At 39.6% G+C, this 116,673-nt stretch overlaps 4 protein-coding genes across 5 annotated transcripts; 3 read left to right on the top strand and 1 right to left on the bottom strand.

The window, feature by feature from the left end:
* The first annotated feature begins 8,842 nt into the window (after nucleotides 1-8,842).
* bcl9l (bcl9 like) lies at nucleotides 8,843-36,423 on the top strand. Its single transcript, XM_085430678.1, has 9 exons — nucleotides 8,843-9,250; nucleotides 24,465-24,538; nucleotides 24,641-25,054; nucleotides 30,326-30,448; nucleotides 30,857-31,031; nucleotides 31,114-31,198; nucleotides 31,729-34,111; nucleotides 34,231-34,485; nucleotides 34,767-36,423. Exons 3-9 carry the CDS (start codon nucleotides 24,727-24,729, stop codon nucleotides 35,927-35,929), a joined length of 4,512 nt encoding a protein of 1,503 aa, XP_085286804.1. The 5' UTR covers nucleotides 8,843-9,250; nucleotides 24,465-24,538; nucleotides 24,641-24,726; the 3' UTR covers nucleotides 35,930-36,423.
* A 70-nt stretch (nucleotides 36,424-36,493) lies between these two features.
* Nucleotides 36,494-39,259, bottom strand: cxcr5 (chemokine (C-X-C motif) receptor 5). The gene is made up of 2 exons (XM_085430679.1): nucleotides 39,119-39,259; nucleotides 36,494-37,824 (listed from the first exon to the last, which is right to left on the bottom strand). The coding sequence occupies exons 1-2, from the start codon at nucleotides 39,149-39,151 to the stop codon at nucleotides 36,718-36,720; spliced, it is 1,140 nt and encodes a 379-aa protein (XP_085286805.1). The 5' UTR covers nucleotides 39,152-39,259; the 3' UTR covers nucleotides 36,494-36,717.
* A 9,234-nt stretch (nucleotides 39,260-48,493) lies between these two features.
* ddx6 (DEAD (Asp-Glu-Ala-Asp) box helicase 6) lies at nucleotides 48,494-60,650 on the top strand. The gene is made up of 14 exons (XM_085430677.1): nucleotides 48,494-48,635; nucleotides 49,354-49,920; nucleotides 50,026-50,089; nucleotides 50,293-50,397; nucleotides 51,374-51,503; nucleotides 52,424-52,570; nucleotides 53,697-53,791; nucleotides 53,911-54,033; nucleotides 54,139-54,267; nucleotides 54,375-54,491; nucleotides 54,913-54,976; nucleotides 55,213-55,314; nucleotides 55,449-55,628; nucleotides 57,530-60,650. The coding sequence occupies exons 2-13, from the start codon at nucleotides 49,727-49,729 to the stop codon at nucleotides 55,622-55,624; spliced, it is 1,446 nt and encodes a 481-aa protein (XP_085286803.1). The 5' UTR covers nucleotides 48,494-48,635; nucleotides 49,354-49,726; the 3' UTR covers nucleotides 55,625-55,628; nucleotides 57,530-60,650.
* Nucleotides 60,651-60,736: 86 nt separating this feature from the next.
* On the top strand, nucleotides 60,737-67,949 carry treh (trehalase (brush-border membrane glycoprotein)). Of its 2 annotated transcripts, XM_085430674.1 has the most exons (15): nucleotides 60,740-60,997; nucleotides 61,786-61,886; nucleotides 61,973-62,120; nucleotides 62,198-62,285; nucleotides 62,519-62,619; nucleotides 62,784-62,876; nucleotides 63,062-63,178; nucleotides 63,424-63,546; nucleotides 63,651-63,700; nucleotides 64,123-64,323; nucleotides 64,414-64,631; nucleotides 65,143-65,254; nucleotides 66,732-66,844; nucleotides 66,937-66,990; nucleotides 67,320-67,949. In XM_085430674.1, the coding sequence occupies exons 1-15, from the start codon at nucleotides 60,915-60,917 to the stop codon at nucleotides 67,404-67,406; spliced, it is 1,689 nt and encodes a 562-aa protein (XP_085286800.1). In that variant the 5' UTR covers nucleotides 60,740-60,914; the 3' UTR covers nucleotides 67,407-67,949. The 2 variants fall into 2 exon arrangements, with proteins under 2 accessions (XP_085286802.1, XP_085286800.1); XM_085430676.1 differs by lacking the exon at nucleotides 66,732-66,844 and having other exon boundaries at nucleotides 60,737-60,997; nucleotides 67,320-67,379.
* Nucleotides 67,950-116,673: the final 48,724 nt, after the last annotated feature.

Here is a 116,673-nt window from a genome sequence, read left to right as displayed (position 1 = left end):
TTTCATTCATGCACAGATTGGCAACAAAAACAAACATCAACAAAGGTTTAAAAAATCCACAGAGCAGCCTTTTCCAGTTTGAGAGAGTGATGCATATCTCCTAAAAGTTGTGTCTCGCTCATGTAGGTTTCTCCACTAACTGCATGCTTTTTGTAAGGTAAAGACATTAAAGCATTATGCTTTTTTTCAAAAACAAACTTGAACCCTGGAGTGCCTTTGCCATCTGGAAGCATTAGAGTGCTTGTCTTAAAGATAAAAATGATATGAATTGCTGCTGGCAACTCAAATGTCCAGTCTGGGATCAATTACATAGACAGGATCCAGGGAAAAACGAGGGAGCACAGATTCTATATCATGGCTGGGCCCAGCATAGGCATGTAACCCACATACACCCACATGCAAACACACACATGCTTAAAAAAACTGCTGTGTGACCCGCAGCTTGTGCGCACAGTTCCCTGTGCCTGGTTGTGGATTGGCTGAGACCGCATGCTGCCACATTCCCGCCCCACTCGCACACTGCATTTAACAAGCGACTTGCAGTTCCAGATGAGGCCACTCTAGGCCAGCTGCTCTGTCATGTGGGCCGGGGCAAAGATTTCTTCAAGGATCAATAGAATAAACTTGTCTCTTTCACTGCCCTGTGTAGTTTCATACTGTGGATCAAACTCAAACAAACAACAAATTATTCAATTTTAAGCATTATTTTCCAACTTTATGTTCACTGCCCAGATTTCTCTAACATGTATCCAAAATTCAGCACCACAAACACATCTGCCCAGCAGTCTCAGCGAAATGCATTGTGGGATTTTTAACACAGTGGAAGGGAGGAGGGTTGTAATGGAATGAATATGAACAGCACAAAGTAAAAACAGGCCAACCAGGAGGGGAGAATGGGAGAAAGACAAAAGGATTTAATAGGATCCAGACTGGTTTGAGTTTGCACTGTTTCAAAGGAACACGCTGCCATGTGTACATATACACATGCCGTGATTCTTTAAGGCCTGAGCAGACAGGACCAGGCGTTCACAGCTTTACAGAAGGTCACGGCAACACGTCCAGTCCCCATAACCCTTTTTAGGGTCAAGCTTCAATTCACACAGAGTGAAGGGCCTCACCTCATGTGGCCCCTTTAAACTTCATAGGCACAGCCTGCTCTGTGTCTCCCAATAAATGGTAAATGGCCTGTATTTGTATAGCGCTTTACACAACCTGTCATCCACCCATCCACACACTGGTGATGGCAAGCTACATTGTAGCCACAGCCACCCTGGGGCGCACTGACAGAGGCGAGGCTGCCGGACACTGGCGCCACCGGGCCCTCTGACCACCACCAGTAGGCAACTTCACCTACCGGTAGGTGAAGTTGCCCAAGGACACAACGACCGAGACTGTCCAAGCCGGGGCTCGAACCGGCAACCTTCCGATTACAAGGAGAACTCCCAATCGAGACCCTCACAAATTTACCCTCACAAATTTAAATACACTCAACTGCAACTACAGTCAATTTTTACACATTATTGTACAGTGATGGATTTGTAGGTCTCTTCTGGATACAATCTTCATTCAGATTGTTTGGAATTGATTCAATATATTGTATTTATTACTTTAAACATATAAAAAGACAATTCCTAATTATTTCCCGCAATGATTTTTTTTCCTGTCCCATCACACTGAAAGGATGGATCCTTCTATAATTGTATTCCAAGTTTTAATAACAAGTATTTGTTTCTTTAATACCTTTAATTCTACCTATTCTACATAGATTATTCATAAATAAAGAGGTAATTAATGTTTGGGAATGAATGCTTACAATTAAATACATAAATAATGCTCTAACTGAAGATCAGATCATTTTGTGCACTTTGCATTACAGATGTAATTCCACATGCAGTGAAAAACAAAAATATACATATTTAAATAGCCTTTTAAAAAAATGCCTGGAACCTAACTTCTTATTATGTTTTCTTTCTTTACTTTATCTTTTCAATGAACCACACAATACTTGTGTAGGCTGAATGGTGTCACTGCAGGAAGAGAATGGTGAATGAAATGGTGATTAAAATTCATCAGAGTAACTTTACTGCCATCTACTGTTGGATCTTTGTCCCCCACAGTGAAAGTTAGTCTGCAAATTTTGTCTGCTTTCATGTTGAAACCTGAGCCGTGAAGCATCGCTCTGGTCACCAGTGTGAAAACTTAGAAAAGGGCCTATTTTTACAATCTGTTAGAAATTTTGTTACTCGCAGCTTGTTGCAAAAACACATATTTTGCCCCCAATTTCTTTAGCTCAAGCTCTGAAAAATGCCAGGCAAAAAATAGTAATTTTGAACCAACAAGGTGGTTTTTAGCTCAAAAATGGACATATCTTGGTCAAAATAAGAGAAAGAGAATAGAAATGGTAGGACTAAAAACCATTTACAGCACATAAACAGTATATGAAAGTTATGCCCTTAAGAACTACGGGGGGAGAAAAGATCTGACACAGGTCCTGAGAGGTGCATCTGGCACTTCAGCTGATTCAACTACTGTTCACTAAAGCCTCATTAGAAATCATTTCAGTACAGTACAAGGGTGAGAGTCAACCATTTTTAAGGAAAGGAAACAGAGAGAAAAGGCTGAGGTAAGACAAATTACAGAAGAAAATCAGTGGCAATGGGTCATAAAGAGGGATGGAAGCAACTTTTACATTTTCAGTTTATTAGTCAGTGTGTTCAGAGAACATCAGGAGAAAAGTATAACACTCAATATCTACAGCCACCTGTGAAACAAGCTGGAGCCTCTGTAATGGTTTAGGGCTGCATTTCAGTCAGTGGTGTTGGGGATCTTGTCAAAACTTGAAATGATGCAGAAATGTGGATGCAGAAAATTACTGTTCAATTTTAATTCACCATCTGATAACATCTGGAAAGCATATAACTGACAGCGGTTTTTAACAATGACAAACACGCAGTCATGGACTGGCCTCCCCAGAGCTCAGACCTCAACATTAGTGAAGCTTTGTGGGATCTTCTTTACAGAGAACAGGACAAAAGTCAGCCAACATCCAAAGAATTTATATATTAATGATATCTGTGACATATCAAAAAGGTTACATTTTATTTTATTTGCAGATGACACAAATTTTTATTGCTCTGGAGAGAATTTGAAAGATTTGGTTGATATTATGATTTCTGAGATGTTAAGATTAAAAAAATGGTTTGATGTAAAAAAAATTATCTTTGAATCTGACAAAAACGAAATTCATGATATTTGGCAATCGTGTACAGGAGGAAGAAGGTGTGTGTATGGTTGTGTGTGTGTGACAAATAAAATTTGAATTTGAGAATTGATTGAAAGAGTTACTGAATTTTGCTTTTTGGGTGTAATAGTAGATGAAAATTTGACGTGAAAATCACATATTGAGTATATTAGAAAGAAGATGGTTAAAAACATTTATATTTTGGGAAATGTAAGAGATTTATTAGACTACAAAACAATGCGCATTTTATATTTTTCATTGTTTTTCTCATACTTTAGTTACTGTGGTGAAGTTTGAGGGAATACATATGAGAATACTATAAAACCTCTAAACTTATTACAGAAGAAAGTGATACGAATGATTCATAATGTTAAATATAGAGAACATACAAATAAATTATTTATAAAATCAAAATGATTAAAATTGGGAGATTTAGTGAAACTACGGACATTATTAATTATGTTTAAGGCTAAAAATAATATTTTGCCTTTTAAGTTACAAAGAGTATTTTTAATGTGTTCGGGGGGAGAAGACAGCAGAAGGAAATTTTATTTGAAGCATCAGCTAGCTAGGACTACACAAAGATTAATGGGTCCAACGGTTAGAGGTATACGACTGTGGGACTCTCTTCATTATAATCTAAAGAATTGTATAAATTTACATCGTTTTAAAAAGTGTTACATGTCTAAAACGATAACTCAATATGAAGAATGTGAATGAAATTGGAGTTAATTGAAAAAGGATCCATTATTTTTTTTGCCTCATTTATTTTATTTATTCATCTTTTCTCCTTGTTACTATGTGGAGTGGTATATTCTGATTGTAAATTTGTTGTTTGGTTTGAGTTGAGAGTGTTAATATTAGTTTGTTCCTTGATTTTTGGTGCCCACTTGCAATATAAGTTGGATTGTAGATAGGGGGCAGGGTTTAATAAGAATATTTTCTTCTTCCTGCTCCTTTTCACACATGGTTGCAGTGCTTTACTGATAGAAAGTGTGGTTGGTTTGTCTGAAAGAACTAACTGTGGAAACTGTTGTACCAAGTGTGTGAAATAAATAAAAAAATGAAAGAAGAGCTTTGGAATGTCCTTCAAGGGGAATGATATCGGAAGATTACTCAAAGAAATGAGAATAAAGCTGGTATAAAGAGAGTTCAGTTGACGAATAAAGGTGGTCAAACCAAACATTGATGCTCAAGATTGTTAGAATTGTATAAACTCTTTTTTTTTAAAAAAATCTTATATACTTTTTTCCCATTTGTGTTTGCACTTATTTCAGTAAATCACTGCACCTGTTTCCCATTCTGGCACTGCTGCCACTGAGCATTTCCAGCTCATCATTTCCAGCTCAGCCTATATGCAAAGAAACATGGGTATATGGCACTCTTAAGTTGTTCAATGAGCTTCAGGAGCCCCTTCAGAAACATATTCTCCTTCAGTTTTTTAGGTGACTCTAAACAATCTAGGTATGAGCTGTTCACAGCTGAACATTAGAAAGTCTTGTCTTTTTTTGAGAGTAAGATATCAAATAACCAAAAGGTTATGTGTTTGCAATTTAGTTTTGCTTATACTTTCTCATTTATAGTACCTGTGTTTGTTTAAAACCCCCTTATTCAATCTAGTCCCAAGAAGGAGACATTTGTCCGTCAGTATGCTTAACAAACATTACTTACTAAACATCACCTTGGTCCTTCCTGGGCTTAATCCAAAAGCTGCAGAAAAGTACCCACATGAGTATTTAGGTGTACCAACAACCTTGATCATAATACAAACAAGATTTTGGAGATTAGAGGTCTTTGACAAAAACTCAAATGCCCATTTCCCCCTGGTAATAAACCACAATCCCTTGCACTCACAAGGGAGTCAATTATATACATCCGATCCCTAGAGAATAGATGAATAAAAACATTTCCAAAACAGAAAGCTCAACACGTCCCAGTTTCCAGCATAGGACCTATAACTGCTTAATTTAGCTCTCTATATATATATATCGTTTCTCCTTTTCCTGTCATTTCTGTCTTCTGGCTGCCCTCCACCAAAAAACTGCAGGATTTTTTTTAGAACAGAATAGAGTTTATTTATTTTGAACATGTAAATATAAATTTAAAGTAAAAGAGAGATGAAAACATGATTGTTGCTGACTTTGCCCATCTGGGAATCCACCTGTTTGAGATACCAGTGCTGTGCATCAGTTGCTGCGCCAGCCGCCATGGCAACCACTTACAGCCCCAATTACATTTACACTCCAGCCAAAATACACACACACCACTGTCAGACTGTTAGAGAGAGTGAACACAAAAACAAATCTGTGTATGGCTGCTGACTATTATTCAAGCTGTTTCCCAGTGTCAGCCACTGATGCAAAACTCCGCTGTGGGCTTCACTGCATTTTCAAATAGAACCTTATCTGTTAGAAATATTTAAAATGAAGATCAATGTATGGCAGGAGGCAAATGCCAAAACAGCTGCAGTTTTTTCATCCATGCATCCCAAAATTTTATGCTACACAACCCTCCTGACACAACTGTCCCCATTTATCCAGGTTTAGGACTGGAACTAGGAGTGCACTGGCTTGTTGTTCCCCGTGGTGAGGGTTACCCCTCTCCCTCAGATACACTAATAAGGGCTCATTTGAATCATTGTTTGACCTATCATGCATGTCTTTGGGCTCTTGGAGGAAACAGGAACACCTGGAGGAAATCTATGCGAACACAGGGAGAAAAGCATCAAACCCCAAATCTTTCACTGTGAGGTCTCAGCACTAACCACAGCACCACAGTTTCACTTTCAGCCATGTTTTTGAGAAATTTGTTTTGAGAAGGGTAGTGTGTTTTTTTTCTGGCAGGTTTATTAAAAGTGATGAGTTATGCATGCACAACACAGGAAACAGCAAAATTCATTAAGATGTGTGTATACATTTCAACATACGTACTTTGTGCAAGAACATTTATTGCATAAACAATAGTTCCATTTATGTGAATTTGTTACAAAAGACAACCTGTATGATATTTTTGGTGAAGAGCCCACGGATCAAATAGAAGTTCATTCTGTTGAATACCTGGTGTTCACAGATGTGCTCTGTTTTACCTCTGAAAGCATCAGCACAGACCGTAGGTGAGGGACACGACTCCTTACATTGCTACACACAATGGCAGGGGCAGCGTTTTGTCACCACAGAAACCATTAGTTTCTTGGCAACATTTCGATCCTCTCTAGCTGAGTTTAAAATCAAATCTAATGACGGCATTTCAGCACTTGAGTGAAATAAGAATGTTGGCGAGCAAAGTGCTGGTAATGGCTTTGGCAGCATATAAAAAGATATACTGTATGTGTGAAGGGGAAAAATGATATTGCACAGAAAACTTTGGCTTTTTAGGTCTCAAATAATAATAATGGAAAAGAAAAAGAAATGCAGCGCTTTCTAGCAGCTGCTCATTTGTGTTTCGCAACTAGACCTTTAGGCTCGAGACCTGTCATCTGTAATGGTCTCGGATGATAAGCGTTAAAAGGATAGCATGCATCATCACCATCATAAATGTCAACCTATTAAAGTAAAGCAACATTCCTGGCGTGCAGCAGCAGTCGAGCCACTAGTTGTTTACCCATATTAGTAATTCACCCACTCAGACTGACCTCTGCACCTCCCAAACTGATGCCATTTTTAATTAGTCATTATTAAGCAACTGCTCAGCCTAAGGAAATGCAGAGGGATCTTCTCGACTGCTATATGCTTTAAGCAGCTCTATGTAAAGATCCTCGTTTTGTCATCATTATCACTGTTATTTTTGTTTCAAGATCCTTTATTTGTAATATAATGTTATGGAAGGTTCCCCCTTAAATACATCTCCCTGCTTATTTTTCTCTGTAGCGCCATCACATTCCCTAAGGGTAAACCAATTTACATTCTTGTTTTGCTCTTCAGATCCATGCCAGTTTCCATGACAACATAGTTTCACTTTTTCATCCTTTCTGTCTTACTCCCTCAGTCTCTCTCTCTCTCTCTCTCATTTCCCACTGCTCCTTTCTTATGTTCTCTTGACCTTCCTCCAATGTTTTTTTTTCTTTCTCTCTAAATACCAGCACCCAAATTCCTCCTCTCCTCTCGCTTGCTCACCTAATTGAGCTCATTCCTCTGCTTGCCATATACAAGCAGAGAATAATGGACTCAGATAAAACATGTCTCATGGGGGGAGGGGGATGAATTCAGAGCATCTTTTTTACATTTTCATCATAATATACAAACGCAGCAAGCTCTGCCTGAAGGCTATTAAACATCTTTGGGCTGGTGGTGCCTGGAGATTAAAATGAACTGAATTAAAAACAATGTGCAGCCGAGGTTTTTCTTTTTTCGCTGATTAATAAATTACACCTGCTTGACTCAAAGAGAATAGGAAGGAAAGAATGATGCCACTATCAAATGACTCTAAATTACTTCATTTCATTACAAATCTACTTTTTTTATTTGTAATAGAATGAAAAAAAATGTGGAATTTACCAAGTGGCATAATCAAAAACCTCCAACTATTTGATTTCTCAGTGCTGACAACAGGTGTGACGGTACTTCTTCGTCTGATTAATGCCAGACCTTTCTGTCTTGTCTGGAAAGAGAAGGTCAAGCAGAAGATGGTGAGCCTCTAGCACACCAGTGTGCCACCTTTCACTCCTCGTCTGCCGGTGCGGGAGTCACAACAGGTCAATTTCTCTTTTTTTAATTTGTGATTATTTTCTTCATCTCAATTCTGATTCCACTCCACTGCCAATCTGTTTTAGTCCACTTAGTCTTGGTTAGTCCTTCCTCTGGGATTTTTTTAGTGTCCCCTTTCTTAACATTCAACTAGTTGTCTTTTAAAACCAAGGTAGGATTTCTTACTCACCCTCAGAAAATTCTTGCATTGCTAGTTGCTCAAAAAAGAGGCAACTGTCAATGATGCAGTTTCAGTGAATGCAGTACATCTGGACAAGGAAATTGTGTGATGTACTCTGCTCCTGAACAATGTCTCTTGATTGTGCCACTTAGTTCGGGTGAGGTTTGGAGCAACCATCACGGGGAAATTGTGGATGCCTTTGCTACTCCTGGATATAACCCCCTATTTTCTTGATGAAAGTACCCGAAGTCCAATCTCAGTTTAGCAACGCTTTCGGGAAGAAATGCCTCGAAGTTCACTTGAGGCAGTTTTACCAAGCCTACTTCTGCTACCCAAACCACTAGAGGGAGCATTCAACTGAAAAAAGATGAAGGGTTTAACAGTGCAACAACTGGATCCTCACTCTGAGCAACTTTATAATGGTTCTCCCAAACATTCAGTTACTAAACATCTCTTTCTAACTGTTTATGCAGTGGGTGGATGAAATCAGAGTTTTCTACTGCACGATGGTGTCCATTAGGAAAGTGGTGTGGGAGCTGAGATGGAAATGGTGATTTCCAAGACGGCATAGGTCTTATCAAATGGAAATAAAACACTTAACTGATTGAGTGATTCTTGGATTTCATCGCTTGGTGCACTTGAAATCTGTAAATCAAAATTTTATTTCAGGGATCTTACATCAGTATCATCTCGAATTAATATAAATATTCAGATAATCTGAAGAGAAAGGGAAGCAATCCACCCTCGGACAGCACAGAAGTCCAGCATGACATATCAGCATAGTGACATACGGATGCCCGTGTGGCCACACTAATTATTGTCAGCGACTGGGAGTGATATGGACTCGAAGAGAAATGCAACGTCCTGCCCTTCTACATCTTGAATAGTGGGAGTCATGAACCGCTGCAAGGTGACGCGTCCTCTGATTTCCACCGAAACTTCAACCTAGACACGGCGTGTTATTAATCATCACCCGAAACGCCGTCAAACTGCACCAGCTCCTTTTCCTATCAAACAGCAGGATCGGGACCATCTTGCGCAGTGTTACGGCGGACGGAGCAAGCGGTGGCGGCCACTCCGGGGAATGTCGATTGGCCGTCAGTCCTGACATCGGCCTCTTCTGATCTCAGACAGCAGCCAAATGGGGTAGAGTACACAGCATTTCAAAACACTGCCACTGCCGAGACATGCTAGCTGTTCGCACATATTTCGGAGCTGTCTTCGTAACGTGTGGACCCGCATAACTTTCCCTTCCTTTTAGGAAGTCTTCGGGTCGCTAGCAAGCCAATAACAAAGTTCAAATCCCATTAGCTAGCACTGGTTCGCTTGCAGATGTGTGCTACGGCAACGTCAGCTTACGAGCAAGTAGCCTAGCGAAGACATGAATTAGCATGCTAAGTTAGCCCGTGGACCTGGCTGGCGCACCAAGTCTCCACTCAGGAGCTCTGGCTGGGGTTCACATCAGGGCATGTGCCCTTAAATTCTCCTAACAAGAATGCGGTGCTTGGCCAACTTTATGTTTCACTGGTCCCCGTGTGCCGATGGGGACACTTTAATGCAGATGTGTAAATTTGACCGCTAGCTAATCTGAGAGTCTAAGCCAAAGCTGCATTTGAATGGTTTTTGTGCTAAACAGCTAAACCGTGTTCAGTGGGTGACAGGCTGCGTAACGATACCTGTCACTTAAACACAGGCTCAGCGGGGGCATGTAGAGCACGACATGCCGCTAATATCCCCGCTGCTCAACTATTACTGTCTGTCACTTTACTGTTACCCCATTCAGCGTTATTTTAATTTAGGAAAATGACCATTGTTTTAAAATGTTTTTACTTTAATAGGCACGCTTGCTGCGCTGTGATTCAGTTACACAACGGCTACAGAAGCGTGTTATAACAAGATTTGTATATTAATACAATTACAACAGGCGTGACATGGTAAAAACACAACGGCAATTCTAGTTTTATAGCTAATTGCGTTGACGAGGGTGCCAAGTGTTTGCATAATTGTTTAGGGACACACTCTTTGCCCCTCACCTGTTTATCTTCACCACTCTCTCTCTTTCTCTCTGTATGTCCGCATATGTCATATATATTTCTGTATGCATGTGTGCTTGATCTCAAGTATAAAACTTATAGCATCCCATGGTCCTGCCAGTTCAGCCTGTTGAATATGGGGTGACAGTAAAGCAGTTACTTCATACTAAGGCTTTTCTCTTTTTGGTACATAGCCTCTGCTCATGTGTGCACTGGCACTTCATGCTGTGTGTGTATCTACAATATCCTGGTGAGCTATATATAGCACCTAACAGAGTTTGCAACTTGATCCGAATTGTCTTTCAGGGCTTCAGTACCCTCTGTGTTTCTTTCCATTGGAAGTGAAACATCTCTCAGCATCTTTTCTTTTCCTTTTTAAAAAAAATGCTATATATGTCTTTACCTGAAGATTAGTCCACAGCCTACCTGTAGACCTTCATTGACTGAAGCCTGTTTTTTTTTGTTTTTAAATGTGTTTTGTCCTTTGGGGCTGTCTAAATGAGGCTGTAGTGGATAATGATGGAAATCTTGTGCAAGGCAATTAATCCACTATGTAAGGGCATAATGAACGAAATATTATTGGTGTTGTTTTTCACTACATGCGCAGCGCTTGACAAAATACATGGACGTTTTGGTACTCGGGCACACTTAGAAGCACACGCATAAAACAAGTGACAGCGCCAGTGATGATTTGGCAGTCTTTCTGTAACAGTAGAAAGGAAAGAAAGCATAAGTAAGCATGTATGCATTCATTGATTATATTCTAGGCATGAATGAAAAGTCTATTTCCTGTCTCCCTTTTAGTCCAGAGTTGATTTGAATGAATGCGTTCAAGCAGACACAGATTTGGTGAGCTGCTGACAAAGTGTTTCTTATCTGGTTAGGTGATCTGAGAACTTTGGGGTGAGTTACAGGGAGCGCTGCGAAGGTGAGCTATGAAAGAATAATGTGACATTGAGAACATTTCCACACCATTGAATATACTAAGACACTTTAGTACCAGAATCTATAGACTAGTAGGGGAAAAACTGGGCAAATCCTCAGTCTAAATGAAAGTGCACTACGACTCAGGTGTGTAGTTCACGTTAATGTCACAGAGCTGTTGTTTCTGTGCCTTTTCTCTGTGCTTATCTTTTGCATGTTTTGCATACAGTCCTGTCAGTGGATCATACTGACCAGTGTGCGCTGGTTCTCAAAGCTCTCAAATGACATCAATACCCCTTGCTCACACCAGGCACATTCAGAGCTGTGCATTCAGGCTCTTTAACTTTAGTTTGTCCGGTCAGGTGAAAACAATGCCATTTGAACTCTGCACAGCATAACAACAGTGAGTGTGAAGGTGTTAGTCCTTTCCTGGGATGCCGCTTAGACGTGACAGGGGAATTTGAAGCAACTACAGGTTAGATGATTTAAACTGTATCGTTGCATTGATGCAGAAACATAGTTTATAAGGCCAGTGATATTCTGGATGATTTAAAGAGGAAGATATTTTTTTAATCAAACTAAGTATTTGTGATACAAAACCAATTGCAGAAGTGCTCCCACGCTTCATCATTGCTGAGCTTACATGCTTCCTTTTCCAATCACTCTTGAACTTTAGCCAGATCTAACATTTACTATAATTTAGACAGCAAAAGCCAGACATGTGCAAAAGCTTAGATGATCTGGAGGTAATTTCCCACCTTGAGTCCAGTATTTACACATCAGCTTGTTTAATCCAGGTGGACTTTCCTCTGGGTTTTCTTTCTTCTCTGGACAGTCACCTTTCTGCTTCTACCTCTGACCAGCTAAAGGTTGTAGTGATAAGATTTTTTAAAGTTTCTCATTCTAGAACTTCTGTGTACTAATTTAGTTAAAGGGTAAATTGTTAAGGTCTTGTTTTGTTTAGTGTATACTTTTGGTTCACTGCTTTTTTGGGGAATAAATCTTCTAATGGTCTCCAGAGGGACACCAGTTGGCTTTGCGTTCTGTTACCATCCATTTTCTGTTGTTTATCTAAGTTTGGCTTTTTGGGGGCAGTAGTCTAAACAAAGATGCCCAGGCCTCCCTCTCCTAGGCCACCTCTCTTTCTGCTTTTCTGGGAGGACATCAAGACTGTTGCAGCAGAGAGACTCAATCAATCCAGGGTGTCCTGGGTTTGTCCCGAGTCTTCTCCTTCTCTTCTAATAGGTGACCAGGGGCCATTCTACTCAGATTTCCAAAACACCTCAACCGTCTCCTTTCAGTGTAGATGAGTACCAGTCTACTACCTGCCTGCCTTTCTTCTGAATGACTGAACTCTTCTTTGGGTAAATCTTATCATCAAGATGGTGAGTTTAAGAGTTGTGTGGACCTCCACGCGACTGCTCTGACTTATCCACCGAGACTTTATCTTACGATGCACCACCTGCTTACCAGGTGGCGGAGGTCAAAGAAGTATATCAGGAATGACATGACTGACTCCATCAGTCTTTGTCTGCCACAGAGTGCAATCCTTCAGACACCCTTAAAAGGAATTCAACAGATCTAAAAAGTTAGATGTTATTGTATACTGCATGATATTTGTTGCATAAAACTTATTTTCATTTAGATCGTCTTTGACCTGCATGGACAAACATTGTGTCTGGTTGCACAGAGTGGCCATCCTCTCCTGTGCAGACTGGGAAATGTGTGTTCAGCTAGACACTGAATGGCTTCTGTCCCTCAGTCTTCCATTTCCAGCTGCTTCTGTGCTGTAATGCCTGCCTTCTGTCTATACTGAGGCTGCAGTTCAGCCTTTTTCTTTGCTCCAGTTGGCTTTCTTCCCAGAATGTGCTGGAAAGGATACAACCCTTGACCCTCTGTACAAAATGAGCCCAGAATTTCCTTATCCGTGAGCTGAGGAAAAACTGCAAATTGAAAACCATGAAAAGATTTCCAAACTGTGAAGGTCTTTGTCTGATCTACGTGTGAAATGTTTACATTTCCAGGCATTAGCAGCTCAGACTACACGTGAATCAAGCATGTGAAATATCCACCCTGTCTCTGGCACATGAACTCAGGTCATCCTTCCTGTTGTCACTGTTCAGTTAGGCCTGTTATATCAAAAGGCAGCAATGCAGCATAGCAGGGGATTGCTAACAAATACTCCACCTACCTCAAAATTATCACCAGCCAATCCATGAAATTAATCTTTCTACAACTGCAATACACAAAACAGTTCTGAGTTCACAGATTGAGAAAATGAAACTTGATCTTTATTTTACAAACTAACCAAAAGCTTAAAATAGCAGAGACTACCTTCTCTTATCTCTACATGAATTTAGCTTTCTTCAAAGCATTAACCAAATGTTTTAGAGTTTTACAAGTTACTTGTACACAGTAGGCTGTTATTTGAACGCATCTATCATCCAGTAACTTGGTTTTCCATTGACTACTCAGATGATGCCTGTTAATGTTCTTTAGATGGTCTAATCCATTAACTGCTAAACTATTCAAACTCTAAAGCTTTGTTTTGGGGGTTTTCAATTTTAGTGCTGCAGAAATCCTTCGGTGTGTGTATAATAACTGGATTCTTATACATTTGCACATGTGTATCTGTACACATAAGGGAGACAAGTTAAAGGAAAGACTTGAACTCTTGCATTCCTTTTATTGATAGGGATGGTTGCTCTATTATTCTGTAGAATAATTGTCCTTGTAGAAAGTGGTTCTGCAAAGCAATACAACATGTTCAGAGTATTCACCTTTACCCTATGATGAAACATTCCTATCCTGATGGGAGTGGCTTTTTCCTGGATGACATTACCCTCCTTCAGAGAGCATCATGTTCATGGGTTTAGCATTGAAAATTATGTGAATCATATCATTTGGCCTTTGCATTCAGCAGACCTCAGTCCAATTGAATGCTTATGGAAGATCTTTGTATTACCACTGCTATCATCAAGAGGGAAGACGTATCTTTTGGAAGAATTGTCTTGCATCACTGCAGTAGAGTTCCAGAGACTTTAAGAATCAACGTCAATATGCACCGGAGCTCTTTTTGCAGCATGTGGTGGCTAAACATCTTATTTAAAATCCATATGATTTTTGCCCCATATAATTCGTTACTTGTTACATCACGGTAAGTTAGAATACAAAAGAGGAAGTGTTTGTCTTCAGACAACTTCCGTTGAAGTGAACAGTTGTTGTTTTTTTTGTAGCCTTTGCACTATTGCAGGACCTTTGCTCTGCACATGGTTAGTCTATATTTATACTGTGCTGTGACATGTTTTGTTTCCATGGCAATCTGCCACAACAGTGCCTGTCACCTGTGCGCTGTCCCACAATGCACTGCAGTTTACTGCTAGAAGTACTATAAGCAGAGTGACAGTTGAGAATGCAGCACTGAATAGCACAGAGTTAAAATCTGTGGATAAACTTTTTCCACATGTAAACACGTCTATTTTTTTTCCCCTTTTAATCAAAGGTTAGACAAGCAGTATCCTCTTTTTTTTTTTTTTTTTTTTTTTTTTAACAGGAGATAAGGGCAGGAGGAGGAATGGAAAGACTTTTGCAGCAAAGACTATAAACCGAAAGAAACACATACCAATATCATTGAATATGGTCAGTAATTCATAAATGGGGAGTTTATGAATTATTGGGGAGAGCTCTAAACAGAAATTCCAAAAATGCAGTGTTCATTTATCCCTGTTTCCTCCAGGCAAACTTCTGAATAAGTTCTGTTTGTTCCTTTTTTGCATGCATTGCCATATGGCAAAAATATGTTGTCCTTCAAAAATGGGAAATCTGACTTTCTCTGTGCAGAACACACACAAATCAGCGACATCACCACTACATTTTTTTTTTTTTTTTTAACTTTTTGAACATTATCAGTAGTTTCTTTGATGATATGCTGCCATTTTTTTTTCATCATCAGATATGGATAGTGATTTCCAATTAAATAACCTTTTAATGTTTGAGACCCAAGTGGGTAATATGTATATGAACACATTTTTAAATTGGTTTGTATTGCAGCAGAAGCTTGCAAAATTGGAAATGTCATTCACTAGAGAAAGTTTAAAGGCTGAGATTTAACATGTACTGATCGCTGTCACTCAAAAGTAGTTTGACATTACTGGTCACATTTGGTTTTTTCTTTAGTGAAAATTGGCAGGAACTTGATGGCTGATTCAACATATTTAAGCCTAAGAGAGCACTTATCATCATCCCTGTTAATTTTCTAAAGTTGCATGGCTTGCAGATCAATTTGGCTGCTGGAGGCTGACAAAGCAATGTTGTATTTGCCTTTCAGCTTTGTGTCGTCCCTTTGATTGTTTTTTTTTTTTTTTCTTTCTTTTTGCATTTAATTGTCCAACATTTAATTGGAGTATCAGTTGTGATAGGTGGAACATGACTCCAAAAGGCATCAAGTAAAAAAGGAGTTATACTTTGCAAAATTTTAGAGAAGCCTTTCTTTTAATTTTTTTTTTTTATTGTGCACAGTCTTGAATGGGTACCCCTTTCACTGTCACTCTGTGACAGTGTTTACAAAGATTTCCATTCTTACATGCTTTGTTAAAGCTATGGCTTTTTCACAGTTGCCATTAGTGAAGGCCAATGTTATAAATATAATGACTTCTCAAATTATTCCAGGAATCAGCACCTTAGGCTCCCTTAAGTAGTTGTCCAAACACTGAAGAAGAAAAAAACTCTCCACAAACCAGGAGAAAGCAGTAAGAAGATTTCAATTCAATTTTATTTATGTAGCGCCAAATCACAACAAAAGTCACCTCAAGGTGCTTCATAGGTACAGAGAAAAACCCAACAATCATGACCCCCTATGAGCAAGCACTTTGGCAACAGTGGGAAGGGAAAAACTCCCTTTTAACAGGAAGAAACCTCCGGCAGAACCAGGCTCAGGGAGGGGCGGGGTCATCTGCTGCGACCGGTTGGGGTGAGAGAAGGAAGACAGGATAAAGATAGCTTGGTGGATTCTTTGTGTCGTCCAGAATGGATTCTTGCTGCCAAAGGGGATGTTAACAGGCCATTTGGCACACTGTTACAATGGCGAGTGCCCATATTAAACTATTTATTATAACCAAAGTTTAATATAATGAAGTCATCATATGTAGAAGTAATTCTATGAGCCAAAAGCTTGGATTTCAGGCTTCTCCAAATACTCCATATATTGCTTCTTCATTGGTTTTTCTTCTACTATTGGAAGTGTATGATATCAAAGAGAGTAAATATCATGAAAAGGTCACCTAATGCTGAACGCGATAGTCCCACCCATCTGCTGTTCAAACCTTCCATTTTTGAGAGGTAGCCAATCAAACGTTTAATGAGAATTAAAATTGCAGCTTGGTTGAGAGCTTAGACGAATTGAGGACCTGCAGAGCAGGATAAATAAATAGTACTTTTGATGTGTGAATAATGCAAAGCTATTCTAGTAACTTAATCTTATGCATTTTGGAAATCCTATACTTTGCTATCCACAGTAACACTTTATATATTATCTGTATCTGCAATATTTTTTTCCTCTTTTTATATCAATTTCACTATTTCAAACATCATCACAGTATGTCCCAGTCAAACTGTTCCTGCACCCCCCTCCTTCACTGTAATGATTGGGTGTCATAGTTATTTACACATTCTCAATTAAATGCCTTCAAGGCTGTCTGGGTTATGTCACTTTTAATAAAAATTTTCACGGCCCGTTATAGAGCTCACCGGTAGATTCACCAATAGAAATCTTCTGAAAGAGACACCGTGTCTAACTCTGGGGAAAGCGGTTAGTGGTGATAAGGGTGACAATTTGGGGCTTGTTTACAACCTTTGTGTATGGAGTTGTGCATGTTGGAGCCACATTAACCCACATTTGTGACACACATTTAACTTAACAACATACAAAAAAACCATATTAGAAAATACTTTAAATCCAGTTATTGTAAAGGAATATGGACAGATGATTAGATTTAGTCTATGTATTTTGGTGGGAATTTATTTGAAGAGAGAATCTATCATTAGGAGAAGCCACAGTAATCATTTCCACTTCCAAAAGAGTTACTGACATGATCCTTACAACTTGCATTTATACTTTCTAACCTCCCCTTTTTCTAGACCTTTGCAAGGTTTTAAGTTGAATTAGTCCTTCACAGAAGCGATGTTATGTGAAGTCACACAGGTTGTGTTAGCCGTGACCTTGCTGTAAGGTGGAGCACAGAGCGGCAAATCACATTAAACTTGGTTTCCTTCTCTTAGACTACATTTTGACTGGCGCCAAGTGCAAATGCAGTTTGTTAAACAGCTAATGTCTAAAAAGTCAGTTTAACTGTATGTGCTCTTGCCTCACACACATTATTCATTCATTAGTACTGTTAAACACTTTGGCCTCTGTTTACTACTGGTGATCAACAGAGCAGCACTGTGTATTCGTATTTAGTTCTCTCCGTGACCTTGCAGGGCTGCACATGGGTAAAGATTGCATTGAGGCTTTCTGCCAGACTCTCCAAGAAATGGCTAACGTTATTGAAAGGGTTGTATTTTAACCCAGTCATCTTTTCCCAAGCCCAACCTTGTGTTTTTATTGCCTAATCTGGAATAAACTGAAACTGAAAATCAGCTGGAGCAGAAGTTTGTAGAATTTGCAGAACCGTGGCAACAGTGTCTTTTGTGGCCGTTTGCAGTGGTGTGTTAAATCTTCTGGGCACGTGAACACAACAGGTGAAAAGTAGTAATACAGCGGCTCAACTGCTGATACAGCAAACACAAGGATCTAAATAAAAACCAGAATTTATACTGTCTGCAATAAATGGGCAACTCGGTGTAACAGAAACTAGTGTTGCCATCTGTTTTACTGAACTGATAACATAAACCTTTTGACACGCAGCTAAACCTCTGATGCAATGAGATGACTTGTCTTAGGAGCAAAAAGTACTAAGCTGACAGCTAACAACCAAACATGAAGCAAGACACAGCAGTTTGACTGTAAAATATTTCACTGATGCTAAAATGTTAAACTATGCTGAGCTCATAGAGTAAAGCCAAGTTTAAGCTTTTTTTTTTATTTTATTTATATTTTTTAGACATTTTAGACATTGCAGAGCTAATTGATTGTACAGTGATCAAAAGTAGTTAGCAGCTAGAAAGACTTGTGACCCACACTAGCTTTAGTTATATACACAATACATTACCTCTGATTGCTGTATACTCAGAAAAACTCGTGTTATGGTGAAATTTAGCGTGGAAGTACAGCAAAGAGCATCTGAAAAAAGAATAAATAAAAAAAAAATGCTGAAAAATAGAATATAGCAAGCATCTTCTACACTCACAGTCAAATTCCTTTTGGCAAATATATTCAAAACACTCAGCAAACCTCGAGCCTTAACTGAGAGAAATGATGTTTGTTTCCCTCAATTTCTGAAAGAATGTAAGAGCATATGTGTGAGTGTGATGGCCTGCGTTATGTGCATTTATCTTGCATATATTGGCTTTACATGTAAACATCATGTGTTGTGGATTTTAAAACTCATTGAATTATTCCCCTTGCTTGTTTGGAGCACAAATTGGACGCAGCTGGACAAGATCCAATTTTCAAACTGAATTTGCTTCTCAAACAAGTTGTGCAAATGTCAAATGGGGAACATTTTCCTTACCACATTAGACCTCGCTTTTGCATAAGCACGTGTCCAGCTGACACTTGCCTTTAAAAGCAATGGAAAAATGTTGGTTTGTGCACAAGACAAACTTTTATGAACTGGCTCCTGAGGATTAAGTTTTAATGTGGGCTAGAATGAGCAGCTGCTCTAACTTAGTAACTGGTAGTGAATGTGCTCATAATACAAAACTACGCCGAGAGATTTACAGTGTATGACTGAGGTTGATACTGTACATCATTGGATGTTATTTTACATTTCGTATTTGGAAAATTGAATCATCTCCATTTAATCAACAGTTACCAATTGAACTTGTTTGTCTTAAGTAGATAGGCAAGGCAAGTTTATTTGTATAGCACAATTCAACAACAAGGTGATTCAAAGTGCTTTACAGAGACATTAGAAACAAGAACAAATAAAAAGCATGATTTAAGATACTTCAAGTTAACTCAGTAAATATTGTGCACATGAGTATAAATCCTTTAATTGTACACACCCTGCTCTGCTTGGCGCAAGACAATAACTTTTGTTCTCGCAACCAAAGGCAACAGTCTTTACAGTAAAGTTATCATCTCATCTGTCTTGCTCGGAAACAGTGGCATGCAATGTCATAGGCTGCAGTATGCATCGCATGACTTCATGGATATCTGTAACTTTAAACAAGAGATGCCATTTATGAAGTACTACCCCCCTGGCTGCTGGCATGTACATTTCCTATGCTGGGGATAACATAAGAGCTGTTTATAATATTTTACTCAATCTATTTGCATACACAAGCATTTGCTAAATATTATGAACACATTACTTTGACGCAAATCAACACTATAAATGACTTCCTCTATTAGCTACAGTACGAGGACAGGTTAAACAAAAGCTGAAATTTATAGCTTTTATGAAGGTAGGCTGGTTGGCAGTATTGCAGTATAACAGAGTGCATTAGTTGAAACTAAGCTGGGATCTTCAGAGTCTTGGAACACTGGCATATTTGAAAAGAGGCAGTTCAAATATAGACACACTTCCTGTCAGTCTCCATCAGTCCACTGAGTGAGCATTTCATTTAAATAGCTGCCTAGACAGACTTAGTTGTTGACATTCTTGGATGACTGAGCAGAATTGTTTATGAATAGCAGAATTTCAAAGTTGGGTGAATGATTTGGATATTTAGATGCTGAAAGAATTTATTTGATTGTGTACCAAAGTGTTCTTTTCTCTTTAATTACTGTTGTATTTTATGGAAAGTGTAAAATGAGTACTATTATGCCTTTTTAGTTTTGGGTTTTTAAATTTTTTTCCCCCCCACAACATTAGAAAGGAAAGTGCATGTACTTGTGTGTAATCTTGAGTCGTTGAGGAGCAACTACCAAGCTGAAACCCAGTGCACGGTCACCGCATTAGCTTTTGCATGTGCTAACTATGAAGTTGGCAGGGCCCTGTAACTATTTATACCGCCATGCGACAGAGTCATTTTTAACATATGTTGCAGCATCTCTCTCAATATAATCAGGGAATCTCTGAGCTGATGCCTGCTTATGCTTAATTTTGTGTCACCACCCAAAATCCCCATTTTGAACCAAGAAATATACATTTAGTTCTCTGTATTAATTCTTTCTTTGACAGCTTGACTGTTGCATCACAAAAACAAACTACATCATGATGACGTGTCCTGTTTTACTGTATGCAAACAGTGCGTACTATAAAACTGTGTGGGTGTGTGTGTGTGTGTGTGTGTGTGTGTGTGTGTGTGTGTGTGTGTGTGTGTGTCAGTTGACTTTTCAAAAGGCTGAGCATACTTTTTGCAGTCAGCCAATGAAGTACTCAGGCCTGTAACCCCCCTCCCCACCTCCAACCACCACCACTATGCACCTTATGCTTGCATTTGTGCTGTGTGCTAGCAGTGTAGTGTGTTGTCATTTACTGAGGCACATGTATCTGAATTGCTACATAGAGTGTATCAATTTGTGCAGCTTTTGAAGTTACTTCTGCATTAGTTTCTTATTTTTGGGGGGCTATGTAATTGGTCAGTACGGCTGATTTATTAGTTTGGTAATGTGCAATTTATAAAGAAGCACTCCCCAGTTACATAACGAGCTAGAGGCTAGAGTATATTGGTCTATATACATTTCCAGAGTGTGTCAGCATGTTCTTTAGCACACTTAAGACTTGAATCTTAATTGAATGTATAATGAAACTCCATCATCTCTGCTCTTACCCATTATGGGAGGCTGAGTCTTATCCAATTTCAACTTGGGTGTAAAATTTATCAACATCTTTCATTAAAGGGCCAATATTTTAGAATTTGAGATGCATATGACAACACCATATTTGAAAACACCAGAAATAACTGTAGGAGACCGTATTTGATCAGGAAAGCCACAGTCTGTGTGACCAGATGGAGAGCTATAATCTTGTCAACATGAATAGAAAAGCTAGACGGCTAGATAGAATTTTCAAACCTGACAGAAATTAAATGAATAGGGATTTGATTTTTACTTTATTTCATTAATTGCACAGATGTCAGGTTGATCTGATTTATTGTACTTTTCAAATGTCACCATAATTAAGTACTTTATCATATCTCAAGCTTGACTTTTAAAAATATTATGCTTGTGTGGTGAGGTCACCATGTAATCAATGCAGATGACACCAAATAAAGTCAGTATTTGACCCCTGTTGCTTTCTAGAATAAACAAGTTGCTGGAAATATTTCTCTTGAGAATGTTTTGGTTCTTTTGGTCTATTTTAATTGTTTGGCTGCACATCCATGATGTGAATCTCTTGTACCTCCACATCCTGAAGATGCCCTATTGTATTAGCATGTGATGACTATAGAGTCCATTTGAATACAGTTAACTTGTTGCCATGTCATTTCATGAAGTCAAGAAGCAAGTTTGAGATTATTTAAGCCTTGGCAAATGGTTTGTATCCTGGTGGAAGCAGGAAGATTGGTACACTGTGGTCATAAAGGGATGGACATTGTCAGCAACAATACTCAGGTAGGCTATAGAATTTACACAATGCTCAGTTGGTGTTCCAAGAAGATATCCCCCACACCATTACACCACCACTACCAGTCTGAACAAGTTATACATGGCAGAAAGGATCCTTGCTTTCATTCCATCTAGAAATTCTAATCCCACCTTTTGAATGTTACAGCAGAATTCAACACTTGTTTTATTACACAATGTTTTTCCAGTCTTCTATTGACCAGTTTTGGTGAGCCCAAGCTCACATTGCAGTCTCATTTCCTATTCATAGCTGACAGGAGTGGCAACTGGTGTAGTCCTTCCAGATCTGAGGCATGTTCAGAGATGCTGTTCTGCATACCTTGGTTGTAACGAGTGGTTATTTGAGTTACTGTTGCCTTCCTGTTGACTAGAAGCAATCTGGCCCTTCCCCTCTGACCTCTGGTATCAACAAGGCATTTAATTTCAGAGAACTGTCGCCCTCTGAATAGTTTCCTCTTCTTCTGACCCTTCTTTATGAACTCTGAAGACAGGTGTGTGTTTAAATCCCAGTAGATGAGCATTTTCCAAAACAATCAGGCCAACCAAAACTCACTGCAGTTAACTACAGTCAGTATAATTCTATACTGTCTGATTCTATATAATTCTATGCACAGGAATGTAAAGCCACACATGTATACACTGAATCCTTAACAATATATAAAATTGCAAGGCTTTTTTTTTTTTTTTTTTTTTGCTTCAGCCCAAATAGCTTTCTGAGATTTGCTAAAACATGCACCTTGTGTATATTTAAAAAAAGAAAAAAAGAAAAAAGGTGGGTCCTGGCAGGTCAAAAAAACAAACAAACAAAAAAACACAGCAGCCACAAGGGTTACCACCATAGTAGGAAGCTTTAATTGCTCTTGCAGTAATATAAGACCACATTAATAACATTGATTTTTACTTCACCTATGTTGCTTTGCTTTTTTGTGTGTTTTGGAGAGGAGATGCATGCCAATCTCCTGCATAAAACGGAGAACAAACGAGAGACACAAATAGCAGTACAGAGTGTGTACTGCCACTGTGATGTAAATCCTTGGTTTGTAAAGTCCCATTTTGAAGATTCGAGTTGAGCGTTTCCACCATCGCTATCTTTGTTGCAAAAAACCAAAAACAAATGTGATGTATATTAAACATGCAAATGTAATATAAACTCAGTTCTCTCCATTCACTCTGAGACAGGCTTCATTTTCAAGCAGCCACTCACAAAGAACATTACAGTAGACATCCATACATGTTGCAAGAAGTGGTGGATAATGGCAGCATGAGGCTGAACTGTTTATAGTGTTCAAGTGAAACACAAGATTTACTTCGGTGACTCTTCAATTCTTCCACTTTTTCCAATTTAAGCTGCACCCTTATTGCCTTGATTCCCCTCAACATGCCAACAGTAGCATAAATGACAGAGTTGGCTTGATAACCACTAGACAGGTATTCATTTTAGCCGGCTCTTTCTTCTCATAAGTGTCCACTTGAAGGTCAGCCTGTCACCATATGATTAGTCTGCCTCCCCTTTGTGTTGCACAAAGCAGTGAGTCATACTTTGTCAACAGTTGCAACGTCTGACTGTCCCTGTTTGAGTTAATGAATGATGAAATCCTCAGCCAGTGAACAAGGCACCCTCCTGTGCTGACTTGAGCCAGTGTTGGTTAATGACTAATGGGAGCATTGTGTTTACCATTACCTGTGAAGGTGAGTGAGTGCTACAGATGGTTCTTTTGGAGCGGAACAGCTGACCTGATTGACTAGGATTGTGTCATCAGTCAGAAGTGTTTACACGCGATCTGCCTGATGTCAGCCAAAGATCTGGCCTAGATATTTATTTTAAACAGGGTTTTTTTTTTTTTTTTTTTTTTTTTTTTTTTTTTTTGACCAGCTAATCTTGAAACCTGCAAATATTGAAGAACTAATGTTTTCTGCACAGGTATCTTTTATGGGATGAACTCAGTCTGCTTGTTTAGAGCTAGTTGTTAGAATGCATAAAATATTTTTCACCAAAAACAGCTCACTGCAGTAGCAGATATTAAAAACATAAACTTGAGGTTATGGACATAGGCAGGTGGTGGTGTCAAAAGAGTGCCAGCTTGCAGCAGCAGATTTGATTTGAAGTCCTCCATTACTAATATTTAGCTTCATTCTTGCTTGGGAAAAGTCTGTTGTTATACCTTAACCTTTTCTGTAAAGAAAATAATTGAAAGTCTATGATTAGGGCCTCATTACCTGGGATCTTTGGTCACTCTAAATTACATTAAAGCAAAGGTAGATAGTTCTGATGATGTCTTGAGATTTGGTTGCGTGTCTAAATAGTCCAAAAATAAAATCTGTTAGTATCGAGTAGTTAATCTGTTTTGTGCTACAAGTGTGAAACAGGAATGAGTGTGTCTAAGTGAGGGAAACAGGATTTTTGCTAAACAGCATTGTATGTGGTGGAGTTTTTGCGGTTTGCAAAGTGTTTAGAAGAGGGCGGTACCTTAAACACTGCTACTGAGCTACTTCTGAGTTTCGGGTCCCTCCCCCAGCTCAAACTCAGTTTTGCACTCTTTGCCTTAAAGAGACAGTTACCTCGGTGTGTTTTTGGCCTTACTCTGTTATCAGTCTTTGGCTTTTTCTCTCTCTTCTGTCTCATGACGTTGACTTTGACCCACAGGTTGAGGACACATGACTAACAGTGTTAGCTGTAAAGGTCGCCGTCTGCCTCTGCTAATGATATTCCTCTGTTACTGTCCCCTAGGTCTATGTGTGGTCAGTGAAGCATCCTGGAAACCAGCATGGCGATGTGTCAGCTGAGTGTCTAGGTGAGATGAGGTGAGTGAACACGGCTTAAGTTTGGTTTAAACACCTAACCTAGAACCAGCCTTTAAAATACTGATCACTGATTTATTTATTTTTTTTTCTTTTCTCCATCAGTGTCGCCTGTAAGCAATGTGACTCCACTGACTAACAGCCCAGCAGTTCTCCTTACCAGACCTTCACCTCAATCACCAGCCTTTCAAATGCACCCAGACAATAAACTGGCCAGTCATGGCAAGCAGGTCACCGGTGACAGCCGATCCCAAATACCCAGCGTAAATCAGCAGGCGCAGCAGCAGCAGCCAGGATCTGCTACCCACCTGGGTTCAAAGGGCATTGGTTCTGGCAACCATGGAGTCAAAACCAGCCAGTTGTCTCTGAGCAACCCTGGGCTCAAAGTTGGCAGCCAATCAGTGAGTGGCACTGGAGGGATGCTGAAAACCAAAACCAAGCGGGATCGGAGCGTCTCCATTGACTCTGGTGAATTAAGAAATGCTGTTCCTCCAGTCCTGGAGACAGATGCCAAAGGGGGTAAGACATGTATCGATATATAGAGGGTGCTCTGTAGTGAGTTCTTTTTTTTCTTCTAATTATGCATAAGTTCATTTCCTTTACCTCCCTATCAGCCAGATCTTTACCCGAAATACCAGATTACGTGCATTCACCTCCTCCACAGCAGGAAGTGAATACAAGGACTGCGAGGACAGAAGAACTTGTTTTCTCTCATGCTGAAATGCCCTGACCTTTCACTGAAGCATCAGAATTTCCCCCTGGCTTTTGATTGTTTTCGCCATGCCTTCACAGCAGTGACGTGTCTCAGATGAAAAAACATCTGGGGTTTCTGTAGTGCTCTGAGAGCAAGAAAGCTAATGTGGTTGTGACAACTTAGTAATGCTAGAGAGGATACTATTAAAACAGGAGGTGATGAGTGTAAATATTTTTGTTCATGTGGTTCAGTACAAAGTGCTTGATTTGCATTTGTTTGCTAGTGCTATTTTAAGAGTTCATCATGTGTTTTGTGAAACTCATCTGAGCTTCCTGTGCATTACTCGAACCTTGCACACGCACACATACACAAACACCACACACACATGCACAGAACAGAAATTGTCTTATCAAAGTTAATGATTTGCATTATGGGAACTTGCTTTTTGACCCCAAAAAAGGTGGAGAGTCCCCACAGTATGAATATGCAAACACAGTAATGTATCAATACATTAATAATTAACACAAACACACATAAAAACACTCAGGGATGAGGTGTGGTCCCAGCACATAGAGCAGCAGAGGCTAAGAGGAAAGAATGAAAGATTGGGTGGATTGATTCAGACCCACAGTATTGATCCATAGCACTACTGCAATATTATGCTTTGACAATTTGACAGTTTATCAAGTGATGTTTTTTATAAGAGAAGAGTTTCCTAACCATAGTAGCTGTATTTTGATTACTTTGATAGCTACTTCACATGGGATATGCCATGCCTTGAGAATTATTAAGATGCAGCTATGTGGGACAGATTAGTTTTAAGAGGTGAGCACGGTGTAATTAGATGCTATATCTTGTTTCAGTTTTGGGTATAACTTTAACAAATTTCTGCTGCTTTCTGACGTAGCAGGTATGGAATAAACTTAATCTTTCTAGAGATTAGCTCGGCTGGTGTTAGACTGTGAAGTTAGAAGCGTGAGCCTCAAGCCGAACTATACACTCATGTTCTCTTAAACTGTGATGTTTATTGTTGAGCAACTTAAGATGCATAACACACACATGATCATAATCTTGTGCGAGTCTTCCAGTTAATTTAGCGGCATGGGTTTAGACTTGCACCATTCTGAAAGTGGTACATGAAGATTGTGGGAAATTGCAGTTGTGATTCTTAAAGAAAAGTGGCCGACCTAATGGTGATGAAACTGACTCTTGTGCGCTATCAGGTTATCAGAGAGGAGTCCATGTCTGCACAGGGACTTTAGTAAGGTATTGTGCCAATGTGTGCCACTAGAGCGGCTTAATTCAGCTTTGGCATTGATTCTTTGCGATTCTGCTATAGGAGTAAAACAGTGCTATGGTGGTGAACAGAACTAACACTAACATTTAAGTTTCCCTTTAATTTGTCATCATTTATCCATTCACACAAACACAAATGTTCAGATCCATTTGGTTATCCTACATGTGTTATATTAGCCAGACCTTGAAATATGCAGTGAAAAACTGCCTCAGTAACTGTTTTTCTTAGATAAATCTGTAACTACTACTTTGAAAAAAGGTACCAGTCCTCCCTCTGCTGTTGGGTTGTCTGTACTGTCATTTCAATTTCCTTTTTCACTTTAACTTTATAGGTTGGGAGTGTGGTTACCCAAACTCATGCTTATTTGGAAGTAGTTTTACGCTGAAGACAAAAAGATGATCAATGAATTGTCATAAAGCTTATCTGGAAGCATGTGCAGTCAGTAATCAGAGAGATCAGAGTGTGCTGATCTTTTCTTTAACCCCTAGAGATTTATTCATCTTTTGAATTTGCTGTCCATTTTTGGTTCTCTGTTCTTTGTGGAAATCTTAGGCCAGCCACAGCAGTTTGGACCGACTGAACCACAGTAGCTCGTGTTCTCACAAAATCGTAACTGTGTTTTTTGGCTAAATGTTTTTATAAGCAACACTCACAGTAGTGTGAAAAGTGTTTGACCCCTTCCTGATTTCCTATTTTTGGTTTGTATGTTTATCACACTTAAATGTTTCAGATCATCAAACAAATTTAAATATTACACAGAGATGGCACAAGTAAACACAAAATGTGGTTTCTAAATGAAAATTTAGAACCTTCATGGTCCTGTGTGAAAAAGTGATTGCCCCTTAACCATATAACTGATTGGGCCACCTTTAGCAGCAACAGCTGTACTGAAATGTTTGTGATAACTGGCAGGGAGTCTTTTACAGTGTTGTGGAGGAATTTTTGCTCACTTATTTTTGCAGAATTGTTGTAATTCAGCCACATCGGTGGGTTTCTGCATGAACCACCTTTTTAATGTCATGCCACAGCATCTCAATCAGATTCTAGCCAGGACTAAACTACTCAAAACTGTATATTTTGTTTTTCTTAAGCTGTTGAGACAGAGTTTGGGGAACTCCAGGCCTCAAGGGCCGGTGTCCTGGAGGTTTTAGATGTGTTCTTGATCCAACACAGCTGACTTAAATGGATAAATTACCTCCTCGACATGTCTTGAAGTTCTCCAGAGGCCTGGTAATGAACTAATCATCTGAATCAGGTGTGTTGACCCAGGGTGAGATCTAAAACCAGGACACTGGCCCTTGAGGCCTGGAGTTCCCCACCCCTGCATTAACAGGTGGACATGCTGGTGTGTTTTGGATCATTGTCCTGCTGTAGAACCCAAGTGTGCTTCAGCTTGAGGTCATAAACAGATGCTGGACATTATCCTTCGAGATGTTTTGTTGGTATGATGTTCCTTTTCTGAAATGCTGTGTTAATTTTACACCAGATGTAGTGGGACTCAAACCTTCATCAGTCCACAGAATATTTTCAGAAGTCACGGGGATCATGCAGATGCTTTCATGCAGATGTGAGATGAGCCTTGTGGGGTTTTTTTTTTTTTGGTCTGTAGAGGTTTTCTCCTTGAACTCTCCCATGGATGCCATTTCTGCCTAGTCTCTTTCTTACTGTTGAACCATGAACGCTGATATTAACAGAGACATGTTCTGGGTTCTTTTGTGACCTCTTGGTTGAGTTGTTGATGTGCTCTTGTAATAATGTTGGTAGGCCAGACACTCCTGAGAAGGTTCACCACTGTTCCAAGTTTTCTCCCTTTGTGTATAATGGCTGGAGTCCCAAAGCCTTAGAAATGGCTTTGTAACCCTTTCCTGATGGATAGATGTCAGTTACTTTGTTTATCAGGTGTTTCTTTAGTGACATGATGTGCAGCGTTTTGAGATCTTTTAGTGTACTTTATTTTGTCAGACAGGTTCTATTTATGTGATTTCCTGATTCAACAGGTGTGCCTGTAATCAGGCCTGAATGTGTTTAGTGAAACTGAACTCAACTTTCCAAAAAATGTAGATAATCACAGTTTGTCTGTGAAGGTTCTCAGTCATCCAGGCCATCGTAGTCTAAGGAGCTTGGAAAGAAAAGCGTTTGGACTTCTTTAGGTTGCTTGAAGATGTTTCACCTCTCATCCGAGAAGCTTCTTCAGTTAATCACAGTTAATTCAGGATTTACTTTTTCAAAGAGAACCAGGTAGGTTTGGATGAGTTTTCTCCCTTAATCAATGAAATCATCACTTAAAAACCACATTCTATATTTACTCCGGTTATCTTCGTCTAATATTAAAATGTGTTTGATGATCTGAAACATAAGTGTGACACATATGCAAAGTGCTAGGAAATCAGGAGGGGGGGCAAACACTTTTTCAAACCACTGTAGATGAGATGAATAAAGTTGGCACACAGTTACATAAAAAATGACGTACATACAGCTAAAATGCCAGTGAAATGTTTACCTGCAAGTTATTTTGATAAGCCAACTCTGTAATATTTTTTTATTGATTTCTTTTTTTTATATCGAGTCATTGGCGCAGAATCCGGTGCCACTAATTCAGATGTGGATTGTGAAAGTATCAGTCAAAGGAAAGCAGGGAATATAATCCAGTGTATTTTCAGTATCTTGTGTTCTTGTTCCAGATGGACATGCCTGGAATACCTTGTGAGGTGTTCGGGTGCTGTTCCTATCAGATCCCAGAACCACCACATAGTTCAGTATTTACAACATTTTAAATTTTGCACAAGCAGAAAGACTTCATATGCTGCTTATGATATTTTTTTCATCTTAGAAAATGAATGGGAGTGAACAGGTATGTGCACCTTCTGGCAAGAGCAGCTGAAGCATTTCTGCAGAAATGATTTAACCTTCTGGGGTCGACAATTGTGCCGGCGCAAATCACATGACTGTTTTAAGATGACATAGCAGCAATACGCAGCCATTTCAACTTGGGTGGAAAGCTCAGACTTCAACCTTTATACATTTTTTTTTTTTTCAATCCTAGCAATCCATTTATGTGGATTTTATTGACAGTTTGATGTATATAAGGCCTACACCACAAAAATGAATTAAAGCCACCAAAATAATCGTGCTTATGTTCATGTTGTGGATACATTTTAATGTAAATAATATACAAGAGTTTGAGATGGTTTAACAGCATCATTGTCACATCTTAAAATATGTAAAATGCTGGATACGAAAGCAAAAATAATCTACATCACATTTAGTGCTATATTTTAAATCTCAAAGTATATATTTGGGATTCGGGTATTTGTCTTTGTTTAATATTGCAAAGCAACATTTACTAGCAATGGTTGGTGCTGCTCTCCCAAAGGATTGGATTTAGGGTTGGCACATATGGTTACTTTAACCTCACAGGATTAAACATGGTCAAATTAATTCATGATTCACCAGTTTTTACTAAAACGTACCTTGCAGATGCATACCATAGCTCTAGTTAAAAATAATCCCTAATTGACATGTCCTACATTTTACTCACAACTTCATTGTGCAGCCAATTTACCATTTTTATGACCATATTATGATTTTAAAGTGAGTCTGCCATTAGAGATGCTGTTCTGAGCTGTAAGTTGGAGCCCTGTGAACTTTCAGCAAGTAAAGCACATTGCATGTGAACAGACAAAGTTAGTTAATTAACTTGTGATTCTGGAAAATACAGTTGTACGTTAGTTGTAACAGTAAAGAGGAAATTGTATAACAGATGCATGAATGTGGATGTGTCTGTCTGTCTGTCCTCTAGAGGGTGTTATGCGCAGCAAGCGGCGGTGTGTTCTGGAAAAGAAACAGCCGTACAGTGGAGATGAATGGTGCTCTGGACCTGACACAGAGGAAGATGAAGACAAGCCACACACTACAGCCCACCGTGAGTGTGAATACCTCAACACAGTGGTGAAACACACTGTCATTTGCTTTTGTCTAAATATGGAAATAGTGTTACTGTGACCACAACAGTCGACCCCCCCCCCCCGCGCGCTCCATCCAGCACGTCTGTTTTATTTTCTCTGAGGTTCAGTTGATAAATTATCTTTTGCTGTTGGAGTTCCTGCACACACAAAACACTAAGAAATAGAGATGTCTGCTTAGAATGCCTTACTATCCCCTCCACTGATGGGACTATGTTTTTTTTAGCGCACTCTGGTGTTGATTTCTTGTAGCCACATGAATTTGCTGGTATTTAAATAAAAATCCAAGCTATTTTAGAGAAATGAAACCACTGTGGGGCTTTTTAATTATTTATGTATTTTTTTGTTTTATTGTTGTTGTTTCTAAGGGGAGCGAGGGCTGGCTGGTCCTATCCAGGGACGCTCTGATCGCTTGACTTCGGGATCCATGCCCGAATCTGGAGGTCCAGCAATGGGATGTGGGGTGGGACCAGGGCTAAAAGCAGATCCCCCTCAGGCTTCACAGCAAGTGGTCTATGTTTTCACAACCAACCTTGCCAACAGGTGAAAAATATTTGCAGGTCAATGATTCATATGGAGATTAAGAGTATCAGCTTCTAAAAGTGGCCATTTTATTTTTTGACAGTGCTGCAGAGGCAGTAATAAAAGGGCAGGCTGATTCCATCCTTCTGTTTCACCAGCAAAACGTTCCACATTCAAAGTTGGAGCAGGTCAGTCATCTCTTTTTCTTTTTTTCTCCTAAACTGATTAAACCACATGGGAGTAAAAGTGTTTTCCACATTAAAGACCACAGGTGCAAACTATGTGTGAAGGGTTTTTGTATTTGTTTAGTTATTTTAATCTCGGATGCCTCTCTGTTCCTGTTTCTGTCTGTCTGTCACTTCTTTGGACTGCTGTAAAAAAAAAAAAAAAAACACTTAGAAGGGTATGTAGTGCTATTAATTGTCTGGTACCAACAAACAGCAAAACTGCAGGTGCAGCGATGAATACTAGTGATGTGTCTATCTCTAGAAGACAGACACACTAGTAGTAGTTACCCATTTAATACATGAAGGCTAGATAATGTAGGCTACACGAGCAGAAGACAATCACATCAAAGTGACAAAGTTCACATATAGAAAATAATTTAGCCTGATAAATGATCACACTACTAATGAAAATATATGAAAAGCAATTGCGACTGCAGGAATAACATTTTAAAAGTTCAGCCTTGTGTTCTTTGTCCTTTTTTCTGCCACAGGGCCACCCATCAGGGAAGCTTTCTAATTTATCTGAGAAGCTAAATACCAGTAGCTCACCACCTACAGGCACCCCGAAATCCCAAAGTGGAACTCCACGGCCAGCCTCTGCAGGTGTTGGGGGTCCGATGCATACTGCAGGGACACCGTCATCAGCAGGGCACTCTGATAACGAATCCCCTCAGACCAGACCTGGCGGAGCTTCCAGCAATAACAGTATTGTCACTCATAGGTCAGAGGGAGGAAGCGTGGTAGCACTTGCTGGCGCAGACCCAGGAACTGGAAATGGGAAAGGCACAGGGGGTATGCCTCTTCCTGTTTCTAGTGTCTCTCCCTCGGGAAGTCCCTCCATCTTAGCTACACACCTACAGAGTGATACAGTACAGAGGGGTGGCCAAGGAAACACAGATGGTCTTTCCAAAGAGCAACTGGAACACAGGGAGCGCTCTCTGCAGACGTTGAGAGACATAGAGAGGCTGCTTCTGCGCAGTGGATCAGGTGGAGGCTCTGGAGACCCTGCAAGCTCTAACAACAATGCTCTTAATAACTCATCCAATCCAAATAATAATAATACTGATAGGGGTGGCATTCTGGAGGAAGGTAACAGTGGTACTAATAACTCTGGAAATTGTGGTAGTGGTAATATGTTATCATCAGCCTTGGCTCCAATGGGCGATATGAAGAAATATGAAGAACCCTTGCAGTCAATAATTTCTCATACACAATCCATTGGTGGACCTGCCCTTGACAGCCCTCAAATGGACTCTCATCATAACCTGCCACAACCTCCACATCACCATCTGTCACCTGGGGATGACATGGGTCCTTTACTTGGACAAGAAGGACTGACCCAAGAGCAAGTGGCCTGGAGGAAACTTCAAGAAGAATTCTACCAGGAGAAGAGGCGACAACAGGAGATGCACCCTTCTCCGCATCCCCAAAACTTTAGAATCATGAGTGACATGGGCATGCCTATGATGATGAGAGGACCCCCTCCTCCATACCACAGCAAGCCTGGAGATCAGCAATGGGGTCCTGCCAATATGATGGGAGGTGGAATGGGTGGAAATGGACGAATGATAGAAATGCAAGAGGGACCCCGTGGCCCAAGGTTTCTTGGACCGAGAGGGCCGCCTGGAGGGGGCTTCCCTGGTAGTCCAGGAGGAGTTTTATCAATGGAAGGTCTAGGACCCCACAGGCCCTCACGCCCAGGCATGATTTGGCTAGATGATATGCCTAACAATATAAGTGGTGGAAGTCCCTTCCATGGATGCTACCCTGGTGGGCCGCCACAACACTTGCAAGGTGACTCAGAGCATCTGCTAACACGCGAGGAACTGTTTCGCATCATGGACAAACGGCACATGCAGGGTGCTTCCAGGTTTGAACTTGATAGATTGGCTAAACAGCAACAGCATGGCAACATGGGCTCAAGAATTATGGATAATCTTGGGGGCCCAGATCTTCCCAATTTAGGAATGGGCCGTGGTCAACCCTCCGGTCGAGGTGATCCCATGGACTTTCCTGGTTCACGTGATATTATGGGCTCTCCTGGAGGGGGTCCTCCAATGAGAGACTTAGTAGACTCTCCTCTGGGGAGCCACATGGCAATGAACATGAACCCACAAATTCATGTTCAGCAGCAACAGCAGATGATGTCTCAGAAGCTCAGAGGAGGCCATGGAGGAGGACCTCTAGTGGAGATGTTTGGCACTGGAGAGATTTCACGAATCAGGGCTTCTCAAAATGGAAGAGGAGGAAATAAAGGAATGATCCCTGGACCTGAAGGCCCTTATCAGTTTCCAAACCAAGGTCATTTTTCTGGAGGTCAGATGGAAGTACCGTATCTTCAACAAAGTGGCCCAGAGATGTTTGGGCCTGATCATCAAGGACCTAATCAAATGGGAAGTACATCACGTCTTAGTCATATGCCGATGGGCGGAGGCCTTAGGGGTGCAGACCTTGGTTCTAGGCAAACCTCTGACCTGTCAGTAAATGTTAACCCTCTGACATCTCCTTCAGTGCCGCCTCCTCATCAACTAAAGTCTCCATCCCTCAATCAAGAGCCATCTCCTCTTATACCTTCCCCCTCTGCTCCAGGGCTGAAGTCACCATCACAGGTTTCTTCTGCTGGGCATCATCCCCCTCTTCCACCTGCATCTGGTGCTGGGACTCCTTCGTCTTCTTCCATGAAGTCTCCCCAAGTAATGGGATCTTCCAGCCTTGGGATGCACTCTCCGTCTGCCTCCCCTGCACGACTGAAGTCCCCCGCCCTGGCTTCAAACTCTCCAGGGTGGACGTCTCCTAAACCACCACTTCCAAGTCCGGGTGGTCCAGCCAGTGGAAAGATGGTGGGCAATGGAGGATGTGGTTCTACTGAAACAGGTAGACTCCAATCCAAGCTCAAAACAAACATCAGAGATGCCGTATTGGCTTCTCTGAGGTTTATGATATTCCTTGTCTTGCTGTGAGATTACTAATTTTTTTCATTGTTCTTTTTGCAGGCCAATCACTTCCCCCTAGGAGTTCAAGCTCTACCCCTATTTCCCAGCCAGGCTCAATGAATCCTAGTATGCCATTTACGTCCTCTCCCGATGTCCCAACATCTCAGAATCCATTATCTCTTATCATGTCTCAAATGTCCAAGTACGCAATTCCCAGTTCAACTCCTCTCTACCATGATGCAATCAAAACAATCGCTACTTCTGATGATGAGATGCTACCAGATCGTCCTCTTCTATCTGGTGTCAGCATCGGAGGTATGAAAATAGGGATATCATTACAGACAGAAAATACCTTTTACAGTGGTTAAACGGAGGATTTGCTTAAATTGTGCTGATGTAAGGCAATTTGTCTATGCCATTACAGGAAAAAACATGACAAAAAGAAAGTTTAAGTATTTATATTAAAGTAGTGAGTTTTTTGAATAAAAATAATGCTCCAGTTAATACTTTGTAATTTTAACGAGTTAAGAAAACATTTGTGTTTATTAACTGTTATAATATGGGTTTTTCATGTATTCATCTTGTTTTATCACCAGGAAATATGGGTAATCCCCAGACGTCACAGATTGGTCCTCACAGTGATCCCCAAAGCCCGATGGGTATTGTAAACCAAGGTCAGCAGCACCTGTCCCACGATTCCTCAGCACCTGTCCTTTCTTCCCCAAACCAAATGGGCATGCCTGCCATGAATTCTGCCATGATGGGAGGAGCACCTGAGGGAATGGGGCCCTGCAATGTGTCGCCTATACCCCAGACGGCAGGGTTTCCCCGCATGCAGCCACCACCACATGGGCCCATGCACTCACCTATTGGAGGCATGTCACAGAATTTCGCTCAGTCTAATGAAGATATTCTGCCACATCAGCAGTTACATCTTCTTAACAAAGGTCATCCTCACCAACGCCCCCCTCACCCACCAGACTCTTTTCCCTCACTTCCCATAGGTGAAGGACCTGATCTAAGTGAAGTCATACGCCCCACTCACACAGGGATTCCTGAGTTTGATCTCTCCCGCATCATTCCTTCCGATAAGCCGAGTAGCACTCTTCAGTATTTCCCTAAGAGTGAGCCACATCAGAATCCACATCAAGGGATGCCATCCCAGCAGCCACAGCAGCTCCTTAAACAGCTGTCTTCTTCTGGGCCTCCGCATAGCAGTGGCCCTTCGTCTAACCCCCACTTGGCAAGCCTACAGAATATGATGGCTGAACAGCAGCTGCCACCTCACCCCTCACATGGTGGAATACGCCAGAGCATGGTCATTCCTCAGGGGGTCTCCAGGGGTATGGTTTCTACTGGGGGCATGGGCCCCATGTGTTGTCCCCCTGGTCATATGATGGGAAGGACAGGGCTGATGCCCCAACAGCAACTCCAGCAACAACAAGCCATGATGGCCAACAGCCTTCTCCACCATCCCTCCAATGCATATGGACCTGGCATGATGCCTTCTCAGCAGCACCAACAGAATCTGATGGCACAGCAGAATATTATGATGATGCAGGCTAAGCAGCGAAGCATGTCAATTGCAGGGGAACCCTTTGGACCCCAGGGCCCACTAATGTCCCCTCAGGGTCCCATGATGGCCCCACCTCATCCACAGTCTGGTATGATGGGCCCACAGTCTCTCAGACAGCGGGGAATGTCTCTGGACAGTTCCATTGGCTATGGTCCTGGAGGTATGACCAATATGCCATTCTGATCCAGCTCAATAAACAGTTCTTTAATAAAAAAATGCGTTCACTGGGTTACCCTCCCATTGTGTCCAGAATTTTTCATTGTTATTCTTGTAGTGGTTTTGAAAAGGAGGAATTAAAAAAAAAAAGAAAAAAAAAAAAAGAGAGAGAGCAAAAAAGGATTACAACTGATTAAAAATGAAATCACTATAACACTGTTCAATAACAAGTTTGAAGCCATTTTATATAAACTGTAAAATGTGTATATTTCAGAAATGTGTGTATTTGTTGTGGGAACAGCGCAGCAGTCAGGAGAGGAGTGCCTCAAATTTCTATTTGTTTTAATATCATTGATTTATTTTCTCCAACTACCAAACTGTTGTGCAAAGGAATTATATATATATATTATAATATATATACTTGCTGTATATAAGATGCAATTTGTGATTGTTTGCAGTTGTTCTGTATAACTGTGTTTTAATAGGAGTTTAAAAAAGAATAATAAGGATCTCTAACATGGTTTTGTTTTGGTTCTTGTGTTGTCAATTCATGTAATCTGATAACACTCACAAGGGAACACGGGTGTCGTATAATATATAAAATAAAATCTTTATTGGATTAGCAGTAGCTACAAAACAACACAAGGCTGATATTTGGCCAGCTTTACAACTTTTTTTTTTTTTTTTTTTTGACTGGACAATTTAAAAAAAAAAAAAAAAAATACAGTAAAAGTAGAAATGAGTATTGTATTATAAGATCACTCTACAGAGGAGGGGTATTTTCAGGGCATGTACACATGGACTAGAGGACTTTATTACATGAGCACTGTGCTGTTGGTGGTTGCTCCATCAGAAATTGATACCCGACTGTGGCCATGGACTCTGAGGAAAGGCAGGCAGATTCGTCTGCAGCCCAGTTTACAAAGCAGATGTATCATCTCATTGCGAAAGCGCACTCCAACAAATGCATACAAGAAAGGGTTCAGGCAACAGTGCAAGATACCCAGGCTCTTTGTCACTTCAAGCACTTGCAGCATTATTTCTCTTGATTTACAGTCGTCATCCACGATCACATTCTGTTGTCGCAGGGTATATATGATCAAACTGACATTATATGGCAGCCAACAGAAGCAAAACACAAGTGTGACAAGCAGTGATATTCGAATGGCTCCTTTTTTTGCTTCACTTTTCTGGCTGTTGCACAGAGTAATTACTAGTGCTGCGTAGCAGTAGCTCATGATAACCAGAGATAAGAAAAAACACAAATGATGAAAGACACTGTTGGTCAAAACCCAGTTGCTTGCGTGTGCACCATAACTGTAGTGGTAACAGGCCAGGAAAGGTATGCCTGACGTTGAATTTTTCTGTGTCACTGAGGCAAATACGGCGTTCGGTAATGCCAAAAACAAACAGATGAGCCACATTATCATACAAGTTAGGTGCACTGTTCTTGGAAGGCGACTTTGCATACTGGGAATTGCATGAACAATTGCCAAATACCGATCAAATCCAATGCAAGCTAAAAGGACGCTGCCACAAAGGAGGTTCAGATTCTTCAAGAACTCATTCAGTTTGCACATAAAATCTCCAAAAATCCAGCCGGTGGCGCTGTCGGCTACATCGAAGGGAATTGTAAACAAAAGCATGAGATCAGCCAGGGCAAGATGCAGTAGGTAGATCTCTGTGATGCGGAGCTGGCGCCATCGTGTCACCAGGACTGTTATCATCAGGCCATTCCCTGCCACACCCAGGAGAAAAATCACAGTGTACAGCACAGGCAGGAACTGGCCATAAAAACTCTGCAGGACCACATCATCACACTGGTAGTCACTGGGGAAGTTGCAGTAGTCATCGGTGCAGTTGCAGTAGTCATCGGTGAAGTTGCAGGAGTCATAGGTCAAGTTAAGTTCTTCAGGTGTCAACTTGAAAACACATACAAGAGAGCATTACTTTTAATCATCAAATCTCAAATGAAGATTCCCTGTTGTATGCAGCATATGTGATAGTGATCAGACTAATAGTTTTGTTTCATGATGAAGATTCATTACAGGAGTGTGAACAGACTCATTTATGTAATGATCAAATACTTCTTTTTTTCCACTGCAGTTTTCTCAGTCTAATGTTTAGGCAGGAAACACTGAATAGACCAGATTGTTTTCACTTCCCTCTCATGATGACTCAGAAGGCATTTCAAGCTAAATTTGACAAATGTGATTCAACCGTGGCTAATCATATTTAAAAAAAAAAAAAAAAAAAAAAAAAAAAAAAAAAATAGTAGCTGGTACAAACACAACTTAAATAACTAGCTGAAAGCCTTGTAGAGTGTGCCGTTTCTCGGTGTTTAATCAAATGTTACTAAATATGGAAAGAAGTCTGCGGGAAAAATATCTGCAGAAAAATCATTAGAAATGCAAAATATGTGTAATAATCATAACACCGTTACACCAAAAGCAGCAACCTATTCAAATGTAATGTTAACTGTACTGCTGGACTTCTGTGGAAAAAAAAGTCACGTACAAATGTTTTTATGATATATTACAGATGTGATTCTCCCTTTTGATGAAATATCATATTTTCATAAAGAAATCTTCTCTATGGTATTTGATTACACATCTATTTTCTATTGCGAGTAATGTAGACTGATAAAAGGATTATGATTATAATAAGAAATAACATAACAACCATACAGGTTTTATTTTAACTTCAATTTCCTTTTCCCTCCAAATCTGTGTGTCATCAAATGTGTATTAATAGAAAAAATTACATCATTCATTCTCTTTTCATATAGGAAGAATGTAAAACTCCCAGCTGAGCCGTAGTCACAGGCAGCAGCTATGTTGCTCATTCCATTTAAAATCTCTTGTTTTAAACTAAAACCTCAGTTTAAAACTGAGGCTGAGGTTTGGAAAATGAAGGTACAGAATTATGTTAATGTCTTATATATGAGACTTTCAGCTTCATAACGATTAACGAGGAGTTACAGAATATGTGACCGGATAGGAAATAACAATAGAGCTTACGTATTCCTTTATGGTTGTGTATAAAAAAACAAAACAAAAAAACAATAAAACAAATAAAAAGTTCTAAATTAAAATATTTAGACAGAATTTCCCATTATACGTGCTACTACAACAAAACTCTGCTGAAGAGTGCTGTCATACAGAATATTTGCACTAACTTTCCATTCATCTCACCATTTCTTATTTTAAGTCTTACCTCAAATGCTATACGAGTCATTGTTGAAGCCATGCAGATAAATCTTGGCCCCTTGAATGCATGTGTCACACTGCAGTACTGAAATATGCTTGCACTTCCTCCCAGTGCTGGCTGGCTCTATTCGCTATGCTAATGTCTTTCTTTTTTTTTTTTCTTTTTTTTTGGGTTCATGGGCGTCTCTGGAAGGAAAGACACAAAAACAAATCAAAGCTTTAGTGTTATCTATCTACAATGTTATCTATATTAATCACACAAGAGCAGTAATGCAATTCCAAGTAACTGCACTCCTGTATTCTAGCTTTTGACCAGCACGTTGCAACTGCACTAAACTGAACAGAATTATTTCAGCACATTTATATACATCCTTCCTCTAAATTTTTTAATGACCGTGTGGAAAGATCATCCAGCTCGGTCATTAGTACCAGATTTATGTTTTTACTGACAACTGACAACACAATATAAAGCCCCTTGAATTGTGATTTGGTGCTATATAAATAAAATTTAATTGAATTGAACATTTTTATGTTCACGGTCCAGTTTAAGGTTAATATTAACAAGCAGGATGGTGACTGCACAGATTGAAAGACCTTGCCATAAAAGTTACTTACAGCTTCAGCATCACCTTAACCACAAATATCAACAGGAAATGTGATTGGGGTTTTTTTTTTTTAATTTAAAGTAGCCACAATCTCACACTTGAGACAGGGTTTTACAAGCAAAGCTCACTGACAGAAGCATACGAGGCAGACTGCACACTCAGTTCAAAGCAGCAGCCCCTGAATGAATGTGCTTCAGCCTTTTAAAGACACAGGTGTGCCCAATCAGTTGCTGATTGGTCTGGGATCCCTCAGCTGGTCCTATAGATTTTCCCTGGAGGTCTGCTTGAAGGAAGGCTGGCTCACTTCTTCCAAGGCCAGGAGCCATAACAAGCAGGATGGTGACTGCACAGATTGAAAGACCTTGCCATAAAAGCTACTTACAGCTTCAGCATCACCTTAACCACAAATATCAACAGGAAATGTGATTGGTTTCATTTTTTAAATCAAATTTAAATTAAAAAAATAAAAATAAAACGTGGGTTAATCAAATAAGGCTATTTCATTAAGGGTATTTAACGATGTAAACATAAAATACTATAAAAGAAAACAAATAGTAAACCATATATCTTTGATAGAGACACATATTGTTCTTAGAAAGATAACAAACCCTGTTTAATCTACTTCAGTCATCTTTTAGTTTAGACTCTACACAACATTATTATTCAAATTTTATCCTCTCTTTTGATAGAAAGGAAGTGGGGGTGGGGGCCACGGACATGGTTTCTGTGGTAAATCCGAATGTGGAAGTACAGTGCATACATGCCTAACAGCTGACAGGATGCTTCTCCACACAAGTGATCAAAGTCAGGATGATTAAAATGACTTATTTGTGATTTCCGTTCATGTCTGCTTAGCTACAGATGCAGAATTTCTCCAAAACAGGAAAGTACATTCTTGCTGCAAAACAAGAACGACGAGACTCTGCATGACAAAAACAACTAGTGTGGGCTGTAGCCAGCAGCAACACTGCAAATCTGTGCCCTTTACAGTTTGTGCTCTGAACCAGCCTTGCATTTTAGCTCTCTTTACACAACAAACATCCCTTTTAGCTCTCCACCAAACTAAGGAGCCATTCAGTTTTTCTGGGGTTCTCTTGCATAAGTTTTATATTCTTTGTAAACCATATAAACAGTAAGTGTTTTGGTCCAATCAGTTATAATATACTGCCAATGTCCCCACTTGGACTGATTAAATTGAACTAGACCAAATAAATAATTAAATAAATAATTAAAATATGAAATAATAAATAGCATGGTGTCCACAGTGAAGTCTGCTATCCAAAAGTTTCAGTCCAGTTCTTGTGTAATTTGGCAAACCTCAGTTTTTTCTCCATGTTTCCTTTCCTTAAAATGGTCACTTCACAGCCGCTCCTATACTGAGACCATTTTTGATAATGCCCCAGTGAACAGTAGATGGATCAGCAGGAGGGACAGACGCATCTCTCAAGTTCTATGACGGGACTTTATCTTTTTTCAGATGCTGTTCATCCACCTTAGTTGTTGTTTTTTGTTTTAGGCCTGCTGCCTCTTCTTTTGTCCTCCACTTTTATCAATTTTTTAGAACATACTGCACACCATGCCATCTATTAGCTCTGTGGGAATCACATTATTGGGGCAAAATTATGTGCAGAAATGTGTTATGTTTGGCATTTTTCATATATTCAGCCAATGACTGTAGAAAACATTTTATACAGTCATTGTATTCAACTAAAGAAACTGCAACAAATGTTAATGCGTTTATTCATTGTTGTTTTTTTAAAGGGCTGCTAATAATGAAGTGCCAGAAGATACAATTTCAAACTGGTTCTTTTTTAAAGTTCTCTGTGATGTGTAGACACAACCCTGGTTCATCCCTCGAGTTATTTGTTGCTTGAATGATTCATAGATCAGTGTTAAGTGAACAAATGAAATTCCTCTGAAAACAGGACTTCAGAAAGCCTGGAGAACTGTTGCTCAAGACTGCTTTAAAAATGGCAGACTTAATCTATGGCTGTTGGAGGTTAATAGTGTGGATATGGACATGAAGTGAATGATCTTGGAAAAAATAAGTCTGGTTTCAACACTGAATTTATTTTCCCAAAAGAATCCTATCGATCAGAACACTGATTATTTAGGAGACAGGTACCTACCAATCTAAAGCAGACAGAATCACTGCTGAAATTTCAATTGATGAAGACCTTGGGATGGAGAGCAGGTGAGACCAACCTATGCACACTATGCAACAACTTCACTAAATGCCCAGGGAGATAAAACCTTTCTGAGATATACACTTTTGTTCAACAGAAAAATAAGTCAAACCTAATGGAAATATGTCCAAAGCACAGTTGCTTAGACCACCCAACAGCTAGTTGGAGAGATGCCCCCCAAAATCACAAACTGGGAAGTTCACCTGTGAGATCGCTTTGTGAAAGGCCCTGAAGTCCAAAAACAAACACTCTGTGCAAAGGGATTTGGGAAGGTGGTCAAATGTTGAGAAATTTGCCATACATGGAGAGAAATGGCAAAAAGAAAAGACTGAGAAAATTAACAAGAAAACAAAACTGAAGCAAAAAGTCCGGATACAACAGCTGATAATGCACAAGACACAAGCATGCACTACTGTGGACATGGAAGAGGAAAGGATGTGAAGGCAGCAATAACAATGGCTGTTTTCTGTATGTGGCTGAAAATGCCTAAAATGTTGCTGTATGAAGCAAAAATCAGCGAGAGACAGTTAAGTTGGGTTAAGGATTATCTTGAAAAACAGGAAACTGGGGGTATATGACTTTGGGTGGGTGATGAGAAGGGGAAGGAGGGGGATGTGAAAATGACACATGCACGTGCAATGAATGCAGGCGTGTCAACACAGCCATCTCTCACATTGCTGCTAAAATGGAAAAAGCTGAGGGGCATATTACGGCCAAAGACTGAATTCATCTGGTGTTTACAAACCCTCGCTACAATGAATTATCTGGGTTGCAGGACAACATGTTAACATTTTAGTAAACCCGTAAACAGACTAAGTGGTAGAGCCATAAAATCTGCAGGACCAGGAGACTTTCCAATGACTGAACAACGCAAAAGAGATTTCCGAAGACAATGAACGAATCTTTCAAACATGCATTTCTGCCGTCACCATGTTGTCCTGTCAACTTGCAGGGCTGTGTCCACTTAATACTACACTATATAACTTTATAACACTTATTAATAAAAAAGCATATCATTATTGAGGCACTGCAAATTATTTAATCCCAACAACATGTAAACTTGTTGACTGTCATTGCGTCAGGGGAAAATAGCTTGATTATGACATGAGTGAGTAAAATGTAGCGATTGTTGAATACAACTTGAATTTGCTTTCACATTGGAGTGGAAACTCCTACAGACTGCTGTGCTTGCATTTCATGATAAACAGGTGAAGTTTCCACAACAGCGTACACACACACACAATACAAGTGACAGCACATGTGTCTGAGAGAGCTGACCAAAAACAAAAAAACCCAAATGTGCAGTCAGAGTGATTTTCACTGATAAATGTCAAGGTTTTTACAGTATCCATGATACCAGTACACATCCTTCTCTTACAAAAGCTGAACAAGATATTCAAGATGATGCTCAACAGTGCAGTGGAAAAAAAATAAAATTAAAATCTCTCTATTTAATCTCTCCAGAGGGGCTGACACTGTGACAATATGCTGATGATTTAATGATGTGTTTTCCTTCTAAGCAGGGCTGCGAGACTGACTGTTGAAATTCCTCACTGAGAACGGTCACAAGGTGATGGGCTTCAGAGAAAGTCACCTATGCGGAGGCACGTCCCTCTCTCCCAAAAAACCACAAGCAAATGTGGCGGCGCGAAGGAGGAAGAGCCCATTCCTCTCCTGGGGAGGAAAGTTACACCCCAGGAGAGATTACAATAGCCAGTGCAAACATTTTAACAGTTACAAAAGGCACACAGGCTTGTTATTAACAAGCAGAGGTGAAGCAGGTCAATTTCATAAAACAAGGTTTCAGACAATAACTGCAAATACAGTCCTGCAGAAAGGAAACTTCTAAGGTAGCAGGGCTGGCAATACAGAACTGTCAATCAAGACACTTTATTAACAAACGAACAAGGTTCGCTGCAACGATGCTGCCCTAGTTAAAATAGCACATCAGTAAAATAATTAAACAAAATGGTGGAGACCGGCTACTTGGGGAGGCAACCTACCGGGAGAAGTGCCCAAGGGTGCCACCAATTACTCACCCGTGGACTCTCTGCAATTCTCAATGCCACTTAAATGATGCATTATACCTCTTCTCCAGTGTGTACACTAGCATGCATCAGAGGGAATTCCACCACACATGCCTAGCCCCCACAATAAGTGGTGGCAAACAAACAAACTATAAATTAAGAGATAAAGAACAAAACTCAGTAAATGAGATAGAAAAGAAACAGGAACCAACACGCACAAAACCAAAAAAGACAACTCCAAATAACCAGTCAATGCCAGTCAGTAAACTACAGCAAAGCAACAACAAGGCTGCAACAACACAGCAGCAGCAGTGCGTAGGCCTGTAACACAAGAAAGAACACAGTCATCCAGGCTCCACCCTGCTATAAGCCAAATTACCCATGAGGATCCAACTTACCACCCTTTAACGGTTACACAGATTAAGCAGTTGCGAGGGGAAATAAATCCGATCTGCAATACTTAAAAACAGACTGTGATCTTTGCCACCTTGAACAGGAACGAATAGCTTTCACTGACTTAATACTGCAGACCTGCATTACTTTACGATTATGAAATCCCGACAAACTGCAGACAAAAAGGGTGGATGCATGACCTCTGTTTTGCTAAAGCCGCATAGAGAAAGACAAAGACCAATAGCATTTTTTTTATTCTCGCTGGAATTACTAGCAGCAGATCTTCCTCTATATATGGAACAGCTCAAAAAGGTAGTACTGACTTGACATGACCATGCGGGTTACTCAGAATTAATGCTTTTAGTACTAACTGTGTCACTGAGAAAAACAAAATACACATTTATCAGCTGCTTGTTGGTCAAGGTAAGTAAAAAAAAAAAGAATTCTGTTGTAAATTACAACAAAAATGCTAAGACCTTTAACAAGAAGGTAACCAACAGCAATGTACACACTATATTACTGGAAATCCCAAATGTCAGGGTTAAAAGTGGCCCTGTATTAAACTCAGCTTCACTTCTCACCACAGATGCAGATGGCGAACCACACAATTACAGAGAAGTTGTTTCTAAAACTAACCTGACAAGCAGTGGTCACAGAACATGACATCTTAGCATCAGGCACAGGACCGTCTCACTCTTCAGATCAAGCTGCTGAACTCGTGGGACTAACATGAGCGTGTGAAATCGCTAAGGGTCAAGGAGTCACCATTTCTATCAATTAAAGCCATGCATTTGGGGTGGTGCATGATTTCAGCACTTTATGGAAACAGTGACAGCGTATAACAGTCTCTGGGGAGTGGATTGCACATACTGAGCTTGTAGCTGCATTGCTGGATGCCCTATTGTTCCCCAAGATTATAGTTGTTTGTACATGTGAAACTCACACTTACTCAAAAGACTCCCTATCCCCAGCCAGCTCTAGGGCAGATGTGGCAGCGAAGACAGCAGCTAAACAGACTGTGAAACCAGACCACAGCATTAACATCAAAACCACACAAACTCCATCTCTTAACACGAATTTACAGGCTACCATGCATATCGATACTCTGTTTCACCCACGAGGAATCAACGATGGCATGCATGCAGCACCTGTTTGAACAACCAGGTTGTTAAATGTGCTGAAAAGTTCAGCATGTTTTTTTTTTTTTTTAATTAATATAGAAGCTGTTGGTGTGACATTTCTCATCCATGCTACACACGGTAAACATCCAGATGACTCACCAACGTCCCAAACATAAGAAATGTTTGTTTTTCAGTCATTCAAGGTGATCCTGAAGAGCAGGCTATTTGCTAGAAACGTGTGTGGGATTTTTGGCGTTGCACATGTACATTCATTCCTAACAATACTGCAGCTGGTTCTTTTACAAAAGAAATGACTACATTTGAAAAGCTGATCAATTTAAAGAGAAAGTTCTATGACTGAGCATTTGCTAGAGTTTTTGAAAAATGGAAATCATAGCAGGAGTGTTGGTAGCACTGGCTCTCTTAAAACTGTGTGAACAACTGAATAATAGCATTTCATGAATGAGCTGGATACTTTCCTACCACAATTGTGAAAAAATAATGTAAAAAAAATTAAAGTATTGTAAAAAACAAAACAAAACTGAAATACTTGTAAAATTTTAAATCACGAGGATGTCGGACTCATCAGCTAAGGCTGTCTCACTTTCTGTTTCACACTGTCTTGACTGAAACCTACCGGAATGCAAGCACTACTATTTTTGAAAGTTGTTTTTATTATTATTATGTTTTATATACAGATATAATGTTAGAAGTGATTAAATATAATGAAAAAAGTGGAATTGTAGTTGTAAATTTGTTGAAAAGTGTTCAAATTATGTATCTTCTATCCACGGTTAGTACAGTGTGTGATTGTAACCTTCATGGACAAAGACATACCTATAAGCTGTGTTTGAGGTCAGGAGGCACTTTAATGCTTTAATACGTGTGGCATTCCCAAGACGTTGTTCTATAAATCTGTGGTCTTTTTGTGATCACATAAGAAAGATGAAAAAGATATTGTTTCGGTATTTCTCCCAAAGTCCTCAACAAAAGTTTGGGACATTTACATCTTCACATCCAGATCTCTGCAGATCAAAAAGTAGCAGTCTGTTGGCTTTCAGGTAGCCTTTGCTTGAAAGAAGAAGAATTTCCCATTCTGATGGTTAATTAATCCCATCTAGCCATCACAGTCTCTTGAATAGAGTTGGATTTTGTTGCAGTAAAATTCAAATAATTTAAGAACAATAATATGTGTGAAAAAATGTAAGACCACTCATCTCACTCTTACACCTGTCGGTTTGAGGAAGAATAATAACTATAATTGTAAAGAATTTAGCCGACAACAACACACTGAGTTTGTTTGCTTTGCACCAAATATGATTACATGCTGCAAGACTGTGCAGGTATCAGAATAACCATTTGGGTAATTAAGTAAAGCACTGTTAACTTTATAAGGTCTGCACTGCTTTATCCTTTAACAGTTTCCAACTCTTTTAAAGAGCCGCATCTTAACAGGACTAACACCATGTAAAACAAAACAAAAAAACTTATATGAAGTAATAACACAACACATGAAAATCAGCCTTTTGGAGTCTGTCTTAGAAGTCTTAGAAGGCAGTATATAAGATGTAACTGTTACAGCTTGCTAGTCAAAAGCATGTTCTCCAAAACCCCACACTGCCACCCTTTGGCATATACCTAAAATATTGTCCCACAGCAAAATGATGTCACAAATATTAATTTACACTCGTTATGAGTCACAGTGTTCTCCGCACACAAAATAAACTGAGCATCAAAAAAGTTTACATCATCTAATGCGGTATTAGTTTTATGTGTGGCACACAAGAAAAGAAAGCCAAAGAGTGTAGAACAGAGACCTCTGGTTGGTAAACTTTAATGTTCTCCCTAACCAACACATTATTACAGGATACCTTCAGTGTCTGTACAACAGGTGGCAGTGATGCACCAAAACACATGGATGACGCTACATCCACACCTATCCCTTACTGTACAGACAAATATCTATCATTAAAAAAATATTTATTTGATTTCTGTATGATCTTTTCTCCCTGACCATAACAACCACAACACTGTCTGTCTGTAACAGGTGGGCGATTTAAGGCCCAACTTTAAGGTAGAAAGGATGTGTGTTTATCTTGAGAGGGGCCTGATAACTAAATGCTCTGCATCCCATTCTGCTTTTTCACTATGAACAAAAAAATGTCTACACTCTGAGATCAGAGTACTCTGATAGTGTATTGAGATCATATTGGTATGCTGGGATTGTGTTAAGAATGGCATCTAGCATAAAAATCTGTCAAATCAAATATCTGGGGCTGTGGCAACTTGTGACTAGGGGAGCAGTTAAAAGTAACTCCATCTTTGTTGTTTGTGATAGAATGGTGCCTGAAGATCTGCGATGATGTTTGTGAGAAGCATTTTACATTCAGTTATATATAAAAAGGGGATCCAAAGAGGAGATGCTAATATGTGAAACTATGATCTCTCTTTTTAATCTTTGTTTGTACTCTCTCTGTAACATTTTAGATCAACTGAAGGCTTTTCAGAAAGCTTTTAGGCCAGCCTGGTGACACTGAATCACAACAGTGCAGCCTAAAAGTTACAAATAGATGGGTTTTAGAGCACTCTGAGAAATGATGAGACATTCTGTTCAAATCACATTAAAATTCACATTAAAAATAATTTAAAACAAACAAACAAAAAGAACTCACAAAATAAACTGAGCAACAACAACAACAACAATACACAGCTGCTGATGCCGCATTAATTAAGCGAGAATCAACAACCACACAGGAATCACTGAGAGTGTATTGAAACCTTGCTCTCCACATGACACCCAGGAGAGCAGCTTCGTTTTATACAATTTTTGAAGAGCAATAACATTCACAACCCAACTCACAACACAGCTGCAGTGTTTGCATGTGCATGAACATGAGGCGCAGAGAGCACGGATGGTAAACACTATCAACAGAGACGATGTGGCTGCACCGGCCGCGTTGGTACCATCGCAGATAGATAAAATATTTAAATGTTAGAGAGGATTATTTTAGGAGGAGACCTCACAGCTCCTTGATTTGAAATGAAATCAGCTGATTCGTTGGATGGGGGCGGGTTCAAATACGGGTGGAAGCCATCTTGGACGTTTGCTTGACTCTGACGAGACTCGTTGGTAGTTAGCTAAAGATTGCTCACAAATACCGCTTACGGCACCGGCTATTTCAATAGCTCAAGGTAAACGTCCTTATAATGAATCTGCTTCAATTCACGAATAGATCATTGCTTTAGGTTCAGCTGATATTTCTTGTAGATAACACTAGGCTTTAGTGTTTATTATTTTACCGTCGCTAGCCTTGCTAGGTTGCTAGCAGACCTAGCACGGCAATCTCATTGCAGCTAAAGTTAATGCTGGTTGATGGCGGATAGCCAGTCAGTCTTGTTATTGGGCTGACATTTAAAATGGTCAGATGACTTAATCGTGTAATATTGGCTGGAATAAATGTATATGAATTCGGTATTGTCGTGTTGATTAACGTGAAAAGCTTGAAATTAATGTACCAGAAAGTCATGTCTGTAACTAGCCTACCTACTCTTCCTTCGAGGGTAGATTTTTTTTTTTTATTAAACGAGTACACTAATCACCGTTGAACCATTAAAGTATGCATCCAGTAGAAATCACATGCAGCACATTCTTATCCAACTGTACACGTAATTTGCCAATGCTCTTAATTTATCAAGGCCGCTTATTCATTGTTTGCGAAGCTAAATAACATTCGCTGTCAGCGCTGTGTCGGCTAACTTTTGACATTAGGCCAGCCGTCAAGTGTTTCTGCTGTCCGTTGGCAAAATGGTGACTTTAAGTCTCACCAAACCCGAGGACTGCATGCTGGGGAGCTGTTATTCCACCGATGTTTCTATTTTGCCATTTCTAACGCTGTCTTGTGTGTTTTAGGTTTGGACAGCCCCGAGGAAGGACACAGCGGCCCAGTTTAGCTAATCAAGATGGCTAGCTGAACTGTCGGCCAATGCTTGAACGCTTGCGAAGCTCTCTTGGAGTATTCCAGATAATGTTGACAAAATTTATCTATGCTAAGCCCTAATTTAATTTCCATGCATAGAAGTCTTATAAAAAACGAGAAGAGGAATTTGTTTCTGGACACTTGATATCACAAAAGACATTGTTGAAGAGTAAATGATTTAGTATTTACCTTTAGTTGATTAAGATTTAAAAAGGCAAGGGCAATTTTTATGTTTGAGTGGACTCACTTCACCTGGAAACTGTTAAAGGTTTCATTGCTGTTGGAATAAAGTTGAGCCAAGTCAACATGAGCACCGCCAGAACGGAGAACCCAGTGATTCTGGGCTTGCCCAACCAGAATGGACAGCTCAGAGGCTCAGTGAAGCCTGCTGGAGCACCAGGTGGAGGTGGAGGAGGGCCGCAGCAGCAGCTTAACCAGATGAAAGGCACAATCAACAATGGAAACTCCCAGCCAGCCCCTACAACAAATGCTGTCATCAAGTAAGTTATTTAATACTAAAATTAAACTATTTTGACTTCTCATTACAACTACTGCTGTCAGTTAAATGTGATACTGCTTGTTAATAATAATTCTGGCCTCCACAGGCCTGGAGATGACTGGAAGAAAAATTTGAAATTGCCCCCAAAGGACATGAGGATGAAAACTTCGGTTGGTAACACGTTTCTTTTGACCTGGAAGCTTATATATCCTATTACTCATTTGTTTTTTTTTTTTGGGCTGTGAATAAAAATATTCAGTGCTGTGTTTAATAAGTCATTTTTATACAAGCCTACAATCACTGTTATATTAATGTGTTCCACACAAGCTGTCAGTACTCTTCTTCATATACAATCATTCTGTGACAATTACAGGATGTGACTGCAACTAAAGGCAATGAGTTTGAAGATTATTGCCTAAAGAGGGAGCTGCTTATGGGAATCTTTGAGATGGGCTGGGAAAAGCCATCTCCAATCCAGGTATGTTAAGACTGCTTTGATTTGACGGCTGAACAAGAAGGCATGTTTGTGCATAAGGAAGTGCATACTTTGGCACTTACAGAATAGATTGTAGTGCATAAAAGGACAGACGAGTTCTTTGACATTGACACGTGATCAGTGTTAAATGTAGTCAACAGTTTTTAGTTGACTATTAAAGGTTAAATGTAACAGTTAATTCTTCAAACCTGTGAAAATTGCTATTCCTGCAGTATGGCTCAGGAGCATTGTAGTACCTATTAGGTTGTTTAGGTAGTGCCTGTTAGCATGTGTCCTAAAAACTCTGGTGAAACCTCTTGGACATACCGTGATATTTCTTATTACTTAGTGGGTGGACTGACACACAATGTTTGTACATTTGTTGTACCCAGGTTATGCATTTCAGCTTTGATTTCATCAGTTATCTTTTTAAAAAAAAAAAAAAAAAAAAGATTGCCTTGTTTGTTTTTTGTTTTTTCTGTGGCATTTTTGCCTTTATTGGAAAGTGAAACAATGACAATGGTAAGGAAAGGAAAGTGGGGAGAGACTTGAACCCAGGGACTTTCACTTGGCTATGTGACATGTGGCGCCCATCTCCTCAGTTGTCTTTCTGCACTTTCATGAGTTTAACATCTTTAGTAGCTTGTTTGGCAAATTTGGTTTATTACACTTCATTTATAAGCTTTAGAATCACTCTCGGCTGCACAGAATAAGTTTCAGTTTCTCAGCACTTATCCATCGGAAGGAACGATGTAAACAAAGTATGCTAATGAGTGGTGGCCTATTTCAGAAAGGCAAACTGCAGGGTGGGTGGATGTGTGTATGGGCTGTTAGTAGACAAAGTAAATGGAACTTGAAAAATTAACGTTTTACCTTCCACTCAGAACAATTGTATTACATGTTTGCACTAGAATAAATTAAGTAGATGTGTGATGTGACTGAAGCAAAAAGTATTCTTTGTATTTCTCTTTGTCTGCAGGAGGAGAGCATCCCCATTGCACTGTCAGGAAGAGATATTTTGGCCAGAGCCAAGAATGGCACGGGAAAGAGTGGAGCCTACCTCATTCCCTTACTTGAACGCATTGACCTGAAGAAGGATTGCATACAAGGTGAGAGAGCTCATTTTCAATAAGATTTATGTTTTTATTATAAATGTTGAATTTTAGCTTGCCTCATTTGAAAGTCATTAAGTGAGTTGTTAAAAAAAGAGGGGGGTGAAAATGAAATCAGTATGCCTTTGATAAACCTCGACACATAATGAGCCTTTACTGATGATTTGGTCAAATCAATGATACCAAAAAACAACTGCTTTAGTATTGAAATTTAACTAGAAATGCAAAAGTCATCAACATTTACATTTTTTTTTTCTAATGCCAATTTTAATATTACTTACTTAGGATAACAGGAGAAACAAACTGTAGTTGTATAAACAGTTGATATATTTTGACATTTGCTGTTCAGTGTTTCCAAAATAAAATGGCAACTATATATACACACTGTAAATTCTGCACAACGGTGCTGCTGAAATGGTTTACAACATACTCACGTTTAACCAAAAACATTATAAATTGCAAATCACGTGTTACACAATCGTGCTACACATGCGATCCCTAAATGTCAGCTTCTCTTCTAGAGTTTTCTGCTTCAAGAGCACAAAATCAGATCCTCATCCAAATGCATTATTTTGCTCGAGGCTCGGTTTCCTGTTATTGATGGTCTAGTTTGTTTTGCTCCATTTAACATGCAACTACATTTTTATTCTCTTTTCTGAAGACTGTTTTTGACTATGTTATGAATACAACAGTGTCTGATAAAGACATGTAAACATCTTTTTTTGTTGATTCATTGTGTCCTCATAAAAATGAAAGTGGTGGGACAAGGTCTGAGACATGTTACTGATCGGAGCATGTTTTATTTTAATTTGTTTTTGATGCTTGAAAATGTAGTAGTACCATTGCATTTGATCCTATTCTTAATTACTTGCAAATGTTTAATAAAATGATAATAAATAAGTCTTCTCTTTTTCCAGCTTTGGTCATAGTGCCCACCAGAGAACTGGCTCTGCAAGTAAGCCAAATATGTATCCAGGTCAGCAAACACATGGGTGGTGTAAAGGTCATGGCAACCACAGGTGGAACCAATCTCCGTGATGACATCATGAGACTCGATGAAACGGGTAACCTTTCACACGTAACATCACTTATTACAGTCTTATATTTTATAACACTGCCTATCTTATCTTTTATTTATTTTTATTGGTTTCAGTGTTATTATATGGAAGGTATTTTCCAGGAGTAAGATTTAGGAAAACTGGAAATTAATCTAACAATACAACAGTTAGTGAAGACAGTTGACTTGCATTAATGTAATGCGTCCCCCTCCCAGTAAACGATAAATCCTTGAGTTGTACTGGCAAATTTTAACAAACCAACTAAAACTGAAACTCAATCTGTATTAACAAAATTTTGATTTGCAAATTTACAGTTTAGCTTATTTTTTCCATTCAACTAAGGTTTTTTTTCCCCTCCTCCCTCAGCTACTCTTCTTGTAAGTTTAGCTTTAGTTAATGCTAAATACTCTTGGTGGGAGTCAACATGATTATTTCACGCTGAAGTCTGTGCAATCTCCTGCATGGATTTCCTCATACAGTCTGAAATCAGGGGCGATCTGAATCGTCTGCTTTACTGTCTGTCTCAGTGACGATTTTTTTTTTTTTTTTTTTAAAGAAGATGTAAATTGAAATATTCCTGGATCTTTGGTACATCTCTAGTTGAATTCTAAATGTTGCTATTGTATACTATATGATTGCTACCAAAGCTCATTTGATTGGAGTGAATGAAAATCTTCATCTATACTTAAACAAACAAACATGAGTGCATCAAAGGAAGGCATTATAAGCTGCACTGAGATCTGCAAAGGAGAAAAGATGATAAGCACAGTCTGGCTTAATTTTCAAGTTTTTGCCTGATCTTATCTGTAGCCAGTACAAAAAATAGACCCCCATAAACACACACACACACACATTTCGCAGGCAGTCAATGCTGATGTCTGAAATGTTAACTAATGAAAACACATGTATTGATCTGATTACTGTCAAATGCATATTGATTTTTTTGTTAAAGTTGTCAATATAGCTTTTGTTGAACATTCCTCAGCGGCTGAATATCAGCAATATGATAATCGTGATCATTTACCATCATTCCTCCACTGAAATGTGGACACGTAAATTTTGATAACGCTGCCATTCTCAGAAAATGTGGTAGACCTTAATTATTGTTACCTTTTTGCTTTTTATTTTTCAGTACATGTGGTCATTGCCACACCTGGAAGGATTTTAGACCTCATCAAGAAAGGAGTGGCCAAAGTTGGTCAAGTGCAGATGATCGTTCTAGATGAAGTGAGTGAAGCTGTTTACTTTTATTAGACCTTTTTTCTAAATAAGTGCATTTAGATAATTTGGGTCAGTCAGGTAATGGAGCTAAATGTCCCCCCCCCTCCCCATCTCCTGTTCAAAAGGCTGACAAGCTCCTGTCTCAGGACTTTGTGGTCATGATGGAGGAGATCCTGGGCTTTTTGCCCAAGCAGAGGCAGATTTTGCTTTATTCTGCAACCTTCCCTCTCAGCGTGCAGAAGTTCATGGTACATTTTGGTTCCTTATTCATGAACTTGTGATTTCAAATAAGCTTTACAATGCTACAACTTGCATTTCAACCTGTATATAATCATTTCTATGTATTTTTGTAGAATTCACACTTGCAGAAACCCTATGAAATCAACCTAATGGAGGAGCTTACACTGAAGGGTGTGACTCAGTATTATGCTTATGTAACTGAAAGGCAAAAAGTCCATTGCCTCAACACCTTGTTTTCCAGGGTGAGTTTTGCCTCTCTGCACGTGTAAATAATAAAAAAATGTATAAATAGGAAGAGTCTGATGAACATGCAATTGTTTACATATTTATTTGCATCATTTATTTTTAGCTCCAGATCAACCAATCCATAATCTTCTGCAACTCGTCTCAGAGAGTGGAGCTCCTTGCCAAGAAGATCTCCCAGCTTGGATATTCATGTTTCTACATTCATGCAAAGATGAGACAGGTCAGCTTAAAGTACTGCCCCAGAAAAGCTTGTTCACCAAAATGCACAATTGATTTTTGCAAGAACTGCTGTTCACTCCAACATCCTGTTTATGGAGAGTTGGCACTGCCAGTCCCCAGACTGACTACATGATTAAAAAAATAGAACTGTTAACACTTGGGTTGCTGCACAAACAGATTTTCCACTGCTTTACTTGTCATTTGTTTTTGCATGTTATGAATACCTGAGATGACAGCTTAGTTACTGACTCAGCATATGTGCTTATACCTCACCTAACATGGTTTACATCAGTTGTGGACAAGTGTTATGAGAGTAAAAAGGCATGCATTATCTCTATGTAATTTATCCTTATGTAATTAAATGATGCTCTGAAGTGAATAAATCTGCTTCTAAATGCATTTTAAAAAAAATCGTTTTCCAGGAACATCGTAACCGTGTATTCCACGACTTCAGAAATGGCCTGTGCCGGAATCTAGTCTGCACTGGTAAGTGAAAGAAACGTGTGTACAACTGCCGCATTTTACCAGTAGGAGTTGAAAGAAACTGAGAGAGGATTTTTATTACTGCTATTATTAGTAGTAGTAGTTTTTGATGGTGAAACTGAGCTGTTCTATTGTGTACATCTCTAGTTTGTTTTTTTTGTAGTGACTGATTTGCGCAAGCCTATTTTCTTTAATGTTCTCTCCTGCGTGGTTTGATCTTTATTACTTTCCCCCTCTAGACCTCTTCACAAGAGGAATCGACATTCAAGCTGTGAATGTTGTGATCAATTTTGATTTTCCTAAGCTGGGAGAAACGTACCTTCATCGCATCGGTAGATCTGGTAAGGGCCGTGACTCGGACTGTTTTCATCCTTTTTGCTTTAACTGTTTCACTCTTGTCTGCAATATAAATGCATTTTATGCAGCAAAAAATGCTAAAGCAATTATTTAAGCTCTTGACTACCATAATTTCCAGGCCGCTTCGGACACCTGGGTCTAGCTATCAACCTCATCACGTATGACGATCGCTTCAACCTGAAAGGGATTGAGGAACAGCTTGGAACAGAAATAAAGCCCATCCCTGGCATCATTGACAAGAGCCTATACGTGGCAGAGTACCACAGTGAGAGTGGCGAAGAAGTCAAGCCATGAGCCAGTGAGTACACAGATATGCGACCAGCTGGTTTATAGATGGTCGGAAGATAATTTATCTCCTGTGATTTAATCTTTTTCATCCTGCCGGTTCGAATAAGTTTTACAAACGAGCTGATGGATATGAGCTGTTGCAGAGCTAGTGCTTTGCTGCTTGGTATGCTGGATACTTCGGCACCTTGCTGACACAACTAAATACAATTTAGCCATGATTACTGTCATTACCTGGACTGTGCTTTTCTTGCTGCTCTTAGTGAACATATGTCCAGTGAGGCAAGTCTGTTTTATTTTTAAAGATGGCAAAAGAAATCTACAAAGGTTTTTCAATGTAATATAGTGTGTATATTTGCAGTGTGAAAAATGGTGTGTATTCAAATGGTCAATTTTGCTACGTCACTGCTGTTATGCAGAGTATCAGCGTGTTGGCCATAATCGCAGTCGAATTCTCTAAATACTAAAAAGATACTTCAGTGCTTCCTTTATCACCTCCTTCAGCAGAGGACACATTGAAACGATCACTGAAACAGCAGAGCAGATCATGTGAGTGTTCAGAAGTGTTTTCTGTTTGCTGCTGCTTCAACAGGCGGTTAAAGCCACATGTGAACTATGAACATTAATATTGCTGTAATAAAAGCCTATCGAGCTGATGCCATGATTTTTTTTTTTTTTTTTTTTTTTTTTAAATGCACCAAAGAATTACATAAGTTCTATAAATCATGAGCTGTAGCCGTTGTTTCATTGCCAACATTTTAGGGTTTTTTCCCCCTTGGTCAGCTGGGACAAGTTACATTGAACATTCAGATAGGAATATATTGGTTAGGAATGAGATGCACGTCTTAGTCCCAAGTTTATGTGCTGTTGTCTTAATTCCTTATAAATTCTGCTTCAAACCTTGCTATGATCTTACAAAGTTTCTGAGATCAAGGAAAAATAGCTAGGAAAAAGGACAAGGAGGCTTTTTTTTTTTTTTTTTTTTTCCCCTCCCCCCATCCATCCATCCATCTTCATCCGCTTTATCCGAGGCCGGGTCGCGGGGGCAGCAGCCTAAGCAAAGAGGCCCAGACCTCCCTCTCCCCAGCCACCTCCTCCAGCTTATCCGGGGGAACACCAAGGCGTTCCCAGGCCAGCCGAGAGATATAATCTCTCCAGCGTGTCCTGGGTCTGCCCCGGGGCCTCCTCCCGGTGGGACATGCCTGGAACACCTCACCCAGGAGGCGCCCAGGGGGCATCCTTGTCAGATGCCCGAACTACCTCAGCTGGCTCCTTTCGATGTGGAGCAGCAGCTGCTCTACTCTGAGCCCCTCCCGGATGGCCGAACTTCTCACCCTATCGCTAAGGGAGAGGCCAGCCACCCTTTGGAGGAAGCTCATTTCTGCTGCTTGTATCTGCGATCTCGTTCTTTCGGTCACTACCCACAGCTCGTGGCCATTTATTTTTTATTTATTTATTTATTTATTTATTTTTTGGTACAGTGTTTCCAGGTAACAGAAGATGAAATGTCTTTACCATCCTTAATATATCCTTGTAGAAGTTGGATATCTGCTAATGACCCCTGAGTTGATACATTTATACAGGTTGCTTCCAGCAAATCTGTCTTGATTTTGATGATAAGAATTATTTAGGCATTTCAATCATGGTGTCAGGAATGTCCTCGTGCATGTACAGAGAAATCGTACCCTAGTTTCACTCTGAAACATTATAACCCAAATGGTCATCTGATCTATGAAAAATCAGCCGGTTTGTTAACAAAGATAAAAGAAAAAAAGACCACTACACTGTAACTCCAATGTAAATCAAGAACTTCGGTAATGTGTAGAATAGTTTTTATCTGAGTGTTGTTAGTGGGGGTTTTGTTGAACAGTCTGGTCTAATGTGATATTTTTTTTTCCCTTCTCCTTTTTCTAGAGACCAGTCCATCCTCCACTCCCCTCTGTATTCTACTTCATCCCCCACATCTTTGGATTTTTTTTTTTTTTAAATGTACAGTTGCTGTATGTCTTCCTTTTTTGGATGCCACCATTAGGAATGCGTGCTTTGATGGATGTGTTATTGGAAGAACTCATCTGCCTTTTCAAGGCTCTTTGCTGCACCACCACACCCTGAAGACATGGGCACCACGAGGAAAGAATGGGACCAAGTCAGAAAAGTTATCAGTGCACATTGTGATGATTCATATCCACCACTGACACAAAGCCAGCACCAACAGAGAGCGATAGGACACCCTCCATTCTCCACTTTTAAGTTCGGAAGTTTTATCCAATTAATATCAAGTGCCTTAAACAGTTCAGCTTGTTCTAAAGTAATAACCCCTCATTATCGGTCATCTCTCTCCACTCCACGCTACATATTTCTGTTCACCTAATTGAAAATTTGTTACACTAATTTAATGTCTGACAAAATAGGTGAATTCATACCCGTCTTTGGTTGGGTCATCCATTCACAGCAACTGGAGATGATTGGAGGCAGACTGGTCTGAATTATCTTCTTGCTGGCTAAGCTGAACTTGAGTCTGGCTGATAAATGAGGACAAACTTGGATTTCCATGGACAGAGATGCTGGATTTTTTTGTTTTTGTTTTTTCCCTTTCTCCAAGATGCAGCCAGACTGTCAGTCATTGGTGAAAAAAAACTTGTGCTTCTGAGAGACCCAAACTCTTTCCTCTGTCTTCAGCATCAGAACACTAAAAATAATTAAGCAGCCTTGCAACGCCATGAGTCATGAGGATTCCTATTTTGGTGGAGTTTATTTGGAGCGAATGCCTGACGCGTATTTTTTATTTTTTCTCCCTCATTTCTTCTTCGGTCTGTCTTTTGTCGTCCTGTGTTTCACCTTCCTGTGGGTGGCCATACTTAATTCTGTGAGACGTGCAGCCAGCGTTTGGGGTGCACCTTACACTTTGTGTATATACCTTCATTTTAAGATTGTTTTAAACAAGTTAAAAAGGCTGCCTGACAAACTGAAAAGCCATCCGCCCCTTCCCTCTTGTTAGCACTGGAGATGGTTTCCCGAACTGCCAGTTTGTTTGATCTGCAATATTGGCCTGTGAATTTATTTATAATTTTAGAAATTGCAGAATTTACCGGAATCTAAAACATTTAAATGGCGTAGTTCATGAAATGTTTTTAGAGACAGTTATTGCTGAAAATCTTTTTAGCCCATGCATATTTGTTGGAATGTTTCTTCAAAGATGCACTTAACTGTTTAAATTGTTGCCCTTGTTCTTTTGCTTCCAGTGTTAACAAGTGCGAGTCTTGACAGATGGCTTTCTGAAGCTTGTGCATTTGAGTAATGAAGTCTTTGTCACCAGCCTTGACTTGTGAAACTCTTGAAACACTCTTAAGATCTCTTATACTGAGTGCTGGTGTTGGAAAAGAAAATATTCTATTACTTACTACTCGCTGCAGTGCAGCTGAATTGGCAGATAATTTGTTTTGTGGCGACGGTATTAGCTGTTACGTTGATTTATGCCCTGTTTAAGCACAGCTACATTACTTCCTAATATTGAGGGAGGGGCAGGAAGTCCCCCTCCTTCTGCAGAATGTTGGCCGACTGCATCAAAACGAACCATCTGAAATCCATCTAAAATGTAGCAGGAACAAATTCTGTGCTTTGCAAGTTGGCTGGCTTTTGTGAAACCAGCTAACAAAAGATACTTTAAAAACAAACATGAGCAAGTTGATCAGCACTTAAAACACAGATGGTTCATGCAGCTACACTTACTGCACTACTTTTTACACACTAGATACCCACTTGGGAGTAAAGTGCATGCTAGTGCAGGGAGGGGGTATGAACAAGATGGGTTAGAAAATTACTTTATGTCAGACTGCTTGTTTAAGACATAACTTGGGCATCCCAGCCTGCTGAGTTCATGGCTAATTTCTCTGCCCTTTATTGCTTTATGTTTTGGGTTTTGGGGCTTTACCTCTGCATTTTATATGCAATGTGACAACCTTACATTTGCATTGAGGTCCTCTGATCACTTTGTTCAGCTGAAACCTTTTTGTAACTGAGGTGTTCCCTTTAATATGGCGAGATGCTCTCTTAACTGTTTTAACCAATGGGAAGTATTGCTCATTTAATTTAAGCTCATTTCAAAAGACAAGTGTAGCAGAGATGATTAGTTACCCGTGTATTTCTCATTGGTTAGACTCTGATCCCTGTTCTCACACTTCTGCTGTTGTCCCAGAAATACTTGCACATCTAAACTGATAATTAGGCTGTTTGTTTTTTTGGGGGGGGGTGGGGGGAATTTTTCTCGTTTAAAGTCAAAATTAAATTTGAGCATTAGTGGAGTCGACAGGGATCTGTTTGTGCAGGCACTTGGCAGCTGTCTGTTTCTTATCAGCCCACTGGCAGTAATTGACGCAGCAAAATGCTTTGAGGCTAAAATTGACGACCCTTCGAGGTTCAGCGTATGGCTGCCTTCATGTGGGAGCTAGTTTTACTGCTAGTGGCTGTCATGGAGAACCTTAACGACTGAGACAAGAGCATCTTTCCCCAGATTGGGCATCTAATTGGTTAATAAAATTGTCTCTTTTGTTAAGGTCTTTTTTTTTTTCTTTTTTAAATTTGGGAGGAGGTTGAATTGGTGCGCCTGCTGCCCTGATGCATAAGTTCGTCCTCTTGATTGTTGTGACACATTAATAACACAACTTTTGTGTACAATTTGGCCGTCCCATCTCTCAACTGTCAAGAGACGATAGGAGTCCTTTTTAGGATTTCTTTCTGAATTTATGCATCAGTAAAATATGTGGGGTGGGGCCTGTGGGTACTTCAGAAACAGGATATCTAAAGATCCAAAGTTTAGGTAATGGGTACGAAAAGGTTTGAGTTACCCCGCTTTTTTCTTTTCAAAATGAAATGTTCAATGGAGTACACGTTTCATGAAAAAGGCTCCAAATTTAAGTGAAATTTTCTTTATTTTGAATTTGGTTGCTTAATTGGCAGATTTTTCAGTGATGCAAGATGTCATAAATATTACTGGATTGGATTAAAAGTTGTGTTCAATAAAGCTCACTGAAATTTATTGTCTGAAGTGTTTTTTTGTTTTTTTTAAAAATATATATTCTTTGTTTTTTTTCCTCCAAATATATTGCAAATTGAACTTGGACACTGCTGCTCGCCTGACTAATGAGTCTTTCAAAGCTTGGCGCCACTAATGTAGCAGGCAGCTGTCCTCTTCAGATCTTGTGTCTTTATATAAACTTTGACCTGGAGGCATTTCTCTTATGACAGTTCTCTTATAGCACTCTTGCTTGTACTTTGGCGTCACTTGACTTTACAGCTGAACATGAGCAACTTGAAAGCGTTGTGCTTCTTGTCTTTGGCTCTCTTTGCTAGCGTAAAGGGAGATGTTCCTCCACCATGTGACAGGTATGGATTATATTAATATATACTTTTAAATACAACTTCTGTGGTGGTGTTTGTTTTGTTTTTTTGGGGTGGGGGGGGGGGGTCTTGTGTGTAAGGGGACATGAAAGTCTCCATGATACAAGAGATTTGTCATTTCCTGGTCTAGGAAAAGAACTAGAGGAACCTTGGGTCAATCCTAAATCGACAAATTTGATTTAAAATGCCAAATTACTGCAGTGATTGAAATCTAAACTACTGAAAGGTCTCTGCTTAATGGCTTGCTGCGTTTCATCTGGGCAGTGATGACACGACTACAGACTAGGGTTGCAAACTGTCCCGTTTTAGCCGACGTGTCCTCTGTAATTTAAAAAAAAAAAAAAAAAAAAAAAAAAAAAAAAAATTGGTTTGGCCCGTTACTCTACCTTAAGCGTTACATATATTGACTATTACCTGCAATGTTGCATACGGTGCATCTTTACGCTATGCCCAGTCGGTTGTGCATTGTCCTTCTGCCAGAACGTCGCTTATTTGATAGGTTGCCAACTTTTTAACTTGCTACAGATGGCTGTTTGACAGGTTTAAAGTGTTGGGGTTTTTTTTTTTTTTTTGTTTGTTTGTTTGTTTTTTGGAAGGGGGGGGGGGGTGCAACCACACTAAGCTGTAGGCTTACCTTTCCCCTCTCCATGATATATTTATATTTTATTGATTTACTGCTTCCCTGCAGGACTTTGATAGCAACTGAGTGTATTGCTCTAATACAGACATGACCTTCATGATACAGTTAATAATTTATACCCCTTTTATTTCAGTGAAATATACTGCACCGGGCCCATCTTGCACCAGGTCCAAGAAGCAAAACTGTTTGACGATGATAAGCATTTTGTTGACATGAAGCTGAGGTCGGCTCCTGGTAAGTCGGTCTGGTTTTAAAATAAATAAAAAAAATTCAAGGCTCTGAATCATGTGCTTTCCTGCGTTGCTTCTCTCTCCCTGCAGATGATGTTTTGTCGGCCTTTCGCAATCTTTCAAGCAAGTTTCCAAATACAACCATCCCACCTGTGAAACTGGAGGAGTTTCTCAATACAAGCTTTGATCAACCAGGGACAGAGTTTGAGTCATGGGCTCCGCCGGACTGGCATGAGAAGTGAGATCCAGTGTTTGTTTGCTGCTGAGATTATACTGTGTTTTTAACTGTACCCACATGACATGACTGATTTGCAGGCCAAACTTCCTGAGTGGGATAGCAGATGATAAACTACGCGAGTGGGCAGAAAAGATCCATGGTCTGTGGAAATCTCTTGGCAGAAAGGTGATGAGTAGCAAACTAACACAACTTTAATATCCAACCAACCTTCCTCACAAATTTTATGCTTTTGTTTTATCCGTGTTTTTTTTTTTTTTTTTTTTTTTTCTTTTCAGTTTCTTCTTGAGTTTTAGGAAATATTGATGCACTATTTCCTCTAGTTTTGTTTTGCTGTTGGATCCACCACTAACCTACGCTTCAGTCCAAACATTTTAAATTAAATATGATTTCCCATCCAGATCCATTCTGATGTTAAAGATCACCCAGAGCTCTACTCTCAGATTTACACCCCACATCCCGTTGTTGTGCCAGGGGGGCGCTTCAGAGAGCTCTACTATTGGTGAGTGAACAATGAAGCCTTTCACCAAGCTGTCTGACAGCTGTGGTAGAGTATCACAAGGTCAGAGAGAAAAGAGATCACAGGAAGTCCCAGACAGGGGTCTATGCTGATAGCCCACCTACGTGCCATACCCAGAAAGTGATGCGAGTCTCTGTGTCCAACAGGGACTCCTACTGGGTCATCAACGGGCTCCTGCTGTCAGAGATGACAGATACAGCCCATGGAATGATCCAAAACTTCCTCTACCTTGTCAACAGGTAAGCCTTTAAAACGTCTTTCATCATTCAGAGCACTTAAAAACATGTCCACCTCGCTGCAGGTAGTGTACCGTGCAAATTTTCAATAATAAGTCATTTAGTAACCCAAGTTGTGCACTTTGGAAATGGAGCTCTCAGGGGATATTCAAGATTTGTGGAATAAAAGATTTTTTTCCCTCCTACAGATATGGCTTTGTTCCAAATGGTGGGCGGATTTACTATGAAAGGCGCAGTCAGCCTCCATTCCTCACTCTAATGGTGGAGAGCTACTATCAAGCAACCAAGGATAAAGAGTTCCTCAGGTGATATTTAGCCCCAGCTGACGTCCTGCCAGACACATTATCATTCTTTAGCTGCCTTCTGCCTCTTTCAGCATATTAAACATCAGCACCTCCGTGCTCGTGCCTCTCTGTGCCTCCGGTGTTTTGTTGTTCCTACCATACTTAATTAGAATGTGACACTTTAAGTTTTGTGTTTAAGGATATTAAGCAATGTGAAAGTACTGTGAATTAAAAAGCACCTCCTGCTGTCTTTACAATCGGTTTAGAGCGGCTTTACCAGTTCTGGAGGTGGAGTACCAATTCTGGATGGAGAACCGTTCTGTGGATCTAGAATTAAATGGGAAGCAGCATGTACTGAACCGGTATTATGTAGAGGTGGGCTTGCCCAGGTATGTTTAAAGGAAGTTTACCTGGTATAAATAACAAATGGATATTTAGGTTGTGGGACTATACTCCATGTCCTCACCTACAACAACCATGTCTGTCTTTCTAGGCCTGAATCTTATCTGGACGATCTGGAATTAGCTGAGGGACTCACTGATGGTAATGGCCTATTAGTGTTCATGGGATGTATTGCACTCTGATGGTCATTTTATTCCAGTTGAGAAAGTGGGAAAAGGGATAATATTATATTCCCAGAGACTCGAGGATCATCTGTGCAAAACAAATTTGCTCTGAAAGTACCCGAGTAATGAATATTTAATGTTAAAACCCATTCATTCACTGAACAACTTTACCACACTTAAAAGAGAACCTGTTTGAAGGGAAAATACTGGAGCTGTATATTTAAGTTGCTTTCTCCTCCTTTGACAAGTTTTTTTTTTTTTTAATCACCAAAGCTTCTGACAAAAGTGCTAGAAAACAAACATGGCTCAACATGAGGCTGCATATTTAACGAGTAAGTACCACAGTTTAGATGCTGATTTGTTGTGGCTCTACTAGTGTTTTCTTTTTCTTTCCCTCAGGCAAGAAAGAGCAGCTGTGGATGGATCTGAAAACGGGTGCAGAGTCTGGTTGGGACTTTACTTCCCGCTGGTATATAGCTGATGGCAGCGACAACAGTGGCACCCTGAGAGACACGCGCACCAGTCAGATCCTGCCCGCTGACCTCAACGCTTTGCTGTGCCGCAATGAGAAAACTCTTGCGTCATTTCATCGGCTGCTCGGTGAGCCTTTTTAACCTTGAAACTAACTTGTGCGTGGCTTTTTAATTCCTAACTGGTGTTACATAACGGTGATGTGTTACTTCCTGACAGGTGATAGTGACTCAGCTGCAGTATACGACCAGGCTGCAGCGAGGAGGCTGGAGGCGATAGAGTCTGTGCTTTGGGATGCTGAGAGGGGAGCCTGGTTTGACTACAACCTGATGACGCGCTCCAAAAACTTTGAGTTTTATCCCTCCAACCTGGGACCAATTTGGGCACAGTGCTATTCTCAGCCTGAGATGGGAGAGAAGGCGGTACAGTATCTGAAGGTTGGTTGATATTTTCCTGGAAGAATAGATCATTTTGCCTGTTTTGTTCATCAAAACTAGAAAAGATACACATTTACCTCAAATTAGTTTCCACAAGAAACTGAAACTATTAGCCCTTGAATAATTTTGTTGTTGCTGTTATCAAAGAACTGACATATAAAACCAGAAAGAATTGTTTTTATATGACCCCATCATGCCATTTATGTGAAAGACCCCTTTAAAATATATTTATCCCATTACATTTGTAAAAATGTCAAGCAGATGTCCAACATGACTAGTCCCCTCCTCTGATGGCAAACTGAGCATTTAAATACTCGGCTCATGAGCTTCTTGACAGTCGCTGAGGGAGCAGAGACATTTAGATTTTTAGCCATGAACTCTTTTTCAGAAGCCAACTCCCAGCAGGATGCAACGTGCTTTTATAAATCATGCTCAGCCACACCAGCAGATGGCACAAACGCACTACAGAGCTTTCATCTATGCACACTCTTGCTTTGTAATGTCTGTGCAGGGGAGTGGAGCTCTCCAGTTTCCCAATGGAGTTCCAACATCACTGAAAGAGTCTGGGCAGCAGTGGGACTATCCTAATGCGTGGCCACCTCTGCAGCACATGCTTATCGATGGTAGGTACCATGAACTTCACCTGCCAACCCACAGTGATGATTCAGCACTTAACAGAACATCCTGTTCTATTGTCAGTGGGTAATTCTTTCTTAAAATGAACAGCAAATTCTAAACGTAGGCTCAGCTCTGCACAGTGGATTTCTACAATACAGTTTCTAGGACTATTGATTATCTGTAACCGATAAAACATTCTCATCAGGTCTGCTCAGCGGCTCATCTGTAGCTTTGGATTATAAGTGTCCTCAGCTGATTTAGGCAATTTTCAGTAAACAGTTGAACACATGGCAAAGGTGTGCCATCCAAATGGTCCAATTAGACCTGGAGGATGACCTTGGAAAGTGTGCAAACTGCAGTATAGGGTGGCTTGGGTTTTTTTTTTTCCTGTTTTTTGGAGGGGATGGGGAGGAAGACACATTGTGCTAAAAGTGGTTAAAAATGATTCATGTCATTAGAGGTGTCTGTGCTGTTAAAATCATCCAAGCTAGAGGTCTGAGTCATCCTTAGTTTTACCGTCTTCTTGCCTTCCATACCACACTGAAGCGAGATGGCTGAACTGAGAAGCCTGACCCGTGTCTGATTTATGATAGCGGCGTTTCTTTGTGAAGACTGAATTTGGAAAAACTGAGATCTGTTGTTAAAATTACACCTATTTTTCTTAAGACCAGTTTCATAATGTACTAGTATTTCTTAGACAAGGAGGAAAAAAATTGAGGTGTTTGTTTTTTTTATGACTTATTGTGCAGTGGCTTTAGTGATCGAGCCTCCTTGAGAACAAACGGTGTTGGTAATAGAAATAATAATGGCTGCTTGTAGCCTGTTGACTAAATTCAGTGCAATAAACGTTTGGTTATAATTGAGTGTTTTTATGCACATCAGACACGGTGTGCAAAATGTCCTTCCTTTGGGTCTCTCTCTGTCATTCATATATGTATTTATATGTGTATATATACGTCTTCATCACCTGAAATGCTTTCTCGGCAGCATTGAAATCAGGTGTCTGATGGGACCGGTAAAGACAGCTGCACTACTGGGTTATAAACCTTTCCTTGGTTTGTCTACTCCCTTTAATTGTTGGCATTACTGTTGAATTACCTCAGTGCATTAATTAAACAAAAACAAAGCCATGTATAACCAATCATCAAGGGGGATAATGGTATAAAAGTGACACTGTATTTTACTTTCCCCTGCTAATTCTAGTAAAAATCCCACCTGGGATGCAAACAATGTCCAAAAGATGGTACTAAAGTCAACACATCCCATGTGGCTTAATCATAAAAAGGCTCATTTAGAAGTGAGGCCTGATTCATAGTATCGAATCTGAATATGCTGTTTACCTCCAGAATATTAGTGTGCATGTAAATGTAGCTATCGTTTAATTCGACATTAGCTGGCAACATAAAGATGAAACATTACAAACATTTAACAGATTTCTGCTTTGAGCAGCTTAAATAGTTTTTAAATGTTTTAAAAACCCAGGTTTTTCCAAGCTACCTTCAGAGGATGCTAAAAAACTCGCATTCGATTTGGCCCAGCGCTGGATCAAGACAAACTGGCTGGCATACATTAAGTATGAAGCCATGTTTGAAAAGGTGAGTTTTTGAAGGCTTCAGCACTTTGGAGCTCGTGTTGCAGTGTGATAACACAGCTGGCTCAGAATGTGCAATTTTCTTCCTCCTGACAGTACGATGTGAACGGAGATGGAAAACCTGGTGGTGGAGGAGAATATGAAGTTCAGGTATTTCCCTTTCATGTGTTGACAGTGTAAAACTAATGTGCTTATAGTCACGCAAGTCTTTCTAATTCCATGCAAAGCCCAGAAAATTCCTCTTCTCTCCTGTTTAACTTGAACACATTTACATGCTCATGCACACACTCTCACTCCTCCTCTTCTTTGTAACATTGTTTTGATAGAAAATCGTTGTCATCCAGTTTTACTTTAGTTTATGAGATGGGAATACTAAGAAAACCAATGGCTGCATTTCCTGTATTTATTCTGTTGTAGTTTGCTGGTTTAGTGAATATATAAATACCCCTCATGCTGTGCTGTGTTGCCCTGTTCTGCAGCTGGGGTTTGGTTGGACCAATGGCGTGGCGCTGCAGCTCCTAGACCAATATGGGGCGACTCTCACCTCAGGAGGGAGACGTGTCTGATCTGGCCTCCTGCTGCCTCTGGTCATCTTAGCTAGGATCATGCTTGAGTGAGTCGGAGGTGTCAGAAGGACCCGTTGGATTTTTATTATTCCTGGTTTCACTCCTGCTACTGACAGACTTTAAACGCAAATTGACAATGAGACTTAAGCGCATATTGCACGCCTTCTAGACATTTTACAATCCTGATAACTTGCAAGGAACCAGCTATGATTTATTGTAACTAAGGATTACCTTGCTGAATATTTTAGTATGTAACCTCAGAGCTAAGTGATGCATGGTGTTATCAGAAGCCGCAGAACATTTTGGCATTTCTGGCCTCTCTCCAGCGATGCAGGCTGTTGCTCGCTGCTGCTTAGATTACAACATTAACTTGTCCTAGATATTGAACTGACATTACAAATGGCTTTTTCACCTAATTCAGTTATAGAGTTTATTGCTGTACTGTAGCTCAACTCCCACAGAGCCCCTTTATTTGCATGTAAACTGAAGTTGGAATGGAAATGAGTCCATGTGAGAAATAAAATGTGGTCTGCTTGCACTAAATATTTTTAAACCATCACAATGCTTTAATTCATTTTTTTTTTTTTTTTTTTTTTTTTTTTTTTTTTTTTTACATACAAGGCACCCGATAAATGTTAGATGACAGTTTTAATATATGAAATTATAAATGCATGATTGGGGGGCTAAATGTTGGGGTTTTTTTGTTTTAATAGATGTGTTATTAAAGTGTGGGGGAATACATTTTCCTACACATCTACCAGCTGTGCATTAGAAAAATAACTGAATGTTAGAATGACCTTTGCTCCTTTTTGAATATGCACAGTAAAAGTGAATATGCCAACAAAGCAAGACAACAAAACAGAAAGCAGTGGAATTACATACATGCATTGTATTCAGTGTATCCCTGGTGCATTTAAAAGGCTATTTAAATCCACCATGGGAACACGAGAATGCATCGCTAACAATGCGAGCTACTATTTAGAGAACTAATTAAATGTCTCTTGCAGTGGGGAAAAAACCCAATGGTCTGTTAATTGTTTCTTTAATATGACAATCTAAAAGAATGCACTTTTCCTTTGTTTTTGGAACTGTTTTGCTGTATTTTGCCAGAAGAACCACAGTACTGTTAAATATTTTACATTAAAATCATTTAGTCATCATGGGTTATGAGGCTTTAAATTTGGCCTCGTTTAGACAATAAAAAAATCTTAAACCCTGCAGAGGCATTGTACTCTGCTGAATATAACTTCAAACAAAAACTGTCAATAATTGAAGAAACAAAGACAAATCAACCCTTTTTTCCTAGGTCTGATTGTACAAAGGAACTCTTTCTGTTTTTGCCATTTATGCCTACATCTATGGTGATATCCTGGTCAAGCATGAAATTAAGTCTATATAGATATTCAAATGGTTGTCAAAAAAGTAATGAGAAATTTGCCTTTTTAAAGAAGAAATTGCATCCTCCTTTGGTGTGAAGATGTGAGCCCTAAGCAGGGATTTCACTGCATCCCTCTCTTTAGCATGAGTGAACACAACAGATTGACTGCAATTTAAATAGGCAAAAGGCCAATAGGTGCAGTAGTCCGTGCAACCCCAAAGATCACCCTGTAGTAATGTCCTATTGTGAGTCTCAATCTACAAGGCATATAGCTGGCAGCTTCTTTTTTTTATTTTATTTTTTATATACATATAACTCATACAGTGGCAGCCTTGTGTGCTGTGTTTAGAGATGTTTAAGCAGCAGGCAGCAGTCATTGTGTTTTCAGCCCTTGCTGACAGCAGTAACTCAAGTAGAACCTGCTCTATTTGATAACTCCCACATTATCATGCTGTTTTAGCAGAAATGGGTTGTGCTCAGTTAATGAGATCGAGCTCTAAAGTGTGAAAAAAGTCGTCCGGCAGTTAAGCGGCAATGAGGTGACAAGGCGGTGCGTTTGTGTGCACACAAGCATGTGCATTTAATTACAAGTACCTGAGGACATTATTTTAAGAAGCCCACTCGTTGGGTGGTGCATGAATTGTAAAGTACTGGTGACAACTGGATTACATGTTGTTTTGGAAGCAAAGGTCAGAGTGTCTTCTTGTCAGCAGTCATCCAGTAACAACCCCTGTGTACAAAAGCAGCATACTAACTTTGCTTAAAGTTCACATTTTTCTATTATTTTTTTATCAATCTGATACATTTTTGTGATGTTTTTACCTGATGCAGAAAAGGTGCACTTAAAGCCATGTGATGGATTTGGGGATTATTTTTTTTATTTTATTTTAAATTCCACATGTAATCCCATTAATCTTCTCTACTGTGTGCACCTCTGGCCTTGGATATGTTAATAGTACTAGTGGCACAGAAGCAGCCCCCGATTTCCATAATGAGAATAAGATGCAGGGTGATATGCAAAAATGTGTGAAATCTTATCAAATGGCAGCGAAGGTGGGGGGGATAAAATAGGTAGGCATGGCAGACAATAGAGGTAGATGTGTCTGCGTGGCTTTGAATGGAAGCCCATGCTTCAGTGCTGCCTCCTGGCTCAGCTTTCACTAGCCTCTACAGCACACATCACAGACTGCACGTTATCCACAGAGTCCTCATGGTGCCACTCTGTGCTGCAGAACCCTGCTTTGCTCTGCCAGGATAATCCCCACCCTACCTACTTACATCCCTGCAATCTGTGAAGACCCACAGTGGAGATGTGCTGGGAGGGAGGCTGTCTGTCCTCTGATGGTGAATCAAAGAGCCAGACGTGGTTCCTTGGCCACCACTGACTCCTATTCAACATGCTCTAATCAATCACTAATTTGAGGGATCACGCCTGTCTTTCTGTGTAATATTACCTTAATTATGACTGCGGCCTCCACAAGAAATGTTGTCTCCAGCTTGGTAGCTAAACTGTTTATAGAAGAAAGCAACTCCTTGACCTCTAAACTGGAAAGATTGGCTAAATTGGAGGCATTATACAGATAGAGAAGGGACAGCTTAGTAATATTGATTCTGTACTGTCCGGCTATCTGACTCTTTATAATCAATAACTCTTGAAGAATCGTTTCTATAGAATTTCTCCTACATGAGATTTTAAAATTCAGTCTAACAGTCGAAGAGCTTCTAGTGGGAGACTTTAACGTCTTGGCTCATCTGCAGCGTTCAATCTAGTGAGAAATCTTTCAACAAGTGAGAGCTCAAAATAATTTGACCTTCCTTGTGAATTCCATAAATTTTTAATAAAAGGCTTCTTGTTGGCTCTCACACACATTTGTTGTTAGTGCAGCTGCAGATATATTCTGGTTTACTTACAACCGGTTACATTTACGGCCACATCTAACTACAGCCAACTGGCCAACATTTTATAGGCTGTTTAAAAACTTTATTTTAAAGTGTCGAATTAATATCTAAACTAAATATGCCCAAATAACTTACTGGTATAAAAAAAATATTCAGCGATGTCTCCAGTGTTGTGTGGGTGTGGTTAGAATGGATTTAATCAGCAAAGCTGGCAACACAAGCAAACAGCTCCACATCTGTCACTGCATGTTGATCCAGATGTAGCTAAAGAGATGGGCGTACAGAAGCACGTAACTGAGTTTCGCATATTTAAAATGGGTAAGAAAATCCTGCTTGAATTTAAAGAGAAGTCAGTAAAAAAAATCTTATGAATTTGGAAAATTTGGTTATAAAATAGAACTGTACACAAACAGATTTTTGATAAATTCGTGGAAGGACTTGGTGAACTCTTAAAGCACAGCTTGTGTTTGTGCTTTAACTGCTTCCTTTTCCCAGTAACTTTCTAGACATCTCAGAAGGATAAATGCATTTCTTTTCTGTTGGATACCCCCTCCCTCCCTCCCTCCCTCCCTCCTTCTCTCCTATCCAAAACACTTAGGACCTTTGTCCCAATGTGCCACTGTGAGGTAGTAGAGCTCTTTGCTGTAGTGGATGCCTTGTTTACTCAGCTATGCCCTTTGATTCTGGTAGCCATACAATCAATATGGACCCCACAATAGCTTCTCAGTATTTGTAGAGTGGCACAGAGTCCTTACCTCCTAACTGACCATTTTTATCCGGAACTTATAGTAGGAAAAAAATATCTAATCCCACACTCCATAAGCATATAGAATCTTTTTCCATCATGCTCATTTTTCCATCACCCAGCTGAGTGAGGTGTCAGTGTGATTACTGGCTCAGATCAATAGTCTGCTGTCGTTGAGGACTTGAATTGTTCGATTTGGACTGCATGCTCTTCACTCTGAGAGGGAGACGCTTTTGTTTTGATGGAGTTGAGAGTGATCGTGCATTTTGTACGTGGTAAGGGTGTAAGGTCATCACATTTCTGCTTTCAGAATACTTTCACCTGGAGATGAAAGCAGTGTTGCGCTAACTGGGGCTGCGTGACTGCAGAAGGTACTGTGTGACAACACAAGCTGAGTCTTTTTTTTGTACACAGTGGGTTTGACTGCATGGTAGCGCCATCGCGGGATGCAAACAAGTCAGTCAAACAGCCAAGCAGGGGAGCCATGCCTGGAGAGGGGGGTGAGCCAGAATCAGGAGGGAATGGAAATCAAGGGAGTGAAAGAGAGCACATGAGGAGCTCTGCTTATTACAGCTGCACAGATGGTGCAGCAGATGAGATGGGAGGGATAGATGAGGAATGAAAGTAAGACAGGGAAAGGGAGAAATGGCAGCAAAGCTCGTGCTTGACAGTGTACATAAGGAGCTCCCAATTGGAAGACTTCCAAGGGAAATACTTAAATATTTATTGTGCTGTGGCCAGTTGGAAACTTTCTTTCTACCTCCAATTCGTCAGCAAGAAAAATGGCTGAGGAAACGCCGGTGAAATATTAATTTCATTGCAGCACTAAAGGTAGAAGGTATAGAGTGGCATACGGTGTAACATCCTGAGGGGGAGGGGGATGCCAGGGTTCAAACTCCACAGACGAGGAAGGGTCGAAGTAGTGCGGACACATGGGCAGTGGAGGAAGAGAAGGAAGGAAATTAAATTATTGGGAGGAGGATTTAGTGAAGCCCATGAGTCTGCAACTGCAGGGGAGACATATTTGAATAGCCCAGATTTTGTGCTTTGCAAGCTATTATTCCACACGCAGTCAATATTCACCCTGTCTGTCTCCCAGAGATAAATGCCAAAGTAATAAGAGCAAAAAGACATTTCACACGTGTATTTAAAAAGACGTATTAAACCAGCAATAAAGCTTCACACTACTCTACTTTCCCGTTTTTGATTGATTTTATACATTGAAATTTAGACCGAGCACAGTCTGGATAAGTGTTATTAAAGAAGATTTGATTCTAAATTATATGTCAATCAGCAATGAATAATGATAAGTGATTGTGCTTCTTTTAAAGCATATACAGTATGCGTTTCAGTAATCAGAGAATGCTCACAATTCATGATCTCAGCTCAGTGGAAGTGGAGGAAAAACTGAGCTTCTGGCACCTACTGTGTTACTTCCGATTCCCTTATGTTTTTTCTTAGCACCAAGTGTTCCTTCAGCATACATATGCTCACTGGAGTATTACTGAACGTATATCTGGTATATAGCACTTGCAAGCATGCATAAATTCACAGTAGACACTCCAGTAATTAAACTACAAACATGACACTTCCAAATGAATCTGTGTGGCAAAATTAGAATACTACATGTATATTTTAAGCACAAAGTATGTTATGATTATTGAGGTGAACTGGTCCTACTTAAAAAATATCAACAAAATTTACAAAGCCCACTGCACCTGAGCTACCAGTTAGACATTATCGTCAGGGTTTAAGCAGTGGTTTTTCTTCAATTGCCTGTTATTAATTATCACATGCAGTTGAGTTATTATCAAAGCCCTTGCTAATAAAAGTGAAACCACTGTACAGTTTATAACTAATTACCACCAAAATGGATTAATTAAAGTAAGATGCACCTTCATAAGACTTGCACATCCTGGGAAATCATTTGAACACTAATGCCCACTTCATAAAGTTACCAAATGAAGAGGTTTATTATTAAACTATATAACATATGGGTTATTAGATGAGATATTCCCACTCAGTGCCCCAGGCAATTTTTTTTTTTGACCATTTTGTGTCAAGTTCTGTATGTGGAATTGATGCTCTTAAATGGGAAAACAAAAGGAATCACTGTTTCTTTTAGGGAATGACATTAATGCATTTCTTTTAAAAGCATAAGCATCTGTGAGACGCTGCTGTAGCTCACCTGGTTGAGCACGTGACCTACAGGTCACAGCAGGAGTCTGAGTCTGCACTCTGCCCCTGACCATTTGATTATACTCTCAAATAAATAAGCATTAAACATACAGCAGCAGACATGGGCGAAGGCTCTGTTAACTAGAATCATTTTCAAACATAAGATTTAGGGCTTGATGATAGTCAGGGATAGATTATACTTAATGCATTGTTATTCCATTTTTAGCAGTCTGCAGTAATAGTCTGGATCCTTTTAAAACGTTTGAACTGAGATGTTTAGATTCAGTAAATAAAGTTGATAGAACAGCAAATACTTCAAATTTGCAGCTGAACTTTGAAGAGAGACAGTTTTGACTGACTGACTGATGTTTACACTTTCAAGCTACAACCTGAAAATAACATTCTGTTGAAATTAATTCATCTGAAATCATGCTGACAATGTTGATTAAACACGTCAATTTACACCATGAATAATAGTAATCTTCAGATTCTGACACAGCATATGTTCAAATCTAGTTTCTACAGGTCCTGACTCACAACTACGTGATTCATTTTTATTTACTGATACATGACACGCACATTATTTCTACGTTACATAAAAACAGTTTCTTGGAGATTGTGAAAGTGAGATAATGGGATCAGAGGTTCTGCCAGGTTCTCCCAAACATGGTCATTACTATTCACCTAATTGATGACTGACTTTTTCACTTGGAAGTTCTCTAATCTGGAACTTCATCATTGATAATAACAATAGTATACCATTAATTGGCCTTCCATTGAATTTATGTTGTAGGAAGGAGCCTCCTTGTCATTTTCATCACTTACCAAAAAACTGAAAATTTCCCAAAAGCTGGAGTAGGGTGAGATGCACCATCAACACACTACGGAACCAAGAACTAAAGTTTTTATAGTCTGTTGAACTGAAAAAGTGCACCTTTAATGAGACAACAGTGGATAAAAACAGCAGGAAGAGTGGAAACGGAAGAAAATAAGTGTCAGAACAAATTCAGAAACTCAGCATGTCTTCCTGTGCAGCAGCAAGTATTTTGTCGCTGATAAGTCAAATATGCAAATGTCAGTTTTAGGTTACTATGTTGTTTTTTTTTTTGGAAGTCAAATGGAACCATTTTGAAAGTATGAAACTTGTGCCAAAGTTGAATACGGATTATTAAGAAAGCTTTAAGTTTGCAGTCACATGCACTGAAGGAATATTCATTTTAAAACATGCAGAAAAATACTAAAAACACAATCGTGTGTGTAGAATTTCCTATTAAATTAAAACTCATGTGCGAGTGTGGTGTGGGATAACTGAAATGACCCTTTGGTGACCTAAGACGATCCTCGTAGTGGTGGTGTTCTTTTCACGAGGGTCGGATGGACCCAGAGCAAAACCTCCTGAGAGGCATGCTGAGCAGCTCCTGGAGCTCAATTCCACTTTGGCTCATTATGAGCACAGGAGGTGGTGGATGTGAGTCACAGAACTGCAGCGTAGATCTGTCAGAGAAAAATCGGAGCTGGTTGGCAGCAGGTTTGACAAAATCTCATTGGTTGAGAGTAGAGATGGACCGATCCGATATTACGTATCGGTATCGGTCCGATACTGACCTAAATTACTGGATCGGATATCGGAGAAAAATAAAAAATGTAATCCGATCCATTAAATATCACGAAAGCACCTCGCAAAACTTGCAACACGCCGTAACTCGCCTCAGAACGTTAGCAGTCGGAGCAGTATGCATCACGTGATAGAGCGGCTGTGGCATGCCGGACCTGTCGGTGGTCTGGATAGCATTTGGAGCTTCGCTAGCAACCCGGCATTTCATCTCCGACAAAGTTATCCCCGAGAGAAGTAAAGCAAGTGTGTAAGTCCATCTCTGAATGTTTGTAAAGCATTCCTGCGTTAAGCTTACCAAGCGATATATGGAGCGACTGCCTCTTCTGGCTGCTACTTCAATCATGAAACTGCTTAACGATCAGCTGATCGGCTTTTCTGTCGCGAGTCCGTCTCTCTTGTTTGCTTTTGGCCCACTTTGCACCAGAAAGAGGAAACCAGCGGCTGAACAACAGCAGCACGTTTAAGCTTGATCAGCTGTTGTTAGAATGTATTTAATCTTACTTTCTACACCAGGATCTTTTTCTACGTAGCTGACGCTGGTAACTGTGCAGGGGCGGATCTAGCAAAGTTTAGCCAGGGGGGCCGATAGGGCATTAACTGGGAAAAGGGGGCACAAAGACATACTTTTCTTTCTTATTCTCATTTAAAATGTCTAGCTTTTAATAAATAATTATCTGACACACAAAGTTTTAATTTGATCTAAAATGAATAGAAGTCCATTACTGTATATAGTGACTATTAAGTCTAATATATATACCCTAGTAAGCTATAGTACTTTTTCCTTTGGAAAGGTACCATCTGTGCAGTCTGCAATTTTGTTGAAGAAAGATGTTGAATCTATTTAATATTTCTTGAAAAATAATTGATTTCTGTGCATTTTTTTTCACACTGCATCAAATTAAGGTTGATTACGTCGATTAAGCATCATGAGGTGGAGCGTGAGGGGTGGTTCCCTATTTTTTATTTATTTATTTTTGTTGTTGCTGGGAGTTGGAACCCTATTAGTTAGGTTGCTTAATATTTATGCTAAGTACTCTTTAAAATACCAGAATAGGGAGGATGGTGTAGGTTTAAGTTTATTAGATTGATCAGTATTGCTGAACTATAAATATTTTTTTTGGATACAGGTATAACAGAATAGCTTTAGTGTAGTTGTTGTTTTAAACTTGAGTATGAACTTATACAAAATGCAGCAAGATATTTAAAAAACAGTTTTGTTGATTAAAAAACACTATATCGGATTCATATCGGTATCGGCAGATATCCAAATTTATGATATCGGTATCGGTATCGGACATAAAAAAGTGGTATCGTGCCATCTCTAGTTGAGAGTAAATAGCAGGAACGGGGAGAGCAAACAGGACCAATTATTTGCACAGATTTTTATGTCTAAACATGCAAATCAAAAGTGGTCCTTCTGATTTAGTCTGGATTGCTACCATCTGATTTATGATTCCAACACATGAGCATACAGCATACCGGTGTACACATCCCTTATTTTTTGTCTTAGGCTGCACATTGTAATACCCGTTCCAGTCGTGTTAATCAGTATGCAGTTGCTTCTCTCTTTCTATTGTACCTGTTTATGAACAAACTAGATATCTGTAGTCGAGTGCAAGCTGTGTCATCCTGTGATTAACATGCACACATTGGCAAATTCTGTATTTGATGATGAAGCCAATTCATTCTCTCTGCATAAACAAAACAAAGGAGGCTCTTTTTGCCACTCTCTCCCTTTCCTATCCCCTTATTAGGAATGCGCACCATCTGAATATTCACGAAGGTCAGGTCAAGACCATATTTGTCCACTGGAGACCTGTTACGTCCCATTGGAAAGGAATAATAAAAAGAAACCAATTTCCTCTTTTGTCAAAGCCGTGTGAACCATGTAATCAGCAAATCCTTCCAGAACAGCCTTCAGGAGGGAAAGAAAAGAGGATTTCATTTTAAGGAAATATTGGAGCTTCACAGCTTTTATTGTGTTTGACTGTCATCTATTCTAAATGGAAAATTTGCTGGGTCTTATGATATATTATACCCCAGCGTGCCATTCACTGCTGCATCTTGGTGATTTTTTTTTTCTCTTTTTGTCTTGTCCACAAGGAAATAGCCCTCGGTTCATTTCATCTACTTTAATATCTGATATGCTGATGCAGATTTAGAAAAAAAAGCTATATTCTTATCAGATGTCATCTTGTCAATTTAAAAAGTCAGCAGAAAGGAGGTGAGCAAAAATGACTTTTAATAATTAATAGCATGCGATGGCAAAGATTCTGTGTTAGTGTTTGAGGCAAGCATTTCTCGGTGGGTGTGGGCTCGAGAATCGGTGCAAACGTTGACCCAGGTGTTGTTCTACCAGATGGGCTTAGGATGCAATGATAATATATTCCCCAAGCGTTGGCTCTGGCTTTGAAAAATGCTGGTGCTGGGAGAAGATGGCCTTATGCTGTTTGAAAGGCAAGCCGCAGGGGGGACAGATGCTCTGATATTCCAGCAGGAGTGTAGCTGCGGGGCCTCATGGTTGTTCTCTGCCTAGCAGGGGGAAGATCGTTTGAGTCACGCCTACGCTGCTCAACGGGAGAAGCCGGGGAAAATGGCAGGCGGTGAGCAGTGGCATGCCTCTCGGGTCACGTTGCTGAATTTACCAATGAGAGCAAAACGGGAAGAACTGATCACAGCCTGTACTACATAATTCAGACAATGTTAGGGAGGATGTGTGTGTTGCTCAGTACTTTCAAATGTACAATAAACGCAAATGGTTTTTGGCTTTTGACCCTTCAAAACGACAACAAAGTAATTAGTTTCATTAGAGGCCAGTTAGATCTGAGGAGACATGAAGAGGCGGAGTGGAAACTCAAGCCTATTAATTAGTTTACCACTGCTGACACTGTGAATCTCTTAATTGCTTAACAAAGTAAAATTCTCAGTGGAATAGATATTCTCAGTAGTTCATATTTTACTAAACCACACAAGTCCAACCTGGGAAAACCGCCCATCCAGAGTGAGCTTTTCCCTCACATCACATAATTATACAGAGTTCAAAGTCTCGTTTCTTGTAATAGTTTCACAATATTGGTCCCAGTTCATCTCTTTTGAAGTATCAAGTTTAATTTTCATTATGTTACAATAAATGAGCCAGGATTTGAAAAGTGAAGGAAAAATGTCTATGACTAGCATCAGATCAGTGCGCGCAAGTTTAATCAGCTGACGGATTTTCAGAATCAGCTGTCGCTAATCGAGTTAGACAGCTTCTCGGGGCCCGTAAATCTCAGTCTCGGGGAAAAACGGACCGATTGTGGTTATGGAACTGCACGCGGCCGCTTAGGCAGAAGACGAGCTGCAGTGAGAGAGACCTTTTTTTTTTTGAGACAGCACCTAAATACAGGTTGTCAACAGAATAATGTGAGCGCCTTAGAAATGGGCACCAAGGTTAGGTTGAACGCCAATTAGCAAAATGTATTAGCTACAGAAAAAGTGTGACAGGTGCAGTCAGGACAGTTTTTTTTTTTTAAAAATTTATTTATTTTTTTTATGCATATTGGAAGGACTGCATTACAACTTGTTGATTCTTGGCAGTGTTTAGCTTTTTTTGGTATTAGAAGCAGGTTGGTCTTGGGAGGCATTAAACTGGTGCATATTTGTGCAGATGGGACACATGTGGATTCAGGATTTGTGTTCATATTGTCTGCTGTGTATGAAGCAGAAATCTCCAGTGTTGAAAAATTAAGGGATGTAACAGCTGTGCTGATATATGTAGCTGCTGACTGTCTGCTTGGCTTCACCTCGGCTAATTTGAGTCATTAAAATTTACTTTTTAGAGCATTTATTGAATTAAACTCCACGCCGATAACTGGTCCAAGAAGTCTGTGCTTCAGTTTTGATGAATTCAAAGTAAAAAAAACCCCAAAACAAGTCTGTAATCAGGCCTGTCTCAAAGAGTGGCCAGAAAAAGAGCATGCTTTATTTTTCCCAAGCAGGGCAAATTCCGAGCATGAGCCCTCTGTCCATGTGTCAGCACCAACACTGGTCTATGAACAGTGAAGAGCAAAAACTAAAGTTTAGGTGTGCGAGTTTCCAGAGGCGCACACACACCTGTCAGTAAGAATTTATAAATGAGACAATGAATGTTTCCTAATCCTGATCTATCAAAATGCTAACAGGAGCTGAAGTTGTTGTTTCCTGCTTCTAGCTGTTTCAGTTTATTACACTGCAACTTCATAGGATCCATGTATGATTCACAACTTTGATACAAAGAGGATCAGTCAGGAACAGAAATCCAAAATCAACTAAAACTAAGTTTAAAAACTAAAATATTAGTAAACAGCAGATAGAACAATGTTTATTTCACTATTAGAAAAGATTAGTCTGTATATGTGTAATGATTACTGTATCATTATAGTTCACATGAATCATGCATGCAAACTATCATCTGCTGTGACCTTGTTACTGTTTAAATAAAGTTGCCATAACTAGCATTGCACTATAAATGCACTGCCAAAGCACTCGGGTATAAAATACACAGTGATTAATATAAATAACTAAAATAGGTATATATTATTTGTACACAGTATTTAGATGCATCATATGTCGTTTACTAAAAACAGCAGCAATGACTACATGCAAATGTTATTTTTGTGAACACAGACTATAGACTACTGATAATTAACAAATTACTTGGAGTTTTATTGTGTTGCAGGACAAATGGCTTTACACAAATATTTCCCCCCTCTTAAATATATATGACACCTCTGGGCTACTCAAAATCTGCGGGCGGTACACTGTCTATCCACGCATCATGAAAGCCAAACTCAAATTGCATCAAAGAACATGGGTACTGACAAGTTGGGATTTACAGATATTGCTCCCATGGTAGGATTGTTTCTAATGGGGGATTTAGGGCTCGAATGATCTCTTACATTGACTGACAATGGAGACTGAAGGCAAAACATTTCCCCAAACCATCTGCAGCATATTCTAAATCCTCCTCAAGTGGGCAGAGCACTCAGTTCAAGGTGAAAGTCAGGCGATTACAATCGCACCCGTTTGGTTTCCAGGACAAAATAGAGGCAGCTCTTAGAGAAGACACGTCCCCGTATTGTTCCTTTCTGGCCTCGCTGAATTGCGAAGAGGCCTTGGATGCAGCTACTGAGTTTATCACTCTTAATGAGAGACTCTGCAGTAGGCCACACTCCATTACACATGGGCCAGATGATAAATTACATCGCCTTCCATGACTCCATGACCCCAAGGGATGTTTAATTAATCAGTGGCTGGACATGGCCACCATTAGTCGATGGAACAGCAGCCAGGGCTGCCCTGGACACATTCTCACTCCCACACATCGTTATTTGGCTATCTTTTCAGCTACTTCACCTTCAAGCCAGGTGTGAATGTACAGAATCCGAAGAGAGAAAGAAAGAGGAGGAAGGACACAACCTCAAGGGGGTTTATAGCAAGACTAACTGCTACCCGAATGTGAAACAAGCTCAGCTTTTAATCAGGTTAGAATATGAATAAGTGAGTGTCACAGATTAGCAGGGAGGAGGAGGGGGTGCAGAGAAAGCGTTGCTACACAGGTAGAGCAGCTGCTCCCTGAGTGGGATCCAGAGAGCCCCATGAGGGATCCTGGAGGGGAATCCAGGAGGTTTCTGGCTAAATTAGGAATTAAATTCGATTCACTGGAAATCATCACAATTAGAGCAAAATGTATTAGACTATTCTAATGCGGTTTCATTATCACGCCTGTTATTTCCCCATTAATCGTGATGACAGTAATTTAGCGGTAAAGTAACAACACATTTACAGATAAGTAGCCAAAAGTGAGCAAACACCTGTGAACACGTGTTTAATGCAGTTTCCCAATGCAGGTTTTCTTTCAGCAGAACAGTTACTTTACTGCATCATTGTTCATTATTTTCATTGTTCATAATCCAAATAGGTCCAAGGTATGTTTTTTTTTTTTTTTTTTTTTTTTTCCCCAGTTTGTTTTTTCCCCCCTTTTCTTACATATCAGTTGTTTTAACCGTTTCAGTCTTAAAGATGTCAGTAAACTTTAATTTAATGCAAAAGCTAGCTTACAAAGCTTGGCTAGTTTTGTCCAACCAGCACTCAAGACTTTCAATCTAAACAGAGAAGCTGGCATCAGTACCAATTTAGCCGACTTCAGTTGGGTGACTGATCATTTAATCAGCTGCTCATTTCAGCACAAAGCTGCGCAATTCTCCTGTAGGTCAGGACAAAAGAAGTTTTATAATAGACAATTACAAACCATTGCTTTTAATCTATTGCAAATTTTCTCTATTATTAGAAAAGATTTCTGCCAAAAAGTTCAGAAATGTTAGAGCAATTTTAAAAACTATACCCATTTTGAAACTTTTGGCGTCTCGGCTTTGTAATCCCTATGCGTGGAGTTTGTTTTTATCATGAATTCTACATGTATGTGCAGAAAATGACTTGAAAGAATACTTCAAATAGTAAAGTGGCTGTAGCTCAGGAGGCAGAGCAAGTCATCTGCTAATTAGAAGGTTGGTGGTTGGATCCCTGGCTGCTACTTTGGGCAGAAACAGTGCATTTATCCTTTGGCTTCATTTTAATGTTTTGTTAATACTTGATCTGACTTCTGCCTTCAACACTTTTGTCCTTATTGAGATAATTGAGCATCAGAAAGTTGCAGATTTGTTGGCTGCACATCCGTGACGGGTCTCTCCCATCTACATCCCAAACATGCTATGTTGGAATAAGTTCTGGTAACTGCGGAGGCCGGTACAGCGCAGTGAACTCATTGTCATGTTTAAAAAAAAAAACCAAAAACAAACAAAAAAACTAGTTTAACATGATCTGAGGCTCGTGACATGGTGCATTATCCTGTTTGAAGCAGCCATCAGAAGACACTGTGGTTATAAAGGGTGTGGTGTGGTCATCAGCACTTGAGTAGGCTTTGGATACTAAATTATGCTCAGTTTATACTAGGGAGCCCAAAGTGTTACTGAACTGTTGATCTGAGGCAAGATCCATGCAAGGCTTTCATGTTGTTCTTCACAGCAGCCAACCTGTTCCCATCTTCTATTGTCCAGTTTTGGTGAGCCCATTCGAATCACAGCCTCGGCTTCCTGGCTTTAGCTGACAGGAGTGGTGTCATGTGATCGTTTACTACTGTAGCCCATCTGCTACAAGGTTCAACATGTTGAGTGTTCATAGATGCTGTCCTGCATACCATGATTGTAATGAGTGGCTATCTGAGTTACTGTTCCCTTCCTATCAACTCAAAACATCTGGCTATTCTCCTCAGATCTCTGACATCAAACTCAAGGTATGAACACCAAGGAATCTCTGCTAAATTCATATTATTCCCTCTGTTAAACCGATAAATGGGTGTGTGGAAAGATCCCAGTAGTAGTAGTTTGGATGCACAGTTTGAAATTCAGCAGGTTGTGTTGAGCATGTCTGCATGCCTAATTGTTTTGGGATGTTGCCATGTGATTGGCTGATATTTTCATTAATGAGCAGTTGAATATAAGGAGTGTATGACAATATGAGAAAGAAATGCAGACTTGATGGATAATACAGCTAAAGCAGGTTTTGAGTCCTATGGAAATGAGAAACAATGAAATATTATAAAAAGACAATTATATCTGAACCCTGACCTGCAAAGTGGTTTGTTCTATTATAAAGTATTTATCTAGTGATTAAGCTTAAACATGCATGATCCCACTTAATTACACCTACAGGCCTCCCAGTGACCCTACGGTGTCTTTGACCACTGCGGCAAAAATAAAATATCATTGAAATCTTTTTTTTTTTTTTTTTTTTTTTGCTTATAACAGACAGTGCTGTCCTGAAAGGCGACTGTTGTTTGCTGTGCTCATAGAAAGCTCATTCACATGTCTCTCATTCTGAGTGCTTTTAGATACTGGGGTGATTTTTAATAGAGTTGGCCTTGTCTTGGCAATAATTTTAATAATTGAAGTGTCACAGCTGGTGGACTGATGAAGGTCTCACTTTGTTTATTTGGATAAATTTTTATCCTGAACACAGCTTAGCGACACACATAATAAAAACGTTCCAGGATTTTTCTCCATTCTTCCTTCACAAGTATCAAAACAGCTCTTTCTGTTACATGTAGATTCTGATCTGGCAGCCTTCAATAACACACTAAAAATTCATCACACTCAACAACTTGAGTGACATATTTTCCTCTTTCTGCCCAGAGACCCTCAGCATCTCCTGGCGCTGTTGTTTGAGGTTGCCTCGCTCTGTTCTTTGAGTGCTACACATTTATCTGTACCAAACAGTGGCTTGTATTCCCATGAATCTGTGATTTGATAGCAGCAAATGGCTGGATGCATATTCCTTCGTTCCATTTATATTGCAATGAGGAGAATTACGACAGGGTAAAGAGCCTTTTTGCCTTTGAATTTCACTTCGGATGTTTGAAGTTGCTTTTTATATAAATTTAAATGTAATTTTTTCTTAGAAAGGTCACAATAAGTGACTGAAATATGTAAGCTCAAGGCTGACATTTGGTTATTGCATTTCAAATGGGCTTCCTTTCTAGGCAAAGTAACACACTTACTGAGCTCATATATCGCCGTGGATGTTGGATTAGGGTGATAAAGACACTTCTGCAGAGCTCCATTTTCCCTGCATCCAAAATGCATCCATGGATGCATTTTCCCCTGCATCCAAACGGATGCAGGGGAAAAAAATCACATACCGATCTGCTGCACATTCTGGATATGTGGTGATCCATTCACCATCACTATCTAATTTCTGAATAATACAGAGCTAAAAACCGTTTTGGCCACATAGTTGCAGACTGTGGCTGAAGTATTAGTTCCAGCCTCTGTGTGGCACTGTTTGCTCATTGTATCACACTCGGGCATTTCAAGTTTAGCCAGCTCTGCATGGATAGCCCTCCTGGCTCCTCTGGTTGTCTCATCTGCTCTCTACATGCTGAGCATCTTCCAATCTGGCCTCAAGTGTTGGAGAGACTGGTGCTCTCAGTGTCAGCTCTCCTCAGGATTGTCAGAAGTCCTCTGTCAAATCCCCCTACCGGCTGGCCCTGCAGGCTCCAAGGAAATTAACCAGGAGAAGAGACTGGGGAGGGGCGATACTCTTTGTGCTCTAACAGTATTCCTGTTGGTAAAAGACTTACTCTGTGATCTTTGCTTGTGGTCATTTTATGTGGGGAATGTGAAGGGTAGCTGAGGAGTGAAATTTAGGTCTCTCTGTGGCTCTCTTTACTTCTTAGTCTTTTTCCTGGTGTAGTTTTCTCAGAGTAACTGGACTTGAACCTTACATGAACATTCACAACAGGCAAGAAAAAGAATTACCTTGTTTTTTGTTTTTTTTGCTCACAGGCCGAAACAGCTTTCAGAATCACTGTGACTTTAAACAAATCTCGTAAAGATGAAAGAAAATACAGTTTTCAAATTTGGCTCACATACTTTGTTTTAATGTGCTGCTGAATTGCAAATGTTGACTCAGTGCAGCCACAGAGGAGTTGTGACACGGCTGTTATTTAAGAAAAAATTCTAAAATAAAGCAAATGCAAAAAAAAGTGCACAGCATCACTTCCAAAGACAGCAGCATTGTAAAAGCTACAAACTATGACTCATAGCATACCTGCTCAGAAGAATACAAACTGTGGCTAAAAACAAGCACCCTCTTTCTCCTGAGTGTCAAAAACAAACAGCTCATGGTATGTGGTTGTGCTTTTTAAATTTTTCATAGGTCAGTAGAGGCAACGTGCCAGTGAAAGAACATTTGGCAAAATCAAATTATATGCGCTAATAACATCAGATAGTTATTTTTAGACATTTTCTGTCTGTAAGCAGTTTCTCAGCTTATAAATGACTTTACAGTAAAATGTCAGTTTATTAGCTAAACAGTAATGCTGTCCATTACAACAGATTCTATCCATATGAAGGTCTGGACGTTTTACAGCCCAAACTATGGCACAGACAAAGAGCTAGTTTATTGTTGCAGCATTCGATTGTTCACAAGGATCCTTGTTTTTGTGTGCATGTTCAGTAAAAGACACAAGGCGCTGCACTGATTCATCAAACCTTCAGGATTGCGTCTGAAAATAGCGATGATGCTTTTCACCTCTTGCCTATGCTTCTGGATATCTGGCACTGATGCACTGTATTCTGTGTTCTTGCTTTTATTTATTTATTTTTTAGGTATAGCTGTTATTTGGGACTAAATGGTTGTTTAGTGCAATTTTTAGCCATAAATCAGATTAAGTTGACATCTCAAAGCACTTTATATTGTAAGACCACAACATTGCATTGTACATGGAAATCGACAATTCCCCCTTTAACCACTATGTGAAGGGGAAAAAACTCTTTTAAGAGCACAAACATCACATATAATAGGCTTGGGGCGAGTGGCCATCTGTAACAATTAGTGGAACGCGAGGTGGAAAAAGGAGGAATAAAATGAGAGGAAAAAAACAACCGATGAAAAAACTAAGGACGATGATTGACATAAAGTTAATGGCATGTAAAAATGGCATAGAAATACATGAACAGAGAAACAGCTGTAGTCTCAGGGTTACAGTGACCTTGACCTGTCCCTAATTTTGCTGCTGCAGGTTCATGATACACTTTCTATAAAACTATCAAAACAGCAGCAAAACTGTCTGTGTCACAAACTGTGAGCTAGTTCCACAGGTCAGGAGATTACCTGCTAAGGGCTCGGTCTCCCATTATACTTCACCACAAGTAAGCCTACACTCTTACAGCAAAGTGCTCCTTCAGGATAATAATGTACTATAAAGGTCTATAAGACATGATAGAGAGTGATCACTGAGGACTTTAAGGAGGACTTTAAAGGGAGCGAATGATGAAAATATGAGATGTATATAATCTTTGAAGTTGTTGTTAGTACACTCCACTGAAGGCTTTTCAGAGAACTGCTAAGAAATCCCAAAGAAGGCGATACTATAGTGCAGCCTACAAATAAGCAATAGTCATAATGTTTGTAGTTTCTGGATTTTAGTTTAGCCATTTAGCATGATAATGTGCTTTAATTTCATATGAGCTGTTGCTTGTTAGCAGCTATGCCTTTATAATATATTTGATAATAAACCAGTGTACTGGATACATTGAATGTCTAACGTTAAACTAATTAAATTGCAATTAAACCCCAGGAGTCAACAATGGTCTCTGCAGCAAATGTAGATGGTGAGACATCCATTTGCAGTCGAAATGTTTCACTTGATGCCAGAACTGAACACAACTGTTAATATCAATGTCAACAATCAGCTACAATCGGTCTTGTTGGGAGAATGAATATCTAATGGCATGAGAAACTAGCTGTTAAGATACAGTGGGAGAAATAATCATTTGACCCAGTGTTTAATTTGTAAGTTTGCTCACTTACAAAGAAATGAACAGTCTATTTGTTATGGCAGTTTCTTTTTTTTTTTTATTGAAGAGAAACTGGATATCAACCAAAAATCCAGGAAATAAATTAAATTGATTTGCATGTCATTGAGTGAATTAAGTATTTGAAAAACATGGTTTAGTACTTGGTGGTTAGTCACCAGGTTTGCACATATCTCACATCTGAGGAGGGATTTTGTCCCACTCTTCTAGCTTCATAGCTGCAACTTGGCAACTTGAAGCTTCAGCTCTCTGCACAGATTCTCTATAGGACTGAGTTCAGGAATATAGGACTAAGCCACTTCGTGACCCTTAATGTGTTTCTTCTTTACCCCATTCTTGCCTTGGTGTTATGTTTTCCTTGGTGGTATGTTTTGCGTCACTGCCACACTGGAAGACCCTTTCATGACCCATGCTTGGTGTTCTGGCTGAGGGAAGGAGTTTCTCATCCAAGGTTTCACAGTACATGACCCCTCAGTGTGGTGAAATCACATACTCTTAGCAGAAAAACAGCCCCAAAGCATAATATTTCCACCTCTGTGCTTGACTGTGGGGATTGAGGATGGTCATCTTATATTTCTTGCATTTTCTTCTATTGCTCCAGCAGTTGTCTTCTCACTAAGTTTCTTATTGAGGATCTTCTACCCCCATTTAAGCCAGTGTGGATTGAGCAGGTCTACAATTTTATCAGTGATGTCCTTTGGCAGCTTCTTGGTCTTGCCCATGGCGGTAGAGAGGTCAGAAAAGAAGAAATTGCTTCTGTGTGCTTTAATGAGATGAAATCAGGAGCAATGCTGATTGTTAGCTATGTCCCACATGGGCAGCCAGCCAGTCTGTGTGAGCCAAAATTCTTACTGAGTTGTAGGGAATCAAATACTGCTTTCACTTAATGACATGGATATCAGTTTATAAATTATATGTAATGTGTTTTTTCACGATTTGTGGGCGATATTCTTTCTCTTCATTAAAAAGAAACTACCATAACAATTAGACTGTTCATTTCTTTCTAAGTGAGCAAACTTACAAATTCTGCAAGGGATAAAATAATTAAAGGTTAGGAAACACACACACACACCCACACCAACATTCTTTGGGCCATATAGTGTCACTTTTACTCTGCATATGATGAGACTATAACACTATGAGGTCTCCGACAAAAGAAATGTTCTAGAATTGCACAGTAACTAAATGCATTAAAATGATGTTTTAGTGCATTCTTGCCCTGCTGGATTCATATTCAGATGTGACTACACAGGGGGTAAAAGCTTTTGACAGAGTTTCTCTTAAAGATAATTACAGTGGCAGTGTAAGATCTCGGATAATAAGCCCTTTTACCAAAGTAAAGCTTAACAAAAGCAGTTGCTAATGCATTTTGTACAAGAAATTCTCTTGGTGGAAAATAAGAAGAATTTCAATGTGCAGATAAAAGTGAATCACTGCCGGCCAGTGTGTATTCCACCATGCCCCCCCCCCCCCCCCCCCCCCCGCGACTTCAGAATAAATTCTGAATAGATGTTTGTCCGTATGTATGCTTCCTAATGCAGGGCTCTTATATCCAGCTGTTAGGAGGCTCTTTTTCACTGATTCTAATGAAGACGAATTTTGATCAGGAAGATGAGGAGAGGCGAGCGAGATGGGGAACGAATGGGTTTGATCTTGAAGTGGGGAAAGGGTGTAGGGGCCCTCAGGGCCTCTCCTTCTTAAAAAGGTGCTTGTAGCCTCCAGGGAAGATGCTTGCTCTCTCCCTCCCTTTTTTCTCTCGCTCTCTGCGTGTCTTCATCCTCATCTCTCACCACCCCCACAACTCGAGATCAATTATGATTGACAAGTGCTCTGATTCAGAACTTGTTTAAATTGCTTGATGTAGATATCAGCACACTCACCTCTCAACCACCCTCCGTAATAAACCTCACCTCCCATCTTCCTTATTATTCCTATATCCCATTGTTAGCCCAGTCTGGTACCATGTAGAGTACCTGAAGGGTGGGTGCTTTCACTCGAGTCCTTGCTGCATATTTTGTAGTCTAATATCAAGAGGACTTTCAGTGACTTGTGCTTTTGTTACCCAGTTCAAGTGAGAGTGCTATTTTCGCTCCAGGTGAGGAAAAAAAACAAAGACATTTTTCACAATGCAATCTTGTTCTCCAAGGTACTTGATGCAGAGCTGTAAACTGATAAATGTAATCTTAAAGAACTTCTTCAGGCGTATCCATTTGTTGTTTTCAGAAACATACCAGAAAATGGATTATCCCTGCCATCTCTTTTTAGTTGCTGTAGCAGATAACACAACACAACATCTCAGTTATTATTCAGCCTCAAACAGCCGTCTGTGCTTGGAATTTGCCTAAGCTATCCCAAATGAGCACGATGATGAGATCTGTGTACAAAGTAATGTGCACACCATCAGGTCTAACACAACAACTAAGCTGGATTTTCATCGAATCACAGGCAGCTGGTTCTCCTGAGACTCAGAAATCTGCACCAAATTAAATAACTTAATTTGAAATAAAACATTAAATCAAGATCAGCAGCAGAGGCATCGACTCTCGCTGAGGACAATATTTGAGAAGCCTGCTCAGCTCTGTAACATGTATGGCCGTGGTCCTTATCCAGGCATGGGGTCATTCTTATTGACAACTGATGTTTTTATCATGTTGGTCCAGACTAATCATTTTATAGAGTCATTCATGCTCCTCAGAGAATAAAGACTAGTATCACGAGAGAAAATGTCATGTGAGTTTAAGATTTGCTCCCCCCCCTCAAAATAGGTAATTCACATGATGTGAAGTAGCTGGCATTGTTGCCTCACAACAAGAGGGTCCTGCTGTGTGGAGTTTGTATCGATAGTCTCCATGAGGTTTGGGTTTCTCTTGCCTTAAAGTAAACCATGCTTGCTAAATGCTGCTAACCCAGAGCTAAAAACTTTCCCTGCCTAGTTTGGATACATTTTAAATTAAGACATTTTCTCAGGTTTGGTTAATTTTAATGTGCTTGACTGGAATTTATTTTGCTTGTTGAGATCAGCGTTAGACCTGATCTCAAGAACATGATCGCATCTGTACTCTGAGGAGGTAACCTGTTTATTAGTGGGCTAGCATGCTACTGACATTAATGATCTGTACAGCTGAGAAGATGGAAATAGTGACCTGGCCTTCCTCCCACATCCTGCCCACTCCTGAGGATTCCCCGGGGTATTATGGATGGTATACTAAAGCACAAACAGTGTGAATAAAGAAATGAATGCATTTAAAGAAAAAAAAAAAAGGTTGGGGTTATCATCTTATTAATATATACAAATACATTACTTAGCTGGTATATAGTACGTTTTCTTAACCTCTTAACTAACTGAAGTAACTGCATTCATAAAAACATTTTTAAGACAATGGATCCTGTGGCTACAGCCACAATGGTGTCGCTGTAGCCCAGGAGGAAGAACACATCATGTACTAATCGGAAGGTTTAGTGGTTTGATCTGGTTGGCTGCTCCAGTCTGCATGCCCAAATATCCTTGGGCAAGATGCTGAACCCAAGTTGCTCTCTGATACATCCACTGGAGTGTGAATTTTTGATAGAAAGCATGTAGGCATAGAAAAAAGTGCTTATATAAATGTGTATGAATTTATAAGCGAGGCATGTTTATAATACTTCATACTGAAGACAGGTTATCTGTTTGTTGAAAGTCTAAGATTTAATTAACTTATATTAACATTAATATAAAAATAAACATATTATGACTAGTAACAAGCATCTTAATATGATAGCTTGTGTTTTCATGGCATCAGTTTTAAACAAAGCAAGCATTTTAGTCTTGCATGTATAATACAATTTTCTTTCAAATGATTCTTTTCTTTGAAGTTTCATCAAGATATTAGTATACATAATTTACATGTTAAGACTAAAAATTAAAAGCAAGATGTTTGTATCTTCACCAAAGATGTGAAAGATGGACACAGCCTTCAGCTACAGCTGAAAAGTGAAGCCCCCGTGGAAGTGCTGTACACCTCTATTCTTTATAGTAGCAAGCAGGGGGTAAAAAAATAAATAAAATAAAAAAGTCCAGTTGTCTATGGAAAAAATGCTTTTCAGCTCCCTTCACCTCAAACTCTTTTCTGATTGGTTCTTGGTCTCAGTGTCATATATTACTGAATACAGCATGAGGTTTATTCTCCATTAGAGCCAAAAAGTAGGAGAAAGCAGGCTACGACGAAAACAGGAACCTTTTTTGACAGTAAAAATAGCAGGCGATCTTCTGGAAATGCACAGCTGAGAGGGCCTTAGAGAGCTGCGGTGCTTGAAGGTGCATATTATTATTATTATTTTTATTTTTTTGCTAATATGCTTTGGTTGCTATGATACAGAATATCTGAGAGGTAATGCAGTCTGCAATTATCTGACTCTAGCTGACTGCTGCTTGAATGGTCGACCAAAGACAAATGGATTATTTTCTCATATTAATCTGGTTGTATATGAAGACACTCATTCAACACTCATACATGTCACAGTCAGTCTACTATTCTTTGTCCTTACTGGTTAAAAAGTGATAGTGACAACTACAGTGCTTTAAATAAAGTTTAAGATTTTCAGTTGTTAGCAAATAAAACAGCACACAGCATGCAAACACTATGTGCCTGTTCACACTTGATTGCAAAAACCAAAAAAAAGGCATGGCAAGACTTAAAGGGAAATTATCTAACTTGATTGACAATTTGCCACTGTATGAGCATGTGCAGTCTGGGTTTCTCAGTCAAATCCACTCTTTGTGTATTATTTTTAAATACCAACATGGTTACTGGTCAGAAGCTCAAGGCTTTGGCATGTTGTGACTATTTTTAAACTTAAATGACAGATCCTCTCATTGCTATGCTTTCCTAACTATCACTGGTTAGCTTAGTGTTCCTCAGTGGTCCTGACTGTAAACAAACTCCAGGGCCTCTATCAACATGCCATATAGCGCCATACTCTCTATTGACGGTCATACAGTTTCAGTCGTACAGAATTCTTTCTGAACTGATCACTGTGAAATTAACTGTGATAACTCCTGCTAATGCTCCTTTCCGAAGGCCACGTGACTGTCTTTCTGTCCGTACACTTCATTATTCCCCATTCCCACTGCTTTGAATGTGTGCTCATGTTACTAGAAGGGATTTCATGGGGAAATAAGCCCGAGAACCCCCCCAAATTAGGCCAAACAAAAGCACAAAGCTCTCCGCTGGGGATACAGTTAAAAGTGCTGACAGTTTCCTTCTTTCTTAAATGAGACTCATCATAGTGGTTTCAAACAAAAATGCCCAAACAAAGCTTTGCAATTAGGGTATTTCTTGGTTTACAGACGATCTGGATCCTTTCAACATGACATCCGCAAATTTAAATAACACTGACGAACCTTTTTTGCATCGGTACAGCCATTTCTCTTCTGCCTCACAATACATATCAGCCTATTCAGGCATAGTTAATGGTCATATTTGTAGAAAAGCCATGAATCCATCAAGTTTAAACAGCTTTTTCAATGAGGGGAAAAAAATTCTTATCAGTGAAGTTGCAACTGGACCCATAGCGCCAGACTCGAAAAGGACAGTGCATTTGTTAATATTAATATCAATATTCCCCATAATCTTTGTGGAGCTGTGAGTGTGAATTGAGGGCTGGCTGATTGGTTTTCATTTTTAACAAGGGCTGTGGAGAGGCAATTTAATTTCTTCTTCTTCCTGCCTCCTGGGAGACACTATATGTATATGTGTGTGTGTGTGTATGTATATATATATATATTTTTTGCGCTTTCCTCTCCAAAAAATGTCAACATGACTTTGTCAGCACTAAGCACATTCTCTGCTGTGACAGATATCACCTGACCCCAATTTATGAAAGGCACAGAAGAGACACATTCCTGCAGCACAATATGAATATATTATCATCCCACATTGCCCTGTGTTCAAATATAATTCTCAAATCCCGAAGGATGTGTCGGAAATCCAAACAGCCTTCACTTAAATAAGACAAAAGTAGTCTATATGGATGCAAAACGGTGGACAAACAGTTGTCTGTGCACCTGGTCAGAGAAACTGTACTGTAGCCTGGATCAAAAAGACAGGACAAAATGTGCATCTAAAGATAAATTCATTAAGCTTTTATTTCCAGACAACGAAACTGCAAGATACCATCTCCTTCCTGACACTCCTGACATCTGTATGGGGTTTCTGTCTCTCTCTTTCAACACAGCAGGCAGCCTTGAGTTCAAAAGCAGCCTATCTTCTTGATAGTGCAATGTCATTATGGCACAGATATTAGCTCTGTATGGATAGATCTCAGCTCCTTTCAGCTAAGCAAGGCAAACACCAGTTACAGAGCAACCTTCTTTCTCCCTGTAATGGTGCTCTCTGCCACTTGGAGAGCAGAGCCTGGGTAATGCTTATTGAACTCTTTTCTCAACAACAGCCATAAAAGCAGACAACGCTGGCTGTGGAATGAAACCTCGATTAGACAAATCTATACGTTACATAAACATACACTGCACGTGCGCGCACACAAAAACTTGCACACACACATCCGAACATCTAAAGCGTCTGCAAAGGTTTGACTATGAGTGAATACGTGCGCACATGCACGCAAATACACTCTCGCCCGCTGCATTCAAAAGACATCTGCCATCATGTGACCACGAGGCATTCAGATGCTACCCTCCAATGAATATAAAGTATAAACACTCCTCCAAATTCTCCACCCCTGGCCTCTATTTCATGCCATTATCTTGGCATAATAAACACATTAGCTTCTCCCTACCCAATTCCTGCTCCTAAGATGAATCTTTCCCCACTACATAAAATAATTTGCCAACATTATATGTGATGATGAATAATTCATGAGGGTTCACGGAGAGTTTCAGACCCATCTGAGTCCTGGAGGAGGCAGTGCTGATAGACACCCAGGTTCTACAGATGGACCGCCTATCGGGGAAGAAAGTGGAGGATTTACTGAAAAAGTCTTCCTTTGAAAATGATATACCGTCCTCTGTATTCAGTATGAAGGCCACTTATTCATCCAGGCATGAGGGCCTTTCAAATGAAGATGCAATATCACTTGATCTATTCAGTAGTTATAATTGCTTCAAGTACAATGACTTCTAAGTTGAACAGTCTTTGTTTCCCATATTCCAAAAATATACTTAACCTAAGCAAATTTGCAACTGCACCCACTAAACCTTGCTTATTAACACAGGAGCTTGCCAAACTTTGCTCTGCAAGTACTTTTCATTAAAGTGTCATTGCTTTCCCAAACACTCAAATTAATGCTTCAAGAATAAGTTTTGTCTGCCTGCCTCCATGGTTGTGAGCTCATTACAGTTAGGCATATAAATCACTCATTTGCGGTTCAGGAATAAATCACATGTACTCTTTCTCTCTCTATTGTTCTCCCCCATGTCCTCTGTGTTTTGGTCATTCATTTAAATTACATCTGTATGACTGAATTCATTTCCATTATTGATAGCAACACCAGGTCAACAAAGGCGCTCATGCAAAACAACAGCAGACAGTTTGAAGGGAAAACCCAGTGGAACATCCCATATTCCAGCCCATTCTCATTCCCAGGGCATCATGTACAGCTGCTTTGTCAAAACATTTGGCACCTCGCTGATAAGGGGGACTTGTCCTTTGGTGACTGTACTGTAGCACTGTACTGTTTAGACAGCAGTGAAATGCGTCTCATTTTTCAACATGCAACTGATGTGGGTTAAAGTTGTGAAGGGGCATATTTTAACCCAAACCACAATCTTTTCCTGAACCTTAAGAAGTTGTTGTTGCATAAACCTCAGTGCTAAAAATCTTGGCAGGATTTTAGTGCCAAATCCTTGCCAAATACATCTAAGTGCCAAAACCTCACCAAGGGGTTTTAAATGCATAAACCTAACCAACAAGAGAAAGTAAAAAGTAAAGTGGAAACGTAAAGTTCCCAAATGAGACACGAACTGCTGCTTTCTGGCTGACAAAGGTGTGACTTAAGACCCACAGGCTTAAGACTGTGACCTTGAAGCTAAAAAGAGCCACATTTCTTTAGACCTGCTCTTTCAAGCACTCTTTGCTCTTTGTTGGGCCAGTTTTGTCACATTTTTTTCCTCATTAAAAATACACTTCCAAATGGGAAATGTATGTATACATTCTTTAAATGTGTTAGCCATGACTTGTTTTTACATTTTGGTGTTTTTCCTGTAGTTACGCTGCAATAGGCGTTGGCTGCAGGGAAGATGATGCACTGAATGTTTCTTCACCACTCACTTTGTTTATTTACCACTCTGCATTTAATCATTAGTTATTATTATTAATCTCTGGCTCTCTTCCACAGCATCTCTTTTGTCCCGTCTTCCTCCCCTCACTCCCAACTGGTTGCAGCTGATGGCTTCTCTCATTGAGCCTGTTCTTTCTTCCTGTTAAAAGGGAGTTTTTCCTTCCCACTGTAACCACATGCTTGCTAAAAAGGCGTTGTTTGATTGTTGTGGTTTTCTTGGTATTATTGTTTAGTCTTTACCTTACAATGTATAGTTAAAGACCTATACATTGTATAGGTCTTTACTTATACAATGTATAGGTAAATAACTGTTGTTGTAATTTGTAATTGTAATTGTAATTTTGTAAAACAAAACAAAAAAAAATTACATGGTTTATAAATGAACAGACACATTGCAAAAAAGAATTACTTACTATCTTTGCTTTTAAATATAACAATAAATAACCCAAATTCTGAAGCTATTGTAGATTACAAGCTATTGCCGATATCACAACGGACAATTTCATAGCAGATTGATTGATGTTAAAACGCCCTTCATACATGATTACAGGCTACACACATGCAGTGAGTCACATCCAAAATCTCATATAATGGAAGATACAAATGGTAAATGGCCTGTATTTATATAGCGCTTTACTAGTCCCTAAGGACCCCAAAGCGCTTTACACAACCAGTCATCCACCCATTCACACACACATTCACACACTGGTGATGGCAAGCTACATTGTAGCCACAGCCACCCTGGGGCGCACTGACAGAGGCGAGGCTGCCGGACACTGGCGCCACCGGGCCCTCTGACCACCACCAGTAGGCAACGGGTGAAGTGTCTTGCCCAAGGACACAACGACCGAGACTGTCCAAGCCGGGGCTCGAACCTGCAACCTTCCGATTACAAGGCAAACTCCCAACTCTTGAGCCACGATCGCCCCATACAAAGCGTGAGATAGACAAAGAAAGTGGACCAACAGCAAAACTGAGGATTTAGATTGAAATTGTTCACTTTACTCTCTGCAAGCCTTCAAAAAAAGGACAACCTACTCTCTCCGCATTCACTGATTTGCCAATTCTGCCTCAGTAGAAATTGCCTTGAGGTCAGCTCCTTGTTTTCTTCCTTTATGCCTGTGTAACTGCGGTGCCTTCAATACACCACAAAATACAGTAATTTCATTACATTTATTCATTTTCTTTGTAAAATGATCAATGCTGGGTTTAGAAAGGGTTAGAAAATGCAGTGCAATTCATACTGCTCTAAAAAGCATAACAAGAACAGCTGTGACAAAGAAGTCGAGGTAAAAAAATGACATTAGCGATTTACTTTTATTTGAAATGTCTGTGCTTGTAAAATACTTAATAATTCTCTTAACAATCTTGGTATTGAATGGAGAGTTACTAGTCATACTACTACAAAATCTGCATTCAGCTCTTTTAGCACTTTACTTTCCACAGCACAAATTTGCATACTTGGTTACATCATGGCAGTACTCCAAACCTTTTCTTCGATCTATGATGAGACAAGAACATAACAAGTCACTAACAATTATGTTTTTGCTGTTTGTCTGCCTCCTGGTGGACAAAAAAAGCTTGTTGTGTAATTCATTTGACTATCTTGCCTTGCTTCCTCACCTCTTCTCTTCTACTATGACCCAGAAAACAGCCCTCCTTTGTCATTACAATCTATCTCTCAATGCCTCAAATGGACAATAGGGAGAAGAGGAGCAAGGAGAGTTGCCAGTTAGCTTAACCTACTTCCACACAGGAAGTATGGCTATAGATCTGTGACATAGTGACTAGAGACTACTTTAATTGACTACTGGTGAGAAACCAATTTTTAATACTAATTAAAAGTAGTATTAGAACTACTAGTGTTTATATCGGACAGGTCTTGGGATAAATGTTCCGTAGCTTTGAGTTGAGTGATTACCAATGTGAGTGCAGGATATACTGTGATTGACAGGGTAGTGGATACATAAGAGATCTCTTCCTGCTAAAAGGGAGATTTTCCTTTTCTTCTGTCATCAAGTGTTTGCTCAAAGGAGGTCGTCTGATTATTTGAGTTTTTTCCTCTGTTACTGTAGGATCTTAAATCAACTTGAATCAACTGTTTGAACTGAACTGAAAACTTTTCTTGCAGCTCCCTTTCTTTCACATAGTCCCTCTAGGAGGAGTTAGGATGGATGGGTGGATGGATAGATGGAAGGATGGGTGGATGGATGGACATTGACTCAAGGGACAATGAGGTGATCCATTCAGATCTGTAATTATAGCTCCATTCAACAGCAGCAGCTAGCAGTAGAGCTAACGTATCATGGAGGAAGCCAGTGGTAGAATGACAGCATTTTAGAGGCTTTTCACACTAGCAGCTTCTGTTTGTATGTTTACAAAAGCTTTTACTTAGGTGCAAACTGTGGACAAAGAGAGCTGACATAACTGAAAGGGTCCAACAGCAACATGCTTTCTCTGTCTCACTAGGTCGCTCGCTCGTTTACTTGCAGTCTCCCCATTTTCGGTCAGAGACCTCAACTGAGAAGCGAGGTAGATGCGGGCTCGGTGTAACAGTTGTTGTTAAGCTTTCATTTCACACAGTAATGTAACGTAAGCTGCTGTTGTCAACACAGCTAAATACTATTTCACTACTATTGTCACTTCAGCTGTCTCCTGTCAGCGTCACACCTGTGTGTAAGGGAGAAAAAGGAGAAACTACTGTGACTCTAAATGACAGCAGTTGGCAGCCTAATGACTGTCGCTTTGAGGCACTGATATCAGACAAGTGCTAATAAATTAGATAGAAAACCACCACAAGATTATTCATTTTCTCACTGTACTTTTCCTTTTATATATGTTTTCACAAATTATATGAAACATTGTTACATTTTTACTTCTCAATGCCGTGTCTCATGCTCACAGTGAGGGATCCTTAAAATAACACATAAAGGAGACAGCTCAGCATAAAGACCAGGTAGCGATAGGGCTGGCGGACTGGCGCAATAGGTCACGTGACTGAACGAAAACCTTTCCTGAATGCAACATATGTTTTAGTCTTTACAAGTCCTAAAAAGAAAAGATCTAAGATTCTTGGCACAGTTTTATTCATTGGCACTTTCTTTGGAAATTACTGCTAGTATGTGTCACAGCATACATGCAGAGATGGTCACAAAGAAGAGAGCCTGTGTTTCATAGATAGAAACAGACCTACGGGTTGCCTTCTTCAGCCTTTTTCCTTTTTACACTTTGCAAATTGACTTGCTCATATTAGTCTACTGCGCAAAAATAATATCTATGCCTTACTTTAGTTGGTGTTTGCTTAGCAACCGTTCTGACCACTTGTAGAGTTTAGCAGCTGCTATGGGGCCTATTCATGTAATTGTAGCAGTAGGCATTAGTCAGCTGTGAGGCAGCTCTTTTATTTATTTTAGGGATGCTGTGCAGTGCTTGTCCATTTTATTACCTCCATGCACTGGATAATAAACTTTATTGCATGTGCAACACCATACCGAGCCTCCATTATGTATTTCTCTGCACTGCTATGTTATCCAAGTTGCTGCTTGTATTTGTATTCAGCAAAAATCAGGTAAGTCAGTGACACACTTTTATCAAAGGGTTAGGCAAAACTTCTGATTGTGCTTTAATGATGTGACCAAGCTTCTATCAGAAAAGGGCTGAAATTTCATTATAAGATATTCTGATGTGGCTGTGGCATCACTGATTAAGGAGGACAGAATGTGATAAGCAGTAATGGGCTGTCAGTGTATTATCTAGTGTCAAGAAAAGGTGATGTAGGTGTAGGAAGGAGCAGCAGGAGACAGGAAAGAGAAAGGACCGTATCATATTGAAGAAAAGTGCTGCTGACAGGTCCATGTTTTCCTGAAGCCAATAATGTTTTAAAATAATTTTATGAAGCAAAACAGATAAAACAGAGAGCAAAAACGATTTTTAATAACCAAGCTAAGGTTTGACTTTACCCAAAAACCTCTAGTTGGTAATTTACTAAGGAGGAAAAAATAACAGCCTGAGCAAATATCCTTCTTTTATTTACCTCTCATTTACCAGAGCACCTCTCTCTAGCTTTAGTTGACTGATGGAAGAAATCCCCCAATTTTTCATCTGCACAGTGAACTCTGATATTTCACTGCTTACATTTGAGAGATGCTTTCTTGATGGGTCAATACACAAACCCTCCTGGCAACCTATTTGTGATGGGACTGCAAACAATTAATCTGCTTGACTGCAAGCTAAATCAAAACTAAAAGAATAAGCCAAAAATAAGCCAAACAACAACATGTACAGTTAAAAATGTGCTGATTTTATGTGCATATTTTTTTATTATATTTAAAGTCATCCATTTTTGTGTTTAGCTGAAAACTAGTACACAGTTGCCAAACCTGTATTTATAAAAAACATTGACATGCTTACTGTACACAGCTTCAGAGCATTTTGAAGACCAAACGTGATTTACTTAAGTGAGGATATTCTAAGGAGTCTTTATGTTCACAAAATTTTTGTCCCTCTAATGAGGAAGAAAATAAGAAGCAAAAACAGAATATTATTATTGCATGCAAGTTAATGCAAATTAATACAATGATACAAACAACTGAGAGGAGAGGTGTGAAAATGTAGCAGCAGTGAAAATCTGATGAACAATGGTAAAAGTGAAGGCACTATGTGGGTAAATGGAACATCTTAGGGATGTACCGATGAAATGATGCGTCACTATTCATGTTTAAAACAACAGTTACCTAACTCTAACCCACGCTAATGTTTTTTGGTTTGCTATTTAATTGTATTTGTTATTCATGTTCGTCTTTGTACCAGAGAATCAAAGAAATTCTCGGATTGTTTTTCATTATCTTCTCATTCTTTTCAGCACTCCATCACAGTAAATATGAGCATTTAGCCAGCATTATATTCATTTGACACAACAGATAAACAAATATTGGTGTGGGCCTGGAATTAAACATGATTTACAGTCTTTGTTAGTTTGACTTTATTTTTGTATTGTAAGAGTAAAGATGGAAAGCTTGATATGGCTAGCTCTGAATTCTTAAGGATTTCTCGTTGCAATAAGAACAGCAACTGTAAGCCACATGACCCCATAAAACACATGCATCTGTAAACAGCTGATGTGCCAATCTAGTGTCATCAAACAGACACCAAATAAGAGTGACAACCAATAAATGGGAAGTCTTAGTAATCTTCTCCACAACTGACGTTATGGATTTTCTGTACAAATTAATTATTCTTAGTCTCCTGGATTAGCCTCAGTTATTGTCATAAGTCGTTTTTTCCCCATTGCATTCATTATACTGAAGTTTCAGCTTAATCGACTTGGCAGTGCACACACACAAGAATCTTATCGCCAATGCAAAATTTATTCAGGTTGGTTAAAATGGTCTGACTAATATGCATGCTGTTTTTTGTCTAATAAGTTAGTGATCACAGCTCAAGTTTAAGCATAAAAAGTCAAGCCATAAGCAAATCCATGCAATGTAGCTGCTGACACTAGGTAGAACCTGTTCAAAGAGAATATTTCTCACCACCACTGAGGCAGATCAAGCCTTCTGGCTCCAAACATGACAGCAAAGCAAGAGATTGAAGTTGAGAAGATAAAGAAATCAGTCCAGGTCCAAGTAAAGTAACATCTCCAATCCCTTCAGTTGTTTAAATAAAGTGTAATCACTGTTATGTGTTTTCACTTGAGGCCAAGTAGTGCTAACTCAGGCTAATTCCTGCTCTGTTTGATCAAAGCCAGTGTGGTACCCCGTGGTATCCCACATGGCTTAAAGCAAGAATGAGTCTGAGCTGTTGAATTTAAATTCAGTAAAGCTATAGGACTGGCTGCTATAGTGTCTGTAAGGCTTTCCATTTTCACTCTCACTGCATGCTTATATGTCTGCACAGCAGGTTTATCTTGATTTGCCTTTATTAAGACTTTATCGGTGCAATGCAAGTAAAGTCTGCATAGCTGTGACATTAGCATTAAAATTATGGGAAATCCATTTCTGAAATTAAAACCAAGCTCAAGCTGTTATCAGATGCAGAACCTGTCAGCTTTCCATCTCAGTATGTTGCAGATACTCATAGATTTGTTCAAATATGGCTAAATATCCCATTTCTGGCTGAGCTTTTGAGCTTTGATCAAAGCAATAGCTTGACATGTAAGCAGCAACATTTTGTCATATTTTGGCAAAATGATGAGAATTTGGAACATAGTGAGCACACAGATGGACAACACAGGAGTGAATTATGAGTGGCTGCGGAAGTTCTAAATGGTGAATTTAATACATTGGGAAAACCTTCTATCACTGTCTGGTGTACTGGCTAAAATGACATTAAGGGATTTGAAAGTATTTTATATGGCTTCTGTATTCTTGTGCACTCTATAAGGTTTTTGTAAAGAGAGAAGGCTGACGAACAGAAGGTCATCAGGCCTGATTACAGGCCTGCGTCATCCATTAAGTCTGTGTTATTTTTCTTTTAATATGTGTGTGTATATATATATATATATATATATATATATATACGTGTGTGTGTGTGTGAGAATGTGTCTTTCAGGTAAAGCAGAGTCTTGCAATGGCTCTGTGGTAAAGTTTATTGTACAAGAAGAAGCAGTCCATTCAAAAGAACTACTTCCATCAGCTTTTATTGCATCGCTTCTTTATTGACAAGGGCAGAAAAATTACACCACTTTCCCCGACAGCATTGACTGTTTTTTTTTTTCTTTTTTTTAAATGGAAATTTAAAATGTGCACTAAAGCAGGAAATGTAATCAAGTGACAGGATCAAACGTGAAGTACTGCTTTTGCAACACGTGTTGCCTGGAAGAAACATAAAAGATGGTTCAATAAAGACAAAGCCCCACAAAACACTGTTCACAAATATAAAGAAAAAGTGTGCGTTTGTGCAGAACTTCCCCACTCCTTCCCAAAAAACAAGTGTGTGCAGAATGGAGCAGAGTTAAATTAGTTTGAATGCTACCGACGTCTGAACCACTGGCTATTTCTTCACATGAAATATTTCCCCATGTACACTAAACTGCATGTACCCTGGAAATAACAAGTCTTACTGGTGGTACTGTGCAAGCTCACAGTAATGGAAGAACACAAAAGACGTATAAAACCCATTAACACATTACATGAACATGAAGCTGAAAACAACTGAGCAAGCAGAACAACACAGTCGATCTGCTGAACAAGTTTTATGAGACATGAAAAAAACAGACACCTTCAGTGTATCTGAATTTGTTTGTACCATTACCATTTGGGAAGTCAGTGAGTATTAGTGTAGTATGTCTGCTGGACATTGCAGCTCCCTTTCCCTGCAGCAACTAGCTGTGTTGTTCTATAATTAGATTTCCAAACCACGGTACCCCTGAGAAAGTCTAAACTGCTTGCATGAAATGGATAAGGTAGAGCTGTTTGAATACAGCTAGGTTTTTTTTAATTGTCTTTTTAATCCTTTAAATACTAGAGTGTCAAAATTTGTATCTACTGATCAGCCACTTCTTATATTTTCTGTTTATGGACAGCCCTGTATGAAGTTTTCTTGAAAGCTGTTTTCTTTTTTTGGTAAGTAACATCCCTCATGTGCTTTTCCTTCCTCCATGACCTTTATCACCAGATGTGTCTCTGCTTATTTTGATTCCTGCAGCCGTCGGTGTAAAGACTGCCCAGTAGAGGTGCATGAGTAGAACACAAATCTTTTTTTTTTATGCCCTCACACTTTCAGTTTGGTATTTATAATGTGCATGTAACTTAGATTGCTGGTTTGTTACACACAACCTGCCGAGGCATAGAATAGAAAAAATCCAAATGACACAGTGGTCACCAAGTAAAAGTACAATTAAGCCAACCAAGAAAATGTGATGATATACTGTATTATAGGGAGACTGCAAAGTAATATCTCTTCAGCTGCTCTGAAATACATCCAGAGAGCAGGAAAAAAAAATTTTTTCTGACAGAAGGATGAAAAGAGCGGTCAGAAGAAAGAAATAGTTGACCTTAAAAGACTTCTAGCTCAGAGGATTGTAAAAAGCAAGAAAACACAGTTGGAGAAGAACTATTGAAAAGTTTGAGGTTATATTTGGGGCAGACACATACGTTTAAAACAGTGTCTTTTTTCAAATTACACAGTAAGGAAGACATTTCAAGCTCTTTTGGTGTCTGTGCTTTGGGATATTGTATTCCCATAAACAACTTTCTGTTCAGCTGGAAGGATCACCAGATGTAGCTAATGATCACTTCTTGCCTGCATACAAATGTGTGTGTGTGTGTGTGTGTGTGTGTGTGTGTGTGTGTGTGTGTGTGTGTGTGTGTGTGTGTGTGTGTGTGTGTGTGTGTGTGAATGAACATTGGGCGAGGAATTACTCAAGCCTGCTGAATTCAGTCAAAACAGAAGCCAGACTGAGCTGTGAAAAATGTGTGTCACTGTGTAGGTGGGTAAGACAGGTCGCAGGAGTGGTGCTATAGCAAGAATAAAGCCTGTCAGCCAGAATGTTGTCGCAGTGCACTTTACAATAGTCTCCACTGCCAGAGATTCACTCAAATGCAGTTTAGAGCTCTTAACTATGTCTCAGAGAACTAAGAAACTGCACAGAGACAGACACGTACTTTGTGCTAATTTCAGGTAAGTTATTGTTAATTGCAAATGTAAATAATGACCTATGATAAACTGTGCAGTACAAAATATGCATACAAAATTTGGGGCAGCACAGTGGTTAGCACAGTTGCCTCATAGCAAGAAGGTCCGGAGTTCAATTCCACCATCAGGCTGGGGTCTTTCTGTGTGGAGTTTCCATGTTCTCCCTGTGTTTGTGTGGGTTCTCTCCTGGTACTCTGGCTTCCTCCCACAGTCCAAAGACATGCAGTTAGTGGGGATAGGTTAATTGGTAACTCTAAACTGCCCATGGGCAGGCTATCTCTCTGTGTTAGCCCTGCGACAGACTGGCGACCTGTCCAGGGTGTACCCTGCCTCTCGCCCAAAGACAGCTGGGATAGGCTCCAGCTCCCCCGTGACCATGAAAAGGATAAGCGGAAGAGAATGGATGGATGTTTTGGAAAAAACAAAGGGCTTTAACAGCCACAGTGTTGGGTGGGCACTACTGAAACTATTCAGTGAGCCCCCCCCACCCAATATATAATTATTCAACCATAAAAGCTCACACTCACACTGTGTAAAACACTGAGAAAAAACAAAATCCAAAGTTTCCTGAGTGTGACAAACAATTTCAATTAGAACTCAGCATCCGTAAATGGAAGGACAGAAAATCCACGGCCCTCTCTGATGACACATAAGCACCACAGATAGTCCATCCAGAATCAGGAATGTGCATTCGAGGAGGCCCATCAACAGCGCCACAGAGAGATTCTACAGGCTGAAAATAACTGCGGATCAGGAGGAGCAATCAGTGGGCTGCATGTTGTGTGAAGACAAGTGGGGGGCTGATTACCTCCAGTTGGTTTGCCCTGGAAAACTGATGCCAAATCAGTTTTTCAAGTTGCACCTTGGACAAACATGCTGCAAAGGTTTTACCATTGGAAAGCATTCATGGAGCTGTTCCACAGTGGATGAGTTCTGGCACTGAATTCATTCTAATAATTTGAAAGGTTGGCAGCTGTGTTTGCACATCCTCAGAATCGTGCATTTGTGAGATTTGTCATGTATAAACCCAAGGTCGGATATTTTACCTTAGTTATATTGCAAAATGAAGCCAAATTAATCAAACAAAAACCAAATCAAATGAGCAAAAAAGGGGAAGCTTATGTTTTTAGTAAATCCAAGATTCATGTATACCTTGTAATGTAAAGTGGGCCAACTAAGTGGAAAAAAGGAAAAACAAACAAAGCAAGATTTGAACCAGAAGACTGAACAGGGAAAGATTTTACATCCTCTTTACTATTTTTATTCATAACCTGCATTCTGTTCCTCAAATGTCAACCTGATATACTTGCAATTTAAAAAATGAATGTATGGAATTTCAAATACATGGGTTAAAATAAGAATCTCTTGGTCTGGCTGCACAGCTTTTGTATGTATTGATGGGAACATTACAGGGTTCAGCGGAGGCTGAGAAGTTAAGTAGCTGAGCAAGTAAATTCTGATACCACTGCCCCCTGTATTGACTTCTCTGGGCATCCAGCTGTATATGTACTAGAAGCATTACTCAAACCAAAACAGCTTGACTACAGCTTGATGTACTTCCCAGATCGATGATGGTGATGTCTAGTTTTGGATAGTTTCCTCCACAAGTTGAGGGACAGAGACATTAGCCGGGATAATCAGTGGACTGAGATGCAATAACTGTTTGGACTGCATTCTGAGGCAACTAATCACAAGGAGATTGTGTCCAGTGTCAAAGTGCATTTGCATCAGTGTTGGTTAATAATGTGCATGTTTTACTCTCTTTTACCTTTGAAACTCACTTGGCCTCTTAGACCATCTGGCACTAATCTGCTAATCATTCTGAATCCAAACTCAACTAAACAGCATTTGCTTGGCCATATGCGAATGAAATATGTTACATACGCAAAAATAAACTCATCTTACTGACATTATAGACATACATTTTTCCATCCTCAGATTTCTGTCCCTGCGCTCTAAGCGTGAGACATTCATGTTCTTGTTCACAATAAGGCAATTTCACTTTATCCCACTGACTGCTTTTCATTGTGACAACAACTAAAATCCAATTTTTTTTTTCACTTTAAATGATGCATCATGACAGCCTCTACGGACCAGATGACTGTTCTCGATAAAACAGTTTCTCGCTGACTGCATCTGAAAAGTTCTGGCTGTAAAGGACTGCAATTAATGATTGACAGAAACAGCCTCTTTGGCTCCTAACCCTGATAGAAAACGCGGTTCAAAAGTTTGACTCCTGTGTGCCCACTTCAAACTTCCATGTATTTTTCAATTTTCTCTGTAGCGAGTAAATATCAGGGGTGTCAAACTGGAAGTGTAAGGGTAACCTGAGGGCACAGTGGTCCTATCTGGCAACACACAGAGCCCAGCGTGACACTGTCTCAGTCCACAGGAGCTAAAGGCTGATTGATGGTAAGAGCTTCTCTCCCTGTTGAAGGATAGAGGAAAAGACCAGAGACCAGCAGGGAAAAAAAGGACAGATATTGTGCGTGAAATGAGCACAAAAGTCTCATTAAAAATCTCCATGTGGCTTGCCGATGTTTAACTTTATGACAGACATTAGATCTCTGCACGGTGCAGATACATACTGAAGAAGTTGGCGGGGAAATACGCCTTTAACTAAATCAGTCGGACAGGTAGAAGATTAGGTGTAGCTGTAGCTCTTCTGTGTGAAGGTTCCCTGTCAGCCTTTCCTGGAGACGGAGGAGCAGCATGTGGCCCTGTGTGATACAGGCAGAGGCTGTCGGGGGTCCAGTAGCAGGTGACCTATGCATCCCTCCTCTGCTGGGTCCTGTTTATGTACTGCTCCCTTTTTTATCACACCTAACCACAGGCCTAATTAACAGGCTTTTCAACAGAGTCCAGGGTCCATCCAACAAGGTGTGCTGTACATTAATACCCTAACACCACTAACCGGAGTCCCTCAGAACCATGCCAATTAATCCTAATATAATTAGAAAGTGGTGAAGTTCAGGGAGTTAGATATTTACTGTATATCAGCTTTCCTCCTAGTCATCGCTGCCCCAGAGTTAACCGCTGGAGGTTTTGTTTGATATGAGACTCACAGATTATTGTTTGGCATTGATTCAAGGATATGTCTGCCGTTAAATGATGAAGTACATTAAGTTATTTTTATTTATTTATTTTTTGGTGAAGGTAGAGTTAAGTACGGGCGGAACAAGGTTGGAGGAGAATTAGTGGGATGCCAAACCAGCTGTGCTATTTATGTAATTTATATCATTTGCTTCCTGTTATTAAAGCTCGGGAGCCCCTGTGCATTTTTTATTAACCTTCTATGTTGTGAAGGCTTGCACTGCAAGTTTACTATCAGCCTTTTTGCACAGCCTCTGACTTTTAAGCTCACACTGCAGAGATTAACTGATGAACCATGACGTGGTCCTCACATTAAAAATAAGCACTGTCAGGTTTGTCCATTTATAATTACAAAAAAATTACTTCAGGCACTTCTGCATATCAAATGATAACAAATGAGGTAGAAAAACAGCCCAAGTAGAATCAGTTAGGAGCTTCCAGTTTTGAATGAAATCTTTATTTTCTGAGCGCACAGGCGTCCGAGGGGACTTGTGGCTACTACACTTTCCATGCACACTATAGAAAGTAGCAAAGCAAAAAACAACAAGGGGTTAGCAGTGTCTGCAGCTGTTCATAAGGACATCCTCAAGGGAGTATAATCCCTACCCGAAATGAGAGAATATCAGCTTGGATTTGCAGATGCAATCATCAGGCAGATTGTACATATGGCTTGAAACTGGCTAAAACAAAAGAAAGAAAGATGGAATTATTATCTGATAAATACTTTAGTATTGAATGTAGATTTACACAGAAATGCTGGAGCTTTACTTCTTGAGGCACAAAAAGTCATTCCCATTCTCACTGTATTTTGAAACCAGTCTGCCCTTTTGCAGTCACCGACCTTTTCACACGATGCGCACTGTGGCAAGATCAGAGGCGTCTCTCGCTGAGTGCTGGAGAGGCTCGATTTGGGACGTGTTTCCAAGAAGCGAAAAAAAAAGTTTTCTCCAACGTGTAGACAAAGTATCTAGAAGCGCACCACATTTTTCCCATCAGACCCTCTAATCCCTCATACTGTCTTCTCCATCTATTTGACATGAGCCTGCTCCATTAGTAGGATTTTAAGCCCTAGGCAAGATTTAAACACAGAGCAGGTTTTGAACAGGATGTTGGTTTAAGCAGTGCGCTCATTCTCTTCGCTCTCAGCAGAAAGTCTCACTGTGCTGGCATAAAGGCTGTGACCTATTTTAGCTCACACAGCTCCAGTCCTTTAAAGGGTGTGTCTAAATGTCACGCCAAATCAATCAGCAGAAATAACTGTTGAGTGTTGCCAGCAGAAATTTTATGACCCTTAAGGCTTAAAAAGCGAAAAAGAAACACACTGCACAACTGTACATGGCTACTTGATGGGGAGGTGGCCCTGTAAAGACTGAATAAAACATTTGCAGTCTGCCTTGCTTTAATTTTATTGAGCATCTGTGTCCCTGGGTCAGACGTGTGCATTCAGCTACACTGCTGTCTGCCACCTTGCCTGTTTTAATGCCACAGTACAAGGGATGAGTCATATGTTTTTGCAATCCATGCTCACACCAACACCTGGTTAGGTAACCTTGTAACACATTATTATCACTGGGTCTGAATAAGAGCCTTACTCATGCACTGGTATAGGTTTATAGGAAGCAATAATTGTCACAGCTCTTGAATATTATCATTTTAAAGCATATCTGTGGTTCAGATAGTTGAGGCAAAACATACCCATAAAATAAATTCCAGCGTCAACAAAATATTTGGTAGCAGACCTTTCAGTTCATTTTCAAAGCCTTTTCTTAAGAACTGAAAGCATATTTCATGTATAAATATTTTTGCTCTTACATCCAAATTGTGTGCCACTATTTCAGCTTCTTTAGTTGGGAGCCCTGCGGGTTGTTTGTGTCGATAACACCCCTTACAGCTCTTGAGGTGCCGTTTGCACTTCAGCTGCAATCTCCTGCTTGCCTCGACCCGTTGTCTCACCACCTACCTCGACCAGAGCTGTCACCCACATTTCACTCTCACCAAGCTGTTTCCTCCCATCTCTCCAAAGCCTCCTGTCCCACAAGTCATTTATCACCCTGTTTGGACAACTCACCCCCGCTCTTCCCCCTCCTGTAGCAAAAGCATGATTTCTAATTAAACCTTCTAACTGGGAGGTTAAGAGCCAATTTCATGCACCTTACTCTTGATAAATAGGCAGTAGCCCATTCACTCCTTTAGCCCTTTCCCTATCTGTTGTGCCCAGGCTACTCTAGCCTTGCCAGTCTTCAGCCTGCTTGATTCCTCCGAGTTCCACTTCTCCCATATAAGTTTCTTCAGTAATAACATCAATTATTCATCGTTCTTCAGAAATGTCATTAATGGTGAGTCAATGGGTGGGGGGGCAATGAAGTGAAAAGACACCCGTATAGACCATTTATTACTGAAATAATTCTAATAAGCATAATAGGAAGCATATCAATTCAAACCCCTTCCAACCACATTTATGAGCTCCCAGGTCGAAATTCTAAAACTGTTCTGCAACAGTTCAGATTTTCTTCAGGGATTGTGCTCAAACATTAATTATTTGGCTGTTATATGAATCATCGATTCCCTCGATGGAATGTAAAACATGATAAAAAAAAGAAAAGCTATTCATTTACTAAAGGTAGAAGAATAGGCAGAAGCATTGATTAGGGTCTTTGTCAAATAGTCATGCCTGAAGGCTCTGTTGGACTGGGGATTAATTACCATCTTTGCTCAGGAAAAGGAAACATTGATCTGAGTGAATGAAGAAAAAGAGGATTAATGACAGGCAGCTTTATGTTGATTAAGATTAAGTAGGACAGAAAAAAACTGATTTCAATGTCTGACATAGAGTGATATGAGTGGTGTTTTCAATTAGAAGGCTACGCCCAAATTATGTGCTAAACTGTCTGGGTGCTTTTTTCATTACTGATCAGTTATGTTTACAGTCCTGAATTGTATTTCCTTTAGATATTTCCATATATTATATCAAGTTTCTTCACCAGTTGAGAAAATTCCTAGTTCTTAAGCTACATAATCCATTTAACAAGATTAAAAGTCTACAGCCACTTTCAGCAGCTATGTCAAAGGGAAAGTATGTTGATTTAAACACCTGCCATCAGGTCTTACGCTGCTGCATAGGTTAGAAAAGAAGAAGAAGCTGTTGGTTAAGAGAAAGAAAAACTCAGCAACACACTCCCCTAAGCTGCAAGCTACATTAAGGCATAAAAAGCTAATGTCTTTGGGTATTCTATATTTCTTTTCAGACCTTTTTAAACTACAGGCAGACAGTTTTATAGCAGCTGGCACATTTTCTTGACACTGATGTTGTCTAGCTGTTTGGTGTCTGAGGCTGCTAATGTTATAAAAATGATATAATAAGTTATCTCAGAATTTCAGCACTTTTTACGTATTAGGGTAAAGACCACAGATAATTATAGATTACTGAGCATTTGGGGGAGTGGGAAGAAAGCCTTGCATATAACGGGACAAAACCTCTGGCAGAATCAAGCTAATGGACAGTGAGAAATATGACAATAAAACAAAATACATGAAGAAAACAGAGCAAATTTCCCTGTAATCCATCAAATAATTAAAGTACCACATCCACATTTTCCATTTTCCACCATGTGAATGTTTTTTCTTTGGAGTAGCCTCGACCAACCTGCGGAGACACTCTCAGAAATGAAAACAGTGAATGACACATAATTAGTAATATCAGCCACCAGAGCTATTATAATTCCAGTTTGGCACAAATCTGAATGATCCTTTAAGCTTATTTATTTTAACATATCACATATATGAGCACACCATCCTCTTATTTTTCGCTGCAACTTCCCCACAGAGATCAATAAAATTTAATCTCATCCCATCTTATTAAGATTTAGTCTCACAGTACACTTAGCGCGCGCAGAGATAATTAAGGAGACTACACGCCACCCTGCAAGATGCTTGCCTAATTAAGAGCAAGCCAACATTCAAATTTTGCTGACACATCATTTCCCTTTTTACATATAATTAGATTTGGTAATTCTTGAAGTTCTTGAGGATTAAACATAGACATATACTAAAAGTATTCATTGTGAGGTTGGGACTTCACGTTTGCTTCAAACTGCTTTAAAGTCGGACGAACGGTTTAGCTGATTTGGGAAAGCTAAAGCTTTTTTCTCTTAAACCGAGGCTGAAGTTGGGATAGAGGTACATTTTCAGTGCCATATGTCTATCAGAAAGATTAAGCCAAAGCAATGAAGCAGACTTGGAAACTTGGAGCACTGACAGGAAAGAGAACTCACTAAATTAGGTGCAGATCACTTTAAAAGTGTGAGGCAGGTTTTAGCTTTGCCAGGTGGATGCACTCTCTGAGTGCCTTTTAATTTCCCAGTGTTTTGTTAAAAACAATCACCTGCGCCTTATTAGGAAGAGATCTCTTGTCAGCAACACTTTTTAATTTAAACTTCACATTGCAGCCTTGTGCAAATACAAGGTGTTGACTGAGTAGCCTCACCTCTAATTTTAAATAAACGAGAAGTTCTGTTCACACATTATAGGCAATAATTAACAGGATGTCCTCATTTTATAATAAAACCTAATCATTTTTGCTACTTTTGTCAGAGGTTTTCACCACTTTTTATTTTTTTCCATCTGTGAATAATTATTGTAACCCTAGAAAACATTCCCTACAAAGAAACCCATTTAAAGCACTCCAGAAATTGTATGCATGTCAACCTAGAATTGAAGCTTACATACTTTTCTGTATCAGTCCTCTCCTGAGTGCTCAGCTGTAAAAGCGAAGTCCTTTTCACAGTGCTGTCATGGGAAAAGTGATGAGTTACAAACAACAGATAATGACGGAGCCCATTTCGAAGGATAAATTCTAAATCTGTCATCAGAGCGAGAGGCTGAAATTTACACATTCAAATTTATAGAGATTCCTATTACCAGATATTCGATCACCATTTTGTACTGTGTGGTCTTTGGTTTTTCACTGTGAAGGAAGTGAAATCCAATTTACTTTCTCTGTAGCTGTGTAAACACAAATAGGGTGAGAAAAAATTACCCAAATAAAAATAAATAAATAAATGGGATTAGAAAAAATTGATGAGACATAATATTTGCTTTGGAATAAAAAGCAAAAGCAGCAGCCAAAGCAATGCAAGAGGACTGCACTTATATATGCTGTGTCTAATGGAAAGGCAGTACTGCTACAACCAAAAGCTTTGACCACTGCTGAAAGAGTAGTTTTGTTTGTTCCAACACACATCTACCCTCAATCCGCCTGATACACAAAAAAAGCTAGCTGCATTCAGCATCACCCTTTGAGAGCCCCTTTACTTTAGTGTTCCTGGGATAAACATTCATTCACATGCTTGATCTCTGTGTCGTTCTCCAAGTGAGTCACAAGGTCAGCCAGAACTGTGTATTTTAAAGAGCCTGTCAGAGGTAGAAATGGCCATTTAAGCGGACAGTGCGGTGAGAGTCACTGTAATAATGTAATATACAATAGCTGGTATTCAAAGGAAATGCAACCTGCTTGTTTTCGGTCACTTCACGTTGACATGCCCTCCTTAACCGAACATTAACCATTTGATTTTTGACCTAAAACACTGGCCAATCAGCATCAAACCTTCTTTAAGTATATACTTCACAGTAATGGTGTTTACATTCTTTCTCAGTTACTTTGAAATAGCGATGGGAAGGTTGACCTCATTTCACGATTAAATATAACACGAAATGTGTTTATGTTATTGCACTGTGACAGAGAGCTGAGGTCATGGTGAAGCAGAAGGTTTGCAGTAAAGAGAGCTTTGCTTTATTTGAGATAACTGAGCTCTTCTTCAGCATCAGGCTGGCTTCACCTACTGTGTGTAGCAGATGTCCATGAACAACATGTTACTATTAGATGTAAGAGTATTATCAGTGTTTAGTGTGGATGAATGTCCACGCGGTAAATTAATTTAGCCAAGTGGAAAGCTTAAAATTTGACTTTTAGTGTAATGTATGGCATTGAATCCATCTCAGTGGTGTCTAAGATAACTTCAACAACCAACAAGTACAGCTCCAGAGACAGGATTGATAGTTTACCTTAGGTTAAGTTTTTTTTTTTTAATCTAATTGAGCAGAACAGGAACTACTCAGACATAACTGTTTGTGCCTCGGGTTTGGCCTATTCTTTCTTCATTTTAAAGGTATTCACCTTCAAGATCTTGCCTAATGATTACAAAGACAGAAAAAACACAAACTGCAAAGCACAGAAAGTAATGGAGATTACATGCCATGTAGATTTATGGCAATTTCCATGACATTAACTAACAAAGACGATATTATATCTCCCTGTCAGTTTTGAATGCACCCACTAGAGAATCCATCCACTTTGCACTTCTTACCGTTTAATGTTTTCAGCTTTTGTGTCACTGGTGATGAGATGAGACCCTTACAGGGATGCAAAATACAAGGCAACATGTGGCCTTGTTATGATATTACCCAGCAGTCCTATTGACTTAAAGTGTTTGGATTTTAACAGGTGCATGGCAAATCTCTTGGTTGAAATTATAACAGCCTATTTGCCATGTGGTCGACAGTGGCAGTTTGTAGTTTCAATTGAATTTTATCTCAGCAGCCAGCTATTTGCAGATCATTACACAGGGAGTGCAAGCCCTAGATTGCCACTAGAGCAACGTCGGGCTTGTGCTGGTTTGTTTGCTCATTCATTTATTTATGCTATTCAAATCTCAACACCAATGCTGTTCATTTGGGATGCTAACAAACTGGTTCAAGGTTGTTGCAGTGGGACGGAAAGAGAGAAGGAGAGAGCTAGCAGAGCATTTGGTGCCAGCTTGCTTCATTTCTGTGCTGGCAAGCTTTGTCACACACCCACACCACGATGCCATCACATGAAATGTTAATTTGAGAAGTCTAATGTTGTGGGACAAGGGCTGAATCGCTGCCAGAATATGCAGAGCCAGGAAGGCAAAGGCCAACACCAATGAACTGGAGAGATATGCTGCTGCTAGTTCAACTGCCTGTGGCCAGCTGCCCACGACAGAACACACTCTGAACACAGAGGGATATTTCTCAGTCGCTTTGACAGACAGGTATCAACTCTTATTTCTTCTCTGCATATTTTCCAGGCATGCAACTCTGAACACGCACACTTTCCTGGGTGGACAGCAGTATTGTAATTAACCTACAGCACGCTGCTTGGTACAGAAGTAAGCCACACTTGCTGTTTTTACCAGCGGCTAAAAAGCCTCACTCACAAATCAGATGTAACAATAGCTAATGTGAAGCTGACGTTCGAACTTTGTGGAACATTTTCTCTTTTCAGTCAGCACACCTCCACAGATGTTCAGAGACTGTCTAGCTTCAGCACTGTTTGCCGCAGGGAACATCTGGCACCACCCACGATCTGGATTCTTCTCTCTTGCAAATGTGTTACAGGAAGAGGATTTCAAAATCACGTGGACGGGAAAAAGAGCACTGATTATGGGTCCACGGAGGAGAAAGTTTGTATGGCTGACCATTCACAATGTCATGTGGAGGTTTTTTGCTTTTACTAAATATAACCAGTATCATTCAAAAATACAGCAAATTTATAAAAGCAGCTGGAAAGTTTGTTTAAAATGTTAAAAGATGTTTTCTTGCAAATCTGAAAAGGGCTAAAGAAATACAACCCTAGGTTAATTTAAACATTCATATGCAAAAACATATCTAGCTGTAAGTCTAGGCTAGAATTAAGTCATTAAAAATCATACAGGACAAAACAAATAAATAAATAAATAAATAAATAACAATTATCAAAAATAGTCACAGTTTAATTATATTAAATGTCATCAGTGACAATGTAAGCATTGACCCCTGAGCCTTTACTGTGAAAACATCATCTTCCTCACTGACTATCTCATATGATTGCCCTACATGTTGCCACTAAGCATGAATTGATGATGCAGATCAGGTGCATAGCAGACTGAAACAGAAAAATCATAAAAAGCAATCTTTTACAATGATAGGCAAACCAATTGAAAGCTGTTTATAAAGAAATATTAGACTATAAAATAATACCCCCTGATGAATTAAAAGAAGTATGACTGACTTTTCTTTTTCCACAAAATTGATCAAACATTCATAATCAAGTAGCTTTTGTCCATTTGTCTTCATTTTTCTTTGCTACACTTTGGCTTTGCTTCAGGCAAATGTTAGTCATTCTGTTTGGTGATCATTTAACCCACGACTGTGGTCCACTGTAGACTGTTGGATGGATTGTAAAGATTTACAAATATTAATGGTCTTGAGGGGATAAATCCAGCTGCTTTAATGTGTGTTTAATTCACTCTGATATAATAATATGACTAGTGTGGCTTTATAGGTACGCTCACCGCCTTGGGGACATTTCAGAAAAGCAGGTAAAAGTGTATGTGTGACAGGTAGCTGGAGTTTCCTCTGGCTTTTTCAAAATAACATGGATCATTTTTTAAAGATGTTTTTGAGTGTAACCGGCAGGATAAATGGAAGCTAGCTGTTGAAATAGCAATTTTGTGCATCAGGAGTAACCTATTGACTTACCCCTTGTTTTAGGTCAGTCCACACATTTCTTCACTTAAGGTGGTTTGTTTATGCGTTCATGCCGAAAGCTTAAAGCAAATGAGCTGTCCAACATATAAAGTTAGTTTTTACTTGTAACGGCGTCACTGTTGAAGCCTTATACTTAAAAAAAACAAAACAAAACTGCCAGTTAACTGAGCTAGTCGGATCATTTCTTGTTGTAGATTATTGGTATTCAGCACTAGTCAGCAGAGGTTCTTCCCCTCTTTGAGATTAGCTGTGCAGTAAACAGAGAAATGCCACCTGTATGTTGTTTTTCAGGACAGTCCCATTGTCTCTGGGCCTCAGTCTTCATCTCTGTGCCTTCTCTTCTCTTGGTTTATTGACTCCAATGCCGATGACTATGGCTGACCATCAAAATGAAATGGCGTGTGACCATGGCGTAAAAGACCACTTAACTATGGAGTTTCAACAAAGTTCGCATTACACATGTAAACAAACCAACCTGAGCAGATTAATGCCTGTGATTAAGTCATACAGCAATGAGTCCCAGATGGAGATCCCTAATTCAGTAAGCCAAGTGGTCATTCCAGGTGGCCAATTTCTGTGTTTACTTTCGGTCAGCTCAAGTAAATAAAATGTTCTTGATGAAAGTTTGTACAGACGTTAATGGTTCCCAGGCTGTGAATGCAACACATCCCCCGACTCTTTCTATGGCACAGCTAGAAATATGTTGTTTTGAGTAAAATGTCACACAAATTGACAAATTGATTTTTCCTCTGTTTTTATTGATGCATTATTACTATTATATAAGTATTAATATCCCTCTTAACACTGGAATGAGTCCTGTTTGACTTTGTAGATTAGATAGAAGGTAGAAAGAACAGACTGACAGAATTGATGAATAATCATTAGCATTATCCTTATTGATCAGCTGATCTGTTTCTCTCCAGAGAAAGACAGACAGAAGGAGGTGGGCAGTGTGCGCAGTGTAAGAGTCCTCAACTGCTTCCAGATGGTTAAGAAAAATGGTGGGATTGATCAAGTCAAGTTTATTTCTAAATCAATTTCCAGGAAAACATCTGTGACAAAGAGCTTCACAGACAGTAAACACAGATAAAAAACAAGGACACAGCGTCACAGATGAGACACACAGAGTGACTGATGGTTCAGTGTGCTCTCTGTAGATGTACCATATCCCTTCTAATGGGCACTAGGGGGCAGATTAACTAATCCTCTTTTTGTGAAATAGTGAATAAATAAATTACTATGTGAGCGAATTACTTTATAGATCCATGGAGCTTTGTATCAAAAAACAAAGACAAATAAAAAGGGGGCAAAAACAAGAGCAGGATTAAATCCAACAGATGAAGCTGAGCTTCTGTATGAAGTGGAGAAGCTTTATATGGATACTTGCATCAGTATGGAGGACCGAAACTGCCAAAAAACAATCAAAATATAAATCAATGACTAAAGAAATAAAGATGCATAAAGAAATAAACAACATAAAAATGTTGTTATTCATTGATTTATAAATTGTG

This window comes from Copadichromis virginalis, linkage group LG14 (genome assembly GCF_057382275.1).
Source record: "Copadichromis virginalis isolate Kocher_CV1m ecotype Utaka linkage group LG14, C_Virginalis_male_GT1.1, whole genome shotgun sequence".
Taxonomy (NCBI): domain Eukaryota; kingdom Metazoa; phylum Chordata; class Actinopteri; order Cichliformes; family Cichlidae; genus Copadichromis; species Copadichromis virginalis.
The sequence above is the reverse complement of the archived record's forward strand: the minus strand, read 5'-3'. Positions and strand labels throughout refer to the sequence as shown.

What these genes read in the sequence shown, in the direction of transcription:
- cxcr5 (XM_085430679.1), bottom strand. Translation starts at nt 39,151, where the DNA reads ATGGCTTCAACAATGACTCGTATAGCATTTGAG. An exon ending in TGACTCGTATAGCATTTGAG is followed by an intron (nt 37,825 to 39,118) that starts GTAAGACTTAAA and finishes TGTGTTTTCAAG; the next exon opens with TTGACACCTGAAGAACTTAA.
- ddx6 (XM_085430677.1), top strand. Translation starts at nt 49,727, where the DNA reads ATGAGCACCGCCAGAACGGAGAACCCAGTGATTCTGGGCTTGCCCAAC. An exon ending in CATGAGACTCGATGAAACGG is followed by an intron (nt 52,571 to 53,696) that starts GTAACCTTTCAC and finishes TTTATTTTTCAG; the next exon opens with TACATGTGGTCATTGCCACA. An exon ending in TTCATGCAAAGATGAGACAG is followed by an intron (nt 54,492 to 54,912) that starts GTCAGCTTAAAG and finishes ATCGTTTTCCAG; the next exon opens with GAACATCGTAACCGTGTATT.
- bcl9l (XM_085430678.1), top strand. Translation starts at nt 24,727, where the DNA reads ATGCACCCAGACAATAAACTGGCCAGTCATGGCAAGCAGGTCACCGGT. An exon ending in ATGTGGTTCTACTGAAACAG is followed by an intron (nt 34,112 to 34,230) that starts GTAGACTCCAAT and finishes TTCTTTTTGCAG; the next exon opens with GCCAATCACTTCCCCCTAGG. An exon ending in ATCTGGTGTCAGCATCGGAG is followed by an intron (nt 34,486 to 34,766) that starts GTATGAAAATAG and finishes TTTTATCACCAG; the next exon opens with GAAATATGGGTAATCCCCAG.
- treh (XM_085430674.1), top strand. Translation starts at nt 60,915, where the DNA reads ATGAGCAACTTGAAAGCGTTGTGCTTCTTGTCTTTGGCTCTCTTTGCT. An exon ending in AGGCGGTACAGTATCTGAAG is followed by an intron (nt 64,632 to 65,142) that starts GTTGGTTGATAT and finishes ATGTCTGTGCAG; the next exon opens with GGGAGTGGAGCTCTCCAGTT. An exon ending in ATGAAGCCATGTTTGAAAAG is followed by an intron (nt 66,845 to 66,936) that starts GTGAGTTTTTGA and finishes TCCTCCTGACAG; the next exon opens with TACGATGTGAACGGAGATGG.